This window comes from Lygodium microphyllum, chromosome 10, assembly GCF_053477565.2.
Source record: "Lygodium microphyllum isolate KBCC chromosome 10, Lygodium_microphyllum_v1.1.10, whole genome shotgun sequence".
NCBI classification, from domain to species: domain Eukaryota; kingdom Viridiplantae; phylum Streptophyta; class Polypodiopsida; order Schizaeales; family Lygodiaceae; genus Lygodium; species Lygodium microphyllum.
The window spans coordinates 58,869,559-58,993,679 of NC_141144.1; the positions used below are offsets into that span (position 1 = coordinate 58,869,559).

The 124,121-nt window shown below is 41.2% G+C and overlaps 1 pseudogene; it reads left to right on the plus strand.

Moving 5' to 3' along the window:
- The first annotated feature begins 8,655 nt into the window (after positions 1-8,655).
- Positions 8,656-93,880, plus strand: LOC148030038 (uncharacterized; annotated as a pseudogene).
- Positions 93,881-124,121: the final 30,241 nt, after the last annotated feature.

The following is a 124,121-nucleotide window of genomic DNA, read 5'->3' on the forward strand; positions in this document are numbered from 1 at the left end:
CTCAAGCACCAGAGGCCCAAGAGCAGAAAAGGCGGCCAGGGACAGGGAAGAGTTCGACGAATTAGTTAAAAGAATTCTAGAACTGGCAACGGCCCGATACTATACCATCCATGTCCCGGCCGATATGTGCCCTACCCGACCTCACGACAATCCCGCACCAGCACTAGCTTAGTCACCCAACCAATCGGACTCACCCCGCCTAGTAGAAATCGACTAAGCCCTAGGATGTACGAGCAGCTTAACAAGTTATCAGGACCTAACTTTTTGTCTTTTTGATGGGTGAAATGGAAACTCCCCACTCATGCAACTTCTGCTACCTATAGCTAATGTATGCCACATCTTTGACAAGCGATCGCATATGCAGTACGATTAGCATCATAGTATTTCGAAAAGTCATGTTTTAACATAACTACATCTGTTGAATTACTTAACGAAATCAAGCATGTGCTCTCACGATGTGACAAGTGGATGCAGGATAACACAGGTCTTTATGCAAACATGGGCTTTCTTGGGTCAAGCTCTGCACTCACGACGGGAGGCTCTGCAATCGAACCGGTATCGCAACAACGGCCCCCTAACAACGAGGCTAGGGAAAATTCATCATGGTCACATCCATTTCCCGCGCCCTCGAGGCTTGACATGTCCCAATCCGTGGAAAAGCTCACAGCCCCCGCATATTGCAATGGTTGTACTGTGGACAACAAAAAAAAAAAGGAAAGAAAAGAGAAAATAAAAAACACATCTACAGGCACATCACCACACCTAGGGATCCTCAAATTAGGTGCGTTCAGTGACCTTGGTCGGCTGGCTCCGTCTCTAGTCCCCTAGACCCCTAACGTCACCCACAATACTTCAGGGCACATCACGAGCAAGATAGCCCTAGGAAGCTTGTCTCGAAACCTGTCACCATGTACCATTCCCACAATTCCCTCTCACACTGCCTTAAAACCATGGCAACCACTTGGGGCATGCACCGCACGAAGGGCCATGAACAATACATCGTTCTCATCCACAGGCCAATATCACCCACCTCCGGCTCGTACACTATTCCTGTGCCCTATCCTACTACGTCTACAATCACAATGCACACAATGGCGCACCCACCTTCACATGTAATTCTTTCCACCATGGACCACTTTGCTTCATCCACACGATGTTATGAGCCGCCGACTGCACTCTTCTACCTACATAATATCTAAGTATGCACGGACACTCACATAATATCTGCACTAAAGTCTATACACAGTTTGGGTCCTCAAGTGCAGGACAATACTCCAGGCTTGCTTAGAGTTCGATTTGTCTCCCAAACTAATCAAATTATGTCTTGCGCACGATAAAAAGACTAGCACTACCCTTAGGGAGAGACCACATGGGAGGTTTTTTCAATTGCAAGTATTGACGACTCCAACAAAGGTGTCATTCGCTCTTCATCAACACTCCACTCTGAATTCCTATCCTTATCACCCTGTAAGCCTGCCATGACTCATCATACACTGAATCCCCAACAAACTGCCACTTGTACTCCATCTGTGCAACCTCCCAAATTATAGCCCTACCACCAACTCCAATTGCCCTACCACCTCCAACTTAACCCACCAACGTGCCCCCAACGACCTTCCTCTCCACCACTACTGGCACTCTGCCATCGCAACCCCCGGCGTCCTTGCCACCCACGTCTTCGGTGCATGCTAACGCCTGCTACCTACGACGGTGAGTGCCATGGGACTGGCACTCGTCTAGGAGGGGGGTAATGTTAACCCCAACACGAAGAAAGCAGAAGGAACTAAAAAAGATGCAGGGAAAAGGCGGAAAAAAGGTAGCTCGATTGAAGAAAGAAGAGGAGAAAAGGCCAAAAGCGCAAGGGCAACCTTAAAGGTCCAAGGCAGTTGCAAAAAGGGGAAAGGTGCATTTTAAAATACAAAGGCGCACCCTGAAATCTTGTAAAAGAGTGCTAGGCGGTGGAAAATCCGGAAAGCTAAAACTCAAGACAAAGACAAAGGCTAAGGCAAAGAGAAACGAAAGACAAAGGCGCACAAGGAAAAGCGCAAGTCAAAATTCTTGTAAAAGAGCGTAAGCGCACCATGGTTTAATTCAAGGAGCGCCGGGCTCTCACCCGTGCAATTTGTAAATGTAGACGGGTAGTGGAAAGAAAGCTAGGAAGATAGAAGGGCAATGAGAAAAAGGGCCTAGGCTACGGCTGACCATGTAAAAAAGGGGAAAAGGGGATGATCGCCCAAAAAGGGATTTAGGGTTTTGTATATAAAGTTGAAAAGTGAATGAGAAGCTCATTCTTGTGTGTGGCAAAAAGTGGCTCTCCTCTTCTTCTTCTTCTTCTTCTTCTTGCTTGCTTGAGCTTGTGCTTGAGAGAGGGAGTGTGAGAGTGTGAGGGAGTGAGAGTGTGAGGGTGAGGGACTGTGGAGCCCCAAGAGGAACACCAAGGAAAAGGGAATTCTCTTGCAAGAAAATCTATTTTGTAACATCAACAAGCTTTTTTATTAGGTTTTATATGATTACAATGAAGAAAAGAACACCAGGCACAACAAATCTTCATGCAGCATCATGTAGATCTCCCACGGATTTGATAGAATCAACCATATTCTTCAATATCTTCACAAATTCCATCAATAGAACAAAGAAAGCAAAGGAATACACCATCTTTGAATGGAAATACATCACATAGTATTCATCTTCAATATCTTCATAGTCTTCTCTCTCAATCTCTCATATACAATCACTCTGTTTTAGTAGAATTGGCTATCTCTAACTCTCTCTCTCTCTCTCTATCAATAATACATCATATCCTCACTACAATATCTCATAATCACTCTTAATAATCCTCCTTAGGTCGTGGATACCCCTCCCAAGAGGTGTGTCTGATATAAAGAGTCACCAGAGCCACTACAGTATCCTTTCATAGTTCACCACTGTCACTTCACTTCAGTCTTTACTTGAGTCTTCAGCAACTACTTCTTTCACTTCTTTTATCTCTTTTGCACTTGTATTCACCTCTTTCCAAGGCTAGAAAAATTTCCCAAGCTACACTCTCATCCAACAGAACACATACAGAAGCATACAGAACAGTCACAGTACAGTACCAGAACAGAGACAGTACAGTTACAGTACAGAGGTAGAAGCTCTACAAAAGATCTACAGAAGGTTACAAAAGGTCATCAAAACCTCATAACTCATACTCAAACCATTCCAAACTCTCAAAAACTATTCAATAAGCTTTCACAAGATCTCAATCTTCATCAATCATCAATCATGCTTCATACAGAGAGAAAACAGAACAAAACAGAAGCTATACAGAAGGTATACAGAACCAATCAGAACCTATCAGAACATCACAGAACCTCATCTCTCCACTGAAAATCATTATGAACTTCCAAAACATAATCAATATCATCCAAAACACTCTCAAACCACTTCCAAACCAATCAATCATCTCATAAAATCAACCATTCAGCTCTCAAAAACAACAAAAATCAGCTAAAAAACAAGTCATTTCAACACTCAACATATCCCCACACTTAATAAGGAAGCGTCTTTGCGACCCAGGAAAAAGGGAATACAAGTTCATTCAAAAGCTCAACTTGATCTTTAATATATCTTCAAAAATAGTCCATCCAACCACGACCCCAACTTATCACCTGTATCTGATATAAAAATACAACGAAAGGAAAACCCTTTATACATTAACACTTCTTATCAAACTGAAAATCACAACAAACTTATAAAGGATATAAGAGGTTTCTTCTTCTTCATCATCATCAACATCTTCTTCAACTATCCAACCACGACCCCATCACCACAATTCTCCAAAATGTAGCTCGCACAAAAGCAAATCGAATAGGCAACCACCACGATCTTATTACATAAATTAACCCACAACACAAACACTACACACAACAAAACCATCTAAATGACTCCTCCAAAAAGAGAGATTTGATCATTAAAAATCATCCACCATGCATTGGAAAGATATCAATGAAGATGATCCCTCTTGAAAGATTTGTGATTTTGGAAACGATCCATAGATAAGGATTCATCTACAAATGTCTTGGGAGGATTCTGAAAAAACTGAAGGCAGCACATACTTTCCAACAGAACAAGGTATCTGCTAGGCAAACAGAGGGCATGAAAGTACAATATATCCAGCTGCTGGGAATCAATGCTCACATTGACATTCATGCACAACTTTGGAATAGGCTTTGAATCATTATGAGAATGCCTATGCATATACGCCAGGTACCAAGCAAAATGAGCAGTCAATCTCACCGAAGGATCCAGAGACTGTGAATATTGGTGAGCAAAATGCATATAGTTCTGATATGCTTGACTGGCAGTTATCCATTCTCCTGGAATTATTGGCCAGTTTATCTGAGGTCCTGTAAGAGAATCATTCGAGATCCATCCCCTTCTTCTGGAAATCTAATGATCAAACCCGTCATAGTCACTAACCAACTGAGGTGGTTGAGATATAGAAGTGGCAGGAGATGGAAGTGGAATAAGTAAAAGTGGATGAAGAGATGGATAGGCAAAATCATAAAAGGAGGAATAATTTAAAGAAGGAGTGGCTGAAATTTTTAGGGAATCACTTAGAAAGGGTGTTAACTGATAAATAGGAAAGGTAGAAGGTACATGAATGGATGGAGAAGGATATGGTGGAGAAGGGGAAAATACTCTATCCTCGATAAAAGAACAATATGTAAAGATGGGAATTTGAGGAAAATATTGAGGTTGAAAAAGAAGGGGTAAGATGGTTCTGGAATTGGTTTGATAGAGTGAAAGCTATATATCATAACGGTGAGCCATTTGTTGGTAATACAGTAAGGTAGGAACAGAAGGACCTAAGATAGATCTTCTCTGATAGGCATCAAAAAAGGTAGAATCAAATGGATTATGTTTGGAAAGATAAGCTAAGAGATCCACCCTCAGTTGATTAGTGCTCTGGACATAGGTAGGGGTTGTGTTCTGTCTTTGATTCAGGACCACAGAATCAATCATGGTATGCCAGGAATTATCAAGGCAAGTAGCCACTTTGGAGGAGTAACTCTGAAACATGTCATCTATTCGTAACTCCAAATGGTTAACATACAAAACAGCTTGTAGAACCACGCCTCCCACATACCAAGCCATATCCACTTCATCTGGAATCAACAAGTCTCCTCGTAGATACATATATGACATCAACATGGTATCGGTCGTGACAGAATCTTCAAACACCATACGGACCACCTCTGTCAGCAACTCAGGAGACCAAGCCCCACTCCAACCATCCTTTGGAATAGAAAGATTCATCGTAGAGAGCTTCATGTAAAAGGCCAACTTCTGTAATTGGTAATGGACAAAGAAAGAATGGTCCATAGGAACATATTCCTGGAATTGCTCAAATGAAGACTATAGCAAATCCATACAAGATTGCAATCTTTCCACCTTATCTTGGAAGAGAGGACACAAGGTAGCCTGTATCTGAAGAGTTGCCAAGTCCTGCTGTGAGAGAGAAGGGATCAAGGGAGCATTAGGGCTTGGAGGAACAGACCGTGACTTGGCCAGTTGATCTTGCAACTGCTTGATTTGGGAAGCTTGTGATTCCACTGTGTCATTAGCAGTCTGTAAGGCTGAAAGTTTGACATCTAAAAGAGTTTGGAACTCTTGCGCTTCTTTGGACATCCTCTCCTTCTCCTCTGAGAGGCTAGTAACCTCTGATTGAGCCTCTATTAACTGAATCTTCAAAGAAGATATCTCATTTCTTTGGGTTTCAATCAGTTGGGTTTGTTGCTCCATCTGCTTAAACAAATCTGCTAGGGTATCCTTAACAGAGGCTAACTCAGATGTTGCCTTATGCAACTGGTCCTTAGACTGCATCAGTTCTTCATAAAAGGAAGCGTACAGCTATTGAACACAAGCTGTCTCACTGACAGTTCAATGGAACTCTGAATGTCTTTACATAGGAAAGGAATGGCATCTCCCGAGACTAGACTGTTCAATGTGAGGAGACTGATATGTCCAATGAACCTTCTCGATGTGCTCTAAACAGGTTATTACATGTGAGATAACCAGGGAGATCACTGCCAGAGGTAGCAGGAATGGACACTGAAGGAAGAACTGAAGGAGCTTTATCTGCTACCCGCTTCAAGCGTTTGCGTTGTATGACCAGGGGAGGCAGAGAATCCAAATCCTCTATATCAATTGGTTCTGACTCATCTGAAGGTGGAGAAGGAGGTACTGGATCAGATGGAGGAGGTGAAGGCATACTCTTCTGTAAACCTGAGTAGGTCATGAAGGCAGACAAGTACGATCCATAGGTGACATTGGTAACATTGCCCCTGGTGACTTTGACGAAATGTTGATCCATCTTAGTGAGTAGGTAAGTGCTCCAATCAATAGCTACTTCTTTTAACACCATCCTCGAAGCTGTAAAGAGCTCTTTGGACAAGTAATGGGATGGTGTTTTTACAGGCATAAACCTGTCTTGGAGAAACTGACAGACCAACTTCCACACAGGATCAGTGATCATGGAAAAGGAAACTCCTGAAGAGTTGATCACCTTCTTAACATCCAGAATTTCCCTGGTCTGTTTTTGTAATAGCTTCAAAATCTCGTCGTTAGAGAAAAGCTGGCGAGTTGTAACAAAGGGTTCACCTTTGGAGGGAAGAGACAGAGCCTTCCCGAGGTCTCGAGGTGTCAAAGTCATGGAAGTACCCTGGACCAGTCCTGACTTCTTGCTGTAGGAGGCCAGAAACTCGTCACACATCGATGGATCCTCTGGAAGCAATGGAAAGGAGGCAGCCACGAAAGTGGTGAGTCCCGCCTTCGTGAGAGGCTCAAAAGTGAGTAGGAAAGAGTAATCCCTACTGACTAGTGGGACATACTGGATAGGGGGAGGAGCGTGAGGCGCCATTCAGATGGTTACACACACACCACAACACAGACAATCAAGGAGAATACCTACAAAGCAACAGACAAAAACCAAGGATAAGATATCAACCAAAGCGGTAAAACGTGACTCGACCAACTATCCCCAAGCAAACCACAGCCTAGAAAAAATTCGACATGACCTCTACACATATGCGACCGAAAGCTTCATGCTATGCAACATGCAAACACCCAAATCCCCGTATCAGGCAATAAAGAAAAAAACTACACACCGTACCCTTAACCGTAACAAAGAAACTAAACCAAAACATAACAACAACCCACACATATCAAGACCACAACTTTGATAATCAGGTTTGACCATGGAGACAACTCCGAAGACTTCGCGTACCCATCCCACGAAACAAGTTCATTAAAAAGGAGAAATAAGTGCAGTGAGGGGGAATTAATTTAATGAAAAGTTCATTTTAATAAATTATTAAGAAATGGGTGAATTTTTATTAAGTGATAAACCTTATCAAGAAAACGGCGGTTCCTTCTTAAAATTTTAATTACCAATTATTAGGTTAAAGCGGTGCTTTAATCCGAATCCCGGACTTCGATACCCAGACTGGGTCTCCAAATGCAAGTTCATTTATTAAACATTAAGGTGATGTGGAGTGCTTTTTTGCCAGCGCGTGCTCTTGTGACGGCTGATTCATTTTAATTAAAAATATTAAAGTGCTTCTTAAGCGCACTTAGCGCGTGCTAAGTGAACGGCGGGTTAATTTTTATTTAAAAAATGGTGTGTTTAGCGCGAATGCGCATGCCATGGTGGTGTTTAGGGTTCATTTTAAAAATTAAACCGTGGATTTTGGGATAGTGGGAAAAAAATAATAAATATAAAAAATGAAAAAAATACCTGGTAGTGGGTGTATGGGAATGCAATGAATGCGCTTTTCTCAATCCAAAAGGTATCTTGATTTTTTTCGAGATTTTTCAGTGTGTGGTTTGAATTAAAAATGATTTTTTATTTTTGATGAATTTAGGTGTTTAATGAAGTATTTTGACAGCTTAGAAAATATGCCAAAAATAAATAAAAATGTTAATGTAATTTTTAGGAATTTTTTGGCAATTAAAATTGAATTTTTTTAGCATTTTTAATGAATTTTTTTCATTTTTTGGTATTTTTAAAAGAATTTTTAATTTGAAAATGGTTTGAATTTTGTTTTTACTAAAATGTTCAGTTTAGAAAAATGTGGCAATTTGCTACAGAAATATTGAGGATTTTTTTAAGATTTTTCTATAATTTTTTGTGAATTTTAAATGATTTTTCATTATTTTTTGTAATTTTCAATGTATTTTGAAGGTTTGCGGGTTTTTGAATTAAAAATCCGGGAATATACCCAGGAATGGACTGCGTGTCAGCTGCGTGTGAACAGCCGGCTGCACACCACCTCACGGACCAGCTAACGTGCGTCCCCGCGCGTGAACATCCACTAGCAGTCTCCCGCACACGAACACGCACAAGCACAAACACGCGAACAGCCACGTGTGTGTGTCTGCGTCTCGAGGGAGAACAGGGGTTTAGGAAGGTTGGTTTCTGCGGTTCTGCAGGGTGTGGGGTTCTGCGGTTCTGCAGGGGAACAGGGGTTTGGGTGGGGTTCGGCGGTTCTGTGGGGGAACAGGGGTTTGGGTGGGGTTCGCGGTTCTGCGGGGGGGGGGATAGGGGTTTTGGTGGGGTTCGCGGTTCTGCGGGTGTGCCTGTGGGGGGGAAGGGGGGCTTGGAGGGTAGCAATGGGTGGGGCACGTGGAGCAGCAGGAGTGGACAGGGGACCCACGCGTGAAGAGGGCAGGCGCGGGCGGCAGAGCTCCACGTGGCGGCGGCGCCAGAGGAGGGGTGCACGGCGTCGTGGAGCAAGGGCGCACAGGGCTGCAGCAGGGAGGCGTCACGTCAGTGGCGTGGGCGCAGGGCGCCGAGGTGGGGAGGAGGAGCGGGCCACAGGCGACAGCGAGGCAGGGCGCAGCGTCGAGGTGGCAGGCACACGTCGTGGAGGAGGGCGGCATCCAGGACTCCAAGGCGGCACTCGGCGGCGGCGTCGACAGCGTGGGGCAGGGGCGCAGCACGCGGGCTGCAGGAGGCCACAGAGGTGCTGTCGAGCGTGGTACACGAGGCGGGCAGGGAGGCAAGGCGCCAGAGGGCAGCGCGATGGCGGGCAAGGAGAAGAGGGAGGAGGCGTGGAGTAGGGAGGGGAGGAGAGGAGCAGAGGAGGAGGAGGGGAGGAAGGAGAAGAGTAGGGGAAGAAGAAGAGGAGAAGGGGAGGGTGAAGAAGAAGGAGATGGAGGTGGAAAGGGAGGTGGAGAGGGAGGGGAGGAAGCACGCAGGGAGGGGAGAAGGAGAGAGGTAGTTGGGGAGGGGTCAGGGAGAGAGAAGGGTGGGGGGGGGGGGGAAAGGGAAGGGTGTGGGGGGGGGTGGAAAGGGTGGGAGGGCCCATGGGATGGGAGGTGGGCATAGGGGAATGGGCAGGGGCCCATGGGAGGTGCTCGGGGGAAAGGATAGGGGAAAGGGGGTGGGGGGGACCATAGGGGAATGGGCAGGGGGGCCCATGGGATGGAACGGGCGTGGCCCACGGGGAGTGCCGATAGGGGAATGGGCGAGGGCCATCAAAGAAAGGCGTACCCCTGTCCCGCGTGCATGCGCGGGGCGGGGTAAAAAAAATTTACCGTGACGGGATCGAAAGAGTGCCCGGATGGCGGTACGGGTCACGCGGACGCGACCGAGGCAAGTGGAGACGCGTAAAATCGAAAATGGGCGCGTTCATGCGCAGGACGAGACACGCGAAAACATGGAAAAATAAAGAAAAATTAATATCTCCCAATCCGATCATCGAGACGAAATGTCGTAAAAACAAAAAGTGGGCAGGACGGCAAGGGGAAGACAGGGAAAATGTGCAACAGGGGTTCCGGGGAAAAGACAGGGCGTTCACATGCAAAAAAACGCAAAAAATGGGTCCAAAAATACAATTAAAAATTAATAGCGAAAGATCCGTGCATCCGAACGAGGGTCAGGAAAAAGGAAAAATGTGCAAAAAGACGTGCCCGACAATCCTACCACATCAAAACATAGTTCTGACTGAGATAAGATGCGTTCACCGAAAATGGAATCGAAAATTAATATTGGACGAACCACGCGCCGGAATGACATGCAGTAAAAAGAAAAAATGTCCCTAGGAAAGGGGGTACAGGGTGGTCATGTCAAAGCGCAGTTCCGGCAGAAGTAGGAGGGGTTCACATGCGAAAAACACCAAAAATACACCCAAAAACACATTGAAAAATTAATAATAATAAATCAAGAAGTCGAAAGAGGGTGGAGGAAAAAGGAAAAAGGTAGGAGAAGGCACTGTGGGCACGGCTGTCAAATCAAATTGGAATTCCGATGGAAACAGGGCAGGTTCACATGGAAAAATGTCGAAAGATGCACGAAAAAGGCTTAAATAACCACAAAATTAATATTGGACAAACCGTGCATCAAAATGACACGGAGTAAAAAGGAAAAATGTCAGGGGAAAAGTTTTTGTCACGGAGATAACGTCAGATCACTGTTCCAAAGCAAGAAAAGCACGCTCACATGGAAAACCGGCTAATGTGCGCAAAATGCTTCAAAAATTAATAACTCGAAAACCGTGCACCGAAACAGGGGTAGGTAAAAAGGAAAAATGGTCAGTTCAAAGGGAGGAATAGGGATATAAAGCCAGACTGGAAGTCCACTAAACGTAGGGTACGTTCTCATGAAAACACAGTAAAATAAGGGAAGTAAGGAGAACTGCAAGGGAACAGCCCCGAGGGTGGGTGGAATAGAAACGGGTGGGTGGGAAGGGACCCCATCAGGGTAAAAGCAAGGCATGGCATAAAGGCATTAGCAGGTTGGCATATGCAGAAGGATATGCAATGTAGACGCGCAGGAACGCATCCCCACACTTAAAACCTTAACAGATAGGGTTAACCAAGCAACAAGGACCTAGGACCACGCCACAGGCCATCCACTAATGTCCCCACACTTAAAACATGAACGTCACTGAGAAACAGGGTGTAGGGTTAGAAAAACTTGGCCCATATTGTTGAGGATCAAGGTTGATTGTCGATGGCACTTCCTATGTCGTTGTCGGCTGCAGGAGGTACCAAGGTATCTTCACAGCACTCGTCCTTCATGGCAGGGACCACGCGGCAGCACCCAGGGAGGTAGCTGGTGGAAGGAATCGCAGGAAATTCACCGATGGCGAGGGATATTGCACTCAACTCACAATCACTCGAATGGAATGAAAGAGTTGTCACTCGCCCAATGACTAATATCACTCGAGGAATAATGATTGAAACCCATATCTCATACCCGGTTTAGGAATTGATAGGGGAATGGTGCAGAGGAAGTATGCCAGGGTGCACAATTGATGGTGCATTAGTGCGTCCAACCCGTCTAGCATAGGTGCAAGAAGGAAGGCAAGGGAGCCTTACAGTGCAGTGTACCGAATAGGGTGGCGTGTCCTATGATGATGGTAGAGACCCACCCCGTGGGTGCATACGGAAATGGGAACATACCTGACTCCAAGTGTCGTAACGTCCCTCAATCTCACCTCTTGGTAATTGATTGAAGAAACTCTAGTCACACTCAGCCCACCCTCTGTCTCACGCTCTGTTGATAGATACAGGAGGGTAGCCCTTTCCTGAAACCCATTGATGTAATTCTCACGGTCACTTGTGCAAAGGTTGTATGCCTTGTGCGCATTTGATGGTGCAACTGTGCATCCCGCCCTGTGCCGGCATACGGTGCGAGAAGGAAGGCCAGGGAGCCTTATGGTGCAGTGCACAGAAACAAATTGTGCTTTGTGCATTGAGAGGCCCATCCCGTGCGTGCAACACTTCATTCACACTTCTCACCTCTCATTTGATTTGAAGGGAAAAGACTGGTCACTCGCCCCACCCTTTGTCTCACACTCTGTTGATAGTTACAGAGGGCAACCATACTCACTTCCCCATCTAGTTAGGATGAACGCTGGCGTCACTCAATTGTTGTTGATGAAGATCGTTGTGTCTATTGTTGTCATCAAGGTGTTGAAGATGAGGCATACCCAGGGAGGCAGCCAACAAATATGGTACTTCAATTGGTTGTAGAAAAGATCGTCTACGAAAGGGGGCAGATAGACTGATGAAGTTGCAGAGATAGCGCACCAAGGGAGGTGGCTTCAAATTTCTTCTGGACAATTTTCTGCTGGCGAGTCAGTTATCCTGAACTGCGGGGTGCTACCACCTTTTCCACAGCCAGCTTCCCGCCCAAGGGTGTGTGCCACCTTTTCTTGGAGCGAGGCCTGCTATGACAGGGAATTTCTTCCTTTTCTCCCATAACAGATTTTTTTTTCATTTTTCTTTTTTTTTTCTTTTTTTTTCTTGTTTTCCCCTATTCCCGAGGGTGTCTCCACCTTTTCTCGAAGAATAGGTCGGCATGACAGGGACCTAAGTCCTTTTCTCCCATGACCGATATGTATATTTTTTTCTTTTTCTTTTTCGATTTAAGAAAGGGAATGGTAGAAATACCATTTGTCAGAACCCACCTCGCCACTGTCGCTGGTGGAAAATAGAGGATAAAATATCACGGCTGGAAGATGGGGTTGAGGGGACAGAGGGTTGCGTCCACTTCATTAGGAGTGGCTGAAGAAAGGCTATCAGAAGTAGTATCATAAGAGTGATAGTACCACGCCAACGGGGGAAAGGATCAGGTGACCGTGATTGTCAAGATTCCCAAGGAGGGAAGTACTTCTTCAGGCGATATCCATTGATCAGGAAGGGATCATCAGAGGCATCAACGGTCTGCACTTGGACAGAGCCATTAGGGTTGGCGGCAAGTATCTTATATGGGCCCATCCACCGCTGTTGAAGCTTGCTAGGAAACTTACCAAATCGTGAATCATAGGCTAGGACCAAATCACCTTCTTTGAACTCCTTGTGCTTGATGAAGCTGTCATGGTAAGCCTTACGTCGAGCTTGCGTGGCTTCCATGCACTGTAGAGCCATCCTGCGAGTTTCGTCCAAACATTCCAGGTGCAGGAGATGGCATTGCAGTGAATCATCGTCCCCCAAACGCTCTTTGATAGCCACTCGCAAAGAGGGCAATTCCAGTTCAACAGGGAAAACAGCTTCTGTACAGCTGGAAGGGTGTCTGTCATGTTGCTGCTTTATGGGAGGTTCTGTACGCCCAGAGGGCCTCTGTAAGTCGATCATCCCAGTCACGACAATGTGCGGTAATCGTCCTTGTCAAGATCGAGCAGAGGATGCGATTCGTGACTTCGACTTGGCCGTTGGCTCGGGGGCAATAAGGAGTGGACTTGCAATGGCGGATCTTATACAGCTCTATCAACTCTTCCATGACTTTATTAATGAAATGAGTGCCTCTGTCACTTACCAGCTCTAAGGGACTGCCAAAACGGGTGATGATATTCTCGTACATGAATAAGGCCATGCTGTTATCATTGTCCCGCTTTAGGGCTTTAGCTTCACACCACTTTGTAACATAATCCGTACATACGAGGATGTATCTGTTCTGCTTCCTTCTGGTAGGAGGATCGATTGGGTCTATGAAGTCGATTTCCCACTTCTCAAATGGCTTCAAAGGAAGGATAGGTTGTAATGGCATGGCACCTGTCTTGGTAGGTTTCCCCATTCTCTGACAAGCATCATATCTTTTACAGTAATCATAGGCATCCTTATGAATGGTAGGCCACCAGTATCCTGCTAGCAAAGCCTTCCTGGCTGTGGCTTCTCCTGCAAAGTGGCCTCCACATGGCTCGTTATGGCAAGCCTTCAGAACAATCCCAATCTCATCTCCTGCAACACATCTTTTGAGCACTTCATCTTTGCCTTTCTTGTACAGTGCACCACCTAGCAGGGTATAGGGGGCTGATTCCAATAGAAGCTTCTTCCTTTCTCGACTAGAAATACCAGGAGGGTACTGTTGGGTTGCCAGCAGATGGCAATGTCTGCATACCAGGGGGTTACAGTTTCTACTAGGAATAGGGAAGCATCAGGGAGGTCTGGATCATCCTACTCCTCATCTGCAATTTGTGGGATACACGACAGATGATCAGCCAGAACATGGGAACGACCAGGCTTAGTAATTACCTCAAAGTCGAACTCTTGGAATAGAAGGAGGCATCTCATCATTCGTCCGTTCACGTCCGCTTTCTTCATCAGGAAGGACAGGGCCTCATGATCCACATAAAATTTAAAGTGGGTAGATAGGAGGTAATGGCGGAACTTCTCTAGGGCAAACACCATTGCCAAGCATTCCAGCTCTGTCACTGTATAGTTCCGTTCCCTATCAGTGACTTTTCGGCTTGCGTAATAGATCGGTTGATCTAATTTCGAGGAGCCCTTCTGGCAGAGAACTGCGCCTAAGCCTTCAATGGATGCATCAGTGTGTACATGGAACTCTTTCGTCCAATCAGGAGGTTGCAGAATGGGTGCCTCAATTAGACACTGCTTCAAAGTGTTGAAGGCTGTGTCACATTCTTCCATCCAAACAAACTCTGCATCTTTCCTCAGAAGCTTGTGCAAGGAGGTTGCCTTTGTTGCAAAATGGGCTATGAACCTTCTGTAGTAACCCACATGGCCTAGGAATCCCCTCAACTGTTTGAGGTTGGTGGGTGCTGTTAGAGCTGCGATCTTTTCGATCTTTGCAGGGTCTGTTGATATCCCTTGTGCAGAGACAATGTGGCCCAACAGAACTCCAGAAGAGACCCCAAAGATGCATTTTTCGGGGTTGAGGGAAATCCCATACTCCCGGCATCGGTCAAAGCATTGTTCCAGGTGTCCCCAGTATTCCCGGATCAAACGATAGACACAGAAGTCATCCAAATATACCTCAATAAAGTCATGCAGATGATTTTGGAATGCGGCCATCATGACTCACTGGAAGGTAGCAGGGGCATTACAGAGCCCAAATGGCATCACTCGATAAGCGCAGGTCCCCCATTCTGTGGTGAAGGTTGTTTGGGATTCGTCTTCTTCTGCTATCTGCACTTGGTTATATCCACTGAATCCATCCAGAAGGGAATAAAGCTCATGTCCTGCCACTGTGTCCAACAGTTGGTCTGTGAAAGGGATAGGAAAGTGATCCTTCTTCGTCTTGGAATTCAACTTGCGGAAATCTACACAGATTCGCAATTTGCCATTCTTCTTGGGTACCACCACGATGGGTGAAACCCATTCACTATTTGCCATTGGATAGATGAACTCGGCTTCCAGAAGCTTCAGCAGCTCTGCTTTCACCAATGTGGAATAATTCGGGTTCATTCGCCTCTGTCGTTGCCGTACTGGCTTGGCATCAGGCTCCAAGTCAATATGATGCTGACATATTGTGGGATCAATCCCCTTTAGGTCTTTGTATGACCACACAAACACGTCCAAATTCTCTTTCAACAAGTTGTACAAAGTTGACAACTCCTCTTCTGGGAGGCTGCTACCTACCTTCAAGTGGCGTTCAGTGCCATCTGCATCCACAAAAGTTAACTGCCTTTCACCTTTCACTTCATGGATGAAGGTACCACGGACCGCTTCTGGATACAGATCTGACTCCTTCAAGGGAGTGGTGTCCTCTTCCGATGTCCCACTAGAATCAACTTCTTCTTTTGGTGGAGACTTAGGTTGCTCCTTGAGATGTTGAAATGGGATTAGAGCCGTTTCGGGTTTGGTTTCACGATCAATTACCTCTTGGCTTGAAGACTCATCTTCTGATGACGCATCCAGGAACATCACATAACAGGGACCCTCTGATGCCTGTTGGAATTGTGAGACTGGTGCTTGTTGACATGGTGCATCATCATCATCTTTCTTTGGCAAGGATGGTTGAGGGCGGCAAGAGCCACTGCTGAAAGATGGCTTGGTCTTCTTAATCCATTTCTTATGAAGATTTTGCATATGAGAAGATCCATTTACCAGATCAAATGGTACCATCGCCATTCTGTCCCACAGCATGAGCTCGTCTGCTTTCTGATGCTTCTGGAACTTCTTCATATGTATCCTCTTTAGGTGGGATAGACTCTTTCATCTCGCTTTCATAACCTTCTTCTTCCATATCATCTCCTTCCTCTCCTGTCTCTGTCTCTATCTCTGTCTCTGGCTCTGTCTCTGTAGGAGCTCTGTAAGAGAAGAACAGGTTCTCTGTTTCATCTTCTGCCTCTGTCTCTGGCTCTGCTCTGGCCATGTAACAGGGAGAGCAGTACATCCATGCTTCTATCTCACTGTCAGAAGTGATTTCAAAAATCGTTCCTAGTTCAGGCAGGAAGTATTCTCCCATTGATAATGGCTTTGCATCTTCTGGGAGTCGGCTTACAATATCCACTGTTAAGGAACGTGCCACTGTTTTCTTGGGAAGGATCTATTTGACAGCATCTTCATCTACTGATGTTCCATCTGTAGCCTCATTAGGGGAGTTAGAAGATAATTCCAAGGAGGTGGATCCATGCCCTTTTTGAGCACCATATAGCTTCAGCACCACTTTATTGGGTCCTCTATCCAAGGTCAAGGTTCCTTTGAACCAATCCGTCCTTGCTCTGGCTTCAAAAAGCCATGGTCTGCCCAGTAACAGAGGGTAGGATGTACCATAAGAGTTTGGCTTCACTACCAGATAGGTTAGCCAATAATCTTTTCCGGCTACTGTAGTCTTCACATATGGGAGAATACCCAAAGGCTTGATTCTGCTCTGATCCACCAGTCTGATGAGCCATTGGGTTGGTTGCACACCTTGTAGGCCTAGATCCTTCATTGTCACATCCGTCATAATGTTTACTGATGAACCACCATCAATCAATGCATTTGCAATAAAGCAGCCTTCTATCCACACGCCAGTCTCTGGGGTACTCGGATCTAGGAAGGCATTAGCCACATCCACTTCTTTTACAGGCTCTGGAGCTTTGTTGGACTTTGTTGCTGTTGAGGGAGCAATCCTTAAGCCACGTCTTCTTGTCAGTATACTTTTGAACCTTTTTCGACAACTGGGAGACAACATCAATAATTGTCGAAATGTGAGGTTTGGTTTAAAGGTATCTAGATCTCTGACCAGATCGTATTCCTTAATAGGATCCACTGGCTTCTCTAACCGGTTAGGGAATGGGGTAACACCCATTTCCATTTTCCTTGTTTCTTCCAACAGGGGCATCATGGGGACTTCTTCTGCCACTTGTGGCACCTCCTTCTTTTCTACCTCCTGGACCTCTGGTCCTGTCTCTCGAACTGTCTCTGTGACTCTCTGTGGCACTATAGTGCTCTGTACGGCACTGTCAGGCTCTATTATGTTCTATTCTTCTGGTGGAAGATTGAACTTCACTATTCTGGCAGGAGGATTATTTTCTTTTTGGATAGGTGATTCCTTCTTCTTTGCATGCATGATGGCAGCAACTTCCAATTCCACTAAATTGGAGGTAGGCTCTTGGGCCTTGGCCGGACTATAAGTAGCACTGTTTTTCACTGGGGCTGGGCTTGGACAGTCTTTTGCAGTGTGGCCTTCTCCTTTGCATCAACTACATAAGGGCTTGTAATCTACTGACCTTCTAGGATTTGGACAATTTGGTGAAATGTGTCCCTTTTCTCCGCATCTGTAACACTCTACTTCTGATCTCTGACCACTGCCAGACTGTCTTCCTCTGTAACTTTGGGATGGAAATCTTCTGGGTCCGAAATTAGGACCAAACTCTCTAGGCTTGGGTCCAATATCCTGTGTTGTCATTTTGGATTCCAGCAAGTTGAATCTTGCATCTTCTTCCTTCTTTCTCCTATCATACATCTCCTTCAGAGAGCAAATATCCTCTATATGGTTCTTCCGTAAACAGTAGGAACAAAAAGCTCCAGTGATGGCTGGTTTTCGTGTACATTCAGTGGCTAAATGGCCTGCTTGATGACACTTACCACACCAAGTATTTGACCGCATCACATCTCTTCCTGCTCCTGCAACATTGGATATGCTAGCAGTATTCACTTTCAGTGTCTGTAGCTGCTCTGTAATCACATCCATCAACTCCTTTTTTATATTTACAACTGAGTTGGATAAATAATCCTTCAAGCTTTCTCCTCCTGAGGTACTGGCAGTAGGGTTTTGAGGAGTCTCTATAATCACTGTATAAACAGATTGGGCTGGCGCAAAGGGATCTCTGTTCTGATTCTGATTCAGAGCTCATGTTTGAACTGTTGGCTGTTGGCTCCAGTTGCTAGGGTTCCACTGTTGCTGCTGATTTGGCATTGGGGAAATTGGTTGGGACCATTGTTGTTGTGGTTGAACCATCATTTGAGGCATTGATTGTGGCCACTGTTGATTTGGTGCACTGTACTGTGATACTGGGGGCATCTGTTGATAGGGGTAGGGGACTGTCCCTGGGACTGCATTTGGTGGGTACATCATTCCTGGCATCAGAGGAGGTAGGACTCCTCTCCCTGGATTCATTGCCAATCTAGCTTCCACTTTATCGTACAGTCTTGCACCTTCTGTTGCAGCTTGCAGTGTGGCTGCTCTTTGCAGCTCCACAAACTTATGGACTTCTGGTTGTAATCCTCTAAGAAACACCCCCTTCTGAATGCCATCATCTAGATTATGGTTAGTCCATCTCTTCATGATGGATTCCATTCATGAGGCATAAGCTTCTACTCTTTCTCCAGAGGACTGACTTAGGTTCATAAATTCCTCTCGCATCCGCTCTTCAAAACCTTCACGCCTGAATTTAGTGAGTAAGGCCAACTTCAAGTCGTCCCATGTGCCAAAAGTTCCTGCTGCTTGTCTCTCATACCACTGAAATGCCGTGCCCTTGAAAGTGGCAGGGAATATTGCTAACCAATGCTCAGGGGTTCTGGCATTGTTAGCCACACATGCTACCATAAACTCTGCTACATGAAGATCGGGGTCTTCATTGTACTCTCCCTTAAAAACTGGCAATGGAACTACATTCGTTGGCCTGTCATCAATATTTCCAGGACGGATCTGGCTTGGAAGTGGACCTCCAGCAGGAGGAGGAAGGGCTTGATGTGCCATTGGGACTTCTGTAAAGAGTTCCACAAGGGCGTCAAAGGCGGCTTCTACTGCGAGCTCATTCTCAGCTTTGATTTTTTATTTCTCTCTTCTCACGTACCTCTGGACTCGTTCTAACGCTTGCCTCTTTATTGCATCATTCATCAGGGGGTTGGATCCACTATGTTGTTAGTGCTCCACAGAGGGATAATAGAAGGCTTCAGTCTCTGGAGGACTCTCTTTCCAACATTTCTTCTACTTCTTCCTTTTCAACGTCTCTGAATTCTGCTTTCATGCCACTGCACAGAGGAAGGTATTCGGTTCTGAAGGTGTCAAAATGCATACGTCTGAGCATTGTGGTGGTGCCATTATCATAGTAGTGCCAGCTTCTGATGGTTTCAACAGTGTATGTTGTGAAGAACACTCTATCTACCAACTTCCAGTGGGTTGCTAATTGAACAAACAGAAGATTATCAGTGCACCAAGCATCCCATGTATCGTGCTGTTGAGCATGAACGAACAAATTCCAACTCTTTTCCTTCTTGTCTTTGTGAACCTCCACAAACCAAGACTCCTGAAGCTTCTTCACAATCTCCCACTTGATTATGTCTGAAAACTTCTCAGTGAATGCCAAATCTTCCATGGATGGTCATTCTCTCTGTTTCTGCTCTTCAGTTTGTTCCCAAACAGTTTGCCACCAAGATGCAAGTTTATGTTGCTTCATCAGGAAGAGGAAACTGTCCACTACATAGAGCATGCATCATGATGGTGATGTGTTTCCGCCATTGTGGAATGAACTTCTTGTGGAAAGTGGCTTGGATTATGAGAAATTCCAACTCTTCAGTGGAGGAAGAAACTTTACAAACATCCATTGAATTCTTCTCTTCTTGGCAATGCCATTTCCTTCATTTTCAGCCTCTTCTGGTGCTTGTTGATGGCAAGTTTCCCCGGCTGTGCACCAAAAACATGGAGCCCCAAGAGGAACACCAAGGAAAAGGGAATTCTCTTGCAAGAAAATCTATCTTGTAACATCAACAAGCTTTTTTATTAGGTTTTATATGATCACAATGAAGAAAAGAACACCAGGTACAACAAATCTTCATGCAGCATCATGTAGATCTCCCACGGATTTGATAGAATCAACCATATTCTTCAATATCTTCACAATTTCCATCAATAGAACAAAGAAAGCAAAGGAATACACCATCTTTGAATGGAAATACATCACATAGTATTCATCTTCAATATCTTCATAGTCTTCTCTCTCAATCTCTCATATACAATCACTCTGTTTTAGTAGAACTGGCTATCTCTGACTCTCTCTCTCTCTCTCTATAAATAATACATCATATCCTCACTACAATCTCTCATAATCACTCACAATAATCCTCCTTAGGTCGTGGATACCCCTCCCAAGAGGTGTGTCTGATATAAAGAGTCACCAAAGCCACTACAGTGTCCTTTCATAGCTCACCACTGTCACTTCACTTCAGTCTTTACTTGAGTCTTCAGTAACTACTTCTTTCACTTCTTTTAGCTCTTTTGCACTTGTATTCACCTCTTTCCAAGGCTAGAAAACTTTCCCAAGCTACACTCTCATCCAACAGAACACATACAGAAGCATACAGAACAGTCACAGTACAGTACCAGAACAGAGACAGTACAGTTACAGTACAGAGACAGAAACTCTACAGAAGATCTACAGAAGATTACAAAAGGTCATCAAAACCTCATAACTCATACTCAAACCATTCCAAACTCTCAAAAACTATTCAATAGGATTTCACAAGATCTCAATCTTCATCAATCATCAATCCATGCTTCATACAGAGAGAAAACAGAACAAAACAGAAGCTATACAGAAGGTATACAGAACCAATCAGAACCTATCAGAGCATCACAAAACCTCATCTCTCCACTGAAAATCATCATGAACTTCCAAAACATAATCAATATCATCCAAAACACTCTCAAACCACTTCCAAACCAATCAATCATCTCATAAAATCAACCATTCAGCTCTCAAAAACAACAAAAATCAGCCAGAAAACAAGTCATTTCAACACTCAACAGACCGTGGGGTGGAGAAGCTCTCCATCTTCTCCTCTCTTCTTCTCTTCTCTTCTTTTCTCTTCTCTTGCTCGCGGTGATGGAGCTTGGAGCGTGGAGCTTGAGGATGGAGCTTGCTTGAAGCTTGCACTTGGATCGTGGAGCTACCGGAGTGCGTGGGAGAGGAGGTAACTCAAACGGCACAGAGGTAAGCTCACTACACCCGTAGATATGGATGGCCCGTCGGCTATGTGAGAGGTAGCCATTAGTGCTCGACTTGGAACGCTTGAAACAATAAGCGGTCCGTGGGTCTTGACGGTTGAGCAAAAGCTCCCACAGTTGTGATCTATCAAAAATATTAAGAAAATCAGGAAAAATTAGTCATCTAATAATTTCTCTACAAACACGCATGTTAACCCTCAAACGAACAAAGGTGGAAAATCCGGAAAAGCTAAAACAGAAGGCAAAGGCCAAGGCAAAGTGAAACGGAAGACAAAGATGCACAAGGAAAAAAGTCCTAAATAAGGGAGAAAGGCATGCAAGGAAAAGCGCAAATCAATACTTTCATAAAAGAGTGCAAGCGCATCATGGTTTAATTCAAGGAGCGCCAGGCTCTCACCCGTGCAATTTGTAAATGTAGACGCGCGGTGGAAAGGAAGCTAGGAAGATAGAAGGACAATGGGAAAAAGGGCCTAGGCCACAGCCGACCATGTAAAAAAGGGGATAAGGGGATGACCGCCCAAAAGGGATTTAGGGTTTTGTATAATAAGTTGAAAAGTGAATGAGAAGCTCATTCTTGTGTGTGGCCAAAAGTGGCTCTCCTCTTCTTCTTCTTCTTCTTCTTCTTCTTGCTTGCTTGAGCTTGTGCTTGAGAGAGGGAGTGTGAGAGTGTTAGGGAGTGAGTGTGTGAGGGTGAGGGACTGGGGAGCAGAAGCTCTCCATCTTCTCCTCTTCTCTTCTCTTCTCTTCTCTTCTCTTCTCTTCTCTTCTCTTCTATTCTATTCTCTTCTCTTCTCTTCTCTTCTCTTGCTTGTGGTAATGGAGCTTGGAGTATAAAGCTTGAGGATGGAGCATGCTTGAAGCTTGCACTTGGATTGTGGAGCTATCGGAGTACGCGGGAGAGGAGGTAACTCGATCGGCATGGAGGTAAGCTCACTACACCCGTAGATATGGATAGCGCGTCGGCTATGTGAGAGGTAGCCATTAGTGCTCGACTTGGAACGCTTGAAACAATAAGCGATCCGAGGGTCTTGGCGGTTGACCGAAAGCTCCCACATTTTTGTTCCGTTGCCGGGACCAACGGATTCAAGCCTTGAGTGCTTGCGCGCTTTGAATCGAGTATTGAAGTAGTGTTTTTCCCGAACCAGTGCTTGAGGTAGATAGGTAGAAAGCGAGGGAGTTTGAAGAGGTATTCGATCTCCTTAGCAAGTAGGTTTTCGATTTTTTTTTTAAATTTGGAAAAGCATGTTGGAGTAGTGTAGGTGATTGCTTTGTGATTTGTATTCATTTAGGGTAAGGGAAAAAAAAAAGAAGCAAACTGTAGGGTTTTCTGTGCTGTATAACAGGCTAAAACAGGAAAATAGGGGCACAGATCCTTGGAGTACTGTTTGATTCAAGCACCACAGTGATTCCAGGCATGTTTGGCATTTCCTTGTAGTGTTTTGCACCTATCTGGAAGGCGCTGGATGATTCGGTGGAATAGACGTTGACCTAGAGGGATCGCGCGCAACTCGCGGGCCGTCGTCCGCGCCGTCGGACCAAGCCGTCCGAGTCCCAGAATCGGATCTCTCTAAAAATTGGACCACTCCGAAAATCAGACCACTTTTCCAATCTAATTCCCAGAATCGGACCAGTCCAGAATCAGATCAATCCAGAATCGGACCAGTCCCAGAGTCGGACCATCCGACTACTAGAATCAGACCACCCTGTCCAATCCGATTCCTAGAATCGGACCAACCCAAAATTGGACGTCCGATTCTGATAATCGGACTCCTAAAAATCGGACATTTGAGAATCAGACAGAAAACTGTCAAAATCGGATAGGTGTCTAGAACACAAATTTTGACGTATCTAAACCCCGAAATTGACCGCAAAAGCTATGTAGAGCTAAAGGCATATCACCGATCCATCACTGGGCTGAAACCTAGAGCAAGTAGCTCAAAATTTGGCTATAAACGATCCTCCAAAATGCGCATGGTGTTTACCGTAATGGCCCTACGGGCCGGGGAGGACTGCCCCCCCCTGGGACCCCCGCAGAGGGGGCTCTGCCCCTTCCGCACCTCCCCCAAGTAGGTTGGAGAGAAAACACACGCCGTGACAGGTCCTCCAAATTGGACCCTAGTGTAGTAATGGCTCTACACGAGCATGGATCCTCACTTGTAAAAGAGCAACCAAAAGCCCATACCCGAACAAAGAGAAATAGAGACCCTAAAACATCAATGGGCCAAACTAGCCATCAAGGGCAAAAAGGCCACACCATGAGAACACAAAGACATTGTGTTCAGACCTGTCTATTCAGAGCAAAATGCAACACCAGCAAGCTACAAATGCAAAGATGACTAGACATGACACTCTTGACGAGAGATGTACCTTGAGTAGCACTGCACTGACGATCCAAGACATCAGTGGAGAATCCACATCTGGTCGTGCAGTTGGGGACTCAAGGGCATTTGTCAGAAGGCTTAAATTTACAAGCCAAGACCCGGAAGGCGAAGACATAGTACCACCTGCTTATCTTAGGGTCAAACTCACCGCGAAAAGAGAGCATACTATCGATGCTCTGATTGATGAAGGAGCAGATTTTAATATCTTGACCTATGAATCATGGACCCTATTAGGCCAACCAGAGCTCACATTGACTAGTGCAACTCTTAGCCCTTATGGGGGACACCCACAAGTGCTCATAGGGAAGTGCAGAATCCTTGCGACAATTGAAACTGAAAGCTTGCCTATCCTATTTCATGTTCCTCCAAAAAGTGCTAGCTACGGAAAGGAAACCCTCTTAGGAAGACCCTTCAAAATGGCGACCAAGTGTGAGGCTAACTATGTAGCACAGAGGATACACCTGACATTACCGGGTGTGAGGATAGTCACAACCTTTAGCCAGGGTGACCTCATCGAACCTTGAGGGAAAGGCAAGGAAGGTGCTGACGCAATAGTCAAGCCTACTAATGAGAGCAAGGACTTGTTGGAAGAGTTGATACAACCACATGTCGAATAACGAGAACCAGTGAGTGAGGCCATGCCTGAAACGTGAAGGTCAAGAGACAATGCCAAGGACGGGCTTTGGACTTACAAATATTGTAGAAGACCCCAAAAGAAGCCCAAGCCTTATAGACGAAGGCATCGATGGAGGGTCAGCACAATGCCGCAATGGATATCCAAAGCGTTGCTACGTGCTCAAGGGTATTATTCAGGTAACCGATGGATTTGGGTACCAAAACCCCCTTGCTAAACCACCTCTATCAGCTGAAGGCCAGATTGCATCAAAAGCAATGAAGCACAGGAGGAAATCTAAGAGAAACTCTAGGTCTTGAGGCAAGAAACCAAACATGAGTGTTCGAAAGAAAGAGCCTCAGCCTAGCATGCTTTATAGGCAAAGGTCATATGTAACCATTGAGCGTGCACAAAAGCCATTAGTGCCCAAAAAGCCTTTGATTTCCCAAGAGGATAACAGGCATCATGGGCACAACATTGCTCATGGCAAGACTGATCGCTCAACAAAGCAAATGGCACAATCGTCTAATAGCCTCGAGCAAATCATTCAGTCAGTGCCAAGTCCACCTAAGAGTCCTAGATCTCCTACACCCTCTTTTTCCAAATGGACACAGGAAGCACAGCAGCAGTCGTCAAGGGCGGCTTCTCACTCCCAATTTCTATCTCCATCTAAGCTTCCAAATGTCCAAGAGGTGGGACATGACACCATCTGTAGCTCTCGGTCCAAGGGTACGACTGTGCAACCTAATGTGACTAGATCAACTCATGCTCAATCTACACAAGTGAGTGCTCAAAGGGCAACAAAAGACACGACTACTTCCGATCGCCCTAGAGACTTGACACCGCAATCCACCAAGAGTAGCCAGCCCACTGGACTAGCCGCTACTACTTCCAATCAAGGATCACAGTAGTCACAGCCCTTGACCGTGACAATGCCCCTTGCGGAACGAGTCCTTAGTAGTTTACCTGTGGAGGAGGTGTCACAACCAACTTCCTTGACAACTCCAGCACTTTCAAAGTGCCTAAAGCCTAGGCTGGAGGAGTTAAACACAAGGGAATTGGCTGAAGAACTAGACTCTCCAAAAAGGGAGGCAGTCGTACCCTCACAACCTAGCAAGGCTATTCAACAGGCCACGGCTATGTCCCATGAGGACACACTAGAGAAAGAGAATACTGAGGGCCAACCAAGCATATCAACGGTTGCCCTAGTCCAAGGTCCTGAGTCGTTGAGAGATGCACCTTCACTGACCAAGAAAAAGAGGAGAAAACAATGAAGACAACAGCAATTGCAGGTGGTTGTGGACCCCAAGAACATTGAGACGAAGAGCACTAGAGAGCTAAGCTATAAAGCATCGAGTCCATCCACCAAGGAACCCATTGATGCCTCTCGTAATAGCGATGAAACCTCAGACACATCTATGTGCTCTGAAAAATCAAAGCAATCGTTACCATCAATGGCTGCTTGCAACACTCAATCCACTGACAATAGAACTCGCATTGACCAATCAAGAGTGGATACAACGCTGTCACAACAGGGTGACAAATTTACACCAGTCACATCCAAGGAGAACCATGACTCAATAACGAAGCCTCAGGAGAAACATGGAAACCCCAAGAGCATAAGAAATCCTAGCATTGGCCAAACTTGCTCGTCTAGGCCTGAGCCCCCAGCTATGCTAAAGCCCAGGTTAACTCCTAGACCCTTGCATGAGATAGCAACCGAGCAAGTCCTCATTGAACATAGAAGTGTCATAGAATGCTTAACCGAGTTGGATGCTAAGCTCAAAGCGTTCACACGTGTCTATCTCTTGGCAGACATGGGCGCGTTCCCTAAAGAGCAGCTTGAAGAATACTTGCCATTTCCCTTATTCTGGGAAGAGCAAGAACATCTTGACGAGCACTATAACAGGCTCCTGTATGAATGCATGCGACTCATCTCTGACGAGGAAGCCGACGAACTACACTTAACTATAACATTCAATGATGTGCTCTACCAAACAAATCTCTTAGAGATAGAGCAACTAAAGCAACTGTCAGAGGAACGAAGTCAATTTGAAAAACATTGGTGTGAAAACCGCATTGCAATGGCCGAACTAGGAGCCCAGATCATAACACTTTCAGAGGAGTGATTGGCCAAATGGCGATCTCAAAGAGACCCAACCTATGTGGCACCAACTTCCCTTCGAGTGCTAACTGCCATTCGGGGTACGGTCTTAGTTGAAACTAGCCAAGTGAACTCTCTGTTTGATAAGGTTCTCATTGAGGAGGAGTTGCATGTTGCCAGTAGACTCGGACAAGGTTCCATGCTACTCGATGTTGCAAAATATCTATCGGTATTGAGTAAGCTGCCATAAGTACTAGATGTGTGTGCCACACTCCAGTATAATCCGGATTTCTACAATTGGCTTTTACCCTCGTGATGTGACAAGGATTCGTAAATATGTACATAAATAAACAATAAATTTTGTGATCCTGTATAGACAATATCAACACACACAAGCAATGATAGTCAAGCGTAAGGAGAAGAGTTGGGTTCAACAGGCTAAGCTCCTCAGGTCCTCCTCTCACCACACATTTAGAAGTTGGGTGACTGTTCCCACCTCCAAGTGGAGGGCATGCAACCCTCATTACCACCATAGGATGCCCTGACCAACATCTCTGAGGGTGTAGATAGGGTATTGTCCCTCTCTATACACCTTTCCCCCTTTCCGGTCTATCCTTCTGAGGACAAGCCCTGCCCCACTCCATGACAACCAGTCCACGCAACTTAGCATAAGCCAAGATCTGCTAATGGCTGGAGGCCAAACGAACATCATCACAGGGGCCATCCCTCTACCACAACCATTGCATGCCTCACCCCTCCCTTCTCATCATATGCGCTTGATAACTCACACTATAATCCCTTCCATGCGAATGGTTTTATCCTATATCAAGGCCTAATCCTTGGTTCACATCTTGCAGTTCCCCCTATGTGGAAAACATGGAGCACACAGGGCAGCTGGCTTGCAAAGACGCTCTCCGCCGTCGAAGGGAACATGCAGCACAAGATCCTCCACCGGTGCGCTACGTGCCCAGCCTCAAAAGGTATGCAAAGAAATGAGGTCCCAAGTGACACCGCCCCGGACGTAGGCCGAAGAATCCCCAGGCCAGTAGAAGCTCAAAGAAGCACACAAGGCATGGCAACACCGAATGTGCGAGCCCCAAACAAACGCTCGGGCACTAGGTGCTCAAAGGCAGAAAGGGTAGCTCGAGACAAGGAAAAATTCGATGCATTGCTCAAAAGCATTTTGGAAACGGTGGCAGCCAGAGACTACACCATTTAGGTCCCGGCCGACATCTTCCCTGCCCAACCTCACAGGAGCCCCGCACTAGCAGAGCCTCAGTCGCCTAACCACCCGGACTCACCCTGCCTCATGCAAATCGAGTAGCCCCTATGATATATAAGCAACTTAACAAAGGCCATCCTGCCATAACTTTTTGTCTTTAAATGGTTAAAGGGGCAAGCTCCCCACTTGTACACACTTCCCTTACCTATCGCTAATATATGCCACGTCTTTAATAGGCACCGGAATAGGCATCACAATCAGCATCATAGGATTTTGAAAAAGTAATATCTTGACATAATTGCATTTGTTCGTTGTACTTGATGCATGCGACTTGCATATACTCTCATGAAGTGACAAGTGGATGCAGGATGACACAAGTCTTCATGCAAACGTGTTCAATGCCCAAGTCACTGCAAGATCACCAACCTCACAAAGAACCGTGACAAAGCCACGGTACCAAATGCAAAAAATCACCCTTGCGAGTGCCCACATCGCATGACCCAAAGCATATTCATGGGCTACACTCTCTTTCTGGGTCAAGCTCTACAGTTGGCACGACGGTTGTTCTCTCAATTGTACCAACATTGTGTGTCGCAAAGAGGTTTGCAATATCTCAAGTGTGTCTCCCCATCTCAACAACTGCTTCTCTAACAACGAGGCTAGGGCACAATCATCACTGTAATATCCATTTCCTGAGCCTTCGAAGCTTGATATTTCCCAACCCATTGAAAGGCTGATAGCCTCAACATATTGCAATGATTGTACTCAGGCGAGTCAAAAAAAAAAAGAGAAAGAAATAAATAAATAAATAAAAGCATAAGAAAAAGAAAAAAAAAAAAAAAGGAAAGTCAAGAAAAGAACGAAACGACAAGAAGCACCCACGATCACAGCACAGCACCTAAGGGTCCTCAAATTAAGTTCGTCCAGTGACCTTGGTCAGCTGGCTCCATCCCTAATCCCCTAGTCCCCTAGCATCACCCACAATAGTTTAGGGCACATCAAGGGAAGGACATACCTAGGGAGCTTGTCTCGCCTATGGTTAGACCTATCACCCTGACCCATTCACACGATTCCCTCTTGCACTCTGCCTTAATACCATTGCAATAGGTAAGCACTACACGAATGGCCATGAAAAGTACACTGTCTTCATCACACAGGTCCAATAGCTACAGCTACCGATAGTGCAGTGTCCCTATGTTCAATTATGTTACATCGTGCAGTCACGATTTAAAGAATGTCGCATACACCTTCACGTGTACTTCTCAACATGGACAACTTTGCTTCATCCACACATCGTTATGAGAAACAGCTTGCGGTCTTCTAACTACGTAATATCTAAGTATGCACGAGCACTCACATAATATCTACACCAAAATATATACACAGTTTGGGTCCTCAAGTGCAGGCTACTCTCAGCTTGCTTAGAGTTTGACATGCCTCCCAAATTAATTAAACTATGTATTGTGCACAATAGAGAAGACTAGCACTACCCCTAGGGAGAGACCACTTAGGACAGGTTTTCAATTGCAGGTATTGAAGACTCCAACGAAAGTGTCGTTCGCTCTTCATTGACACTCAGCTCTGAATTCCTATCCTTTATCATCCTGCAAGCCCGCCAAGAATCGTTATGTGCAAAATCCCCAAGCAAACTGCCACTTGTACTCCATCAGTGCAATCCCCACAAAGAATAGCCCTACCACCAACTCTAATAGCCCTACCACCAGCCACCTAGGCCCCCAACGACCTTCCTCCCCACCACTACCAACACTCCTCCATGGCAACCACAAACGTCCTTACCACCCATATCTTTGGTGCACGCTAAAGCCTCCTACCTACAACGGTGAGTGCCATGGGACTGGCACTCGTTTAGAAGGTGGGTAATGTAACCCTCAAATGAACAAAGGTGAAAAATCTAGAAAAGCTAAATCAGAAGACAAAGGCCAAGGCAAAGTGAAACGGAAGACAAAGACGCACAAGGATAAAAGTCCTAAATAAGGGAGAAAGGCACGCAAGGAAAAGCGCAAGTCAATACTTTCGTAAAAGAGCGCAAGAGCATCATAGTTTAATTCAAGGAGCACCGGGCTCTCACCCGTGCAATTTGTAAATGTAGACGGGTGGTGGAAAGGAAGCTAGGAAGATAGAAGGACAATGGGAAAAAGGGCCTAGGCCACGGTCGGCCATGTAAAAAGGGGATAAGGGGATGACCTCCCAAAAGGGATTTACGGTTTTGTATATAACGTTGAAAAGTGAATGAGAAGCTCATTCTTGTGTGTGGCCAAAAGTGGCTCTCCTCTTCTTCTTCTTCTTCTTCTTGCTTGCTTGAGCTTGTGCTTGAGAGAGGGAGTGTGAGAGTGTAAAGGAGTGAGTGTGTGAGGGTGAGGGACCAAGGAGGAGAAGCTCTCCATCTTCTCCTCTCTTCTTCTCTTCTCTTCTCTTCTCTTCTCTTACTCACGGCAATGGAGCTTGGAGCGTGGAGCGTGGAGCTTGAGGATGGAGCATGCTTGAAGCTTGCACTTGGATCGTGGAGCTACCGAAGTGCGCGGGAGAAGAGGTAACTCGATCGGCATGGAGGTAAGCTCACTACACCCGTAGATATGGATGGTGTGTCGGCTATATGAGAGGTAGCCATTAGTGCTCGACTTGGAACGCTTGAAACAATAAGCGGTCCGAGGGTCTTGGCGGTTGAGCGAAAGCTCCCACAACACAAAACCCACAACATTGCAATTTTAAGGAAAATTGTGGGTTTTTGGGGTTTTCTTGTGTATATGTTGTTTCTATGGAATGAAATGTGATATGAAAATAATACTTAACAAGCCTAATCAGTTCAAATTAGTAAATCAAAAAATATCAATATTTATAAACAAAAAATAGAAAAATAGAGAAAAATAGGTTTTTTACATCTAAAATTTTAAAAAATCACATTTTTGTTTGTGAATGTATAATAAGGCTGAGGCATGAGGGTGAGCCTTAGTTCAACCCTATCTTTATGTTAAAGTGGGTATTTAATGCTTTTATGAAGAAAAAATACATTAAGATTTCTCTTTAAAGCTACCAACCGAATGCACAATCTTAAGCAATAGGGAGAAGGGGGCTATGAAGGTAAGGACTAATAATATGCTAAATTTTGATATATATTTTTCTAATGCATGGCATTTAGGATACGTGGTTTTAAAAATTAAGAGGGTCCAGTAGTACGAGCATGCTCAGTGCTAGCCTTACACAACACAACAACTACGTTTAGAGTAAAGGTATGAAAAGAAATGTTTTAACACCTTCACAATGCTGGTTGTTGATGAAAGAAATATTTGAGCACTATGAATCATACACAATCACATTGTATGCAACACATGGTATCATCCTAGATGCATAACAATTGCCTTTGTGAACATTGACCTACATTGAGGAGGTGAGGTACCCTAAGTTGTAGGGTTAGTGGTTCACTTCCTTTGGGGATTATTTAGTGAGGAATACATTACATCTCCTGAAACGATTGATTAAAAGAGTGGAGCATGTATCATATGTGTTTTATATATGGGCAGCGCATCTTGGAGCCAATGCCTGAGGTGTAGGAGGGGTACTCCCTTTGTATATGTGCTTACATGGTACATTACATCGATATGTGCAAGAACTCCCTCTGAAGAGTGTGCTCCCTTTGTATATGTGCTTACATGGTACATTACATGGTACATTACATCGATAGGTGTAGGAGGGGTGATCCCTTTGTACCATGTGCTTACATGGTACATTACATCGATATGTGCAGGAACTCCCTCTGAAGAGTGTGGGAAGGGTTATCCATTGGATTACAACCCATACAAATGCGAAGTTCTACATTAGAGGTTAGGGTAGTATACTTCTTGGACGCTCATGGATGTGAGGCTGTGGGGTGGTTTGGGTGTGTAGTAGAGGCCTAGCTAGAGCTATAGAGCTAGTGTCATGTCTGTTTTAGGTCTTGATAAAATGCTAAAGGAGTTGGTACTAAAATTCTTTTGGGATGTACTTTCAAATTCCAAACATATTGTAATGTCAATTATATTGACAAACACATTCACTTACAGTTAGTGGACACAAAAATAATTACTACCACTTCTCCCCCAAAGGAACATGATCTGACCTCATTGAGCCTTTCCGCCCTACATCTTAGTCCAAGCAACCCCACTCTTATTGGCCTAGTAGACTAAGCCCACAAGAGGCCCCTTGTTAGCATTCACTCCTAAGGATAGTGGAAACCTAAAGCCTCCTTCCATGCTACTCCACAACATGCATCACAAAAACATGAGCAAAGGCAACCATACCAATAGCATTGTCGCAAACTATGCATCACATCATGTTGGATTCCAAAAAAACTACTAAGAGTGCAAGGGTATTATGAAGGCCACTGCCAATTTTGGGTACCCAAACTATCTACAATCTCCCACACAAATAGATAGATCTAAGTGTTGATTATAAGGGGGCGCAAGTCCTTCACTTTGACGTAGAAGGCGGATCTCTAAAAGCTGATGATAGTAAAACTAACCCCAAGAAGGATAAGGAATTTCCAAAGAAGAAGGCAAAAGCCAAGAAAGAGGCACGAAAGCCTTTTCAAAGACCAAAGGAGAGAATGGTCTGGTGGGAGAAGAGAGCTATTGCTGACTGTCATGAATTCGATTTAGCAGGTTCTCTTTGTAAGGATAAGCCAGATGTGAACCTCCTACAATTGATCAAGTTATCTTCAGGAGTGCACAAGGAATTTAAAAAGATTCTACACACAGGGTATATCATGGAGCCCTTGGGCATAACGCGGGTAGGAGATGATTGGTTTGAGCATGCTGAAAAGCATTGTCTAAGGGTGGCAATATATGTTGATGGAATATTAATAGATCATACTATTGTACACACAAGATCCTTCATTAACATTATGAGTTTGGAATTGATGGAGAGGCTAGGGTTAGAAATCTAAAAATATGCCTCTGCGATTCTCCGAATGGCTGATGACATTTTAAGGCAACCTGAAGATTACATCACTAAAGTCCACATTATTATTGCCAATGTGGAATGCATTTTGGACTCTAGGGTGATCAAGTTTGCATGGCAGTCTAGCTATCAAGTATTGCTATAGGTAGGGCATGGATTTTACAAGAAAACTATCAGGTCGATATACCCACTAGTCAGTTGATCTTTGGTAGAGGTGCTAGAGTGTAGTAGTAGATGCCTACCCTGAATCTCCTCAAAGTGAAAGAGTTACTTTATCCTCTACAAAGATAGATACATTAGAGAATGCAGCTAGTAGTAAGACGTCATCAAGTGATGAATCCAACAAGGGGTCCACTACAGAGGATATGTTGAGAGTGGAAAAAGATCAAATTTTTGACTGATTTTTGTTGTTTTTGAGGACTAAATGATCGATTTTTTATGGATTTAGAGTGATGTATGATTATTAATGAAAGTATTTGAGAGTGTTTTGGATGATATTGATTATGTTTTGGAAGTTCAAGATGATTCTCAGTGGAGATATGAGGTTCTGTGATGTTCTGATAGGTTCTGATTGGTTCTATATACCTTCTGTATAGCTTCTGTTTTGTTCTGATTGTCTTCTATATGAAGCATGGATTGATGATTGATGAAGATTGGGATCTTTTGAAATCCTATTGAATAGTTTTTGATAGTTTGGAATGGTTTTAGTATGAGTTATGAGGTTTTGATGACCTTCTGTAACCTTCTGTAGACCTCTGTAGAGCCGCTGTCTCTGCTCTGTCTCTGTACTGTAACTGTACTGTAGCTGTTCTGGTGCTGTACTGTGACTGTTCTGTAGACCTTCTATAAGTGTTCTGTAGAATGTATGTGTGACTTTGGAAAAGTTTTCTAATCTTTGGAAAGGATGAATCTAAGTTCAAAAGAGCTAAAACAAGTGGAAGAAATAGCTGCTGAAGACTGAAGAGAAAACTAAGTGACAGTGACAGTAGTGAGCTGTGAAAAGACACTGTAGTGGCTCTGGTGACTCTTCATATCAGACATACCTCTTGGGAGATGAACCACGACCTAAGAAGGATTATTGAGGGTTATTATGAGAGCATTGTAGTGAGGATATGATGTACTATTGATGGAGAGAGAGAGAGAGAGAGAGAGAGTCAGAGATAGTCAATTCTATCAAAATAGTGTAATTGTATATGAGAGATTGAGAGAGAGAACTATGAAGACATTGAAGATGGATAATATGTGATTGATTTCCATTCAAATATGGTTTATTCTTTTGTGTTCTTTGTTCTATTGGTGGATTTTGTGAAGATATTAAAGAATATGGTTGATTCTATCAAATCCGTGGGAGAAATCTACTATGATGTTGTGTGAAGAATTGTTGTTTTCTTTGTTTTGATGATCAAAAGAATGAAATAAAAGCTTGTTGATGTTACAAGATAGATTTTCTTGCAAGAGAATTCCCTTTTCCTTGGTTTTATTCTTGGGGCTCCATGTTTTTGTGCGCAGCCGGGGAATCTTGCCATCAACAAGCACCAGAAGAGGCTGAAAATGAAGGAAATGGCATTGCCAAGAAGAGAAGAATTCAATGGATGTTTGTAAAGTTCCTTCTTCCACTGAAGAGTTGGAATTTCTCATTATCAAAGCCACTTTCCACAAGAATTTCATCCCACAATGGTAGAAGAATATCACCATCATGATGCATGCTCTATGCGGTGGATTGTTTCCTCTTCCTGTTGAAGCAGCAGAAACTTGCATCTTAGTGGCAAAGTGTTTGGGAATAACTTGAAGAGCAGAAACAGAGAGAATCACCATCCATGAAAGATTTGGCATTCATTGAGAAGTTTCCAGACATCATCAAGTGGGAGATTGTGAAGAAGCTTCAGGAGTCGTGGTCTGTAGAGGTTCATGAAGAGAAGAAGGGAAAGAGTTGGAATTTGTTCGTGGATGCTCAACAACAAGATACATGGGATGCTTGGTGTACTGATAATCTTCTGTTTGTTCAATTAGCAACCCACTGGAAGTTGGTAGACAGAGTGTTTTTCACAACATACACTGTTGAAACCCTCAGAAGCTGGCATTATTATAATGACACAACAACAATCCTAAGAAGACTGAGTTTTGATACTTTCAGAACAGAATATCTTCCCCTCTATAGTGGTTTGAAAGCTGAATTCAGAGATGTTGAAAAGAAGGAAGTAGAGGAGATGTTGGCCAGAGAATCTATCAGAGACTAAAGCCCCTCTGACACTATCCTGTTGAGTCCAAACCAACTGGTTGAAGTCAACCCCTGATGAATGACGCAATAAAGAGGCAAGCATTGGAACGAGTCCAGAGGTACGTGAGAAGAGAAAAGGTAAAAATCAAAGCTGAGAATGAGCTCGCTGCAGAAGCCTCCTTTGACGCCCTAAAAGCACTCTTTACAGAAGTCCCCATGGCGACTCAAGGTCCCCTTCCTAGTCAAATTTTTCCTGAATATATTGATGATAGGCCAGCAAATGTAGTCCCATTGCCAGTTTTTAAGGGAGAGTACAATGAAGACCCTGATCTTCATGTAGCAGAATTTATGGTAGCATGTGTGGCTAACAATGCCAAAACCCCTGAGCATTGGTTAGCAATCTTCCCCACCACTTTCAAGGGTGCGGCGTTTCAGTGGTATGAGAGACAAGCAGCAGGAACTTTTGGCACATGGGACGACCTAAAGTTGGCCTTCCTCACTAAATTCAGGTGTGAAGGTTTTGAAGAGCGAATGCGAGAGGAGTTCATGAATTTAAGTCAGTCCTCTGGAGAAAGAGTAAAAGCTTATGTCTTGCGAATGGAATCCATCCTGAAGAGATGGACTAACCATCATTTGGACGAAGGTATCCAGAAAGGAGTGTTTCTCAGGGGCCTACAACCAGAAGTTTGCAAGTTCGTGGAATTGAGAAGATCAGTCAATCTGCAAGCTGCAGTGGAAGGTGCAAGATTATATGACGAAGTTGAAGCAAGGCTGTCAATGACTGCAGGAAGAGGAGTCTTACCTCCTCCCATGCATGGAATGGTATACCCACCAAATGCAGTCCCAGGGACAATTCCCTACCCCTATCCCCAAATGCAAATAGTGCCGCAATATAGTGCACCTAATCCAGTGTGGTCACCGCAAACAATAGTGCCTCAAATGATGGTTCAATCACAACAACAGTGGCCTCAAACAGTTCCTTCAATGGCGACTCAACAACAGTGGAATCCTACCAATTGGAATCAACAACCCCAAGTTTCAACAGGAGCTCTGAATCAAAGCTAAAACAGAGGACCTTCTGGATCTACCCAACCAGTGTATGCAGTAATTACAGAAGCTTCCCAAAACCCTATCACAAGCACTTCAGGAGGTGAAAATCTGAAGGACTACTTATCCAACTCAGTTGCAAGTATCAAGAAAGAGCTTCTGGATGTGATTACAGAGCAGCTACAGATGCTGAAGGTGAGTACTGCCAATATATCCACTCCTGCAAGAGGCGAAAGAGATGTGATGTGCTCTAATACATGGTGTGGAAAGTGTCATCAAGTGGGACATTTAGCCACTGAATGTACCCGAAAACCAACCATTCTTGGAGCCTTATGTTCCTATTGTTTGCGGAAGAACCATACAGAGGATATTTGCTCTTTGAAAGAGATGCATGAACAAAGACAGAAGGATGAAAATGCAATATTCAACTTGCTAGAATCCAAAATGACAACATAGGATATTGGACCCAAGCCTAGAGAGTTTGGTCCTAATTTTGGTCCAAGGAGGTTTCCCTCTCAAAGTCACAAAGGACGACAGTCTGGCGGTGGTCAAAGATCAGATGTGGAATGTTATAGGTGTGGAGAAAAGGGACATATCTCCCCAAATTGTCCAAACCCTAGACGATCCGTGGATTACAAGCCCTTATGCAGCCGATGCAAAGGAGAAGGTCACACTGCAAAGGACTGTCCCAGTCCAGCCCCTGTAAAGGCCAATGCCACTGATAGCCAACAGAAGGTACAAGAGCCTGCTTCCAATTTGGTCGAGTTGGAAGTTGCTCTTGTTACGCGCACCAAGAAGAAGGAACCAGTGGTTCAGAATGGAAATGACTCTCATGCCAAGACTGTGAAGTTCAACCTTACAGAGGGACAGAGCGGTACAAAACAGAACAGTATAGTACAAAGCACTACATTGCCACATAGGGATACAGAGACAGTCCCAGAGACAGGACCAGAGGTCCAAGAGATAGATGATACAGAAGCACTTCTAGAAATAGAAGAAGTTTCGATGTTGCAATTGTTAGCAAAAAAAGGAAAGATGAAAATGGGTGTAGCCCCATTCCCCAGCCGGCTGGAGAAGCCTATGGATCCTATCAAAGATTATGACTTGGTCAAGGACCTAGACACTTTTAAACCAAACTTAACATTTTGGCAGTTGTTGATGCTGTCTCCTAGCTGTCGAAAGAGATTCAAAAGCATCTTGACAAGAAGGCATGGACTAAGGATTGCTCCTTCAACAGTGACCAAGACCAATAAGGCCTTGGAGCCTGTAAAGGAAGTAGATGTGGCTAATGCCTTCCTAGATCCTGGAACCCCAGAGATTAGTGTATGGATAGAAGGATGCTTCATTTTAGATGCATTGATTGATGGAGGATCATCAATGAACATAATGACGGATGTTACAATGAAGGACTTAGGGTTGCAAGGAATTCAACCTACACAATGGCTTATCAAATTGGCAAGCCAAAGTAGAGTCGAACCGTTGGGCATCCTCCCATACGTAAAAACAACCCTTGCAAGAAGAGACTATTGGCTAACATATTTGGTGGTCAAACCAAATTCTTATGGGACTTCATACCCTCTGCTGTTGGGAAGACCTTGGCTTTTTGAAGCACGAGCCAGGACGGACTGGTTCAAAGGAACTCTAACCCTAGGAAGAGGACCCAATAAAGCGGTGTTAAAGCTGTATAGATCGCAAAAAGGAAATGGATCCACATCCATTGAAGTCATAAATAACTGACTCCACTAACGAGGTAACAAATGATACATCAGGAGATGAAGAAGCTGTTAAGTAAATCTTTCCTAAGAAAATAGAGGCACAGTCCCTAACAGTGGGCACTGTAAGCCAACTGCCAAGGGAAGTAAAATCCTTGTCCATGGGTGAATATCTCCTGCCTCAACTAGAATTAACTTCTGAAATCACCTCTGACAGTGAAATAGAAGCATGGATGTATTGTTCTCCCTGTTACATGACAGTCGCAGAGACAGAGCAGAGTCAGTACAGAGACATTATAATTACAGAGTAGAGACAGTAAAGAGGCAGAGTAGATACAGAGTGGCTACAGAATAGAGACAGAGCGGATACAGAGACACTTACAGAGACAGTAACAGATATAGAGCCAGAGTCAGAGGCAGAAGCAGATTCAAAACTGGTGACAGAAGTAGAAGCAGATGCAGAGGCAGAAGATCTGTTCTTCTCCTAAAGAGCCTCTAGAGAAGCAGAGTCAGAGCCTTCAGAGGATGAGGATGAAAATGATGAGGAAGAAAATGAAGCGGGTTATGAAAGTGCAGATGAAGAATTCCCTTTGATAGAGGATGATCTTGTTGATGTCCCTACAGAGACCTCAGAGGTTGAATCTCTCCGAGTGCTGGATGGAATGACCATGGTTCCGTTTGGGTTGGTCAATGGACCACAAAGTATGTAGAATCTATATAAGCAATGGATTAAAAGCATAAAAATTAAGTTCACCAATGGCTCCTGTCGCCCAGACTGTTCAGTCCAAAGAAAAGATGATGATGATGCCCCCTGCCAACAGAAGCCCGAGCCCTCAAAGCCACGGCCTCTAGCAGGCCCGTGCTATGTGACCTTCCTGGATGCATCCTCTGAAGATGAAGCCTTGAGTCCTGAAGAGGTCACCACTCAAACAAAAGCAAACAAAGCTCTGATACCCTTCTAGCAACTTAAACAGACAAATGAGTCATCTATTCAGAAGGAGGACACTGGTTCTAGTGGGACATCAGATGAGGATACGACTCTCTTGAAAGAGTTAGACCTCTGTCCAGAAGCAATCCATGGAACATTTATCCGTGAAGTGGAAGGTGAAAGACAAGTAACGTTCCTGAATGCTGAGGGTACTGAACGTCACCTGAAAGTGGGTCTCAATCTTCCAGAAGAAGAACTAGTGGTCCTGCGAGACCTACTCAAAGAGAACTTAGATGTGTTTGCTTGGTCGTATAAAGACCTAAAGGGGATTGATCCCACAGTATGCCAACATCACATTGACCTAGAGCCTGATGCCAAACCTGTAAGGCAAAGACAAAGATGGATAAATCCTAATTACTCTGCTCTTGTGAAGGCCGAATTATTGAAATTTCTTGAAGCAGAGTTCATTTATCCCGTGGCTAACAGTGAATGGGTTTCGCTCATTGTGGTAGTACCCAAGAAGAATAGGAAACTTCGAATATGTGTCGACTTTCGAAAGCTCAATTCGAAGACGAAGAAGGATCATTTCCCTATCCATTTTACAGACCAACTGTTGGACACAGTGGCAGGCCATGAGCTTCATTCCCTCTTGGATGGATTCAGCAGATATAACCAAGTCCAAATCACAGAAGAGGACCAATCTAAAACAACCTTCACCACGGAATGGGGGACCTATGCCTATAGAGTGATGCCATTCGGACTCTGTAATGCTCCTGCCACCTTCCAATGAGTAATGATGGCTGCCTTCCAGAATCATCTGCATGATTTCATTGAGGTGTATCTTGATGACTTTTGTGTCTATAGCTTGATCCGAGAGCACTGGGGACACCTAGAGCAATGTTTTGATAGATGCCGAGAGTACGGGATTTCTCTCAACCCTGACAAATGTGTCTTTGGTGTCTCCTCGGGAGTTCTGTTGGGCCATATTGTCTCTGCACAAGGAATTGCAACAGACCCGACAAAGATTGAAAAGATTGCCTCCTTAACAGCACCAACAAACCTCAAGCAATTGAGAGGATTTCTTGGCCATGTGGGCTATTACATAAGATTTATTGCACATTTTGCAACCAAGGCAACCCCTCTACACAAGCTCCTAAGGAAAGAAGCTGATTTTCTTTGGACTAATGACTGTGAAGAGGCCTTTAATACCCTAAAACAGTGCCTGATCCAAGCACCTATTTTACAACCTCCTGATTGGACGAAGGAGTTCCATGTGCACACAAATGCATCCGTTGAAGGGCTAGGTGATGTCCTATGTCAAAAGGGCCCCTCTAAATTAGATCAACCGATATATTATGCAAGCCGAAAGGCCACTGATAGGAAACGGAACTATACAGTGATAGATCTTCAGTGCTTGGCAATGGTGTTTGTGCTAGAGAAGTTTCGACACTATCTATTGTGCACGCATTTCAAGTTCTATGTGGATCATGAAGCCATGTCCTTCTTGATGAACAAAGCAAATGTTAAAGGATGACTGATGAGATGGTTGCTCCTATTCCAGGAGTTCGACTTTGAAGTAGTCACTAAGCCTGGCCATTCCCATGTCTTAGCCGATCATCTATCACGGATCCCTCAAACAGAAGAAGAGGAACAGGATGATCCAGACCTTCCTGATGCTTCCTTGTTTCTAGTTGAAACAGTTACTCCCTGGTATGCAGACATAGCCAACCTCTTGGCAACTCAACAGTATCCTACTGGCATCTCAAGTCGTGAGAGGAAGAAGCTTCTCTTAGAATCAGCCCCCTACACTCTGCTAGGCGGTGCATTGTACAGGAAAGGCAAAGATGAAGTGCTGCGAAGATGTGTTACAGGGGATGAAATCGGCATAGTATTGAAAGCATGCCATGACAAACCATGTGGTGGACACTTCGCAGGAGAAGCGACAGCCAGGAAGGCTCTATTGGCAGGATACTGGTGGTCGACCCTCCACAAGGATGCATATGATTACCGTAAAAGATGTGATGCTTGTCAGCGAATGGGAAAACCCACCAAAACAAGTGCCATGCCACTACAACCCATTCTTCCCCTAAAGCCGTTTGAGAAGTGTGGGATTGATTTTGTGGGTCCCATTGATTCACCCACCAGACGGAAGCAGAACAGATATATCCTAGTATGTACGGATTATGTCACAAAGTGGTGTGAAGCTAAAGCCCTAAAGCGGGACGATGGTAATAGTGTAGCACTGTTCATGTATGAGAATATTATCACCCATTTTGGCACTCCCCTCGAGCTGGTAAGTGATAGAGGTACTCACTTCCTTAACAAAATTATGGAGGAGCTGACAGAACTGTATAAGATCTGCCATCGTAAGTCCACTCCCTATTACCCCAGAGCCAATGGTCAAGTTGAAGTCACCAATTGCATCCTTTGCTCAATTCTGACAAGAACGATTGCCACACATCGTCACAACTGGGACGATCGACTTACAGAGGCCCTCTGGGCGTACAGAACCTCCCATAAGGCAGCAGGACAAACCCCTTTCCAGCTAGTGTATGGTATAGAAGTCGTCTTCCCTCTTGAGCTGGAATTGCCCTCTTTGCGAGTGGCAGTTAAAGAACTCTTGAAAGAAAGTGAGTCACTACAATGCCGTCTCCTACACTTGGAATGCTTGGATGAGATCTGGCGGATGGCCCTACAGTGCATGGAAACCACTCAAGCGCAACACAAGGCCTATCATGACAGTTTCATCAAGCACAAGGAGTTCAAAGAAGGTGATCTTGTTCTCACCTATGATTCGAGATTTAGCAAGTTTCCTGGAAAGCTCCAACAACGGTGGATGGGCCTGTATAAGGTACTGGTCGTCAATCCTAACGGCTCTATTCAGGTGCAAACCGTTGATGCCTCTGCTGATCCTTTCCTGATTAATGGATATCGCCTGAAGAAGTACTTCTCTCCCTGGGGATCTTTACAATCACAGTCGACCTACCCTTTCCCTTTTGGGCATCGCACTGTCCTTCTTGTTGTGCTTCTAATAGCCCTTATGATTCTCCTCATGAGGCGGTCTCGTTTTGCTACCCCCTCGTAGAAACATCTCAACCCGACATTGTTCTCTTCTCGTCTGATCCAACAATGGTGCCGAGGTTGGTCCTGATATATGGTATTTCTACCATTCCCTTTATTAAGACTTTTTTTAAAGAAAAAAAGTTTTTAAAAAAAGAAAACAAAAGGAAAAAAAGGAGAAAAGAAAAAGCAAAAGAAAAAAAAAAAGAGAAAAACAAACGAAACTGTTATGGGAGAAAAGGAAGAAATTCCTTGTCATAACAGGCCTCGTTCCAAGAAAAGGTGGAAATACCCTTGGGCGAGAAGCTGACTGTGGAAAAGGTGGTAACACCTCGCAGTTCAGGATAGCTGACTCACCAGCAGAAAGGAAACAAAAGGAAAAAAAGGGGAAAAAAATGAGAAAAGAAAAAGCAAAAGAAAAAAAAAAGAGAAAAACAAACGAAACTGTTATGGGAGAAAATTAAGAAATTCCCTGTCTTAACAGGCCTCGTTCCAAGAAAAGGTGGAAACACCCTTGGGCAGGAAGCTGACTGTGGAAAAGATGGTAACACCCCGCAGTTCAGGATAGCTGACTCACCAGCAGAACCTCTTCAGCAAGCAATTTGAAGCCACCTCCCATGGTTGCCTCCCTGGGTATACCTCCTCCTTAAGATCCTGATGACAACAACAGCCGACATAATCTTCATCACCAACACTTTGAGTGATGTGAGCTTTCATCCTAAAAAAGATGGGGATGTGAGTATGGGTTTCCCTCTGTATCTATCAGAGAGTGACACAAAGGGTGGGGGTGAGTCACAAGTCTTTCCCTTTAAATCAAATGAGAGGTGAGAAGTGTGAATGGAGTGATGCATGTAGGGGATGGGCTTCTCAATGCACAAAGCACGATCTGTTTCTGTGCACTGCACTATAAGGCTCCCTGGGCTTCCTTCTTGCATTGTACGCTGGCACAGGGCGGGATGCATAGTTGCACCATCAAATGTGCACAAGGCATACAACCTTTGCACAAGTGCCCATGAGCATTACATCAACGGGTTTCAGGACATGGTTGCCCTCTATATCTTTCAACTGAGCGTGAGACAGAGGGTGGGCTGAGTGTGACTGGAGTTTCTTTAATCAATTACCAAGAGGTGAGGATTGAGGGATGTTACGACCTTTGCAGTCAGGTACGTTCCCGTTTCCCTATGCACCCATGGGCTGGGTTTCTGCCAACAGCACAGGACACATTACTTTGTTCTATACACTGCCCTACAAGGCTCCCTTGCCTTTCTCCTTGCACCTATGTGCCAGATGGGTTGAACGCACCGATGCACCATCAATTGTGCACCCTGGCATACTCCCTCTGCACCATTCCTTTGTCGATTCCTAAACCGGGTGTGAGCTCTGGGTTTCCTCATCATTCACTCGAGTGATGTCAGTAATGGAGCAAGTGACGGTTCTTTCATTCCAGTTGAGTGACCGTGAGTTGAGTGCAATATTCCTCACCATCGATGAATTTTCTACAATTTCTTCAACCAGCTACCTCCCTGGGTGCTGCCGCGTGGTCCCTGCCACAAAGAATATGTGCTGTGAAGACACCTTGTTACCTCCTGCAGTCAACGACGACACCAGATGCACTCTCGATAGTCGCCAATCCTCCTCGGCAATATGGGCCAAGTTTTTATAACCCTACACCTTCTGTTGTCAGTGACGGTCATGTTTTAAGTGTGGGGACATTGTGGTTGGTCTGGTGTGAGGTACCATGTCCTTGAAGTTTGGTTTATTCTTCCTATTAAGGTCTTAAGTGTGGGGACGCGTTCCTGCGTGTCCATGTTGCATACCCCCATGCATACACCCTATTCTGATCATACATCTATGCTGTGATTTCATTTTACCCTGATGGGGCCCCTTCCCCACCCTTACATTTTATTTCACCCTGTCCTAGGGGTTGTTCCGTGACCGTTTGCCCTTATTCTTGGTTATTAATTTCCGACCTCGTTTTCATGTGCCATTTTTCCATTTTTCCCATGTGAATGCATCCTATCTCGGTCAAAACTCTGTTTTGACGTGATAGCATTGTTGGACACGTTCTTCTGCACCTTTTTTCTTCTTTTTGCCCTGCATTTCGACAAGCGAATTTTTCGATATTAATCCCCGTATGTGTTTTCGGGCCTTTTTTTGCATTTTTCCCATGTGAACGCCCTCCTTTTCCTCCAGACACCCCGTCTTACTTTTTCATCATTTTCTCTCCTCTCTCGGCCCATTTTTCCTTTTTACAGATTTTCGTTTCGAGGAACGATTTATGAGTTATTAATTTTTCTTTGCTTTTTCGTGTTCTCGCGTGCCTCGCCTTGTGCATGAACGCGTGCGTTTTCATTTTTCCGTGTCTCGAGATGCCCCCGTTGCGTCCACGACTTGCGTGTCGACGTCCCCGCCCCGTCGGGTCCCACCAACGCAAATTTTTTTTACCCCCGCCCCGCGCATGCGCGCGGGACGGGGGCGTGCCACCTTTCCCTCTCTTTTCTTCCTCCCTTAACTAATTCATTCATTAATTACTTTTATTTTTAAAAAAAAACCCACAGGAAACTTCCCCGCGTCCCAACCAACCCCCCCTCTCTCTCTCTTCTTCTTCTTCTTCTTCTTCTTCTTTCTCTCTCCTACCCCTCTTTCTCTCTCCCCAACCCTCCCCCACCATCTCCCCCACCCTCTCCCCTCCTCCCTCCACCCTTCCAACTTCCTTCTCTTGCGTCCCCCCCCCATTCCTCCTCCTTCTACGCCCTCCTCCGACGCCCTCCCTCATGCCCTGCGCCTCCTCCGTTGGCGCCTCCTCTCGCCGCCTTCCCTGCTTGGCGGCGTCCGCAGCACCCTCCCTCTCGCCATCAGCCCACGCTGCCCCACAGCGGGCTCTGCTCCTCCTCCCGCCGCATTCTTTTCCTTAGGTCACGAGGACGCTTCCTTTCTAAGTGTGGGGATATGTTGAGAGTGGAAAAAGACTGAATTTTTGACTGATTTTTGTTGTTTTTGAGGATTGAATGATTGATTTTTTATGGATTTAGAGTGATATATGATTGTTAGTGGAAGTATTTAAGAGTGTTTTGGATGATATTGATTATGTTTTGGAAGTTCATGATGATTCTCAGTGGAGATATGAGGTTCTGTGATGTTCTGATAGGTTTTGATTGGTTCTATATACCTTCTGTATAGCTTCTGTTTTGTTCTGATTGTCTTCTGTATGAAGCATGGATTGATGATTGATGAAGATTGAGATCTTTTTGAAATCCTATTGAATAGTTTTTTAGAGTTTGGAATGGTTTTAGTATGAGTTATGAGGTTTTGATGACCTTCTGTAACCTTCTGTAGACCTCTATAGAGCCGCTGTCTCTGCTCTGTCTCTGTACTGTAACTGTACTGTAGCTGTTCTAGTGCTGTACTGTGACTGTTCTGTAGACCTTCTGTAAGTGTTCTGTAGAATGTATGTGTGACTTTGGGAAAGTTTTCTAATCTTTGGAAAGGATGAATCTAAGTTCAAAAGAGCTAAAACAAGTGGAAGAAACAGTTGTTGAAGACTGAAGAGAAGACTAAGTGACAGTGACAGTAGTGAGTTGTGAAAAGACACTGTAGTGGCTCTGGTGACTCTTCATATCAGACATACCTCTTGGAAGGTTCATACATGACCTAAGAAGGATTATTGAGGTTATTAAGAGAGCATTGTAGTGAGGATATGATGTACTATTGATGGAGAGAGAGAGAGAGAGAGTCAGAGATAGTCAATTCTATCAAAACAGTGTAATTGTATATGAGAGATTGAGAGAGAGAACTATGAAGACATTGAAGATGGATAATATGTGATTGATTTCCATTCAAAGATGGTGTATTGTTTTGTGTTCTTTGTTCTATTGGTGGATTTTGTGAAGATATTAAAGAATATGGTTGATTCTATCAAATCCGTGGGAGAAATCTACTATGATGCGGCGTGAAGAATTGTTGTTTTCTTTGTTTTGATGATCAAAAGAATGAAAGAAAATCTTGTTGATGTTACAAGATAGATTTTCTTGCAAGAGATTTCCCTTTTCCTTGGTGTTCCTCTTGGGGCTCCAGGATATCTATCAAGTAACTTTAAATGATCCAATAGAGGCTCGGGAGAGGATAAGAGATGCATACGTAATTGAGTTGGACCTTCGTACGTTGAATTATTCACAGCCAATTAAATTAGGATCCATGTTTAGTTTGGAAGAAAGGAAGGACTATGTGTCCTTGATTTAAGAATTCCATGATATCTTTGATTGGAGTTATGATGAGCTAAGGGGTATTCCTCCCGGCCTGGTTGTTCATACCATTTCCATAAAGGAAGGTAGTCATCCTATGCACCAAAAAGTAAGGCATGTGCCTTTTGGACTGAGGGATGGGCTATTCGAGGAATTGACAAAACTACGGAAAGATAGCTTGATATTTTCGGTACAACACATGGAGTGGCGTTCACTAATCGTTATCATGAAGAATAAGAATAATCAGATTCGGTTTTGCATAGATTTCAGAGAGCTCAATAAGCATATGGTTAAGGATTACTATCCGTTACCATTTATTGATCAAATTTTAAATCAATTAGCACATAGGAAATCTATTCATTGATGGATTGCTTTGTTAGATACAACCAACTAGCTATTACAGAGGAAGATAAACTAAAAATGATATTTATCACTATCTTTGGTACCTTTGTGTACCATGTGATGGCCTTTGGGTTATGCAATGCACCAAGGGCAACATATAGCAGTTGTTGATAAGACTTTTGGTGTCATCTCCCTAGAGGAGTTAAAATTTTTCATCAATGATCTAGGGATAGCTACCACAAGGGAAAGACAACTGATTATTTTATAGATTTTGAGTGTTGCAAACAATTCTACATTGCTCTTAATCTACGAAAGTGTGTCTTTGGGGTTCCCTATGGGTTGTTACTGGGCCATGTGGTTATCTCAGTGGGGATTGCAACTAACCCTGAAAAGATAAAGGTTATAGTCTGCCACACACTCCAAAAGAGATACAGAACTTTCTATCATCATCAGTGGGGTACTATTGGAGATTTATCAATGCATTGGCAAAAAGAATATTGTCATTGACAAACTTCCTATCTTTCAACTATCTATTTAATTAGAGCAAAGCTTGTCATGTATCTTTTGAGGACGTGAAGAAGGAACTAGTAAAAGTGCCAATTCCACCAAAAGGGGTGAGGTCTTCTATATATTTTCAGCAGAGCAGCAACAATGAATAGTATTAGCTGCTCGAGTATGGCAACCTTGAAAGAAAAATATGTTAAAAGAAAATTTATGATGACCAGGCTATAGGAGTCCTCACCTTAGTAAGAGTTCCCGGTCTAGCTGTCCAAAGTTGGGTAGGTAGTTCAAGCCACCACTTAAGATGGCTTCTTTGATGGTTCTTTTTAGCCAGTCCATATTGGAGGAGTTGGTTAGCAACTCGCTCTGGATTTCTATCAGATTATGCTGGGTCTATCCCTAGAGGATTTTCATGCCTTGATTTTTTCAGGGGGTAGGGTGAGAGCTATTTTTGTACTTTGTTGTGTATTCTGTCCGTTTCACGGCCTGAATAGGGACTAAAAGTTGAAGTGACTGTCAGCAGTCATATCTAGTCATCTGACCACGATTTCTAGGGTCAATATTGTCTGTAAGGCTTTGGAAGCCTTCCCCAGTTGCAAAAGGTATTCTGCCTTGCTTGAAATGCACTAGATTTGTCAAATTCTCATGTCGAGATTTTGGTCCAATTTGACAGTGTTTGATTCTTTCTCAGAATCAAACATTTGATTTTAGCTATCTGATTTTAGAATATCTGATTCTGGCATGTCTGAGTGTCAAGCATCTGATTTTGACCAAGTTCACTATCCGAGTGGCCGGGTCCGATCGTCTGAATTGGACGAGGTGTACATCTAATCTGACAGTCCGATTTTTGGGATTGGACGTATAACATCTGATCGAGCAAGTCAAGTTAGTCTGAATGTCCGAATTCTAAGAATTGGACATCCGAGTATCCGATTCTAGGAATTGGACCCCTGTGGACTGCTGTGTCCGATTCCATCGGCACACAAACAGTGGTAACAAAAAATTGATTCATGGCAATGATTTTGGCCACACCCACATGCAAAAAACTCTAGAATGCAAGAATGCATACACAGTGAGGGTTCTATGTAATTGATTCACATGGAAAACTCTTGGGAAAGTCGATTGATTCACCCTAAGCTCCAACTCTCTCTCTCTCTCTCTCTCTCTCTCTCTCTCTCTCTCTCTCTCTCTCTCTCTCTCTCTCTCTCTCTCTCTCTCTCTCTCTCTCTCTCTCTCTCTCTCTCTCTCTCTCTCTCTCTCTCTCTCTCTCTCTCTCTCTCTCTCTCTCTCTCTCTCTCTCTCTCTCTCTCTATTGCAGAAACTGAAAATGAGTCTTCCATCCCCCTTTCTTGGGTCTTAAGCCCTTGTTCTAACATCCAAGTGCTATCATGTTAGTGGTCAAGCCTTGTCAATGGAGTGCAAGCCGATTTTTCCCCTGATTTTGGCCCGTTTTGCAGCAAAAACCCTACAGCTTTTTCATTCGATTTCTTACTCCTATCCTACTCTAAATGCAACAATAATCAAAACACAAATACTAAAATGAATCCTCCTACTTGTCTACTCATCAAAAACCCAAAATACTTACTTGTTTTAAAGATTAAAAGCCCAAATCTCCTACCTATCTCAAGCACCGGTTTGAGGATGCAACCCTACTTCGATGCTTGATTTGAGGCATGCAAGTGCTCAAGCTTAAATCTGTTGTGGTCCCAGCAATGGAGCCAAAATGTTGGGAGCTCACGCTCGATCGCCAAGACCCATGGACCACTTATTCTTTCGATAATTTCAAGCAAGCACAAATGGCTATCTCTCACCTAATAAACGTGCCTTCTTCGATCCTACGAGGGTGTAGTGAGCCTCCTCTCTCAAGCAACTTGGTAGCTCCATGATTCGAGATGCAAGCTCAAGCAATCTCAAGCCTCCACCTTCAAGCTCCATCCTCCATAGCCACGTGCAAGACAAGAGAAGAAGAAGAGAGAAGATGATGGAGAGCTTCTTCTCCACGATCCCTCACCCACCCTTACACATTCACTCCCTCACACTCCCTCTCTCAAGCACACACAAGCAAGCAAGAAGGACAGAAGGAGAGATCACTTTTGCCACACACCAAAGAATGAGCTTCTCATTCACTTTTTGAGTTTATATACAAAACCGTTATCCCTTTGGGCACCCATCCCCTTTTTTACATGACCGACCATTGTGGCAAGGTCCTGTTTTCCAATTCCCTTCTAGTTGCCCTTTCTCTTTACCTATGCCCATCTACCCTTTACAATTTGCACAGGAGGGAGCATGGCACTCATTTACAAAAATTTTATGGTTTCCTTGCATTTAAAAATATGCTTTTGCCTTTGACTTAGCTTTTGAGGTTGCCCTTGCACTTTTGGCTATTTCCCTTCCTGCTTCTTCCTTTATGTCTGTATTTGGAGTTTTCTTGGACTTCTTTTTCTCTATCTCGAACTAGGGTTAACACCTAAGCTGTAGGATCAGTAGTTCATTTCTTTGGGGAGTATTCAATGAGGAATATATTACATCTCCTGGAACGATTGATTAAAAGAGTGGAGCATGTATTATATGTGTTCTATGTATGGGCGGCGCATCTTGGGGCCAACCTCCGAGGTGTAGGAGAGACACATTGGGGCCGTGGAAATTAGTCAAGGAGCACTCCCTTTGTCTATGTTTATGTAATGTATTATAGTGATATGTGGAGGGACTCCCTATGAGAAGTGTGAGAAGGGTTATTTGTTGGATTACAATCCATACAAAAGTGAAGTTCTACATTAGAGGTTAGAGTAGTATACTTCTTAGACACTTGTGGCTGTGAGGCTGTGGGGTGGTTTGGGTGTGTAGTAGAGGCCTGGCTAGAGCTATAGAGCTAGTGTCATGCCCATTTTAGGTCTCGATAAAATGCTAAAGGAGTTGGTACTAAAATTCTTTTGGGATGTACTTTCAAATTCCAAACATATTGTAATGTCAATTATATTGACAAACACATTCACTTACAATTAGTGGACACAAAAATAATTACTACCACTACTCCCCCAAAGGAACATGATCTGACCTCATTGAGCCTTGCCGCCCTACATCTTAGTCCAAGCAACCCCACTCTTATTGGCCTAGTAGACTAAGCCCACAAGAGGCCCCTTGTTAGCATTCACTCCTAAGGATAATGGAAACCTAAAGCCTCCTTCCATGCTACTCCACAACATGCATCACAAAAACATGAGCAAAGGCAACCATACCAATATCCTTGTTGCAAACTACACATCACATCATGTTGGATTCCAAAAAAACTACTAAGAGTGCAAGGGTATTATGAAGGCCACCGCCAATTTTGGGTACCCAAACTATCTACAACCTCCCACACAAACGGATAGCTCTAAGTGTTGATTGGGGAAGAGCTCCACATCCCTAGTTGATTTAATGGACCTTCACTCTTAGACGACCCCACATCATATCTTTGTGAGCTACTTGTCAGCTGACCTTGATGCTCTTGCTAACTTGGAGAGAAACCTTGATTTTTATGACTGGTAGATTTTAGACCCTTCTCCCATTCTATACAAATATACCACTTCTTCAATTGTACATAACAATAAAATTACCTTATAAAATACAAAGACATTTCACACAAACTATGACCTTCTCTTCCAAGCTAGGAAACTTGCTTCTATTTTGTAGGAGGGGGAGGGAGACCATAGATACTAAGATCTCAAAATCTTTGCAACCTCTAGAGATCAAGTTCTCAACCAAACAAAGCAACTTGCCAAGATCAATAACCAAGTCCCCCAACAACCAAGTAACAATTTGTTGTGATGAGGGCAAGACAATGGGTAATAATTTTGAAATTTGTCATGTGATGGTGTCCATGTATTAAAATAATTGGAAAGTTTAATTTTTGAAGAGCTTTGATTAAGAAATGAAATTTCAAGCATTTTTGAAAAAGTCAAGAGAACTTCTTTAACCTTACAGGATGTAGAACAACCTCAAATAAGGAAGAATAAGCCCATCATTTTCAAGGACATCCTTAACAAGGATAAGACCATCTTCACTGCCCAACAGTGTGTTGGTTTTGGAATAGCTATAAACATGTATGAAATGGGCTACATCTGATTCCAAACCATAACTAGCATCAAGAACTAGTGGATCATTACCATTGAGTTTGAGAACTACTCTCAAAATGTGAACTAGGAACTTATCTCAAAGCAATAGCTAGCCCCATCCACTTCTTAGCTTATGCAGCTGCCATCTTCTACTACTACCCGAAAAGGAAGCCCTTTAGATAGAGGTATCCAAAGCAAGGAACAATGGGTGATCTGAGAATCCATAATTGAGCTCACTCTAGAGGTGGTGAAACAAACCTTGGGGATAAAAGTGGAGTCATTAAGGTATATGAAATCTTAGAAATTGGTGGAAGTGACTCAACAATGGAAAGATCCCATTCTTAGCTAGAAGGGAGCACTACTACCTAGTGCACAAGATGAGGAACTAAGGGTCATTGCATAGGTGTTTCATCATTTATTCACCTACAATAAGCACTCCCAAACCACGATACCCAAGTAAATTATGGAGGATATCCTCATAGAGAACCTAACGAAGCAAGATTTGAATGCATTATGGATCAACTGCATCACAGAATCCCCAACCAAGGCCCACAAGGTCTACTCACAAGAGACAACTAGTAAGTTGAATCACATGGAAGCTAAGAATGCTATCATTAATCATAGCAATGCTTTATCCCACAGCATAGCCACCCACATGGGCTTATTTGCAAGACCCAACATTGTCCATCTCCCTCTCACTACTGAACCTACAAGAGTTAGAAAAGGAATAACAACAAAAGGAATAGGGGGGGTATCTAGAGCAATGAAAAAGACAAAGGAAAGAGGACAAGGAGAAATAAGAAAGAACTAGAAAAATCCCTCAAGCAATCCAAAGATGAGTATGACAGAAGGGAACAAGAAAATAGGACAAATTGAGAAGGGAGCAGGAAGAGTATCATCAAGTTATAAAAGGATCTCCTTTGAAGAGTCCTTGTGCAAGCAATTGGGTGATATCCCGATAGAAAAAGAAGATGGCAACTCTAAAAAAGGAAAGTAGAAGAGCTTCCACCAACCAGCCTATCTCTTCTACTCAACATACAAAGCCAAATAGAGAACTAGACAAGGCAGCTACAATAGTTGCAAGCACAGATAGCAGAGTTGGTCAAGGCCAGATCTACAATCACGATCATCATTGCAAGACATCAAGAAAATTAGAAACAAGCCAAGAATATTGAAAACCAACCCAAGAACCAATGCATAGTGGGCAGTCTTGAGGCACTGGAAAATTTGTGTGAAGAGCTAAAGGAGAATAGGGTAGAAGCACTTAAAGATAAACAAGATGCCCAAGAAAAACTGGAGGAGACTCAAGAGAACTAAGTAATACAATGGGAAAATTAGATAGCAAAGGTCTAGGGGACAGGTAATTTATTATCAATGCCAACAAGAAGGTCATATAGCGACATACTGCCCAAATACCTGCAAAAATCAAGACTATAACCCTCTTTGCAAAAGGTGTGGTCGTGAGGAGCACTATGAAGAGCATTCTCCCAAGTGAGAGGATAACAAGACTAATGGCAAAGGAAAACAAACCTCCAATGATCCTTCAACATGTGCTACAAATATAGTTGAAGTAGAAATGAAAGGGTAAGAGAGTAGCACTAAGACAAAATTCCTACCTTGTAGCGTGAGTTTTAAGGCTAACCCGGTGTCATTACTAGAGTGCAAAAACAGTAAGGAAAGGAGCTAGGTCTAAAGAAAGAGAGTTTGCAATTAAAGGCTCTTATAATTCAAATAGAGAAACAAAAGTTAGAATTCCAAAAGTAGTTGCAAGAGAAGAGAAGAATGCCTTCCTGGAGAAAACAAAAAAGCTCACTAACAAAGAGTCACTATTAAAATGGAAGAATTCCAAAATTAGTTGTAAGAGAAGGAGAACTCCTTGGCAAGAACAAATAGACAAACTTAGCAAAAATGATGCAACCTTAAAGAAGGAACTACAAAAGTAATCGTAGGGAAAAAAAATATATTATGCTACATATATAGGTCACAAAAATTTAGCAAAGTAGGATGACACTAAAGGAAAACTTAGTAGAAATGAACAAGATGAGCAATCAAATGGCTTATATGAACTCTCTTAGGAGAAGGCAAAAGTAGTAATGAAGCTACAAGTGATTATCATGCTCTCTTTTTCAAATATGTACTTTTGTAAAAGTACCCAAGTAGCAGATTTAGTAGAAGGAGAAGCACAAAGATTGCAAGAGTCACCATTGATGAATCTATCCACTAATCTAGGAGCTACTTTGTTAAGAATTGTGTGGTGGGGGGACTTGCTTGAGCTGCTACACCAAACACAAACCATACACACAAGAGGAAGCTCACTCAAGAATACAAGAAGAGAGATGGAGGGCCAAAACATTTTCTTGTTGTTTTCTTTTTCTTCTACTACTCACAGAACAATGTACATAAAGTATAGATAAGATACAGCATAAAGGAAAGTGGCCTACTAAGTCAAACAATGCATAACTAACTATACTAATTGACTTAGCACTATAACTATGCTAGCTGTACATAGGTGCAACAAACTTAATATAATAAGTGATAAGTTAGTGACCATGTAAGGATCATAATGACCACCAATGTGCTAAGTATAAACGTACAGACCCATCTAGCCAGGCAGTTTATCATCAATGTCTACACGTGTTGAGCTTGCCTTCTCAACACTCCCCCTCAAGCTCAACTATATCTCTACAACTCCAAGTAAGCTTCAAAAATTTTGAAGTTTCTTTGTACCCAATGCCTTTATGAAAGTGTCAGCTATCTAATCTTGTGTGCTTACATATACCAAGTAAATCTCTCTTGCAACAAGTATCTTCTCTCTCACAAAGTGGTAGTGCACCTCAATGTATTTTGTCCTAGCATGGAACACTAGGTTCCTAGCTAATCATATGTTGCTCATGTTGTCATAGTGAATGACAACCGGACCATCTCCCTTGCACATCCAAATCACCCAATAACTTTTGCATCCATACCATCTCACATGATACCATAGTAGCACCTCTATACTCAACCTCTGTACTTGATAAAGCAATTATAGGTTACTTTTTGCTGCACTATATAACTATTGTACTACCAAGAGAAAACATGAAGCCGCTGGTAGATCTTTTGTTAATCATGCTACCAACCCAATCTGCATCTATATATCCAAACACATGTATCTCCTTACTTGCCTCATAAAAAATTCAATAATGCAAGGTGGACTTTGCATACCTCAATATACATCTAAGTACATCCAAGTGAGGCTTTCTAAGAATGTGCATAAACTGACTGACAAGACCAATAGTACAACTCAAGTCTAGTCATGTAAATCAAACTTCCTACTATCCTCCTGAACATAGTAGGGACTTCTATCCCATCCCCAACATCAGCACTCAACTTTACATTTTGCTCCAAGGGCATTGAAAGAGGCTTATACGCTGTCATACCATGCTTGGACAACATATCCAAGCTATACTGTCTTTCTAATAGCCATATACCATCATCACATCTGATCACCTCAATACCAAGAAATTACCTTAGCTCACCCAAATCCTTCATCTCAAACTCTTCTTTGAAAAGTCCTTAACTTCAGCAATTTCACTATCATTGTCACCTGTAATAATCAAGCTATCCACATAGATGACTATGATGACCAAGCCAACATCTACCTTTCTCACATAAAGTGAGTGATTAGTATTAGAAATATAAAAGCCAATGTTAACACGATACTCTCTCATATTGTTAGACCATGCTCTAGGTGTTTGTTTTAGCCTATAAAGCACCTTTTTAACCTGCACACATATGTGGGATGCTCTAAATCCTCTGAAAATACTCATCTCATCAAAAATACTTCCTCTGAACTCACTTGTGATAGGATTATAACAACAATACCTTTTTTTGCTCTAAAGAATATTCAATAAAAATACATTTTTCAGTCTTTGGATCAAACTTCTTTTGCAACTCATCTAGCATTTGAACATATGCAATACATGCAAACATTTTCAAGTGTGGCACATCGGGCTTCTTGCCTATAAAGTATTATTTGGGGGTCATCCCATGAACTATAGCTATAAGAGTCCTATTTATAATATAGATAGCAGTATGAACAGCTTCAGACCAAAAATATTTTGGTATATTCTTTTCAGCCCATCAATACCCATGCAACTTCTACAATATACCTATTTTTTATTTTTACAATCCCATTTTTCTATTATGGGATATACCTACAAGTAAATTGTCTCTTTATCCCATGAGACCTCAAAAAGTCACTAAACTCATTAGAGAGGTACTCTCTCTCTCCATTTGATCTCAAGCACTTAACTTTCAAGCATGTTTCTATTTTAACAACAACCTTGAAAGTTTTGAAGTGCTCAAATACATCACTCTTTTTCTTCATGAAATATACCCATAGCTTCCTTGAACAATCATCAATAAATGTGACAAAGTATTTACTATCATTAAGGTTGTCTTGCTTGCTTACCAAACTAACATGCTTCACACACTTTATGAAATTTTGTAACTCTAAAAGCAGGCAACCTTGTAACCAATCCTTTGGATTGCATTAATTTACATATTTGCACATTTACATGTTCAATAGGTTTATGCCATATTTCAATGTCTACAGCCACTCCTCTTCCTTTGGCATACATAGCAGCATTCATAGTAAAAATCCCAACATCTAAAGTGAACATGTGACTAACTCTAGTTCCTTTTGTGACCAACCTGCACTTATAATTAAAGTCTTCTACAAAACTACATTTTGCATAAAATTGAACTTGCAACCCTTGCTCTACCATTTGGCCAACAAACACTAAATTCTTTGTGATCGATGGCACATGTAATATATCTAATAGACTCTTTGTCTAGCCATCATGCAAGGACAATGAAACCTTTCCAATGTGTGAAATTGGGTAGCTTGAATCATCACCCGTCTATACATAACCTTGATTTTGTAAATCTTGTATCTCTCCAAATCATTCAACACGACTGGTCATATGATTAGATGCACCTAAATCAACATACCATACATCATCATGTGTCCCCTTTCATGTAACAACATTCGTCATATATTGCATAACAAAAAAACACTCATTTTTGTCTTTTATTTTATCATGAAGACAATACATAGTTTCCTTGCTACAATTTACTACTGTGGATATCATCCTTCTTAGCATAACAATGGACTACAATATAACCTATTTTTCCACAATAATGACAAACAATACCAGAATTTCGAGAACCTTTATTCTACCATCCACCTCTTCCTCTAGAGCTCCCCCTACCTCTAAAGTTTCCACAGCCTCTTGAAACCTACATTTCACTGAATTATTGATTTAACATGTTTTGATAATTATCACCAGCACATCCCATACCATGGCCTCTTGAAGAGGATATATCACGTCCTCTTCTTGAACTTGAGTAAAAAACTTGGACTTATTAGCCACTTCTTTCAAATGATTCACTCTGCATGTTGATCTCTTCAATGATCATGAGAGAGACCAAATCATCAAAATTTGGAAATGGCTTCTATACATATACAAGAATGACAAATGATTTTCAAGCCTTCTCATTATTAAGACTAGTCAAAGTAGACAAAACCAAATCATCGTCATCAAGCATTGCATCAATTGCTACCAAAGCATCTACAATGCTCCTCACCTTCAAAACATACTCATAGACAAGTATTTTCCCTTTCTTCAAAGTATTCAACTCTTGCTTGAGTTGAATCCTTTGTGCCTTTGTATTTACTGAAAACATGTTCTCAAAAATTGGCCAAGCTACATGTGAAGTTTCTAGATTTCTGATATGCCCCAATATAGTATTATCAATTATCGTAAATAGCCAATACATCACATTTTTATCATTTGCATTCTTTCCGTGTCTTTAATTCATCTGCAGTTGCATGGTTACTTAGCTCTGACTCCTTTTCTTCACCTGAAATGAACTCGTAAAGGCCCTTTCCTATAAGAAATTTTGACACACATAACTTCCATGATAGGTAGTTATTCTTTACAAGCTTCTCAATGATGGGGTTTTCGATGTTCTCTGATATTATCGTAAAAATGATACAAAATAGGAAGCAAATCTTATGCAACCTTTCAGAAGTGCACAACAATACAGCAAGCAACCTTTTTCACTAATTGCTCAATAATACATATAATCAGCAACCTATTTGTAGATAAAACTTATGTTTACTTCTGGGCAAACACCTCAAAACTTTTAGATATAAAATCTGTAACCTGTGCATTTACTTTCGACCGATACAACTGAAATTACAATATGCCCTAAAACTGTTGTCCACAACCTTGCATGTCTAAAACAAGGCCCAAAATAGCCTCAAATTTTCACACACCAAATCTCATAACAATCTAAGATTTTCACTCTGCCCTGCTTCTGGTGCCTCCACACGCACTATCCAAGAGAAAAAGTGGATGAATCGAAGAGCTTCTTACCCATTGATTGCTTACTTGAATTTTTTCTTCTTCTCCTTCTCTTCAACCTTCAAAACTAGCCTCTCGTAATAGCATTGGTCTGATACCATGTCAAGAATCGCATGGTGGGAGGGATCTGCTTGAGTTGCTGCACCAAACATACACCATACACACAAGAGAAGCTCACTCAAGAACACAAGAAGAGATATAGAGGCCAAAATGTTTTCTTGTTGGTTTCTTCTTCTACTACTACTCACAAAACAATGTACACAAAGTATAGATAAGATACAACATAAAGGAAAATGGCCTACTAAGTCAAACAATGCATAACTAACTATAATAATTGATTGGCACTATAACTATGCCAGTTATAGGTAGGTGCAACAAACTAAATATAATAAGTGATAAGTCAGTGACCATGTGAGGATCAATATGACCACCGATTTGCTAAGTGTAGACGTGCAGACCCATCTAGCCAAGTGGTCTATCATCAATGTCCACACATGTTGAGCTTGCCATCTCAACATACTTTATATGGGGAATTCCAAAGCAAGGTCAAACTAGATGCTTATAGGTTCATCCTCACTAAGTAGCAATAGGAGGTCTACAAGGAAGAAACACTTAGAGGCTACACTCTACAAAATGACAATCCTACAAAACTCAAGGCCCAACTAAAAATAGCCACAAGCATATTGGAAGGCATGGAACAAGTCAAGGAGGTAAACCTTATGACTACATAACCAACTAGACAAGACCTCATACATTACCTATAGGAAAATTGGTATGATGTCCAAGAGCTACATGCCTTTGGACTCCTACAAGCTAAGCCTTCTCCACCAGGGTCTCCTCTTGCCCTAGAGTCACCCACTATCATGACACCACCTACGGATCTACCTAATCTATTGGACTTTGACTTTGGATAGTCAATGGAGCAACCAATTGACAACACCCCTAAGTAGAAGGAAGCCTATAGTGCCATGATTGAGAAGCTAAAGTGCAAACATAGAAGGTAATGGAGTTTCCCCTTCCACCAAAGATTCTACTAGAAGAAGAGCAAGGAAAACCCGATCTCAGGAGGTGATACAAAAATTCCATACATAGGAAAAATCCACCAATGTAATGATCTTTGACTTTAAGCTAGATGAAGGAAATAGTTTCAAGGAACCTTATCGCCTAGAACAATGTGAATACTCATTCAAACAGCAGTTGGCATAGTAGAAAAATAGGCATGGTTGCTAGATGTCGAAGCCTTCAAGAGATCTTGTCAAGCCATAGGTGCCAGAAGCAAATATCTCACCATGAAACCATGGGAAGCCTAGCCAAGATAGTCAGATGGAGATACTCCATCCTAGAAAAGGACAAGGCTCCATGGCACGCCTTTGTTTACTCTAGCCTTAGTGTAAAGATAGACCCATTCCATTGCCCCTATCCTTGTCATTTGGCATGGTAAGGAATATAAGGAAGGAGAACATAATGGATACAATTTTTCTAAGATTCCAAATATCAAAGCTACTAAGAAGAAAAGATTCTACATGTTTTGACAATTTGACTTCATTTCATCATTCGTTTATTTTGTGAGGAAATTTACAAACTGCCCAGATCCTTCCTTCATAATCATATGTAGCTACACTTACCTCCTCATCGCATTACTTTGACAACCCACCACACCATATGAGGAGATGCTACCACCACTTCGATCAAGTGGCAATGATACAACTATACCTAAGGGTAGTTCTTCTTCCCTCTTACTGCATGGAGCTTTTATAGTATACGACAAGTGGGTAAGAGATTTTCAATTTGCATCCACTCCTTCTTTCCAAAGTTGTGTCTATAGCTATGCAACTCATTAAAGGCATATATACTCAATATAAAGGATGCCTCCAAGCTAGTCCCTAAGTAGTGGAAATGCATGTCAAATTTATTCAAAAAAATGAGAAAAAGAAAAAGAAAAGAAAAAGAGAAGAAGCACAATGGCACATTCACTACACCTAGGGGTCCATCCTCTAGCCCATGTCCCCCACACCTCAACCATGGAGCACATCAAGGGCAGGACAACTCAAGCATGATAAATAGACCTGTCACCCTAGGCATAGCACCGCACCCAACCCTACATCTCTAAGTGTACTTGGAATGTGACGTAGCTCGCAATCGCATAGCACGGGTATCCCACACTACACAAGCACGTTAGACACAGCTTAGGGAGAGCATCGTTACATGACAAGTATACTAGGCACATCTAAAACCATCAAGATTGGTGCATCATCTTATTCCCTTCTTCATCACCACCAACCTAAGAGCTACATTTAGAGTCACACTTTCAGGATTTTAGAGAATCTTTTGCAATCCATAAGGTGTTTTTAGTGAAAAATGAAGATTTAAAGCTTCAAAGTGGCAGTTTGTGCAAAGTGTTTAAGGCAAATGATGCGAGTCATTTTAAAGCTAGAGGCTAAGTGGAGCGCAAAGCCACATCTATAAATAAGGAAGAAGTGTCTACATATCATTTGGACATTAATTTCATGTATTTTAGGTGGAATTTTATCCCAAGAGACCTTAATTTATAGAGGAACACGAAGTGGGCAACCAAGAAGACTAGAAAAGGATCAAGATTTGAAGATATGGACCAATTTTAATGAGGTATGGACCAAAGGGAAGAGACATAATCCACAAAACATGCAAAAAAATGAAGAAATCATGGATAGAGAGAGGAACAAAGAGCAAAAAAAAAGGGTGTTATCATTTTATGCTTCTATTAGATCACTATGCACATGATCTGCATCATTATTCGCGGTATGAAACATGAGAAATAGATCCCCTCTTTTCGCCCTCTATAGAAATGATGTCAATTTTGTGGCTTGATTTGAAGAATAAAGAATGCTCTTTTTTTAATAATTCTCTCTCCTCTTCGTTCTAGTTTTTCTCTCTCCTCCCTTCTTACATACATAAAGTATGTTTCTATGAGGAGGATGGGAGTGAGAGAGGGAGAGGTGAGAGTAGTATAAAATAGAATATTCATGGTATATTGCTAGAGTATGTGGAGGATTTTCTAAGCATCTTAGGATCTATCACATCCACCAACGGCCTTGGATTCCACATGATGCCTCATATGTGTGTTACGACGTATAAGCGGTCTGAGTAGTGCTTTAATTTTCATAGCAAAAGAAATCCAACTTAAACATTATTTTAGTGGTGGATAAAGGAAGGCTAGAACTTAACTTTCAATACTTTAAGTTTGGTATTCATCATTTTTTATTTATTATAAAATAAATATCTAAATATTATGAAAAATAAAAATAGCAAAAATTTACCAATAATTAGTAGCATACTAAGAATGATCTAAGAAATTAAAAAAATAAAAAACATCCCACATTCATTCTTAAAATATCAAAAAATAAGGATTTTTATATCCAAATATGGCAGTTTGGTAGCAGGGCGGCTTGGCTCCTGTGGGGATGTGCATTATATTCTAAGTGTGCCAAATGGTTAAAATTCTAATAAATATAATTGAAATGGATTCAATTTTGATACGTTATTTGTTTACACAAGGGTAGCATGAGTTGGGATACTCAATGCATGCAAGTTTGTGTAGCAATGCCACATATCATTATAGCATACTTATGAGAGAATACGAAAAGATTGTTTGCTACATATATACATTGTTTTCCACACTAATAATGCTTATGCACCTTTCATTCACTTTGTGTATGCAAGCATTATTCTACACACACCAATGCATAGCACTTATTTTCATATTAACCGAGTGTGTGAGGAAACTCAAGCTATCTAGATACAAGGTTCACAAGGGTTAAGTGGTGAGGCTAAGTTGAGGAAGTGAATCAATCTGTGCAAAAAGACAAGGACTGATGGGCCAATCCCTAACTGGGTTAGTACGCTCATGATTAGAACCACGACAATCAGTCTGGGGAGGAGCCCATGTTACATATATGTGGTGTACTAAACATATATTCAGCACTTTTGCTTGGAGTTTGAGGTAGGCAATTAGATAGTGGACTACAAGTGCAATGTGTTAGTGTTTAGAAAGAGTTCTTCTAGCTATAGTCTATCGCATAGGGACACAAGGACAGTCAGCTTAGAATGTAAGAGAGGCATTGTTAGGACCATTTTAGGTCTTGAGATGATAGGTAGTATGTTTGTTGGAAGTCTTTAGGATTCTCATAAGTGCCTAAGACTTAGTTCTTGAGTTTATGACTCTTCACTTAGAATCGGAGAAAGAGCTATTAATGCAAGAACATGAGTGCAGGCTAGAGATCTCTCAAATCCAACCAGAGCACTATGAAGCATAGCTGAGGAGACATGCAAAAATCTTTCGCAAATACTCCTTAGACCGTACTAGTCCTTTATTCCTTAATGTTAAGGGGCTTACAACCCCTCATAGTAAGAGTAGTCGCAACACATGTAAAAGTGGTAATTTAGTCTTAACACCTAAAGTTGGGTGGTCTACTCCTCTTTGAGGACTAGCCAAAGTGGTAAACCAACCCCACCACCTAGTGGTACCAGTAGTAGCACCATAGTTATCCTTCCTAAGCCTATTCCTATACCCACAAGGATGGCACAACCACCCTTAATACCCCTTCAATCAATTCAAATCCCAATTATATATCAAAGACTTCCAAAAACTTTTGTTTAATTATCAAGTCAATGGGGAGGCACATCATTTGATGTTCTTCAATATGACTTTGAAGAGTAATGTAGCCCACTATACTACTAACTTGCAGCAAATTTGATTGTGAACATGTAAGGGTTCTACATTGTGTTTCATAGGGAGTTCTCTCCTGAAAAGGGAGCCACTGTTGGATGTGTATCTTAAATGAGAATCAACAAGAATTTAACAAGAGTATGAAAGTGTATGCTCAAAAGCTACATGAAGTTTTTTGTTGTTTGGGTAACACTATCCAATTACCCCCTACCGTTCAATTGTAGTTCTTCTTGAGAGGGTTGGATTTTACGACCCAACTACACTTGAGCAACACTGCACTAAATGATCTAGATTCAACTATAGTAGCACATTAGGGGGTCAAGTCAAGAATTCAGGCTGCCCATGCAGCAAGAGGGAAAGCCCTCTTAGTCATCATTGTGTTGATGGCCAATGCGGTGCTAATGAGTTACAATTTATTGCCTGCATTACCCAGTAAGTAGTGGTTCAATGTTAAGGATCCCTAAATCAAGGGTTCCCTTAATTACCTACCCCTCTAGTGCCAAATGTATCCCCAACCAAGGCCTATGACATCTATGAGTAGTGGGCATATCCTTATCGCAAACCAAGATTCCATACAAGTAGCACCTCCTTTGGAAATCATAAAACCTAGTGTGGGGATGGCTCTTGAGGCATGGCGGTATGAATCCTAAACATCCAATAGTGTAGAGAAAATCAAGGATATGATGAAACATTACATTGATATGATCACGAGACAATACTAGCAAATTGTCGTGGATGTTAATTACTTGAAGCTTTAGCAAAACCTGATGGGTAATAGGAAAATTGACAATATGGGTCTACAACTGGTGTGGTGGTCAGCACCTCCCACAAAATTGCCCTCATATGAAGTGGAACCTATGTGGAAAGTCAGGCCATATGGCCAAATACCATTTGGAGTAGGATCAGTTCTCTCTAGCAAGGTAGTCAACTACCTGGACCCATGAATCATTGTGTAAATAATGGGAATACTCAAGGGCAGAGCCCTAAGTAGATCTTGCAAAAGGGAAAAAGCCACCCTAGAGGAAGTGCCCAATGGGGTCCACTTAGTTGAGATACTTCCCATTAATGAGAATGCAGCTTCTAACAATATTAGAGTGCTTACTAGAGGTCAAAAAGTGAAAGAGGATCAAAAGGATGGCCCTAGTACAAGCAAAGCTAACCCTAAGCCTAATGTGGTTGACAAGAAGATCGTGGATGCCAATATCTATGCGGGTCCTCTTAAACATGAGGGTATTTTAGAGGAGCCTATGGTTAAAGATAAACACAAAGCAAAAGTGAAGGAGATTGCTAAGGCCATTAATAAACCAAAAGAGCAAAAAGTGTGGATGTAAAAATGTTACATGGCACAACGGACAAAATCTGAGCAAGGAGTAGAGAACACTGAGAAAATCTTAGAAGAATAGAAACTGCTCTAATTTCAAATGAACTCATACAAATATGGCTCTATCCACCTGTGTGCTTCCACTATGAAGCTTAGATGGAGATCTAGATAGATGATAGATGAAGAGCTTGGGGTAGCTAGAAGAACTCTAACTGGGTGAAAGATAGATTGACGATGGCTTTAAAGGGGTCTTCCTTTTATAGCACGAGAAGGTAGTCTAGTTGGCATGTCCAAACATATTATGGACATTCCCTAGTTGGCTGGGGAATATTCCAAGAAATATTCATTTATCATCGAGCCAGGGGCATTGCCCTCAAACCCCCATCAGGGTGGCAACCACTGGCCCCCTGAGACCCCTAGCCAGGGGATACTTCCATGGCTCCTAGACCCCAAAATAGAGGCCTGATAACTACCACACCCTACAACTTGATGCATTGTGCCTTGAGTTACTACCAGCATACATGCTCTATCTAACCCAAAGGTTAGATCCACAAAGATCACCTTTTTGCCATTTGGTCACAAAGACCTCATCTAACATAAAAGTCAAGATCCACCCAATGTTCATGCTCACACATGGCTTCTCCTCATAATGGGGACCTTATAACTTTGAGCATCATGGATCATTGGCAGAACCTTATGAGGGTGGTGTTGGGGGTAAAGGCGCCTCTGCCTAGCCGCCCGTGTATTACTACACTGGCAGTCCACCACCACTACACACTGCAGGTGGCGGGCGCCCATCACCATCACTTTATTCTTTATTCTTTTAGTGACAGTTTGAATAAAGGAAGGCCCGATCGCACATTGTGACTGTTGGAGTTCCCATTTCTAGTCTCTCCCTTTCTTGCTCTTGCTCTCCTACCATAGCTCTCGAGTCCAACCTTCGATATGTCGCTCCCTTTCAACTGGTATCAGAAATTTTCTTTCCGACTCTTGAACTTGGTTTGTTGCATTCTCAGCATCCCATCGACTCCCTACTTGCATTGGGTCTCCTTCTTGATAGCCATATCCGACTCCTTCGAGCTCCCGTCACTCCTCGGCTTCCCAGCACCTTCCCGGCATTGTTGGGCACCTTCAAGGCATTACATCAGAGGTATTTGATCATTTTCTTCAGGGTTTACTTCAATTATCAGGTCTCACAGGTTGTAAACAAGATTGGGGTAGCCACCATTGAAGCTCCCTTGCTTCATATCTCACTTGCCTTTGAACAAGACTTAGTTTTGGATCCGTATCTTTGTGAACTAACACCTACTTGTGTCAAGTTTTGGTAGTGGCAGGAACACTTTGCCCCGTTGCCTGGGGGGTGTGCCTACTCACTAGCAGATGTTTGTATGACATACTTGGGTGTTGGATTCATGCTTATCAACCGTCATATGCTTATGCTATGCCCGCATGATGCCAGCTTTGGTCTTGGCAGTATCTGATTACCTTGGGATCCGATTTTGGCACTGTTAGCTCTCTTTTACTGAAATCTGAAATTTATTACAGCAAGCATATATGTATGGACTGACATGGATTTTTCATACTGAAACACTTTGAAATGATGTACTTTCACTAGTACTTGGTGGGCAGCAGCTTCGGTTCCACTTTCTTCGCCATTTTCCCTCGATTTTGGTGATTTTTTTATCATTTTCTGCAGTAAACAGCAAGCAACTTTGAACTGTCTACAGTCTTCCAGCCTGCATTACGGCGAGTTCGTAACGCATCATGCTATTTTCAACATCACTAAGCTTGATGGTAGGAATTACTCTTATTAGAAGAGCCAGATTTGGTAGGTGTTGGTGCAAAAATTGCAGATCAAACCTTTGAGGTTAAGCAAGCATCCGCCTGCAACTATGCCAGATGAGGAATGGCTTGAGCTTGATGAGTTATGCAAGTCCACTATTGTATTGTCTCTCATAGAACAGGTTCACTATAATGTCTTTGAGGAAGAACAGAGTGCATGGCACTTGTGGGAAAAGATCAAAAATCTCTATGATAAGAAAAGTCCAGCGAGTCAGATGTATTGGCTGAAGCAGCTTATGGATCTGCACATAAAGGAGAATGTGACTATGTCTACTCACTTGAGCCAGTTCCATGCTATACTCAAGAACTTGACTTCACAGGACATCACTTTTGCAGAGGATGTCACTCCTCTTTTCTTGCTTGGTACTCTTAATGAGTCATGGGATGTATTCCGCATTGCATAATGTGCCTCTACTACTACCTTGTGATGTTGAGAGTGCTCTTCTGCAGGAAGAGGTTAACCGTAAGAATTTGGATGCCTCTAGTGTGTCTCATGCTATGACAGTTAGAGGCAGGAATGATGGATATGGAAAGCATGGCAGTGGTAGTGGCCATGAACAAGATTCTCAGAAATCTTGGTCCAAGTCTCGTGGAAAGTCACGTAGCAAATCCCGTGGCAGGAATGCAAATATTACTTGTCACCATTGTGGGAAAAAGGGCCATATTAGGCCACAATGCCATGAATTGCGCAATGAAAGGCACAAAGATAAGGGGAAAGACAAAGTGTAGGATAAGTCTTCTGATAGCAGCATAGTACCTACAAAGTCCAGTGTTAAAATTGAAGAGATCAACGTTATGCAGCCTGAGAATGTTGATGATGATGATTATATCCTAGCAGCTTCTTCTAGTGCTTCACAGATGACAGAGATACACTCTATGTATGCACAGTGTTGGCTCTTGGACTCAGGTGCGTCCTTTCATGTGACACCTTGCCGAGAGTGGTTTCATTCATACCGTACTATTTCGGGTTCTGTGCGCTTGGGTAATGACAGCTCTCTTGATATTGTGGGCATTGGTGATGCTAGGTTACAGTTTTCTTCTGGCAGTAGTTTTGTTATGCAGGATGTACATCATGTACCTGCTTTGACACGCAGTCTCATGTCAGCTGGATAGCTTGATGATGCAGGATATCATGTATGTTTTGGAGACTCTACATGGAAGATCACTCGTGGCAGACTTGTGATTGCGAGAGGTGCCAAGGCTAGCAGTCTCTACCCCTTGATTGTACCAGCTTCTTCCCTTGATCATGTTTTGTCTGTGGGTTCTATCCCACATGTATCTCTTTGGCATGCCCGTTTGGGCCATATGTCTTTGAAGGGAATGAAAATGCTTTCTGGTTTGCACTACTTACTGCCCCTTGATTATGCATGTTTTGATTCATGTGAGCATTGTCTTTATGGCATGCAGACTAGGCCTACACATAAGAAGTCTGGTAGGCCACGCATGAGTAAGCCCTTGGCATTGGTACATTCGGATGTTTGTGGACCCATGCCTTGTCAGTCTATGGGTGGTGCAAAGTATTTTGTTACATTCTTAGATGATTTTTCACGGAAAGTTTGGGCTTATCCCATTAAGGTGAAATCCGATGTCTTGGCTGTGTTTCAGAGATGGCTTGCATTGGTTGAGAACCAGTTTGGGTATAGGCTAAAATGCCTAAGGACAGATAATGGGGTGACTATGTCTCACGTGCTTTTGAGCAGTTATGTGATGAGAGGGGTATTAAGCGTCTGTTGACCGCCCCCTACATCCCCCCCCAGAATGGTTTGGCTGAGCGGATGAATAGAACCATCTAGGAGCGTGTACGCAGTATGCTTAGCCATGCAGGCCTACCACAAAGCTTTTGGCCTGAGGCAATTAGTACAGCTGTGCATGTCATAAACAGATCGCCCTCTAGTGGTTTGGATTTCCAGGTTGCAGAGGAGGTATGGACTGGAAAACCTCCCTCTTATGCGCATCTCTGTGTCTTTGGATGTGAGGCATTTTGCCGTGTGCCCAGGGACAAGAGAAGTAAGCTGGATCCCAAGAGTGTCAAATGTGATGTAGTCTTCCATGAAGACAAAATGCATAGGCAGCCTGAGAGAGTTGTTGAGATCCGCAGGGTCATATTTTAGGAGGAGCCGAGAGCTCCCGCACAGCCAGTTGGACAGCCTATAGCTGCAGTAGATGCTCATGGTCAGGGTGTTGGACAGGTAGCTGGGCAGGCAGCAGAGCCTGCCGTGAGACAGTCTACTAGAGATAGACGTCCACCTGATAGATTTCAGCCCTCGATACATTATGTCTTGGTTACAGATGCAGGAGAGCCTTTCACCTATGTTGAGGCTATACGTAGGGGTGACAGTCACTCCTGGGAGAGGGCTATACAGTCTGAGATAGACTCCCTGCATAAGAATGACACTTGGGATTTGGTTTCCTTGTCTATGGGCAAGAAGGCTTTGCCATGCAAGTGGGTGTACAAGCTAAAAAGTACCCCTGGACACCCTAAGCTGGCATACAAGGCTAGATTGGTAGCAAAGGGTTTTAAGCAGAACCATGGTGTGGACTTTGACAAGGTCTTTTCTCCTATGGTTAAGATTACCACCCTACACTTAGTCTTGGCTTTGGTTGCTCAGCTTGACTTGGATTTATACTAGATGGATGTCAAGACGGCTTGCTACTTGCTACATGGGGACTTGCATGATGAGATTTATATGGAGCAGCCTAAGGGCTTTGCAGAACCTGGCAGGCAGCACCTAGTGTGCAAATTGAAGAAAAGTCTTTATGGCTTGAAACAGGCACCTAGGGAGTGGTATCATAGGTTTGATGCCTTTATGCAGTCACAGGGCTATAGCCGAAGTGCTATGAATCCGTATCTTTACACGAAGAAAGCCCGTGATGGTTCTTTATTGATTTTGGTACTCTATGTGGATGATATGCTGATAGTAGGAAAAGCTAATGATGAGCTAGATGCTCTTAAGGCTCAGCTCAAGAAGAGCTTCGAGATGAAAGATCTGGGACAGCAGGCCGCTCACATACTTGGTATGTGCATTAGAGGCGACAGGCATCAGGGACTCCTCTACTTGTCACAGAGGGAGTACATTCATAAAGTCCCTGAGCGCTTCCACATGCAGGACGTAAAGCCTATTGGTTGCCCATTGCCTTCTTATGTGAAGGTATCACAGGCTGATTATCCGCAAACAGATGAGCAGAGGGCCGAGATGGCCAAGATTCCCTATGCATCCGCAGTGGGCAATCTTATGTATGCCATGATACCCACTCGTCTAGATATTGCATTTGCAGTTGGTGTTGTGGCATGCTATATGGCTACACCTGGCAAGAAGCATTGGGATGCCATGAAGGGTATCATGAGATACCTGAAGGGCACTGCAGATATGTGCATATACTATGGCAGCTAGGATATAGGAGTCGTGGGGTACACTGACTCTGATTATGCAGGAAATGCAGATAGTAGGAAGTTAACTTCCGGCTATGTATTCACCTATGCTAGAGGTATTGTTTCTTGGATGTCTAGGGTGCAGAAATGCACGGCCCTTTCTACTACAGAGACCGAGTATGTTGCAGCCACTGAGGCTTGCAAGGAGGTCATTTGGTTGGGTCGTTTAGTTGCTGACCTTGGTATTGATGCTATCCCTACACTGCATTGGGATTCTATGAGTGCTATTCAGTTAGCCAAAAATCCCCGGTCTTCCATGCGAAGACGAAACACATTGAGGTGAGGTATCACTTCATACGTGGGGTCATTGAGGATAAGTCTATTGATTTTGTCAAGATCTCGACTGACCAAATCTTGCAAATCTGCTCACAAAAAGCCTCTCTACAAAGCGCTTGGCCTTCCTCAGGAGGTTGATGGGCAAATTCGCCTTTCCTCATCTTGTTGTACATGTGTACATGTTGTACTATCTTTTTTTCCTTTTCTTTTCACTCCTCACTGGGGCAGATTCGCCTTTAAGTGGGAGGTTGTTGGGGGTAAAGGCGCCTCTGCCTAGCCGCCCGTATATTACTACACTGACAATCACCACCACTGCACACTGCAGGTGGTGGGCGGCCGTCACCATCACTTTATTCTTTATTCTTTTAGTGACAGTTTGAATAAACGAAGGCCCGGTCACACATTGTGACTATTGGAGCTTCCATTTCTAGTCTCTCCCTTTCTTGCTCTTGCTCTCCTGCCATAGCTCTCGAGTCCAACCTTCGATCCGTCGCTCCCTTTCAGGTGGGGCATTCAACATATCTAATAATGGAAAGAGAAGAAAGCAATGGCAAACTTTCAGGAGTTTGATTAATGAATGCTTTATGTAAAAAGAGTTGGATCTTGGGACTCCCAATGATCCCTACCCAATCATGCTTGGGACCACATTATCAAATGATGAGCACATAGACTATGTGGTATTTTTATAGGAGTTTAGAGACATATTTGCATGAAGCTATGATGAATTGATGGGGATTCCCCCTATTATTGCCGTGCATATGATCCCTTTGAAAGAAGGTGGCAAGCATGTAAAGCAAAAGGTTAACAAATGTCTTTTGAGCTAAGAGAGCCTCTTTTAGAGGAATTGATGCATTTGAGGAAGGCAGCTCTGATCTTTTCTATTGAACACACTAATGGGGCTCACTAGTTGTGATAAGAAAGAAGAAGAAAAATAGATTTGTCTATGCATGGATTTTAAGGAGCTAAATAAGTAGAAAATAAATAACTACTACTCTGTGCCCTTTATTGATCAAATTTTAGATCAATTGGCAAGGCGAGAGATATACTCCATCATGGATTGTTTTTCATGTTACAATCAAATGGCATTGGTTGCTACCTTGGAGACAAGTTGATTGATGTTGCCCACACAAGGAGATGTGATGATGATCAAAAGAGAGGACAAAGTGAGGTTTGCTACTATCATGCCATGATGATAGTGATGTTGTAGGATGGCACCATATACTACAATTTACATAGCTTGTATGATGGTGATCATGACAATGAGGAAGGCAAGTCAAGACGATGACATTTTTCTCTACCATGTAGCAAATATGATTACAAAGATGATGATGATTGTGCAAATCAAGCCAACACAGTTGTTGTCGATAACAAAGATGTTGTTGTTTGTGACAATTATGATGATAGTGATGGGGGCCTTGTTACGAATCGTGTTGTCCATGCTATAGGTCATGATGATGATGTTTCCACCAAGATATCATGTCGGTCATGTTTTAGCACTACTACAAATTGTCATGTCCATGATGATGCATGCTATAGGTGATAGGTACCAGATAGTCATGCTGAAGATAATGATGATGTTGAAGAAGTTGTTGGATAGAAATTAGCTTGCACTCTTGTAGAAGATGATGGTGATGACAATGGCATTGATTATAATAAGCAGCAGGATTTCAATTTCTAATAGATGAGGGTGATGATGATTGGCTCAGGGGATAGGCGACCAATTAGAGGGAGAGAGATCCAAAAAAAGCAAGGAGAGAGGGTGGCACATCTTCCCTCTTTTTGCTATTTCTTTCTATTCCTTTTCCTTACTTTTTTTCTAAGGCTTTAAAAAAGCAAGCCTAGCCCTTGTTTGCACATGAAGCACTTCCTCTTCTCATGTCCTTTCCTTATTCCTTTCATGCAAGTGTCCCCAAGACACCCAAGGATGCTTATTATCAAGGCAAAATTCTTGCATAATGAAATTCATGACAAATTCACTTCATATTCTTTGCAAAAATTAAGTGTATGTCTTTCCAAGTTCTATTTCTACGACTTGTGTGTATTGACAAAAGTATGTTTCCTTAATGTTATGCTATTCTTCTATTTTCTAAAACTTCATTTTAAATATTAAGCAACTTTACTCATTGTAAATCAATACCTTTTATGTAAAACCACACGATGATGATCCTATCTACTTGTATGCACGTTTTTGAGTTGGCCGTCACACACCCCTCCTATTTCATGATGCCCAAACACATGAGAAACTCTAGATCGGTGTAATCTTTGAATTGGAAATGGAACCAAAATGTTGGGAAAGATGCTCAACAACAGGATATTGGGAACACTCCTATTATTTGAGGAGCTTCAATCACAAAATACAATGACTATCTCTCATCTAGTTTCTCGCTTGTTACGAATATTATATTTGCTTGTATGAGCACGCATGGCCTTCCTTCGAGCACAAAGGATGCATGTTACAAGCTCCATGATCCATGACACACCCTTGCAATTCCCAAACCCTCTATTGCCTCTATATGCTAGAGATAAGCATGGACTTGGGTATGAGAGAGTATTGGACAGAAGAAAGGAGGCTTTACCACTTGGTCCCTCACTCTCTCTCTCTTGCTCTCAATCTCACTCTCTCTCATAATGGAAAAAAAGCAAGAATGCAAGAACAAGAAGTTTGCACACACATCAATAGCCCTTTTCATTATCTTTCATCCTTTTTATGCAAATACTTAGGGTTAGGGTTTTCCCATCCCCCCTGGGCATCTAGCCTACTTTTTAACCTAGTGACCAGTCTTTCTACTTACATACAACTTAGACTAGTAGATTACTAACAAGTTGCACGTGCCTAGGCTATGGTGGCTATCAATCATGGATACAATGTGCATAGGAGAAAGCATGCTTCTCATTACAATATTCCATACAATGACTTTTCCATAGATATTTTTGTCATAAAAAGTGGGGGGTGACTTCAAGGTCTTTCTTTTCTTCATGTCTTCTCTTTCTCAATGTCCTTCATCTTTACATGGTTAACAATCTTGCAACTGAATATTCACATGCTAATATATCATTGGCATAACCAATGAGCTAACACTAGGGCCACTTGAAAGAATGATTCTAGAGCAATAGAAAAGTTATTATGGGGGTAGGTCATCTCTAGATTTTATTGCCACCGAGATCTTATACTAATTCTAGCTATGGCCTTTGGAAAAGGGAGAGACTAAGGGATGGAGGGAGCTCAGTCTTAGGAACCTCTCAATTGCTAGAATTGTAGCCATCCAAGGGCATACTTCATTAAGACGTCCAATGAAATAACAAGCTAACAAAGATATGGCTAACTTATGATGTCTCAAATGTGGCATCACACATTTATAGATGGAAACCCTCCACTAGTTTAGCAATCATGCCATCATTGCCACTTTGACTATTTAGCATAGAAACTTTTGAGGATGATACAATCTTAGCACCGTTAAACATAATGACTACAACCCAAGTGAAGCAAGTAGGTATTTTAGTTCTTGGGCCTACCAATTTGGATACATCTTTGATTTAAAAAAGGAATTGGAATAAGAGAAAAAAGACAACAAAAGCAAAGCTCACACTGAAAATAGATTATGCCACAACTCTAACTATGAGAAGACAATTACTTAATGCAGAAGTAGAAACCTCTACACCAAAAATGAGGGAAAAGGAAAGTGCTAAAATTCCCAAAGCAGCAAGTTGAAAACAATGGAAAAAGTTAGAAGCTAGGTGAGAGAAGCACATGCACAACTTGTAGATATTGAGTCAATAATAATAAATGAATTTTCACGAGCATGAGCTTACCTTCCTCTCCCACATACATTGAAATTAGGGAAAATCAAGCATGTGATGCACCTAATTGAGAGCCAAAGAATATTATAGCTCATCAATAGGAAAATGATGAACAATGGGGGCAGAGTGATATAGTGCATAGCTATGAAAAGATAGACACAATCTGTTAGCCACTCTAATCTCAACTCCAATCTCTCTACCACCTAGAAAGTTACTAAAATAAAGCCCCATTCTTTTTGGGAAGCACTAAAGAGCTGGATAAGAAGGATACCCAAAGTAGAAGTCATGTATTAAAACAAAGCCAAAAAACTTATCAAGCCTAACCCTCGACCACACATCAAGAAATCTACAAATCAATGCCTTTTAGGAAGGAACAAAAATGCATGTAGTTCTCCTAGTCATTGCATTGGATGACAAGACTAGGAAAGGAATCAATGACATTGGGACATGTGTCAATATCATTAGCCATGCAGTTTTGTAGGCATGGAATAGCCCACCTATTAAAACTACTTGCTTTAATGTGACATTGTCCAATGGAACAAATGTTAGATCATTTCGAACCTTAAAGGATTGGCCAATTAAGATTGCAAGCACTCAATTCTCAATTAATTTTATCATTGTGAATAGAGTTGATTACGAGATCCTTCTAGGCAAATCATGGGTGAAGAACATGTAGGCAATGGAGCACTAGGGCAATGGCCTAATGCTCTTCAAAAATCACACAAATGTCATCAAAATAAGGATGGACACATGGAAGACCTCACCTATTGACCTAGATACAATCTCGACAATGTCCATATGACAAGTGAGACTTGATGTGTACCCTTATAATCATTGACTTTCCCTTATTAGTTGATGAGCATAACTATAAACATGCAGCCAATAGAGAAAGTGAATGAAAGCAAAAAAGGATGGCTGATTCCTTGGATAACTTGCTATCCTCAGTTCCTATCTACATGATAACGTGAAGCAGTAACAAAGTTGAGACTTCTCACATGGCCCACCATGTATTCCAACAAGCTAGAGCTAATGAAATCCTAGATTTTTTTAAGAGACAATTATGGGGTGACCTTGGTGCTAGCCTAAGAGCTCTCAAAAAACTCTTGGAGGATCAAAATAGAAGTAAACCAATATGCATGACATGAATCTTCTCTAGAATTGGGCCCTAATAAAGCACTAGATGACAATGTGTTATCCGATGATGAAGCATTTGATGAAGTGGATACAAAATGTGCACACATTGCTTGTGAATTCAAGGGGGAAGCCTCATATAATGAGCTTGAAAAAACTATATGTGACATTGATAGATACAGGTTAGAGTAAACCATTGTTGAATCCAAACAAAGAGAAACACATGCAATGCTCATTGACAAAGTGGTCAAGATGGAACTTGGCTTGAGCATCTCAAAGTGTTGGATTACGAATGTGTAGGACTCAATCATGTAGAATCAACTATGCTATACAAAATTGAAGTTGGATTTGAGCTTTCAGCACCAGGGAAAACACCCTCATCTAGCGAAGGATGCGATTATAAATCCAAATTAGAAATTAGCTATTGTAGTGATCAAAAAATTCCACTACCACCTAATGCTAGTATTGACAATAGAACTTCTCATTCATAGTTAAGCTACTTATTCATTAATAGAACAGTTGTGGGTAGCACTGAGGGTATGATAGCCTTCTACGTAATTGACATTGCATGGTCTCATATCCAAACCTTTCACAATTTGTGCAAGTGCACAGTCAAGGATTGAGGCATCCCATCGAGGGATGGCTACATCGCAATGAATGCATTGCACATGTGGTCTTGTGGAACATTTCAAGGAACTTTAAGCTTTTCAAGTCCACTTAAGACCTACCATTTCTTGGGTAAGATCCACCTCCTTTTATTTATATTACACTTCTTCAAATATCAACTATTCACACTATGAATGGTGGATCTCTTGCTATGTATGGTGATGATCCATGCTAACATTGAATAGACTTAGTATTTCTTTTCTTCAACAAGTCATTGAACCATTTAGCTTCTTCATAGACTTTAGACAACACGTCCCTCTGCAAACTTGAATTGCTAACTAGCACATTGTGGAAAATTTTATTTATCTCATTTATAAACACAATGGATACAACTTTCTGCATGGGTTGCCCAACTACAAGGATGCTCTTATAATAGAGACTGAATTGAGAGAGAGAGAGAGAGAGAGAGAGAGAGAGAGAGAGAGAGAGAGAGAGAGAGAGAGAGAGAGAGAGAGAGAGAGAGAGAGAGAGAGAGAGAGAGAGAGAGAGAGAGAGAGAGAGAGAGATGGATAAAGGGATAGAGCTTGAGAGATTAACAGAGAGAGTCAAAGACCAATTGGAGGAGCTCTTCTTCTTCTTCTTCTCAACATGTAGAGCTTGCACAAATCTGTTCAAAGCAATGGAAAGAGAGCATGCTTAAGGAGCCTCATTTGAATCTGGAACCATCGATGCATATTTGAGACTTGACTACAATAAGAAGGTAACTCAATGAGTTCACTACACCCATCATTGTTTAGTCTTTCATACTTTCAAAGTTGAGAGATGAAATAGAAAATGATCAAAAAGGATTTGATGTATGTGTGTGTGTGTGTGTGTGTGTGTGTGTGTGTGTGTGTGTGTGTGTGTGTGTGTGTGTGTGTGTGTGTGTGTGTGTGTGTGTGTGTGTGTGTGTGTGTGTGTGTGTGTGTGTGTGTGTGTGTGTGTAAGAAGTTGGAAATACATGTTTTAGTGAGAGAGTTATTAGTAATACCTTATCACACTAACATAGGTATAAAAGGTGTGAGACATGTAATTTTTTATACCTTTTACCATCATACAATTATTGTCTCTCATCTCACCTGCATGTACTTAGCTTTCATGGCTTCTCTCTCTTCTTTTCTATCTTTCTAGTATTTTTCTCTCCTCATCACTCATTCTCTCTCCTATGTTCTCTCTCTTCTGCTCTTCTTTCTCCTCACCTCTTAGCCCCCTCCTTGACAAGTGGTATCAGAGCATTGGTATTTTATCCATTTGGTTCAATCTTTTCTTGGATTTCTTCCATAGGCTAGTTACCCCCTAGTTAGGGGACAAGATGTTAGTTTGGACAATGGATAGGTATAATGACCAAGGAAACAAAGGATAGCTAGTCAGAGCTAATTGGAGTACTTGAAGATAAAGTTGGAGGCATCTTGGACAAAATGGCAAGTCATGCATCCATAATAGGCCGTTTTGGAGGTAAAATGGTTAAAGACAGGGACAATAGAGTTAGTTTTGGTTAAAAGTCTAGTTACTTTTCAAGGTAGACTTTCTATTTCTCTCTCTTTCAAGCTTTTGGCTGAAGCTTTCATGTTGGTTGCTAAGAAACGCAATCTTTTTCTCTTCATTGATCTCTTCTCACTCTCTGACTTTGGGGTAATGAATCTTCAACTTCTATGCATTAGATAGAGTACCATAGTGTGAGCAATGATGGAGTAATGAGACCAAAAGTAGGCCCAAAAAATGTGATGTGATTTACACTAATTTTTTACTCTCTTCCCATAGTTCATGGTAGCCAATAATCACTTATTTGCATCTTGCTTACTCCTTTGACTAGTGATTGATAAAATTCTTAATAGGGGTTAACTTCTTAAAGCCTCTGATATTCATCTTCCTTCTTTGAAACCCTAATACACAATAGGGTAGCTATAGCTGCAAATCTGGAAGTGTAACATGCCACCTATTGGCTGTCCAAGCACGTTTTAGCGGTCCATTGAGAAAAGAATCTAAGCTCGCCACACTCGCATGGAATGTTCTGGGTTTTGTCGCCTAGGGTTTCCTGAGTCTGCCTCGCAAAACCAAAACATTTGCAGCAGCTAAACCCACTAAAATCGACCTAAAATCTGGGTTCCTAGGGGTCAAGATCTTCTGACATCATTCTTAGCATCGAGTTTTGGACATCCTACTTTGTGCAGTGATATCCAATCCAAAAAAACAAATCCATGCTGCACTTAGTTCAAAGAGAATGGGAAATGAGAGGGATGTGCTGCTCAACCTCTCTACCCGTAGGGCATAGTCCCATTCTGGTCCCCTAAAATAGCATGAATCATGTTCTAACCTAACCATACCTAAAGGTCAAACTATGGTAAAACCTTGTGAGAAGTCTCCCAGTTCTCTAGGACCACCCTGCCGTAGGACAAACCCATCGAGGTTCCGCCCCACCCACTTCCCTTGATAGCTTTAGTTTTCTAATTAGGTTCTATCACATTTATGTTTGACATTGAAAATTAGCTTCCTTAATTAATCCTTTTAAGGAACAGGGTTCATTCACGTAATTTACGACACAGACACGAATACAAAGTAAGCAGTCTTTTGACAAACAAGTTCAAACAAGTTCCTTAACTTATCTCAAGTTAATATTTGTCTCTAGCCCATACAGGAGAATTATACATCCCCTTTTGTCCAACAAAAGTACTCGATCCAAATCACATGGCACCATAATTTCCATCCTTTATCTAGAATAGAATCTTCCAACACCCTAGACGTTGGGCTCATGGCAGTCCACAACTCCATTCCAGTCTAAGCAAGGGGTGTCCACAAAGCTCCACTGACCCCAGGCAATCGAACTAGGAGTGATACACAACTTTTTGGGGTTGGCCTTTTCACCACTCAACCTTCAACCCATGAATCGAGCAGTTCCCTCTCGAGTTGAAATGTGGCGTGACCTTGGAGATGATCCACCCATGCAAAATATCCTTCCTTAATTAATCCAATTAAGAATCAAGCACAATCAAGGCAATCAACCTAATATCATCTTCCAAGAAAACATTCCTTTATTTCCCATGGCAACCTGTCATTACTAATCCCTGCCATGCATTTACCATCAAATACAAACATTTGGAATAATCATCCAAATCACATTTCACAATCAGTTTAGCAAAAGCATTTAGGACGTTATTTGATCATTCAACAAAAACAATGGTATCCTTTCCCAACGTTGCAGGAGTAGTCATGATAACCTTCCCATCGCATACACGCTCTCCCCCTTGGGATCAAAGGGTGATACTATGTAAACTTTTAATTGACTTTACCTTCCTTTCCCCTAAAGAATGCAAGACAAATCTCTAACAATGCAAGGCTATCTTCTAATGCAAAGTAATCCCTGAATTATCACACGAGTTGTGCTCAACCCACGGTTGGCAGTACAAGACAATTCTTTAACCATTACTCAATGCGAAATCTTCATAGGATGGATGCAAGACTTTAATGCAAGGTCAATTTGAGTACCATCGATGCATGTTTCATATAATCTTTCCCATGCATACACCAACTATGTGCATAACCCTTAAGTACCCTTTTATGTTCTTTATGCCGCACATGACTTTGTTGCGTAGCACTGGGATGCAAAGTATTTGAGTACATGGGTTTGTGCAAACCTCAATGCGCCATATGCATAAATCTATGCAAGGTCATCTATGGTTGCAAAAGGAATTAACCTATGATCTCCTATGAGTTCTATCAAAAAATAAATTCAAGCTACTTGCTGAAATGAATTCATGCACATGCCTATGCCTCAATGGATAGTGGAGATGGTAATTAGTACATGGATATTTGGATATGAATTGTCCATACCTGACATTGTATTCGTATTCGCAGAAATGCCCTAGCTAATGGCTCAATTGTTGGATATGGGATTGCTATTGATGCATGTCTCCCTTTGTTTTGGGCCCATGCCTTTAGCTTACAAATCTCACTCTCTTTCTCTCGTCGGAGAAATGGTGTGCCAGGGTGACTCCTTTTGATTGCGATGGGGTTAAACTGGCAAGGAGATGGGGGTTAAACTCGTGAAAAGATGGAGAGAAGATCAACACATGTGGTCACCCTCTAAGGAGGGGAAGAGGAATGGTTTCCTTCTGAGAGTCTCTCACTCTCTCTCTCTCCCTCCTCTTCTTCTTCTCCTCCTCCTCTTCTTCTTCTCTTCTTCTTCACCTCCTCTCCTTCTCTTCTTCCTCACCTCCTCTTCTTCTCCTCTCTCTCTCTCTCTCTCCCTCTTCTTCTTCTTCTTCTTCTTCTCTTCTTCTCTCTCTCCCTCTCTCTTCCTCTCCTTGTCTCTCTCTCTCTCTCTTCTTCTTCTTCTTCTTCTCTTCTTCTCTCTCTCCCTCTCTCTTCCTCTCCCTATCTCTCTCTCTTTGGCAACAGGGCAAGGATGTGGTATTCCCCTTTTTTTCTACGATGGGGGGGAGGGGGGGTAGTGGGAAAGGCAGGTAATATGGGGGGCATGATGGAGGCCCTCCCCTCCTCGTGGGCGGCCAGGGTGGAGCTGCCACCATGCAGTCCACTCCATTGTCATCTTTCACTTCCTCCTCGTGCTTGTCACCACCCTCCGCCACGTCGTCTGGTTTCTGTGGCTCCCCCTCCCTCCGCCGGCGGCATCAATAAGGGGTGCCGATTTTAAAAAGTAATTAGTTTTTATTAAAGTTAAGGGGGGTTCATATGCGAAAGCGGGTGGAACATTACAGGAAGCTTCAATTTCTCCAATATTTGGCTCTTCCTGACCTCCAAGGCTTCTCTACTACCATTTGGGAGAAATATTGACTTCAATATTGAATAAATTTTAAAGATTTGAGCACATTGAGTGTCTTGAAGCTCATAATGGAGTTATATTTTGGGGCTTTTGTTCAAAGAGCTTGAATCTTTGACATTCAAGTGTTCAAGCAAGCTTGGAGCATTGATTCTTCAAGGATTTAATCTTCTTCGTATGGGCTGAATTCTTCAAGGATTATTGGAGCTTTATAATGGATTATGAAAATTTCTTCAACCACTGGACTGAAGCTTGATTCCAAGTGAATCAATCAACTTCTTCAAGCTTGATCAAGGTATTTTACTTGCTTAATCTTTGGAGTCTCTCAACATCCACTTGTTTAAAGCTTGACCGGTTGTTGATGAGAGATTCTTAGTCAATTAATTCTCTAAAATTAATCAATAGATCAGGTATTAGTGTTTCTTCTCATTGATCATAACCTTTTAATTAAAATTCAACATTCATTTCAGTCCTATTTCATCATGAATGTCATTTGCATATTGTCTTAATGCATAATCTTGATCTAATTGTATGATTCTCTTTGCCCAAGAAAGAAATATTGTAAAGGGTAAGTACTTGCAATCATTGAGTCACTAAATTGCATTGGTAAGACCCTCAATCAACCTCTATTTCTTAATTTCAATTTTCATTGATCAAATCTTGCATATCATTGAAGACTGAAAGAAATTTTCAGTTATGCATCTCATCTTTGTTTGCTTAATTAGAATGCTCATGCCATCTTGATATTCACACCGAGGAAAAAGGTGTATGCCAAGGGAGATAGTGGGAAAATAGTGGAACGAATCTCCCCCACTATTAAAGATCCCAAAGGAGTGCAACCAACTAACCCAAGGGGAACTTTGCCCACCTCCTGGTGATTCGAAGCCTATGTAGGGAGCCTATCATGCCATTATATCCCTCACCACAGGTACCATGAGTGAGTGGAGTCATTGAATATTTAAATATTTCAACCAGATAGCATTGATTGGGACTCCATTGATTAGTTACAAGGATTATACATGTTATTACTATTGAAATATTAAGGATCATGCTACGGTGAATCACTAGTGAGCAAGAAGATAATCATAATGGACTATAAGTAATGGCCAAAGAGAAGATTTGATATTATTGAAGCATAATGCAAGTACAAATGAATGAGAATGATGGGATAAAATGAGTGTGGGGATGAGTGCCTTTTACAGGCTTACAGTAGGTGGTATTGTTAGGTGGTAGAGAGTGGAAAGGGACCATGGTATTTTGACTACTATGGTTTTAATCAAGCATGCATAAAGTGACCTAGTCTAAGGTTTATTGTCAGTGTGATCCTTTGACTTGTTGTTCCATACAAAGCAGCTACAAAGCGGGTATGGCTGCACATTTCTCAACACTCCTCCTTAATCACAACCATAAAAAGCACTGAGTATATAGAGGCTATTAAGAGTAGAACCTTGCTAAGTGTAGACGTGGAAAATGTAACCATATAAAGCTACAGCCTGTTACAAGGCCTCATTAACTGTGTAGAGGTTATGTTACATAGGTTACATGAGGAGTAAAAGAGCTTATGGAAAGAACATTAAGCAAGTACACACACAAAACCAAAAAAAACCTATCGAAATTTGAGATGCAAAAGAAGGACTAATGGGTCCTATCCTTTTACGCTTGAGTTTCTTCTTCTTCTTCTTCTTCTTCATTGTTGTCTTCTTCTTCTTTGACTGTTACAAGATATACTCTTTGAGATCTTTTTCTAGCATGATAAAACTTCTCAATATGCCTAGGTCTTCTACAAAAATCACAAATTATGTTATTTTTTCCTTTGTCCTTCACATGGAGGAATTGTCGGTCTCCTCTTGAGGTGCTTGTTTCTCTTTTGTTTTTTTATCTTCTTTTTCTCTTCAAGGAGAGATGCTTTAATGTCCACCAATTTCAGCTTTGACATGTTGATCAATGTGGTAGACATATGATCATATTCAATTGGTAGACTCTTGAGAAGTACAACAATACAAATGTCTTCATCCATCTTCAAATTTATTCCAATAAGTTGTGTTAACAAGCTTTCCATATAATTCAAATGAGGTGCAAGTGAAGTAGCACTCTTCATTTCCAGGCTAAAAATTTCAATCAGCAAACCATGTTTGGAGGATTTTGAGTAGGCTCCAAACAAGGTTTCTAACCAATCCCATGTTGCTTGAGAGGTTTCACGATCATCAACATGATGAATGTAGCTATCATCAAGTTCGAGCTTGATAATAGCTCATACTTTGTCATCATTTTTCTCCTATATTACTAAGAATGCAACTTACCTTGGCTTCTTCTCTTGACCACTTGTGATAGACCACAGGCCTTTCTTCATCAAGATGAGCTTGATCCTCATTTGCCATGTATAGAACCCGACACCTTTGAAATAGCATGAGGGTGAATCTTTGCCTATTTTAGTTGTAGCAGCATTAGCAAATAACTAAGATCGGACGACAAAGGAGTTGAAATTGAATGTGTCAATAGATAGAAGAAGCTCTAATGTCAAGGGACACTAAGTGAGTATCAATAGATAATGTGCTTTGATGAATCTAAATGTTGGCTAGAATATGGTATCAGTTGGGCCAAAGAAGCCTATCAATTATGTGGAAAATTAGAGTTTGCAGCAAGAAGAATGTGCACAAGAGGGAGATGAGAGCTCAAAGTACAAGAACAAAATCTTGCTTACTAAGTTGCTCAAAGTACAACTTGGGTACACTCTATCTCACACTTGATAGTGACCAATAGACTGTTTATATAGCCTCTACCAAGCTAGGGTTAGGGTTTCCTCTACCCCTTAAGCCCATTCACATGCATTTGCCCTCATAGATCCTTGCTTAGGAAGAATTCCCATGCCTATATTGTAACACCCCCCCCCCTCAATGCCAAGGTGGCATTGCATCACAAGACATGTTAAAGCTCCCCCCTCAATCAAATGGGATGCCTTTATAAATCAGGCTACAAGGATATTCATATGTAGAGGATGTTACAAGACTCAAAAGATTCTATCATCTGTGGATTGGGAGGCAAAGTTGGCCTCCAATTCCTTAGATACTGGTGGAACACTAGGACACATACTGATGATATGACTAGTCTTTTTGCATTTGTTGCACGTCATTTTGTCATGGTATTTCTTCCAGCAATTGCTTACAATATGCCCTTTTTTGTGACAGAAGGAGCACTTAGTAGAAGCGGTATGGACTAACACTTGCTCACGAGAAGTGACTGCTGGCGTTCGTTCAGTATGGTTTCTCTTCTCTTCATCTAGGCAAGACTGGATGGTACTGTCAAGATTGTGGGAGAGAAGGAAGGAGTCTCACTTGTAGCTTTCTTGCTTGCACAATGGGGGAATACACACAAAGGTGGAGGCTGAAAACAGTTTTCCTCTTCTTAGTTGTGTAAGCCAAAAAGAACTCTAGTACATAGAAATAGAAGAATCCTATATATGGGTCTCAAACCAAACTCAACTAACTAAGGTGGCATATTAACTGAGCCACGAACTAGAGTAGATAAGAATAGCTATCATGTAGCTATTATTCATGGGCGGTGTACCAACCGCATCTACAGCTAACAAGTCAGTGACGTAAATGCACAACGGTCACCCTGGCATATCACGAGTGGAGCTCGATATCTCAACAGGTACTTGCCAAGGTTGGGTTCGGGATATTAGTTAGGGTAGTCACAAGGGTTGGAAAAACCTTCTTCATAGACTTTAGCAGGATGGCAATGGCATCTTCATCATGGATGGGTGCTTGAACGGAGGCTAGATGTGCCATAAGCCCCTTCATATTTGAAATAAACTTGCTTAGATCTTCTCCCTATTTGTATTATAAGTTGGAAAACTCAATCTTGAGAAATATCTTGGAGTTTTTCCCTGTAGCACCATAGAGCCTTTCAAGCTCATCCCACTTTTCCTTAGTAGTGGAGAGTTGGTCAATATGATGAATTAAAGATTCATCTAAATGAAGCATGATGATGGCCTAAGCATGTTCATCATCTTCTACATCAAGGGGATTGGATGGGTCAATTATTTTGGTCCCTTTTATGAAGGGCCAGTAGCCTCTTTCCATCATTTTGTATTTTACGAAGACTTGCCAAGGATGGAAATCTTGTCCATTGAACTTGCAAATTTGAGGCCTTACATCTACATAGGCCATGGCCATTATAGGAAGGTCTTACCAATTGCCTTAAGCAATGGTAGTGTCTAGTCCTTTACAGGTCAGAACTGATAGCCAAGTTTTAAAGTTGTAGATAGTTGGAAATCATACATATGCAATATCTCAAGTTAAGATTTAGAAGGTCCTATTCTTCGAACAACCCTTGATTTAGGCTTTACTATTTTTCTAGGTTTCAATGAGGTGAGCTTTGGCTGGACTTCAGGCTCTTCCCGATAATGTGGCCTATTAGAGGAGTTATTGGTGGAGCACGACTTATCGATCAAATCTATGCTCTTGGATGAATCAGAGGAGAGTACAATAGCACTCATATCTCTGATATACCAGCAGGCTAATATGGGATATGGTCTATGTGTTTATAGTTGTACACATAGCCTTACAACCAAGCAAGAAGAGATAAATCTTATAAAGCACCTGATGGATTTAATTTTTTGATTAAAAAAATGAGATTGAGTCAATATCTAGCTAGCAACATGATTGTAAAATGCAACATCAATGCTTACAAGCACTCATCTCAAGGTTTATGCTACTTAAGATGTCAGATGTGGATTGTTTGATAAATTAAAGAGATGCACCAAGGGTAATAACTTTGAAATAGAGATTTCAAACCTTCAACTAACTTTGGAGAAGATCAATCAATGATTAAAATCATTGTTAGTGCTTAGAAATTGAAAATTTTGAAGAATGGAAAAGCTTGAAGCTTCCTGGCTATGGGTGCCAGGAAACAGGAAGTTAGGGTTTGACTGATTGCAACCACCGCAAGAGGAACTTCACCAAACTCTCTTAGAGCGAGATAGCCCACTAGGGGGGCTTTGAAAGCCCTATGGTGGCCAGAAAGATTGCGCCACCTGTAAATCATGCCATGCCTTGGAACTTCATGCTGCCCAAAACTATGCCATTTTCTAAAACTGAGCAATGTTCCCCTCCACGTTGACTAATCCTTGTGTTTAATGTGCCATGATGAAGCGTCTTGTGTTGGGGAATAAGTCCTCAGTTAAAGTCAGGAGCTGAAATGCTCTTCTTTGGATTCCCCAGGTCCTCCAAGGTCAGGGGGTCAACCTGACTATGGAGGTTGAAGGTCCAAGATGAGAGAATGAAGATTTTCTTGTGCTAAGGCCAAGAATTACAATATGATAGTACTTGAGGATATGAATGATGAGGTTATTGAAGAAACCAATAGTGAGTGTACAAGAAGCTAAATTTGAAGAGCATGATGAGGATCTTGATTTTGATCAGTCTCATGAGGTTGTAGATGGATTTTCATTTGACCCTCGTGGGCATATCCCTTTTGATCTTGGTAGGATAAATTTACCTCTTACTACCGCTACCCTTTGTTCTATTTCCATGGATGCTTGGACAAGTTTAAAGAGCCCTAATACACCTCATATGAAGGTACCATTCATGGAAAGGATATGTTTATCCTGATAGATAGTGGTAGTACACATTGCTTTGTGAATAAGTTAGTTGTGGATATGTTACACTATTTTTCCACTGATTTACAACAATCTACAAGAGTACAAGTAGCTAATAATAAAGAGAAAATCAACACTCAAATGTTCCCACAAGTTCCCATTCAAGTAGCTGAAAATTATGAGGTACAAGTGAACCTAATTGCCTTGAAAATGGGACCCATAGATATTGTAATTGGGTGTGATTGGTTGATGACTTTAAGAAAGATTACTATGAATTTCTCATTGTTGTACATGGAGTTTGCCACCCACTGATGGGCACCTTATCTATCTACATGGAATCCCTTGTAAATCTAATTTTCAGCTTATCACCATTGAACAACTCAAGAAGGAGTACAAAAGACGATCTTAGATTTTTGTTTTACACTTGAATAATGAGGTAGAAGATCCATCCAAGAATTCAAGTAAGCATCCAACTTTGAAAGCTCTACTTGAGGAGTATAGGGACTTGTTTGAAGTCTCTACTTTATTACCTCTTAAGAGAGCAGTAGACCACCCCATAGATTTGGAGCCTCCTTCAAAGCCAATCAATAAGCCACCCTTGTCTAAATGTGAGTGTGAAGAAGTAGCCAAGCATATCAAAGAGCTTTTGCACATGGTGCTCATTGAGCCTAGTTCTTCACCTTATGCATCTTCAATATTGTTTGTGAAGAAGAAAGATGGATCCTTCAGGATATATATTGGCTACATGGATCTAAACAAGATCACAATGAAGAATAGGTATCCAATTCCTAGAGTTGATGATTTGCTTGACGAGCTCAAGGGGGCTAGATTCTTTACCAAGGTTGAATTAAGGTCATAATATAACGAAATTTGTATGCAAGAGAGTGATGAAGTTAAAACTACATTTAGGAATGGGTTATATCATTTCCTAGTGATGGCATATGGGTTTAGTAATGCTCTAGCTACCTTCCAGATTCTAATGAATAAGATTTTATAGTCTTTCCTCTTTCAGTTTATCCTTGTCTTCTTTGATGATATATTGACTTACAGTAAGACTCTACATGACTATTTATCATATATGAGGAAGGTTTTTGATGTATTGGGGCATCATAGATTCTTTGCTAAAGAGAATAGTGCTCTTTCATGCAAACTGGGGTGGATTATTTGAGCCATATCGTCAGTGAAAAAGGGATACATGTTGATCCTAAGAAGATGCAGTGTGTTAGAGATTGGCCAACACTTACTACCACTACTTCACTTAGAGGATTTCTTGGTCTATCATCATTTTATTGCATATTCATTGTGAGGTGCCTCCTTCAATAGACTCGGAGGAGTCTGCTTATTAGTCAACCGAAATTCATATCCATGCATATCACCATCCAGTCTCCCCATGGAAAACCTGGGACTTAGTTGAACATGGGAATCTCAGTTCTACTTCACCAAGAAAGCGTGGACAAGTCACCCCTAAAATAGCAATCTAGCACCCACCTAAGAAAGACCACTTTGTAGTCAATCAAAGGTAGGAGTGAGGTTAACACCGCACTTGGTTCAAAGAGAGTGAGGGGGAGAGTGTAACTCGATCCCCCTACCCGTAAGATATAATGGCCCCCTAAAATGGTATTAAACCTACTAACTCATCCTACCAATATTGCGAGGGTCACGATTTAATAAGCTCTATCTAGTGTTGTGGAAAGTTACCCGACTTATCGGGTCCACCCAACCATAGGCGTTCAATCGTCAGGATCGAAACCTCCCACTTTCCTTGATTGGGTTTGCTTAGTTTTCTAATTAGCAAAGCAAGCTACCACGTCGTTTGAAAATATAAAATCAGTTTCCTTTTATTACTCTATTAAACTCAATTCGTTAAACTCTATCTTAAGCACATAACAAACAATTTGAAAATCAAATACTTTATTTCATAGTAATATCCAGAACTATCACTTTGCAAAGAGGTACAAAATTCGTTTTTCCACAAAAAGACATTGTCCAGCCTAGAATAGAGACCTTACAATCCCTCGAGATTGGGTTGTATGTGATCGCACTTCATTCACAGTCAATAGGGAATTTGCTAGTCAGAGCCCCTCTAAGCTTCCATGAGCCTCAGGAGCCATCTTGCATAGCATGGGCACTTTTCACTCGGCCCTTTGCCCTCTCAGGTGCTCGAGTGATCAAAAACCAAAAACACCTACCTCCCTCGGGAGCATAGGGCCCCCACCCACATGTGAGTTTTTTCACACTCCATAGAGTGTTAGGGAGCATTGAGTTGGGGACCCCAATGTCCTGAACCACCACAATCCACAACTCGTCCGTCTATGCAAGCACAAAATCATAAGAGCCATAATTTATCATTCACAAATCCAAAATCAATCATAACCAAAAACATTTTTAACACACTTGTCAATGTATGTGATACATAGAATCTATCCCCTCCATCAATTCCTGTGTTCCTTCCCAAAACGCAATTGACAATACTAACATGTTTTTGTAAGTTTAAGTACATTCTAGCTTATCGTAATCTATGTAACAAACTAACTTATCTCTCATTTTAGGAAGTTGTAGAGTTAATAGCTTAAAAGTAATCATTTTTCTATGTACTAAACCTGATTATCTCCGTTCGGCCATCCATCGTGATTACAGTTTATGGCCGCAACGTCAATTTTTTGTGGAGTAACTGGTCCTTCAAGTTGAATGGATTCGGGGATAACTTCCACTTGCGCTTCAGCTTCGTGTTAAGTTCCCTCAATAACAGCTACTTCCTCGCATTGGGGAGCTCTCCGAGCATGACCTCGCTCAGCATCTCGACATCTCTTGGCAACCATGGAAGAAGCTTGATGTATTTGAGCAGTGCTTCTACATAGGTGTGGAGAGAGAGAGGCGCGGCTGATTGCAGCACAGCTTTGTCACATCAACAAATGCAAAGAGACTTCAACAAGAGTTGTTGTGTTCTTTGACGTGATGCTCTATCCATGTTTATATAGTAATCGGGGGGTTAAAGAGAGGACACTTGCTTTTTAACGTTTTCGATGACATCATCGATGATAAAGAGAGAATGCTTTCTTTTAGCATCTTTGATGACATCATCGATGGCATCAGAGAAAGGGCTCCATTTTTGTAGCGCGAGGATAAAAATCTACAAATATATGGGCAAGCACCGCACATCACATCATCGGGTAGGCGTCACTCCAAGGCTCACGCCAAGGCAGCGACCAAAGCATAGACCTTGGCATCTTGGCCTTGGCATACTTGGCAATGGGCTACAAAGGCTTCATTGGTGCCATTGGCTATGTGTTAGAAGCTTCCACTAGTTGTAGGAAAAGCTTCTCGGGAGGTCATCCATCCGGCCCGACAGTGACGTCGCCCAAGAGTACTTAACTACCAAGTGACTATCTACTAGGCTAGTACTTTTTGTTGTTCTACACTACAAACATAGTTTGAATTAACTTGTCTTGGGAGGGTTCCCAAGCATTCCTTCCATGAACTGGCATATAATACCTCATCAATTATCTTCAAATGTGCAATCTTTACTATTTTGTTTTCAACATAAATCAATTTTTGGGATGTATACGCACATTGTTTATTAAAATAAACTAAGTAATGGGGACATTACATTCATTAAGCATTATGCAACTATAGCGGCTCCTTTGACTAATAGGTTGAAGAAGGAATATTTCTTTTAGGATGCACTTGGGTAGATAGTAGCTTCAACTAGTTAAAGGAAGTACTCACTTCTGCTCCTATTTTAGTATGCCTAGATTTCTCTAGAGAATTTGCCATACAATGTGATGCTAGTGGTCATGGCATAGGGGTTGTTTTGCTACAGGAGCATGGAGTTATTGCCTTTGAAAGTCATAAGCTTATAGATAAAGAGATTACATTTCTATGACCAAGATATATTGGCTATTCTATATGCGATAAAGAAATGGTACCATTATTTATATGGTAGCTAGTTTAGAGTTCACAGTGATCACAGGGTCCTAAATTATTTTCTTACTCAATCAAATCTCACCCCTAAGCAGTGTAGGTGGATAGTTACCTTGCAAAATTATGATTTTGATGTCACTCATACAAGGGGCAAAGACAATGTGGTAGCTAATTCTCTTTCTAGAATATGGGCATGTTGGTTTTCAGCTATGATTGAGTTACATGGTGAATAGATTGAGTTACAAGAGGCCTATCTTTTGGATGATGAGCTTAGCCACGTATTTTGAAAATTATAACAAGGTCTTATGGAGGAAAACTCATACTATCAGCTTAAAAATGGCCTAGTTTGGCTTAATGAAAAGATTATTATTCTCTCTACTTCTTCTTTCAAGATAAAAAGTATTGAGGAGTTGCATTTTTCACCTATAGCTAGACATTTTGGAGTGTTAAAGACCTATGATAAGATCATCAAAAACTTCCAGTGGAAAGGATTGTGGAGAGATGTTAACAACTATGTCATGAAGTGTATGCCTTGTCATCAGTAGAACAAGTATAGCACCCATAAGCCAAGTGGTTTGTTGCAGCCATTACCTATCCTTGAAGGCAAATGGACATATATTACCATGGATTTTATTAATGGCTTACCTACTACCAAAAATGATTTAAATAGCATTTATATACTAGTAGACGAACTCACTAAGGCAACCTATTTTATTCCCACCAAGACCCAGTTCATTACTTCATAAGTGGCTAGTTCATGGACCAAATATTTAGATTACATGGATTACCACAATTGATTGTGCATGATAGGAATGCCAAGTTCATGAATGAATTCTGGCATGCAATATTTAGCTCCATGGGTACTAAATTGGCTCCTTCTACAACCTATCATCTGCAGACTGATGGTCAGACGACATAAATGGTAAATAAGTGGTTGGAGACTTGCCTTTGCCATTTTTTTCATGATGTGCAGCACACGTGGGATTCATGGTTGCATTTGGCTAAGTTTGCCTATAATAACTCCAGTCATACTAGCATTGGAGTTTCACTCTTTGAGGCTATGTATGGGTACAAGGTGACCCTGCCCACAGCTATTTTCAGTGTTGAGAAGATTAACCCACATGGAAAGGAAGAATCGGAAAGAATGCAGACCCTTCTTCAACAATGTAAGATGAATCTTAAAAAAGATCAAGATCAAATGAAAGTGTATGTTAATGAGAAGCAGTGACCCTTGGAGTTCCACAAGGGAGAGTTAGTTTTATTAAAAGTACCTAAGTCTCACTATTCTACTTTAAAGGATGGATCCAGCAATAAACTTGCTCACACGTTCTATGGAGCCTACAAGATCTTGAAGCATATTGGAGACTTGGCATGTAGATTGAAACTTCCCCCTTCCGCTAAGATTCATAATATATTTCATGTTAGTTAGCTCAAACCCTTTTATGGCACACCCAAGTGAAAATAGTTGATGAGTTGCAGGACTTATTCCGTACATTCCTGGAGGAGATCATAGGTCAATGTGAAAAAAAGCTTCACTCTCACTCTATCATTGAGTAGTTGATCAAGTTGTAGGGTTTACTACTTGAGGAAGCTTCTTAGAGGCTAGATTCTATTTTGGATGAGTTTTTCTATATCTAGGAGGCATTACTGGTTAAGACATAGTCAATATGGGAGCCAGTTGTGAAATAAATAGGGTTTAGATAGCAGTCTATTTTGGAATAGACTTTACTTTGCCTAATTTTTAGAAATATGTCACCTACATAGCATCAAAGGACTCTTCAATAGCTACATTTTGACATGTGGTATGCCCTATTTGGATACTTTTATCAAAACATATGGCAATTTTGTTCAACATGGCCTGTTTTTTACAACAAGCTATCTATTCTTTACAAAGTCTGTTTCTTGAAGATTTAAAGGCTCTAATTTCTTTTGAAGTAATTTGAATTATGTATATGGTGGTAGAGGCTTTATTTTATATCTTCGTTTCATTTTTATCTTTTGTATGGTTGAAATCAAAGTAGTACTTTGTTTCATCTATCCTTATTTTCCATTGTAAATTTGTTTTTACGAGCAAAAACCTTTGGGTAGGGGTGGATTGTAAAAAGTTGGGAAGACATGTTTTAGTGAGAAAGTTATTAATAATACCTTGTCACACTGGCATAGGTATAAAAGGTGTGAGACATGTAATTTTTGACATCTTTTACCATAATACAATTATTGTATCTCATCTCACCTACTTGTACTTAGCTTTCATGGCTTCTTTCTCCTCTTTCCTATAATTCTAGTCTTTATATTTTCTCATCACTCATTTTATCTCCTCTTTTCTCTTTCTTCTACTCTTCTTTCTCTCACCTCTTAGCCCTCTCCTTGACAATATATAAGAATATGGTATTCTTGTTGTGTTTGCTTTGTAGATAATAGCAGAGTCAATTTCATCCCAAAGGTGAAATCTTCTTCTTTTTAGCTAAAATCTCCAAAATCAGTCATGTTTTGGTAGTCCCAAAGGTGCTATTAGCTAAGAAAGTTGACAAAACACGTCATAAAGATAGGATGACTATTTTGGAAATTAGGAGATTTTTCAATATAATTTTTTACATTCATGATATTTTTGTTTATCTTCCTGACATTCTCTTTGAGTTCTTTGGTCTTTCTCTTTTAGTTTCTTTCTCTACACATTATCTGCACTTTCTTTGTTTTTTACATGGCATCCACAATGCATCCTTCTCATTCCATAAACTCTTGCATAGTCTATAACAAAAGTGCAAATGAAAAATGGGAGCCTATAACCTTTAGCTTAAATGATTAGGTTACCATGTTGCCATCATGTAAGGGCTCCACAATTGAAAAAATCGAAATGAGAGGATGTAAATTATCATTGGAAGGAATGGATTGTTGCTTTCAAAACTATATCTCAAGAGTGGTTTCCTCATGTTCAACATATTTATATTGCAAAGGATATGCACATGCCTCCAAATGAATGTATTTTCTCTACAAACACATTGTAAGTTCTGATATGAGTAATATATGTAAATGTATTTTCTATTTTCTTAAGGCAAGTAATAGAGAATGCATTATTGGCTATAGATATCTTTCCATCAACAAGCTTTTAAGTGGCATCTTGTGAAGAGCTTGAGTGAAACTTTCCATGCCATTCATAAAGAATTTAAAAAGATTATCTATGACTAATCAGACCACGGTATTTTTTATTGAAGGTCGGATTTTTGTATATTATCCACAATACATTGTTTCCTCAAGAAGAGTAGTTATGTATGGACACATCAGAGACTTGCCAATAACAAGTATATCATCTTTCAATTGGAAGATTCTTGATGAAGTAACACTATACAAAGCAACTCAACATATCCTAAGTCATTCAAAACTCCATGACCCCTATAAGGATCTCAAGAATAATATGCTTATCACAAATTTACAAAGAATAAAAGTTTCATGGTGGATAAGTAGAATTTTTTCTGAGGAGGATTTCGATAATATTATAGGTCCATTTTGGAAATCTAAGGAGCAATCATTCTTGCTTTATATTTTCTCACACTACCATCTGCATTATGTTTTACTTTGTAAATCCACTTGCAGCTTATAGCTTTCTTTTCCTCGACTAATGGCACCAAATCCCAATCATAAGGGTGACTTCATAAGGTGCAATTCATGCCCTCAATCCTTGGCTTCATCCTACAATATCTCTCGACAAACTCTTGCTATGGGCTTCAATGATAGAAGATACGAACTTGAATGTGTACATGGGTTCCCTTAGATTCTAATGTAGATTGCATGCCACATTTAGACTTAAGGACATATTATTCCACATGAAGAAGTAAAGGAAGTTGATGTTCATCTATTGTCTGCTATTCATCCCCATCTTTTCAAGGTGAGTTGAGTGCTTGAGTAAGAGAGTGTGGTGTTGAGTGTGTGAGGGAGTGAGGGACACCCTATGTGAAGACATTCTCTTCATCTCCTCTCATTCATAGCAATAACTCCTCTCAAGCACTTAGATGACAACAAATGTAAGGAGATATGACAACACCTAGAAACAATGCCTAATATTGCAAAAAAATTAGCAAAATCGTACACAATTGTCACATTGTTACTAACTTTTTACATTAATTTAATGCAGATGTGGTGCTCATTGTTGCTATTTTTGGAGGCCGTGTCTCTACAGTCTAAGAGAAAGGTGGTGCTATAGATAAATCTGATAGATTTCCTTAGTGAATCCCAACCATGACCAATCTCAAATTTTCCCATAGGGAATTATTATCATCTAGAGAAGATAAGATCTTGTCTTCTCTCCCATGATTCCCCTCTTTCCAACACCAAATTTGATTTTGGCTTTAGTGAAGAGAGAGGCAGGTCTAGGAGCTTTATGGCGGTTTGGCACATCACCTAAGTAACACTTGCATGCCCCTCATAACCCGTAATGCAAAGCACATGATATCTCCTTAACCAAAGTATCTTTGACCAGGGCCACCAAGCCAAAGTGTTACACTCTATGAGCTCATTGTGAGGATCATTTGACTCACCCTTATTCTTTTAAGGGTTTGATGCATGAACCCTCTATGAATACCTCGCCCCTAGTCTACCCACAACTATAGATAAATCTAATGACTCTATGTTATTTGGTGGTCAACAATGTGAGATTGTACCATTAGATGTCAAAGTTCTTAAAGACGTCCATTCTAAGGTTTAGAGGGAGGGGGAAAGGAAATGAATTGGAGAAATTTTTGAAAATTAGAAAAAGAATGAGGCCATTGCATGATGTCAAGAGGAAGAAGGGGAACATGTCATCTTTTTTTAAGACAATCTTCTTTAGAGTAATGTTTTTAAGCAGTGATCTATTTGGATATTTTGCTAAAGCCAATGCATGATTGTTATAATAGATTTGGAGTGGTGAGCTCGTTGATCACATACCATATGGGCATGGAGTTGCTAACTACACAAATGGATACATATTTGAAGGTACATATGACATGGGAAAGAAGCAAGGGTATGGTGTCTACAAGTTTGCAAATGGGGCAGTTCATGATGGACAACATAGTAGCAATCTTAAGGAAGGTCTTGGAGTACAAAAATATCCTGACAATAGCTCATATGATGGATATTGGAAAGCTGGTAAAAAAAGGGCTATGGGATTTATATATATGCGAATGGTGATATGTATCAAGGTGATTGGTTTGATAATAAAAGACATGGTGTGGGTACATATTATTTCAAAGAAAGTATGAGCCAATATTGTGGAACTTGGGCTCTTGGAAATTTTGATCATGGGAAATGGGTACTCATAGATGGAAACTCTTATGAAGGCCAATTCATATCAAACAAACCACAAGGTCTTGGCAAGTTCAAGTTCTTTAAGACTAATAATGTCTTACATGGAGAATATGCAAATGAAAAGTGGAGATCAAGGGATCTAATCTCAATGCTATAATTGTTCACTTTGTATAAGCAATGGAATGTGAAATTTTTTTGATAAGGTCATCAAAAGAGTTGGTTATTTCCACGGAATCGCTATCTCTAGACGGGAAGACGAAGACCAGCAATAGGTAGAGGGCCTTGATGCTTGTACCTACTACCATGTATAATAATGAAGATGATGAACAAAAGGAAGTTGGGGGGCGCTATGAATCGATGTGGAAGGTACAAGAGGTTAAGAGAATAGTGTGTGTGGGTTTGGAGGCCTCAATAAGTGTGGTGGCTATTGACACCAAGCCACATGGAGATGTTGAGGAGGTCCTAGAAGGTAAGTCGGATTGTGGATTGGGATTCTAGTGGTAAAGGCCTCGAGTTGTAGTTGGCAAGAAACGAGACGTTGCTGAATGTCCTCGTGGCCTAATTGCTTATAATGAAGATGAAGATGATGAGCAATGTTCAAACCTTCATCATCAATGAGGTCTAAGGAGAAGATTTACGTCGCCACGTAACATCAACTGTTCTAGCCCTCTACATACAGTGCCTCACATGACCGATCCCGTGATAGTTGCAGTTGGAGAGATGGGAGGGTACACAGCTCTTCAAAACGCTGCAGTTTACATAAGCCTGCAGTCGATTCATCCCACTCGAATGGCAGGTCGAAAAGCATGCATCGTAGAAGGCTAGATGGCAAACTGTGTCCACACTACATGGTTTTGTGATTTGGGTCTTCTTGCAGCTACTCGCACTGCGCCATATGAATGAAGCCTTACAGAAAGGGAGAACAGACAACAAGCCATGGCTGCAGAAGATTGCTACCATGAAGGGAAGAATCATCGCCAGCAAGGAAGGGAAGCGCCATGAATGGGAAAGAGAGAGAGAGAGCATGTTGTCCAAGGGGTAGCACATGTATGTGCGTAGTACACGAGCAGTCTGTCTAGCTTCTTGATCACATTTATGCGGACATGAAGATATCACCTTACAATGGCAGCATCAGTAGGCAGCTTCATGAATGAAAGTTTATCGAGAATAAGCCCCAACACCATATTGCACACTGATCAGCGCAGTTCGGCTCACAAATCCCTCCACAAGACTATGCATTTTTGGATATCGTGAGAATGCAGTGTGAGGAACATTTCCTTTGCGACTGGCTCTAATCCGGAAAGGTTGGCAAAGGATCAGTACACGAGAGAGAGAGAGAGAGAGAGAGAGAGAGAGAGAGAGAGAGAGAGAGAGAGAGAGAGAGAGAGAAGATGAAGCAGAGGAAGCAGAGGGAGACGAAGGTGAAGAAGAGAGGAGACGCACCAAGAGGGCCAAAATGTCAACCTGCACATTCCACAGAAACAACCCTGGACGAATAGCCTGCAGCCAAGTGCCATGCATTATGCAACCGAATGTTGGTCACCTTAATGAGAATGGTATTTACACAAGGCAATTCACAACATTTTCCCTCAATGGCTTTGTAATAGCCCGAGGTGATGCAGATATACTGCTTTAGATCAATTATGGTAGTAGAGCTAAGCCAAGCTTGGTCAATAGCTATGGAAGACATTCTTGTGGAGAGAGAGAGAGAGAGAGAGAGAGATTAAAGTCTTTCCATCACTTTCTCTCTCATCACATGCATAATATGGTAACTTGCAATGGCTTCCCTGCAGGAGCTTATCACTAAAATCAAATAAAGGGGCCTCCACGCATGTCTTTCCTTGCCTCACCATCCTTAATGCTTGAGTCCCACACACAAGAATAAGACGGAGATACAGGAAGTAGAAGAGAAGAAAAAGGAGCAAGAGGAAGTTGGCAAGTTTATAGCATTGTTGACCATGATTACATTGCTTATCAATTTGAAATTCTTAGATTGTTGGGAAAAGGAAGTTGGCAAGTTTATAGCATTGTTGACCATGATTACATTGCTTATCGATTTGAAATTCTTAGATTATTGGGAAAATGAAGTTTTGGGCAAGTGGTCAAGTGTCACGATCACAAATTCACGGTAATCAAAGCAATAAAATTTGTTCGGGAAAAAAATTCATCAACAAGCCCTTATTGAAGCTAGGGTACCCCAACATCTATGAAACAAGTGGCTTTCAAGCAATATGGAGAATCATCAAAGTGAATGTGTATTGGGATGGGAAGAGCTGATAGATTGATTTCCTTTACTGGACTTCAGAGACATTGACTTCAAAAGCACAATTTCGACTCATATTGTCAAGTAAGTGTCTTATCTCATTTAACAAAAATTAATGGTGTGGCATGAATATTTTCTCAATTTATATTTTTTATAAAATATCTTCAACTCTCATTTTTAACTTTGAATGGTTTTTTGTATTTATATATGTTTGATTTTATATTTTAAGAATAAAAAATAACTAAATTGCTTTAAAATGGCCTTAAAAGGTAATATATGAATTTTTATAAAATTTTTGATTGCATAATTATGAGTTATAATATTTTTCATGTAAATTATACAATTTTAAAAGTTTATTGAAATTTTTTGATATTTTGAGATCATGTAACATGTTGGAAAATTCAAAAAATGGTTATTTTTTAGTAAATATTTCAGTTTTCATTTTTAAAATTTATATTTTGCATCAATAAAAATTATGATCTTTCCATGGAAAAGCTAAAAGTCAAATTTTTTATGCTTTATTAAATTTCTAAAAAAATTAAAAAACAATTTAAACGTTATTCTTGTTAAAGAAAATATCCATATAAACATGGTGTTTTATATTTGACATAATTAAGAGTATACACGGAGTGTTAATCTATGACAATTAAAAATGATTAATAAATAATAGAGGAAGTTATTATATAAAGGTAGAGAAGATATCATTTTAAAAGAATTTAAATGGAAATGTTTAGATAGATCCATTGGATCTATGCTGCCCTAAAATCAATTCCTTATGGGATAAAAATCCTAGGTTTTGTATCCTAGTGTCTAGTGTAGAGACCTGGCCGTGAAGAGTTAAGAGATTATGTGCAAGATTAAGCAAGCTTATTGATGTCCTATATATTAGATTAGTTAGACTACTACGAATGAGTGTTATAACTATTGAGAAAGGCTAGATAAATCATAAAAATTAGTTACCAATATCACTTATTCAGTGCAACAACTCGCAAGAGTTGGCTTGACAACCCAATTAAAAGTGGCTCGGTCTTTGCCACAGCGGTCTTTGGCCAGTCAAGATAGAGCTTCTTCACTTTTCCTTAGGAGTCTACCACCATTAATACAAATTGCATAGGAGCAAACTTGGTTCTTGGATTTACATTACAAATTAACAATGCAATCATTTGATGTATATCATAAATTATGGTTCCTAAATTATCCTATCATAATTCAAAAAATTGTGCTTTTGCATGATTGGCATCATCTTGCATCTTACAGGTAATAGGTTGTGAATATTTGCTTAACCTATTCTCATATTAGAAAAAAGATTTCTATGTTGCTAAGATTTAACAACTAAGGCACATGTTGCTAGTGTCCACTTTAAATACAATATGGTTTCTAATGATGTGGTGTAGCTATGCACAAATGCTAATGTATTGTTAGAATATTGAAAACAAGCTAGTTCCTTTTTTAATGAATGTTCTCAACATTAATGCTTTTAGAAACCTACTTTAGTACAAGCCACTTCTTCAATGTTATTTGAGGACAAACCACTACTATCTTAAAGTTTGCTTTATTTTGAAAGATTCAAATATCCAAGAATTAGGGACATGTTTAACATTGTTGGTGGTGTTTTGTGTTAGCCATCCTCCAGTATTATATGTGACATTTGTAGAGATTAAAGTTATGTTGGCTAAAAGTCAATGCATAACATATTAGTATACGATAATGTTTGTAGAAATCAAACCATGATGAGTATTGTTGGGCAAAATGAAAAGTCAATCAACTTGAACAAGTTCCATAGTAGCTATGGATGCATTAGACTATAGTGGATAGTATCCTAGGGAGGAACCCTTTGTAGAGCATGACTTTGAATAAATAATAACATTTATTTATGGCCTACAAGTAGATTAATTTTGTGTATTCATTTTTTGAAATGTTTGTCATGTTTTGCACTTGTGTTTACATGGCTCTCTCTCTCTCTCTCTCTCTCTCTCTCTCTCTCTCTCTCTCTCTCTCTCTCTCTCTCTCTCTCTCTCTCTCTCTCTCTCTCTCTCTCTCTCTCTCTCTCTCTCTCTCTCTCTCTCTCTCTCTCTCTCTCTCTCTCTCTCTCTCTATATATATATATATATATATATATATATATATATATATATATTCCATCTAAGATCAAATGGTCTTTCAAACTTTGCAATGTGTAGATTGATACTTAATTAAGGCTTTATTCATCAAAGCAAGTTTTGACAATGCAACTCTAACAAAAAAGTGAACTAGTATAAATTTTAATGGGAATCACCAAGCCTCAAGTGGTCTTACATATGCCCAAAATGCCACACTTGTAAGGTGCAATCAATGATCCATGATGCTCAAAGTTGTAATGCCCCCATCAAAGGAGAAGCCATATATGAGTCTAGACATTCATTCAGTCATGAAATCTATGTCAAATGAGGTTTGTGTGATTGATGGTTTTAAAAAAAGTGACATATGTGGGTCCTCTATGGGTCTAGCTAACAGGTGAGATGTAACAATTAAGTTTATAGCGACTCAAGGAATACTACATTGAGTTGTGGGGTGCGAGATCTATCGAGGACCCCTTTGTGAACCAAAAAAACAAGACCCTCCTAGAACCATGGTCTATCCATTTGTGAGTCAAAGTTCATCCAATAAGCTTTAAGCTCTTCACATAGGATCTACCTAGATGACCATCTTAGCTTCACAATGGAAGTGTGTGGCTAGATAGAGGCATCATCATATCACTTTGTTTGTAAATAAAATAATTTTAGCTCTTCACTAGTTTAATATGTTCTCTATTCTTTACTTAAATCTATATATTGTGCTATAATTTTACATGGTATAAGAACCCAAGAACTTCTAAGGATTGAAGATTACAAGAGAGACACATGCTTTAATTGTACAAAGAAGCAATGTCTACATTAGGAAGTGGTTCTAGCACATTATGAAGCCATGTCATTGCATCTATGTTTCAAATATTGATGACTCATCTGCCAACCTTCATTGAAGGTGAGTTAGATGGTATAAAATACACTATGTGGAAGTTCAAAATCATATTATTTTCACTCTTGTAAGCTTCTAGAGATGGTGTTGGAGGCTGACCCAAAACCATAGCTTGTCTCCCTAACCTATCGAATCCAAGTGTAATGGTTCCTTCATATGATAATCTATCCTTCATGAGATTGGAAATAAAGGAATGCACATGCTCTATCTGCCTTAGTTACAAGCACTTCTAACAATTACCTAACCTTAATTCAACATAGAAACAAGGAATCAAAGGCTTGGAACACACTAAGAGGTACTACAAAACATGAAATTAAACAAGGATCAAAAACTTAGAGAACCACCTAGCAACAAAGAAGTTTGATAAATGAGAGACAACTAAAGTGTTCATCATGGGAATTAAGAATCTACATGATCATATGGTTGGCATTATGATATGAAAGACTAGTGTCTGAGGAGCTAGCTCGACACTGTCTGTGAATTTGTCCACCAAAGTTTGATGGACTAGTAATATCTCTTAACAATCAAGTGAGATATCAAGCATTGATGTTGGGAAATTTTGTGCATTCCTAATGGAGGAGGAGTTGTAGCTAAAAGCTTGAGAAGGAAGCAAGAATGTAAATGTTGCATTCTTTGCTAATGCAAAAGGAAAAGGTGGTTTCTCAACCAAAAGTAATGGTATAAAAGAAAGAGAAACAAGAAGAAATTTCAATGAGATTTATTCTATTTTATGAAGAAGGGGTATAAATTTGTAGATTTTTGTGTTAAGAAGGTTGATGAGAAGAATGGTACCCAAAAAAACACAAGGAAAAAGAAAAATGATAAGGTTGAAGCAAAGCTAGAGATATTCATGGTCACCATTGAGAAAGTGCTCCTAGTCTCAAGAAGTATTAATCACTAACTCATGGGTGTTGGATAGTGGTGTCCTTGTATCAAATGACCAACAACAAGTAATATATAGCTCTAACCTCTAAACAAGCCATACAATTTTCAATGATATAAAATCCCTAATAAGGGCATAAGTACAATTTCCTTTATTCCAAGAAATGATGAAGTCAAATATCTTACAAACGTGTTGTTCCAAAGTTTAAGAGGAATCCACTATCAGTTGCATATATAACTAATCTTAACAATGAAGTGAGATTCGCCAATACATGTGCAAAATTTCTCAACAATGCAAGCAAGCTTTTTGGAAAATGAGAAATGAGAATGAACCTATATGAGAGAATTGCTATTACAACCATTGTTTGATTGGGCAAAAGTAATATTTGGTGTGAAATATTTGGTCATATTAGATTTGCAATATTAAAGAAGATGTATAAGCAAGGCTAAGAGACAACAGATGGTTGCTCACCAACTTCTAATGTGATAAAAATAAAGGAATGGGTGAAGCTTGTATGATAGGCTTGCAATGAAGAAATGCATTTTTACAAGAAAGCACGAATAGCAATGGCTACTCTAGAGTTAATACACATTGACTTGTGTGGCAGAGATGCCTACATAAACCTTGGGGAAATCTTCCTACTTTATATTAATCATTGATGAGTACAAATGGAAGGTATGGGTGTACTTCCTTCAAGGCTCAAGTTTTTGGTGAGTTTAAAGAATGGCTACAACTTGTTAAAAATAAAATAGGGAAAAATGTGAAGAAATTCAAAACAAATTGTGGTGGTAAGTTCAACTTAAAAATAGTGAAAATTTTGCAATAACAAGGAAGTTAAGCATCAAAACTGATAATGGCATATACATCTTAGTAGAATAGTATTGTTGAATGTTAACACCAAACCATTATGGAAATGGAAAGGTGTATGCTTAAGAACAAGGGATTGCATAACCAATTTCGAGTTGAGGTTGTTAATACTATAGTTTATATTTTTAATTGAAGCTATATAAACATCTAAGGGAAAAACACTACACGATGCCTATGCTAGTAAGAAACCATTTTTTTTCCATTTTAGAAGCTTTATATTAAATGCTATGCACACCACCGAGGGTTTGGGGGGGAATGGATCATGGTAGGAGAGGGGGTTGGGTAAAAAGGAGATGCATCAACACAAGATGAGAGCATCAATAATGAGTCACAATCTACATGTGGTTTATTATAAATGTATGAGAGAGAGAGGTAGAGACATTGAGAGACAGAACAAAAAGTAGCACGCAACAAGCCTGGAGAGAGAGAGAGAGAGAGAGAGAGAGAGAGAGAGAGAGAGAGAGAGAGAGAGAGAGAGAGAGAGTGTGTGTGTGTGTGTGTGTGTGTGTGTGTGTGTGTGTGAACCTAGCCAAATCTTAATGTGTTGTCCTACGTGCTCTTTCCTAAGCCAATGTAGCCCTTATGTACCATCAAATAGCGCTTTGAATCCAATACTTAGTCAGGCATGAGCACAAAGAAGCATGGATAGTGCAATGAGCAAAAAGTTAGTGTCACAAATCATGTGGTAAGGGGACTTGCCTAAGCCTTTGTAGTACTTGACACACACAATACACACAAGAGGAAGCTCACTCAAGAACACAAGGGGAGATACAGAGCCCAAAATATTTTACTGTTGGTTTTTCTTCTTTTTTTCTCACACAATACAAGGTAGACAAAGTATAGATAAGTTACAATATAAAAGAAAGTAGCCTACTAAGTCAAATAGTGCATAACTGACTATACTAATCAACTATAACTAATCAACTATTAGCACTATAACTATGTAACAAACCAAATATCATAAGTGACCAAGGAAACACAAATGCATAATGAACGTAACATGCTCTCTCTCTCTCTCTCTCTCTCTCTCTCTCTCTCTCTCTCTCTCTCTCTCTCTCTCTCTCTCTCTCTCTCTCTCTCTCTCTCTCTCTCTCTCTCTCTCTCTCTCTCTCTCTCTCTCTCTCTCTCTCTCTCTCTCTCTCTCTCTCTCAACCTTTTTGCACATGGCATCACAATGTACAATGGACATGGATTTTAGAGAGAAAGGTGAGAGGAAAGCAATGGTATAGTGTGAGATAAAAGATATGGAGTGCAAGAGGGTTGAGAGAGAGAGAAACACGAGAGTTGTCTAGATACAAAATGAATGGCACCCTTATTCTTTGTTATCTTCACTTATATATGATTGTACACTGTGTACTTATACAAGGGGTGTATGCTCAGCTTTAGATAAATGGCATTCTCATTCTTGTTACCTTCATCCTTATATGACTATACAATGTATACTTATACAAGGATGACTTCCTAACTTTTATTCATTGACCTTTATCCCAAGAACCTCAAATGCCAATGAGCCTTTGCAAAAGTATAAGAAGAAAGTGGAGATACTACCAATGCCCATCAACGCTCTACAATGTTGTGCAAATTTGCACTCAGAATGTAAACTTTTTGTGAGAAGATTTTCAAGGTTATCATTCATATGGATCTTTACAAACTCAATGTGCTTGTCCTCAAGAACCTCCCTAACAAAGTGATAATTCACCTCAATGTGCTTTATGTTTGCATGAAAGACAAGGTTCTATACCAACAATTGAATGGAACTCTAACTATCATAGTGCAATGTAGGCACCTCTCCTATAATTTCAAGTCTCCTACTAATTAGACAAGTTAGCCATACAACTTCCTTGTAGGCCTTAGGCTACAATATACTTTACCTCCATGGTAGATAAAGCTATACATGGCTACAATTGAGAGACCTAAGAGACTACTTATCTATGAAAGTGAACACAAAATATGTAGTAGATATTGTAGAGACTACACTCCTTACAAAATTAGTATCATATCCAATAACAAATGCATTGAAACAATGTCTAGACATATACCAACCATAGTGTACATTAAGCTACCAATTGTGGATGTATAAGGAACCTTGGCCACTTCATCCTTACCACTTATCTAAGTTGGGACTATTCTCCTAGCTAAGCCTTAAATATGGAGGCACTGGGAAATTGATAGTCATCCTCCTTTCCATATTGAAACTCTCCAAGACCTTCCCAATTTATTCCTTTTGAGAACAATAGAGTATCTTTTTGTCTCAATCTTGTATAATATTCATACAAAGAATGTGACTAGCATTCCCCAAGACCTTGATGTCAAAGGTTTTATGCAATCTATTCTTTAAAGTATTGACACCCATGACTAACTTCCCAGCAACTACCATGTCATCCACATAAAGAATCGAGAAGGCCATCATCTCGAGCATTCCTAGTGTATAAGTAATATATAATCTCACTTCTAATGGACCTTTAAGACCACTTAAATGCATCGAACTTATGATACTATTTCCTCAGAACCTATTTCAAACCATGTAAACTCTTACATAGCTTACACACCAACTGCTCCTTACTTTTCACAATAAAATCCTCAAGCTAGTGTATCTAAATATCTTCATACAAGTCCCCATGCAAGAATATGGCATTTAGATCTGTCTACACCAACTAGCAACCAAAGTAAGAATTGTGTGAAGGATGATTATCTTGAGTACAAGGGTGATTATCTTGACTACACATGAGAAGATCTCATGAAAGTCAATCCCCTTCTCTTGCTTAAATCCTTCAACCACCAATCTTGCCTTGTACTTAGGTAATGCATCAAATGGAGATATCTTTAGCTTGTAGACCCACTTATATGGTAGTGCATGTTTACCCTTAGCCAAAGAACTAACTCCTAGGTAGCATTCTTGTCCAAAGAATCCATCTTCAACTCCATGGCTGTAACATGCCCGCTTATTGGCTATCTAAGCACGTTTTAGCGGTCCATCAAGAAACAAATCTAAGCGTCACCGCCCAACACTCCCATGGAATGTTTCGGGGTTTATCGCCTAGGGTTTCCCAAGTCCACCTTGCAACAGAATGTTCGTGGCCTAGGGTTTCCCAAGTCCGCCTTGCAATAGAATGTTCGTGGCCGAACCCACTAGGATCGACCTAAAATCTGGGTTCCTAGTCATCAAGGTCTCCTAACAACATTCTAGCATCGGGTTTTGGACATCCTACTTTACGCAAAGATACCCAATCCGAAGCAGATCCATACCGCACCTGGTTCAAAGAGAATGGGAAATGAGAGGGATGCGCCACTCAACCTCTCTGCCCGTAGGGCATAGACCCATTTCGGTCCCCTAAAACTGCATGAATCGGGTTCTAACTTAACAATACCTAAAGTCAACCGGTGATAAATCCTTGTGAGAAGCCTCCCAGTTTTTTGGGACCACCCTACCATAGGACGAACCCGTCGAGGATTCTGTCCACCCGCTTCCCTTGATAGCTTTAGTTTTCTAATTAGGTCCAACCACATTTACGTGCAACATTTAAAATTAGCTTCATTAATTAAGCCTTTTAGGAAACGTGGTTCATTCGCATAATTTATAACACAAACATGAAAACAAAACAAGCAGTCCTTTTGACAAACAAGTTCCTTATCTTCAAGTTAATATTTGTCTCCTGCCCATACAGGAGAATTATGTGTCCCTTCTGTCCAACATAAGTACCTGGTCCAAATCACATGGCACCAAAATTTCCATCCTTTATCTAGAATAGGATCTTCTAACACCCTAGACGTTGGGCTCACAGGGATCTCCAACTCCATTCTGGACAAGCAAGGGGTGTCCAGAGCTCCACCTAACCCACAAGCTGTCTAGGAGTGAGATGCCATTTCTGTGATTCACCTTTTCACCACTCGACCATCGGCCTATGAATTGAGCAGTGCCCCCTCGAGATAATCCGCGGTGCGATCTTGGAGATGATCCATGTGTGCAAAATATCCTTCCTTAATTAATCCAATTAAGAGTAGAGCACAATCAAGGCAATCAGCCTAATAACATCCTCTAGGAAAACATTCCTTTATTCCCATGGCAACTTGTCATTACAGACCCCTGCCATGCATTTGCCATCAACACAAGTCTTGGAATATTTATCCAAATTACAATGTAACAATCAATTGATTAAAAGAAAAACATTTAGGGTGTTGTTCAATCAACCAACAAAACAATTGTATTTTTCCCAAACAATACAAGAATAGATGCGATAATAATTCCATCGCATATTCGCTCTCCCCTTTGGGATCAAAGAGCGATTCTACGCAAAATTTACTTAATACTTGCATGCACAATTTTTAATGTCATGATTATGCCATTCATAACCCTTGACTGATTCCTCCTTGTAATCACTCTATCAATGAACAAGCCATACACAACTAAGTGCAATTAACTTTCCTTGATACATGCATTTTGCAAATTCCATCTTTCAAATATGTGAGAAGAGGCCTATCCCTTCCCATGACCTATTCTCGTCCATCATAGTATGGAGCATAGTGTATCTCATGCGAAAATCAAAACAAGCATCTATCAATTTGAAAATACATTACTTACAACCAATATCGCAATTGGATTTACAGTGATGCCTTCACCCGAAGCTTTGTTGTTGGTTGTAGGATTGCCATCCGCACGCGACATTCTTCGCTTGGAGGCCATTGTCCGTAAATAGACTCAAGAGATTAAGAAGGCAGAATAGATTCGAGATGGGAGAGGGTAAGAGAAGATGGCTAAGTCGAGGATCGAGATAGAGGGAATTGTGCAGCCTCTTGGGATAACTCTTCTCTCTCTCTCTCTCTCTCTCTCTCTCTCTCTCTCTCTCTCTCTCTCTCTCTCTCTCTCTCTCTCTCTCTCTCTCTCTCTCTCTCTCTCTCTCTCTCTCTCTCTCTCTCTCTCTCTCTCTCTCTCTCTCTCTCTCTCTCTCTGTGTACTTTTACCTAAGCATTAATAGATTGTCCAAACCTTAAATCATGTGGAATAAGTCATACATCTTCTCACATGCAAGTGGCCCATCCTTCTAGAATACTACTTTTGTAGATCTCAACCATTTTGATAGGCCAGTTATGCATCTTATCATCATTAAAGGTGATATCATGGTTGCATAGTATCCTTCTAGATTTAGGATCCCACAAGTGATAGCACATTTTACCTAACTCTCCGTAGCCAAGAAAAGTGTATTTCTTGGACTTAGGATAAAGCTTACTTCACTTGTCCTTAAGTATATGCACAAGTGTCTAATGGCCAAAAACATGTAAGTAATCATAACTAAGCCTCTTTCTAGACCATAAGTCCTATGGTATCTTGCCATCCAATGGCTTGCTAGGAGACCTGGGAATCAAGTGCACTGGAATAACCTTGAGGACACATATCCAAATGTATGGGAGAAATTGGATGCATCGCCATGCTCCACTATTATAGTAAAGTCTCAAAGTTCATGTTTTTAATGTGAAAAACATGGAAGATGCATATGGTGTATGAAAAAGCCTGGTGACATATATGAAAAGAAAGTGTAGCTTTGTAGGCTTTATTGGCAAAAGAAACTCATTTATCTCCACATGTAGCAGGGGTCGACATGTAATCGCCTCAATGAGCTAAACAATATTTTCAGCCGATTGACATCTCACAAAATTGTTTTTTATGATTCATTGAAGGCCATGTCCTTGTTAGTCACCTTGCCCAAGAGCTGGGACACTTTTAGGAATACCATTATTAACTTTTTGCATGTAGATAGTCTTATAAGTGCTAATGTTAAGAGCAATTTGCTCATTGACAAATTAAATAAAAATGACAATGCATGGTCAAAGAGATCTAGTGCACTTACGGTGTGAGAGAAAGGTTAAATGCCCAAGGGAACTCTCATGAGAGAGGTAAGTCAAAGAGCAAGTCACATAGGAAAGAATATATAGAATGCTTCTTTTGTAACAAGAAGAGACACATAAAAAAGAATTAGTATAAATGGAAGAACAAGCAAAAGGGTATAAGAAAAAAGAGTATGATGGAAAAAAGGAAGAGAAAAGAAAGAAACGGATAGAGTAGATAAATGCATGTAGAAGCAATGATGGTGATGTTTTGTATGTATCCTCTTTGGGTGATGCATTCTTGGTTGCCATAGATAATGGCATGTCTCAAAACTAGCTTCTAGATTTTGGAGCATCATTTTATGCTATCCCATGTAGGGAGTGGTTCTCTACTTATGATACTTGAAAGAGAGAATGTGTTTATCTTTGCAATAACTATACATGCAACATTGTTAGCATTGGGAATATACACTCATTTCATTGCTAAATGGATATTATTTTGTACTGCAGAATCTACAGCATGTTCTTGACTTGACAAAAAGTCAATTATGTACAAGATAACTTGATTATTGTGGTTATAGAGTGATATTTGAAGATCATGTGTGGAAGATTTACAAGGGATCTCTTGCTGTGGCCAAATGGCCCAATTTGATTTTGTATCATTTGTATATTTTTGGTATTACTACATTGTAATTGCTGAATAGCCATTTGTTTCTTTATGGCATCATCGTTTGGGACATAGGTCAATCACTAGAATAGAAGCTTTGTTAGTGTATATGCCAAGTCTCAAATGTGCTTCAGGATCTTATAAGGTCCATAAAACCTGTGAGCAAGTTTGTTACTAAATCCATCTTTCAAAGTAGAGTAACAAGACTTGAGTACTTTTAACAAGGCTAACTCTCCATCTTGGAACTCCAAAGATCACCTCTTCTCATCAGTACACATCTTCATTTGATCTTGGGCCTTCCTAAGATTCATCTTACACTGCTAAAGAAGCGTTTGCATCCTTTCCAATTCTTTTTTTCCATGAGGGTTGATCTTCTCATAGAAAATGACTATAGATAAGGGCATCTTGTAACCATACATAGCCATTTTTAAGCTGATAATGTGAGTTTTCCTCCATGAGACCTTGCTATAATTTCAAAAATACATGGTTGAGCTCATCATCCAAAAGATAGGCCTTATATAACTCCTTAATCCAATCATTATGTAGCTTAGTCATAGCTAACACTTTATACACCCATGTTCTTAAAAGAGAATCAACTCTACCCCTTGTATGAGTGATGTCAAAATCATAATTTTGCAAAGCAACTACCCACCTATGTTGCTTAGGAGTGAGATTTCACTAAGGAAATACTTTAGGACCCTGTGATCACTTCGAACCCTAAATTGACTACCATATAAATAATGGTACCACTTCTTCATCACACAAAGAATAGCCAACATCTTTTAGTCATAAACATTCATAGCCATTTCCTTATCCATAAGCTTGCGACTCTCAAAGACAATAAGTCCATGCCCCTAGCTTCACATTGTGTGGTGAACTCTTTAGAGAAATACGAGCATACTAAAAGAAGAGCAAAAGTAGGGAGTTCCTTTAGCTAGTTAAAACTACTATCTACAACTACATTCCAAAAGAAGGCTTCCTGCTTCAACATATCAATCCATAAGAGCTACTACAGTTGTATAATCTTAATGAATCTACAATAGAATGACAATAGACTAAGAAATTCTCTAAGTGAAGTAGTAGTGGTAGGTGCTGGTCAATCTCTAACACATTGCACCTTCTTAGGATCAGCTTGTATCCCATTCTCACTAATAATACGACCCAAGTACTCCACCTTAGTCTACATAAAACAACACTTATTCTCCTTATCAAAGAGTCTATGATGCCTCAATACATAAATAATCTTCCTCATATATAACAAACGATCTTGTAGTGTATTGCTATAAAGTAGTATGCCATCGAAGAAAACAAGGACAAACCAAAAGAGGAAAGGTTGTAAAATCTTATTCATCAAACTCTAGAAGGTAGCTAGCTGCCCAAATGGCATCACCAAGAAATAGTATAACCCACAATCAATCCTAATGGTTGCTTTAGCTCTATCACTCTCTCACATATGGATCTAATGATATCTTGATCTCAAGTCAATTTTGGTAAAGAATTCAGTCCCCCTTGAGCTCATCAAGCAAATCATCTACTTTGGTAATCAGATACCTATTCTTCATCACTGTGATCTTGTTTAGATCCATGTAGTCAATACACATCTTGAAGGATCCATCTTTCTTCTTCTCACTAACAATATCAAATAAGCATACATTAAAGAACTAGACTCAATGGACCCCATCTCTAAAATCTCCTTCATTTGTTTGGCCACTTCTTGAGCTTTCAAAGTTAGATGCTCAACTAAATTCTTGAGTGGGACTTCAACCTCTTTATTTAGGTGTAAAATAAAGATCTAAGAACACCTCTTGTACTGCTTCTTGAGTTTCTTTATGGTGATAAGTTGAAAATTATATTTACTATCTAGGGATTACTTGTAGATGGATAAACTACCCACCATCAATGGCAAACTCCATATACAATTGCAAGAAATCCGTAGTAATCTTCTCTGAGATCATCAACCAATCACCCAACTACAATACCTATAAGTCCCATCTCCAAAGTAATCAAGTTCGCCTTTGCTTCATAATTTTTAGCCAAATGTAAGAAAATATGTGGACATATTTGAGTACTGATCTCTTATTCACTATTTGCTACTTGAACTCTTATGGACTGCTGTAAATTACTAGGAAGACAATGCAACCTATCCATAATTAGTTTATTCACAAAATTATGTGTACTACCACTGTCTATCAAGATAAACACATCCTTCCCATGAATAGTACCCTTCATAGAAAGTATATTAGGGCTCTTGGAACATATCCAATAATCCATTGAGATGTAATAAATAGTGGCAGCATGTGTCTCATCGTGGATCCCTCCAAGATCAAAAGGAATACTACCACGAGAATCAAAAGGAAAAGTGTCAACAAGATCATAAAATTGTTATTGCCCAATATCCTCCTCGATATCCTCATTTTCATGGCAACTATAAATGTATTTGCCTCATCATTGACATCTTCTAAATCTTCAAGAACTAACATGTTATGGACCTTAGCTTTTGCATTCTTATACACATGCTTTCTTGCATGGTTGACTGTATAATTCTCACCACATTTGAAACACAAGCATTTTTTCTTCCTTACTTTATATAGGTCCATGGGAATGGACTTTGGATTACCGTTAGTAGAAATATTTCCAGACTTGTTATCCCCTTGTTTATAATCCATCATCGTTGGACTATTTGCTGTCCTAAAATTGCCTTGAGATCTTGAAGCATTAAATGATGGATAAATTGGCACTTTGGAGCCCCCTCTTGGTGCATCATTGCTACCATAGACATTGCTAACCTTCCCTTGCTTTAAAATAGTCATTTTCTATTCAAAATTAGGTTAAAATGTAGATTCTTTTCTATACTTCCTTCATACCATTTTGCAAGCTCAATGGCCTTGAAAAGAGTGGTGGGATTTTACACCATAACATCAGTTGGATAATGAAGGTTCTAGATCATACATATACTTGTGGAGTTTGATTCATCACTTATACTTTCTACATACATAGTGAGGTTAAGAAATTGGTTTCTATACTTCCACACACTTAGGCCTCTTTGCTCTAATCTATACCATCTTAGTGCCAATTTCTCTTTTTCAAGAGAAAAAACAAAGACATCATCCATAAGTGTCTTAAATGCATCCCATTTCTCCCTATGTTCTCTTTGTTAATGTACCTCCACTAAGTACGTCCAACTCCTTCCAAATGTATTGAGATAAAAAGATCTTCATATCATCGTTCTTAGAGTTTATATCAAAATAGGACTTCAACTTTGAAATCCATTTCTCTAGGTTAGATGGTAAAGATGGTTGCCCATTGTACTTGGCTAAAATTATATTATCTTTCAACTCCTCATGAAAAGGTTACTATCCCAAACTAGACTAAGAATGATTGTTAGGCATTAGACTTCAAAATGTGATGGTACTCTTCCATAAGGTGGTTTTTGGAGCCTTCTCGATTGTAAACGATCCCTAGAAACTTGAGGATTCGTCCCATGAAGTTGTGGTTTAGCACAATATTTGTTGCCCAAATAATCATCATTCCTTTATGAAGTCTCTCATGTTTTATAATGACTATTTGGAATGCCTCTTCGTCCAATAATACATTGACTTTGAACATTAAGATTAGGTGGCTAAAGTGGAATTGACGGCTCACTGTTTGATTGTGTTTTTTTTCCTAACATCCTTGGTTGTGCCATTTGCATTTGCATCTATTGAGAAAATTGAGCCATAATTTGTGCATTGAACTCGACCAATTTGTCAATTGAAGCCTTCCTTTGAGTTGTGGAATCTACCAAGTTATCGGAAGACTTTGTTTGATGGCTAGACAAGACCATTTGCTCAACTCTTGATAAAAGCTCTATATGTCTTTCAATATATCTAATCTCATGTTCACACATAGTATGATTAAGAGTGCTAAGTTTTCATTGCATTTGAGACTCTTCAAAACTCTCTTGAGGTGTATTTTCTAGCAAGGTATCTCTGATTTATTGGGCATATTTATATTGGGCCTTATTCTTCTCTTTGTGAGATGCCATGATAGTAAAATCTTGCATGACCCCCCATCGAGGAAAAATGTGGATGTCGAGGGAGATAGTGGGATAATAGAGTGATGATCCTTCCCCATGATCAAATATTTTGAACAGGTGTAACCAACTAACCCAAGGGAAACTTTGCCCACCTTTTGATGATTTAGAGCATATGTAGGGAGCCTATCATGCCTTTTTATCCTTGGCTCATGTACTACATGTGGAGGATTTAATATTCAAGTATTCATAAAGATCCAAGTCTCTTGAAGATCAAAATAGGGTAAAATAGGGCCATTACAGGACACTATAGGGTATAAATATGGCATTACAGGTACTATCCTCATTGTTAGGGTATAGATGTAGATATGACAAGTTGCTATAGGTCTATCCAACTCCCCACAAGGATTGGTAGCCTTTAGGTATACCCATTTTGGTTACACAGGGAGAAACATGGCACTTACAGGTTGAGATAAGTGCAAGACTGGATAGTTTAGAAACAAAGATTGGATTACAAAATTTTTTGTTTTAAATTTATTATGATGTGCTAGTACTTATCTTGAAGAAGGCATTGTTGGCTTTGATTTGAACATTTTTTTAAAATAATTGGAGTTTTTGAGCTCACATGCTATTCTAATCAATCAGTACGACATGCATAACTAGAAATATCCATTCAGCTGATTCCATGTAATGCAATAGAATGAGATAGGAATTGACAAAATGAGTAGGGAGAGGGTCTTACCACATAGTGACACTACTTGACTTACCCTTTACAATGGAATTTTAATATATTTTGCTATGAAGCAATCAATCATCAACAATACACTAGATTAGAGTAATGATGGCTACCAACAATTCACTATTGAATAAGAAGTTTAATGCAATGCCCTGATCCTAATCTAGGCTTCTAATTCTTTGTTTTGATTCAAGAGAGCAATACAATCAATGTTGAATGGGCCACTTGGATCATTGAAGGGGCTGAAACTAATGAAAACTCAATTCTTTAATCTCTCAATCAAGTGGATTAAGCATGATAAATGAATAGATGAGAGAGGTCAAGAATTGATACTTTTGTGGCTTGATGAAGACTTAAATACTCCCAAATGCTTGAATAGGCCTTCAGTTACTCAACATTGATGAAATACTTTCAATTCTTACTCCTTGAATACTTGAGAGTAATCTTGACACCTTAGTAGCTTAAGATTGAAGCCTTGAATCCATTTCCCTCAAATATTGACTCCATGGAAGCTCTAGAGGTTGAATCTTGACCAATCTTGCTCAATCCTTGCAATTTCTTCAAGAAATCTTCATAGGGATGCATGGACATAATCCACCAATTCACTCTTAGCTAGCATTTAGGCCTTCTAGGATAACATATCCTAGGTTGGTAGGGTTTCTACTCTATTTAAGTCCCCTATCAAGCACGTGATGAGAATTACAACCAAAGCCCCGCTAGTTCCCACAGGTCTCAGAGTAGAGTCATTTGCTAATGGAGAGACCTCTCATCATTGATGCCGATCCTAGTGTCAAGGAGGGAACTAATTCCCAGTGAGGGAATCCTAGTGAGAGACTTGGGATTCTTCAACTCATAACCTTAGGAATCTTTCCAATATTTCATAAAAATTAAGGCAAATAGCCTATCTCATCTAGGAAAGCATATCTTTTCAAATATAAAAGCATAGTGTCTTAATACTTCAAACAAGTCTCTTCATGCATTAGCATTCTCTTTTCCATAACAAGTACGAATCCTCTTTAAAATGTAACAATAATCAAACAATCTCTTATAATATTTGAGAATGGAAAAACAAACAATTCATTTATATAACATGCATATATAACAATCCCTTGCAAATCAAAATAACATATATTGAACCTTTTTTATATCATAGGGTTTTGATGCAATACTTTATCACACATAATCGCTCATTTTTTATATTTAAATTGCACTTTCAAGCATAAAGAGGGAACTTGGACTTGAGTTTGAGGAACATGGATCTTGTTTATGCACATCACTTCTCGTTTAACTTCGGCATTCTTTTGCTTAGGGGCCATTCTTCTCTTGCAAATTCTCTTGAGGTGTTCTTTGTTATACTTTCTCTCTTGAGTCCTTACCAATCCTCAAGTGCTTGTTTTCCCTTGAAACCATAACTTAGCAAAGTAGAGGGACTAGAGATCTTTGAAGGGCGGTTAAGTTAGGTTAGAGAGAGGGGCGACACAAGATAAGTGTGGAGATAGGCTAGTAACAAGTATGGAGAATAGGGGAATTATTAGGATGATGAATAGAATATTAGGAGTGTATGGAAAGGGAATTATTGATGGGATTTTGAAATTTGTCCCTTTCCTCTCTGTCTCTTACTCTCTCTCCTCTCACTATCTCTCTCTCTCTCTCTCTCTCTCTCTCTCTCTCTCTCTCTCTCTCTCTCTCTCTCTCTCTCTCTCTCTCTCTCTCTCTCTCTCTCTCTCTCTCTCTCTCTCGATTCACCAATATAATGTCAAAATGAACAATCCATAGCCTTAAGCCTTAGTAGCTAAGGCTTATATAGCCTTTAGTCTACTTGCTTATGCCATGTGCTTTATGAGCCATGTATAATCTTTGCTCTCTTCACTATTCGTCGAGCTACTTAGAGTTCTCGATGTTGGTGTGGATTTTATGGAATTGTGGATGATGATGCACCATTTGTGAGCATGACGACTAGAAGGATGATAGTGATGATGACGATTGATAATGATTATGGGAGGATGAGATGTTGCGAGAATGATGAATCTTCTAAAGCTTTTTATTTAAGCTATGTTATTATCATTTTTAAAAAATTTCTAAGGTTAAGTCAAACTAAGATTATTGCATCCTATCCCCCTTAGAGAAATCAAGATGTCCTCATATCAAGAGAAACTAGGGATATTGTTTTTCTATGGTATGTTGTATCATAGCATTTGTGGGTCATGACCCACCATGCTTTTGTTGTGCTACTCTACTTACACACAAACACTTGAACTAAAAGCAATATATGAATTCAAAGATAGGTTTATTGCAATATTTTGTGGTTGAATTCATTAGCAAAGTAGGATCCACTACACATATAAGGCTTATTGCATCTTATAAATGTATTTCTAGGATTTCTACTCATCTTCAAAGGATATAATGGGCTTTAGCTCTTCATCATTCTTTGATGCTTGTAGTATACTGAATGCTAAACTTGTATGTCTTCACTTCTCCATTGGTTTCTCATCTTCTTGATCCAATTTAATCAACTTGGATATGCCCTAGTCATTCCAATGGAAACATTGGTGAGTGGGGCACCTCCTCAAGATGCACCCTAACTCGCCATACTTATGTCACTTCTTTCCATGGTCCTTTGGATTATTTGAGTCTTCCTTGGAGTGCATTGAGAAGTGATTCTCTTCAAGATGTCGGTCTATATTTGAATTAATCAAATATTTGGTTCTAAGGAGAACATCTTAAAGATCTGTGGATCACACACCTTCCAATTGAGTGTCCAAGGGTTTAACCCTTGTTAATACTTAGCCACCTATTGAGTATCCATAGCTAGAGTATACTTCTTGAGAGTTTCAAATCAAGAGTAATAAGCTTCTACGCTCAACCCTAGTTAGCAAAGCTAGAAGAACTCATTTATTTTCAAGCTGTGATAAGAAGGTGGAAGATACCTTCCACGTACAACTTCTTTCATGAGTTTCCATGTAGCAACCGCCTCTAAGTCTCCAATGTCTCTACACTACTCTCTTTCCTTGTCTATCTCTTACTCTCTCTCCTTTCACTGTCTCTATTTACTATTGTCTCTCCTCTATATTCTCTCTCTCTCTCTCTCTCATGTGTGTGTGTGTGTGTGTGTGTGTGTGTGTGTGTGTGTGTGTGTGTGTGTGTGTGTGTGTGTGTGTGTGATGCAGGCACACTCGCTCACTCGCTGCACACTCACTCACTATGTGCATGTGCACGCGTAGCAATGCAATGCCAAAGCAAACAATCCATATCCTTAAGCCTTAGTAGCTAAGGCTTATAGCCTTTAGCCTACTTGCTTATGTTGCATGCTTTATGGAGCTGCATTTGATCTTTGCTCCTAGATATTCATCAAGCTACTTAGAATTCAATCTTGGTGTGGATTTTATGGAATTGTGGATGATAGCGTACTTTTTGCGAGCGTGATGATGAGAAGGCTGACAACAATAATGACAATTGATAATGATGATGGGAGGATGGCATGCTACAAGACCAATGAAGCTTCTAAAGCTTTTTATTTAAGCTTTAAGTTTGTTTATTTAAAAAATTTAAGGTTAAATCAAACCAAGGTCATTACAAGAACCAAATTTTCATTTGGTCTAAAAGGAATGCATCTACATTTAATAGTAATAAAGTGATTAAATTACATGCACTCATTCTTTCTTGTTTTCACATGTCAAATTGCAACAAGAAACCCTCATTAAAGGTTTCATCAAAATCACAAGACCAAAAATACCAATTTGGGAAAAACCCTCCAAGTCACTACATTTAGAAACTGCTACTGAAGAAGAAGCTAGTACTGTCCTTACAAAGTTGCAAACATCGAGAACTCACTTATCCTAGCATAAGTTTATTTCGATTGAGGTTTTTAATAACTCCTAGGTTGTTAAATCCTTTGCCTTGGACTTTGCTAATGTGTGCTTACCTCCAAAGTTATTCGATTAAGCTTCTAGAATGAGAAACTTACATTCTTTTTGTTAATGTTCAATAATTTCACATCTTTTACCAAAAATTAAAAGAGTTTACTATGTGTGCAAATCGGCATGGAAAATGTGATTTTAATGAATTGTTAAGGTTTTGCCATGGTGAGTTAATTGGCATGGAAAATATTTCAACATCCGAGTCTATTAAGCAAAGGTTTTGGGGTGCCACATGGTAACTCTCCCTTCACTTTACAAGAGAGCATATAAAATTTTAAGATCTATCTCTCTCTCTCTCTCTCTCTCTCTCTCTCTCTCTCTCTCTCTCTCTCTCTCTCTCTCTCTCTCTCTCTCTCTCCACACACACACACACACACACACACACACATGATGCAACCCTACTCACACTAGAGAGAGGTCACCCGAATTCAACAACATGAGATGTACTTGGCCCACCACACCATCTCTTGTACCCAAGAGATACTAAGGAGCTTATTCTAAGAGCCCCTCCCCCACCCTACAAGTGCGTCCATCCCCCCCCTGTAAGGGCTTTGTAGCTATACCATGCCGTTGCTACCGATTGCACCTATATAGGGAGTAGTAGTGACTCAAAGCCCTGCCTTGTTTCCACTCTACGTGTGATTCCCTATACCCAGTGGTGAACCCTCTTATGTGCGGCGTCACGAGGGTGTAGTCCTGGGATGTGTCTATGTTGTCCCGCTTTTTGGATTGAATAATACAAGAGTATACCTTGAGCTCATATCGTGTTACCTTTCTGTGCCGTGTTGAGTGCGTAACGAGTGCAGGTTTATCACACTTGGTATCAGAGCAACTCTTGCTCGGAGTGAAGGAGTGCTCACGGAAGCAGGAGGAAAGATCCTATGCCCTGAAGAGATCGAAGTCGTAACGACCCACAGTGCGACGCCCCGCGTCATGTCGCCCCACCTCGCGTCGACCCCCGTCGTGTCGCCCCACGTCGCGATGCCCCCCGATGCGTCACCCCGGCATGACGCCCCAACCTCGATATCCCACCGTTTGAAGACGTGACGCAACTTCCCCGCATCGACACCACCACCAACCACATGGAGGACGAAAGGGAGAACGTCACCCTCCCAACACTGGAGGAGAGGAAGAAGAGTAGGGGGCAAGAATGGAGAGTGGCCCAAGAGGAGAAGGTGGCCGGACTAGAAAGACAATTAGATGGTATGTCAGGCATGCTAGAGTCAATATGGAGGAACATACAGATGAAGGAAGAGGAGGAAGAAAGGAGAAAGAAATTAGAAGTGGAGCAGGGTTATAGAGAATGGGTGATACAACAACAAGAAGAGGAGAAAAGACACAAAATGCAAGAGGAGATAGATAGAATGGGTAGACAAGAGACATCTAGGAGGGCGCAAGATACAAGGAAAGAGAAGGAGAAAGTAGTAGAGTTAGGCAGCAAAAAGAAAGACAAGAAGAAAGAGAAGAAGCACCACCGTAAAGAGGAGGAAGATAGTGATAGTTCAGAAGACGATTATGGAAAATTCAAGATGCCCCAACTAGCCAAATACAAGGGAGAGAGAGATGGGTTGGTTCAGAAGAAATGGATCGTAGAGGTAGACAGATACTTGAAGTATTCATGCGTAACAAAAGACAGGAAGGTGGAGGTGGCAGCCATTTACTTGGAGGAGGACGCTGCCAGTTGGTACCTGCTGGAGCAAGAGCAGGGCCACACCATCTTTTCATGGGAAGAACTACAAGAAGAATTGAAGGACTACTTCATTCCAAAGATGGAAAAGTTCAAAGTAAGAGATGAATGGAGGAACCTCAAGCAAACATAGGGAAAGATGAAAGAGTATGTCAGCAAGTATAGGCAAATCACGCTACAGCTACCAAACATGGATACAGACACTAAACTACATGGATTTCTGTTTGGGATGCAAGAATGGGCTAGAAGAGATGTGGAGAGACAAGAACCAACAAGCTTAGCAGAGGCCATGAGAATGGCTGAAAGACTGGTGGACCTGGAAGGTAGAAGAACAGCACAAGGGAATCAAAATAGGTTCAACAACAATTTCAGCAACACCTTCAACAACAACAACTCATGGAACCAGAGGCCCAATGCTCCTAGAGGGGCATTCACAGATACAAGGAGCCAAAACACCACGACCACCACGGCCGTATCACAAACCGCATTAGTACCAAGAGGAGCAGCCAGGAAGATGGGGAAACGATCACTACAGACCAACCCCTAGCACATCGTATGGGCCCGCAGGATCAAATACATCATGGTGGAGACCCCCAGGCCCTTCCACCGACATCAGATGCTTCAAATGCGGGGGTCCACACTACCAAAATAGATGCCCAATAGAAGATACACTTCATCAAGTGGATCAAGGGTGAATGCAACTTGTGCATATGGAGGAGAAAAACCGCAACCACCGCGTATCCAGGAAATTCCAAATGGGAGTGAAGAAAGCATGGACCACCCAAGGGTAGGGTCAGTTAGTGCCCGCCGACCCCAATGCATGGCAGCCAGGGTAGCGGCAATCCACCACCTATACATCAAAGGCCGAGTGGGAGAAGAAAACCAACCTATCATGGTGGACATAGGAGCAACACACAACTTCATGACACCAGGGTGTGCAGCAAAACATGGATTGAAACTATCAAAGGCCCCAGAAGGATTAACAGTAACATTCGCACAAGGAGAAGCCAAGGAAGTAAAACAAGTCTTTGTAGTCCAAGTGGAAGCCGACAAGTGGAAAGCGAAACTCAACTTCTTAGTAATCCCCATGGATGATTTTGGTGATATTTGGCTTAGAATTCTATGACAAGCATGTCATTGCAATGTTTGGTAAAGGTGTGAATGAAATGATGCTAGATATGCAAGGAGAAGGCATCAGAGTACCATGTGAAAGAATGGAGCTACCTAGCAGGACCCCAATCAAGGTGCAAATGAAGGAGAATAAGCCAAGAGTATCATGCCAAACAGTAAAACCAACTGCAAACCAACCAAAGGGCCAGACCCACCAAAAAGCACCGGTCCAAGGAACCATTATCAGGCCACATATCATGACATGAAGTGCAAAGCAAGTTGAAAAATCAGTCAAGTAAGGAGATATGGTCTATTTGTGTATGATCCGACCAATTGAAGAAGAAGAAAAGGGCAAGAAACCCAAACAACAGAATAGGAACACAGAGGTGGCAGAAATACTTGAAGAATTCAAAGATGTAATGCCAGCCGAGCTACCCAAGGGTCTACCACCTAGGCGAGATGTGGATCACAAAATTGAGATGATTCCAGGGTCTACCCCACCGGCCCGAGCTCCCTATCGCATGAACCACACTGAGCTCATGGAATTGAAGAAGCAACTACATGAACTAGAAGAACAAGGATTCATCCGCCCTAGCAAATCCCCCTTTGGTGCCCCAGTGTTGTTTGTAAAGAAGAAGGATGGGGGACTTAGACTCTGTGTAGATTATAGGGCTCTTAACAAAATCACCATAAAAAACAAATACCCTATGCCCCTAGTGGAAGACCTCTTAGATAGACTGCACGGGGCCAAGTATTTCAATCGGATTGATCTTAGATCAGGATACCACCAAATCCGCATAGCCGAAGAAGATATCCCAAAAACAGCCTTCCGTACCCAATATGGTAGTTTTGAGTGGTTAGTCTTAGGGTTTGGCCTAAGCAATGGGCCAGGCACATTTTGTGGCCTCATGGATGGAATTTTTAGACCGGAGATAGATATCTTTGTCATTATCTACATAGATGACCTCCTAGTCTACAGCAAAACCTTAGAAGAGCACAAGCAGCACTTACGCCGAGTTTTTGAGAAATTGCGGTAGCATCAGTTATATGCCAAGCCAGAAAAATGTGAGTTCACAATGAAAGAATTAGAGTTCTTAGGCTTTATTGTAGGAGCAGATGGAATCAAAGTGGACCCTAAGAAAGTGGAAGCTGTCCCAAAGATGGCCTGTACTGAAAACTGTAAGAGAAGTGCGGGAGTTCCTTGGCTTCACAGTATTTTGTCGGAGGTTCATCAAAGATTACAGCCTCATCACTGCCCCCCTCTCCCACCTCACCAAAGAAGATCACTCTTTTACATGGGGGAACGCGCAACAGGAAGCCTTTGAGCAGATGAAGAAGTGCATGAGCCAAACTCCCATCCTAAGGGTGCCAAATTTCACCAAACCCTTTGAAATTTCTATAGATGCATCTGACTACGGCATAGGAGGTGTATTGGTCCAAGAGGGTCACCCCATTGCGTATGAATCAAAGAAATTTACCGATGCTGAAACAAGGTGGAGCACACATGAGAAGGAAATGTTGGCAGTCATCCACTACCTTAGAAAATGGAAGCACTATGTTCCAGACAAGCATACAATAGTCTTCACCGACAATATCTCCCTCAAATACTTCCAATCCCAACCCAAGTTATCAGCAAAGCAAGCCCGCTGGCTAGACTTCCTAGCCGAATTTGACCTGGAGATTAAGCACAAGCCCGGCTCTACTAACAAGATAGCAGATGCCTTGAGCCGGAAAGCTGACCTGAAAGCTGTCAGTGTGGTCAGCAGCAACTTCATAGAACTTGTCAAAGAGGCCCTAGCACAAGATCAAGAAATGCACAAGATAATCAAAGATGTGGAAGCAGAGAAGACACCACATGGAATGTACACCTTAGAGGAGGGTATTCTATTTTTAGGTAAGAGATTGTATATCCCCAACAATGTGGAATTGAAGAAACTCATCCTCCATGAGATACACGACGGCAAGATTGGAGGCCACAAAGGGCAAAGCAAAACCTTGGAGGCCCTTAGGAAGCAATTCTTTTGGCCGAATATGAAGGAACAAGTGATAGACTACATCAAAACGTGCCCCACTTGCCAAATGGTCAAAGCACCGAGATCAAGACCAACAGGATTACTACAACCATTACCAGTACCCAACCGCCCATGGGATGTCATCAGCATGGACTTCATTGTGGAACTACCTGAGTCCCATGGGTACACAATCATCTTTGTAGTGGTGGACTATTTTTCCAAACAGGCTCACTTCATCCTGGCCAAACCACCACTGAATGCCAAGGAGGTAGCACGCCTCTTCTTCACACATGTATTCAAACTGCATGGCTTACCACTAGCCATTGTATCAGATAGAGATGGAAGATTCATGAGCGACATGTGGAAGGAACTTTTCAAGACTCTGGAAACACAACTGAGATTCTCATCATCCTTCCACCCGGAGACAGATGGACAGACAGAACAAGTCAACCAAGGCATCGAAGATTATCTCCGCAGCTATGCCCGAGTGGACCAGAAAGATTGGGCCTTATACCTTGATGTCTTGGAATTCCACTATAATAGCTCCATCCACTCGGCAATGGGGTACACTCCCTTCGAGTTAGCCACAGGAAAAGAAGTCATTACCCCACTGGCCTTAGCATCCGGAGCGGCCAAAGCGGAGGATCAAGATGCAGAAGAATTCTTGAAGAAATGGAGAGATCGCAATGCAGCAGCTAAGCAAAGCCTCGAGCAGAGTAAGATAACCATGATAGAGCAAGCAAACAAGAAGAGAAAGGCTATACTATTCGCCAAAGGAGACATGGTCCTAGTGAGCTCTAAGAATATGTCACTTCCCAAAAACATGACCCCCAAGTTCAATCACCGCTACTATGGACCCTACTGAATCACTCAAGTGCTGAACGAAGTCACCTACAAGCTGGACCTGCCAGACAGTGTTTGTGTTCATAACGCATTTCATGCTCGTCTTCTGCGCAGGTTCTATCCCGCCAACCAATGGGGATGGCGCGTACCAATGCTCCATTCCAACGGTCCCTTCAAAGTAGAAGCATTCCTCCGACGCTAGGAACGAAGAGGCTTCCCCGAATACCTCACGAAGTGGCGCGGGCATCCACTCAAGGAGGCCACTTGGATCTTAGAAGCGGAGGCCCGCGAACGTGGAAAGGATGCCTTCGCCCTTTGGCTCGAGGAGAACCCCCCTGCTCCTTCCAACGACCCTTGAGCCTTTCCAGTACTTCAACAAATAATGCGGTTCTCAAGCATAGACCCCACACGTGCCTCCACTCCTCAAATGTAATCGAGTCGAGGGTGGACCCGCATGGTAGCAATCATCAAAAAATAACTCCATCAAATAAAAAGCCCCAACGTCCTAGTGCGGCAGACACTGGCCAGTCTGATAGCATAGACTATGTTAAGACCCCGCGGTCCCCTTAGACTGGCAAACACCGACCAGCTTGATAGGAAAAGTTGCGTTAAGACCCCGGATGAGTCAAATAACAAACGCTACCCTTAGATTGCCGAGGTCAGCAATCCAGTAAGCGAGGGTGAGTGTAAGGGCTTTGTAGCTATACCATGCCGTTGCTACCGATTGCACCTATATAGGGAGTAGTAGTGACTCAAAGCCCTGCCTTGTTTCCACTCTACGTGTGATTCCCTATACCCAGTGGTGAACCCTCTTATGTGCGGCGTCACGAGGGTGTAGTCCTGGGATGTGTCTATATTGTCTCGCTTTTTGGATTGAATAATACAAGAGTATACCTTGAGCTCATATCGTGTTACCTTTCTGTGTCGTGTTGAGTGCGTAACGAGTGCAGGTTTATCACACCCCCCCCCCCCCCCCCCCCAAACCCAGCCACTATCACATCTTACTCCCCCCATACTCACTGGATGGAGGAGCTAGATTTTCATGGCATTGTTATACCTCATAGACATAATTGTATACATTAATGGCTTGCCTAGATGATGAGGCACACACACATTGCACATTAGATAGTATACTTTTCTTTTCTTAATCGACCAATTTCGCCTTTAATAGATGTCAATGTGTGTGTGTGTGTGTGTGTGTGTGTGTGTGTGTGTGTGTTGGACCACGCCATGAGAGAGCCATGCTTATCAAACCCTCGACCCTTTAACAAACCGCCCAAGCCTAGCAAGCCTCTAGATTCTTCCAACAACCTTGTTTATATTCCCATCATGATAACCATAGTAAAGCAACATGGAGTAGGAGAACACTCCGCTTACAAATGGCACATCATGAGCAATTATATAGCTACTTGCCAAACATATCTACCATAACATACAAGACTTGAACTTAAGTATGTCCCCCTACTTGCCATCAGTGAAATACTCAACTCCAAGCCCTTTGCTTTGCTACCAAGTGATAAGAATGGTAGGACTACATCCTGAGTGGCAACTTGCCATGAATCCAATGAGCATGGTGGCATCTACATGTCCATCCAAGCCTTTGCCACTTTCACCATAATAGAGCTAGGAAACCAATGCTAGGTAAGGGTAAAGGGCCCAATAAAGTGAGAATTCTCCAAAATGATGCACTTCTATTAGCCACTTAAAGTTATGATACATATAGACTTAATGTGAGTCAAAAATTTGAGCCATGTAAATTCTTTTATAGTTTGGATTTTGCAAAACCTCAAAATAAAGCATACTTGAGTGTCACTCTATTAGCCCCTCATTGTCAATCTTTTGTGAATCCTTCATTTATAATTAAATTTGCTTGATAGAAATATCACAATGCCCCAAATTTTTTTCTTTTGAGCTCCATGCACATATATAGTTGACTATTAAAAAACATTTATTGTAACTCAAAAAAAAAGGGGGGACAGTTAGATGACTCTCTACTGGTTCCTTTACACTATTCATAGGGAGATGGGACTAGATGGAGTTTTTTTTGTTTTTTTGGAAACATAGAAAGGTGTAGCTAATTATATTACTCTAAATAATTTTACAAAGAAGTACATGTCCTCCATAGTCTAACTCAAGTTTTCTAAAATTTGGAAGACGCGTGTGTACAAGCCTCTCAAGCTAATATGCAGGAGACATGGATTTCTACAACAATAGCCATGGCCTTTGCCATCTTTACCATCATGGACCTAGAAACCATTGAAAAAATAATATCAAAAGACTAACTCATTTTATTTGAAATTTTAGCAAACTTTTGTGATGCTTACATTTGTTAAAAGCCAATTGTTTGCTATCCTAAACATTCCTCTTTCAGGCATGCATCCCAATAATTTATTGCACATTTGAATATTGCTAGATTTTTAAAGGTTGAAATGTGAAACAAGCATGAATAATATCTAGTATACGTAAAAATTTATTTTCCCAATAATTTATAGCAAGTATTGCTACAAATTACACTTCTAGGAATATGCATTTTGTGCTCTTGCATAGCATCCTCCTCAAAATGGCAACAATAACATCAGTGACATCG